Here is a 144179-nt window from a genome sequence, read left to right on the forward strand (position 1 = left end):
GATGGACTTAAAAACCGTGATGACCTAAAGCGATATGCACAGGATCAGTGATCTTGACCTCAGGGTCCCTTTATAGCTCAGCTTCCAGTAGCAATGGCTGTGGGAAGTTTTTCTTATCAGCATTGTCCTTGGACAATTTTGTGATGCTCTAGTTATTATTGTTATTGTTGTTGTTGTTATTATTATTATTATTATTATATTAACATTATTATCATCATCATCATTATTATTATTATCATTAGTTATTATTATTATCATCATCATCATCACCAACAACACCTACAACAACAACAACAACAATTTTCAGTTCAACTTGTATGAAAAAAGTACCATTTTGTAACACATCCCTGGCTTACGCTGAAGACCGTCTGTATCTCAAACGGTAAGTAGCCGATTACAGAATACAAGAATATATAAAAAGTAAATAAAGTTACAGGACCCGTGTTTACAGACAAACTTAAGCCTATCGTAAGTATGTTTTTTTATTTGCAGGCAGAACAGGACGACACACACACACACACACACACACACACACGCAATAGTTACAAAAAGGAATTATCACACGTTTTATTTTTCCCTGGAAAGACAAGGGAAAAATCAGCGTAGATTCTCCCCGAGTCTCTTGTGCTTCCTACAAATGAAAATCCGACTTACGAGGGGAAAACAATCGTAAATCTGCTCGTAAATCCGTGCCTTATTTACGACACATATCACGTAATCAGATTCTTCAAGAGTTCTTACTTAATTTCACAAAGGCGACTTATTTTTACGTATTACTGTGAAGCTTTAGATGTGATTCGACGTAAATTTGTGGTTAGAATCAGTTCGTATTCTTGTCGCGTCAGGAAGTTTCCTAACACCTTTTCTTAAGCGATTAATTTTACGTATTACACCTCACTGCCCTCCTCGGTGATCTAATATCGCCATGGGACGGGTGTTGTTATCACTCGGTTTCTGTTTGTTTGTCTGTCTGTCTGTGTACGTACAAAAGGGTATTATTCAGGCATATTCCAAAATGAATCGCTAAGAAAGAGGTGCTTGGGAGCCTCCATGAGTGACAAGAATGCGGACCCTTAACTCCTTTATTGACGTGTTTATCATTTTAATTAATCCACTACCAGACGATTTACTTAGCGATTTCATTTAGCGATTTCATTTAGCAATTTAACATCGATTTTACTTAGCGACTTCATTTAGCGATTTTATTTAGCGACTTCTTTTAGCAATTTTACTTAGTGATTTCTTTTAACGATTTTACTTAGTGATTTCATTTAGCGATTTTCCTTAGCGATTTCTTTTAACGATTTTACTTAGCGATTTCATTAAGAGATTTTACTTAGCGATTTTACTAAGAGATTTTACTTAGCGATTTCTTCTAGCGATTTTACTTAGCGATTTTATTTAGCGACTTAATTAAGCGTTTTATTCAGCGATTCCATTTAGCGATTTTACTCAGCGATTTCATTGAGCGATTTCATTGAGCGATTTCATTTAGCGATTTTATTCAGCTTACGGAAGATACCACGTTGCATAGGGGTTACTGAGGGCTATATTTAACCCTCCAGTTCGAAAAGTCTGTCTTAAGGTTAAAAAAAAAAAATTGTCTGGATAAAGGACGAAGAAAACGCAAAGTACGTCACCGGATTGAAGGGGTCGGAACTTAAGACTCTGGGGATGAATACCTCCTGATGATTTTAGTCGACACTCAGTACGATATATAAAGCAGCTGTAAGTAGTGAGGATAAATATAAAGCCTTGGAACAATAAATAAAATGGTCTAAAGGTAGTGAGAAATAACTAAAAATAAAAAACGTCTTAGTACTGGAAAAATTAAGCACTTGCGATTTCATTGGGACTTGGAATATTATACACTGACGCTCGTATTCTCGTCGGTTAAGGAAGCTCCCTAACACCCCTTCCTTAGCGATTTCTTTGTGATTAGGAGTGGTTCATATCCTTTTGTACGTTATTTGTGCAGAGTATGGCGATATTGGAAGGACTTACGTAACACAGCAGAGGATCGTAAGGTGTAATACACAAAACAATTCGCTTAGGAAAGGGCATTAAGGAGCTTCCTCAATCCGACGAGAATACGAAGGGTTTAGAGTATATCTCACCTCGGATCCTAATATCCAGTCACTCTGTTAAGCTGTACAGGAAAAGAAAGAAATCTGATAGGCTTGTGTTCCCTGCCGCTGGTATTTCCCACTTGACGGCGGGCACACAGCATCCTCCCTCAGGTGGTGGTGTGGCTACGTGACAGCGAGCGCCCTACCCAGCAGACGTCCTCCCTTCCACTGATTCATCTCCACGCCGTGCCCTCTTATCTCTCTCCCTTATCTCACAACACCACCAGAGGACGGTGTTTGTACGGCGATACTAGGCTGGCTGTCATAATTCTAGGTACAGATAAGCTTAGAATTTCCTTGTGTAGAAGCTAAATCGATAATCCTTTGAAGATATTGTTGGGAATGATTAAGTAAAGCTATTGTCAACGTTGTTCTGTTTTACGCCTTTGATTGCGGTAATTAACTATCCCCTATTCAATCTATCTTGGCCTATTATTACCACCGCTCTGTCTTGAATAACAATTAATAACAACCGATTCACACTTAGAAGCCGATGCCAGTCAACGAAGTGCATGGAGAGGATGTAGAGCCGTAGCACTGTCTTTTTATGCCATTGAGGAACGGAAAATAAGGTGCAAATGTACAAAATTCTTGGTCATATTAGGGTAAGACAAAAAGGGTAATTTGACTAAGAGGGGGAGGGGCAGCAGTATTGCCTCCTCCTGCCACTGACCTACGTGAAATAAGCAACAGATAAATAAATAAATAAATAAATAAATAGAATACGAAAATCTAGGCCAAATTGAGGAAGAAATATGGTAAAAAAAATCACGTCATCGGATTGAAGGGGTTAATGCCTACTGACTGCACGAAGGTCATTAAGGGAGACACTCAATTCATGCTGAGGCTCATTCTTCCCCTAAAATTCGTCCCTCAAACCATCGAATTTCCAGTCAGGTCCCCATTTGTGCTTCTGGGTAAAACAGGGACGAGGGGGAAACATACTTTGTCTAGCTCGAGAACTGAACACAGAGAGAGAGAGAGAGAGAGAGAGAGAGAGAGAGAGAGAGAGGGGGGGGGGAAGTGGGGGTGAGGAAGGTGTGGGGAAAAAAGCGAGACTGTAAGTGAAAGTGGCACCTGGCGACTACACACACACACACACACACACACACACACACACAAATACCAAGAGTTACACCCGTATTCACCAACAAACTTACGATGAATTCCCCATCGTAACTAAGACATTTTTTTAGGCAGAAGGAGAAGTGAGTGACGAATCTTAACCAAAGTTCTTGTTCTTAGTTATGAGAGGAATATTTTCGTTTGTTTATGTTTGTTGATTTCATTGTATAAATATTGCTGTAAAGAGAAAGAATGAGAGAGAGAGAGAGAGAGAGAGAGAGAGAGAGAGAGAGAGTAGTAGTAGTAGTAGTACTATTAGTAGTAGTAGTAACTGGTGTTGTTGTACCCCAATGTTCATCTGATACGCGAACATGGTGGACTGCAGAATGAAGTTGCCCCTTTTTCTGCAGGCCACCATCCTCCTTCTCGGGGATAGGGAAGGGAGTGTGGTGCGTTTGTATAGCCAGACAGCCCCTCTATCCAGTCATATCAAGTACAGTACCTATCCACCATCCCCGAGTTCCTGACTCTCTTACGTAACCACACACCTTCTAGTTTCATCCAAAATTTTAATCTCAGTTCTAAAACATTTAATGAATCTAGATGAATCTAAAAATACTGGGGGTACAACAATGGCTACAGTGGTGGTGCGGACGTTGTTGGGGCAGGAGTACGCGATGCGGGTGGATCTGGCGGTGGAGACGGTGGACAGGTTGAAGGAGAAGATATAGGTGGTGACGGGGGTGAGGTACTGGCAGCAGCTCCTCGTCCATCGCGGCAACCACCTCACCCACGACGACCTTACCCTCGGCCAGTGCGGGGTGCAACCTGGGGACACCATCACCCTCGTCCTCGACCTCACCTCAGGACCTATACAGTACGAGGAAGAGGTCTGAGAGGTAAGATCAGATCAGGTGAAGTGAGGTTAGGTTGGGTTAGGTTCCTACAAGAGACCTCACCTCGCCTCACTTCACCTCTGTTAGTGTTGGCTCTAAGCACTGTACTTCATCCCTACATTTACCCTCATTCTGTTCCTACCCCTCATGTCCTATCTCGTTGTTTCGCTCATATTCATCTTCATTCTTTTCCTCCTCCTCATGCTCATTGTACTCTCATCTTCATACAAATCCTCATCTCTCATCCTCATTCTTACTCTCATTCCCATACTCATCCTTACACCTCATCCTCATTTTCAATTTTACTCTCATTCTCATCCTCATAATCATCCATACCCTCATCCTCATTCTCCCTCTCATGCTCACTCTCAACCCTCATTCACGTTCATACTATAATCCTCATACTCATCATCCTCATCCCTCATCCTCATTCTCATTCTCATACTCATATTCATCCTTATCTCTGATCCCTACTCTCAGCAGGGCCCCTGGACCTCTTTGACGACTGCTTCTGTGACTACTACTATAACGACTACTGCTATGACTGTGGCAGCTAGTCCTACTGGTTCCTAGCACTTCTTCCTTACCTGTTTATTTCTCCGTGGCACCTTAATACCCTCCCTTATGCTATTTATCCAATCTACGTTCATGTTAGAGAAAAAAAATAGCATAAAATAGCATGCAGGAAAATACTAACGTGACACAAGTATAAATAAACTGACAAGGAAGAAGTGCTAGAGAGCTTGCTAACCCCCCCTTCTCTCTCTCTCTCTCTCTCTCTCTCTCATTGGGTGTTGTCAGCTTTCTATATATCACTTCTATTTTTTTTATTCAAACTACCCAAAGCTTACTAGCCATTTACTTTTTTTCTTGTTCTTTCTCCTTTTTATTTTCTGTTTTGATTTCTTGTTTCGTCGTCTCTGCCCTCTTCTCACACACGTTACTTAGATCTTCACCAGAATCAATTATTTCCCCAACAAACAACCTTGTCCTGAACCAATATAGGCCTCCTGTTATCTATACTTCCTATCGCTATGTACTTGATAAAGGCATTAACTCTTTCACTCAGAATACGTCTTTTATATATTATCTCCCAGGTCTTTATTTGTTTGTTTCTTTATGATTTCCGTGTCGTCTGATTCACGTCAAGAATATATCATACACGAACCTTTCCTTACTTGTCCCAAACTTACAAAAGAAACAGGACTGGGATGATTATGACATTAAGGTTTGCCGTTCGTAAGTGATTCGCTTTTCTCTTTCCCCTTCACATCCACTTCCCCTGCTGCCTGGCCACACTTTCCGCCAGGTAGACACGTGTAATTTGAGTTCTTACCGCCGTGTGAACCCCGGCTGTCACGCGGCTGTCTCTGGTCCCTTCAGTTCGCTGACGCATATTTATTTTATTCGATTTTATTCAACTGTAGTACATCGACATATATATATATATATATATATATATATATATAGAGAGAGAGAGAGAGAGAGAGAGAGAGAGAGAGAGAGTCGTATCTAACAGGTTAGTTCCGTTCTCACAAGTTGAATAAATGCTTTTGGAAAAAAATAAGAACAGAATAAGACTTTTCTTAACTTCAGCTTGACCTAAAACTGCCATTTCCTTATCTTGATTGCTGAAATGTTAGTCACGAAGAAGTGCTACGGAAAGTACTCGTATGTAGCCGTAGTACTATCTTATATGGCACCGAACTAAGGAACGTAAATCAAGGACAAAAATCTGGACCAAATTGAGGTGAAAGAACTATAGTTTTGTATTCGGAGAAGCTTTGGATATTTCGTAACTACTCTTACTTAGCGATTTTTTCTGTACAGCACACCTCAGTATCCTCTTGTGTGTTATTAATGGAAACTATTTCGATATTGAAACGATAGAAATAACACGCGAAAACATGTTGAGGTGTGATGTGCAAAATAAGTCGCTAAGGGAGAAATGTTACGATACAATACGCCAACAATGCGGTATTAAAACCATGTAGATCACACACACACACACACACACACACACACACACACACACACAGTTAAGGTGTAATATGCAAAATTAATCGCTAAGGAAGAGAGGTTACGAAGCTTCCCACAACGGCCCTTCGTGTGACCATCTGCCGGGGAAAGTGATGACCACACCCCGTCGCCTTCACATGCACGCATGAAGGGGGGAGGACCGGCCGTGCAGTGGTTAGCAGATGGAACTCAGAACTGAAAGGACGCAAGTTCAATTCTCTGGCTGGTTTAGGAGGTGGATTTACTTTGTTTTTCCTATGTTCCTTTTCACCCAGAGGCACAATTGGGGATCTGGATGTACATTTGACTGTTTCGTTGTGTATTTTAGGGGAAGATCGTGACTTGGAAGAAAGTGTCTGCTTTGTTGATTCTCCTGTGGTTGATAGGTATGATTTTCAGACTTCTTCTCAAGCGAGAGAGAGAGAGAGAGAGAGAGAGAGAGAGAGAGAGAGAGAGAGAGAGAGACACTTACAAACTCGCATCTCACACACACACACACACACACACACACACACACACACACCAGACATGAGCGTGCTTCTGTATAAGGAGGGAGGTTTACCACAGTTTTCATGTATGTACCAGGTGACTACGGTAAGGGCGTCAGGTGAGATGATGTGCTGTCCTCTGTCTGTCTGTCTGTCTCTATCTGTCTGTCTGTCTGTCTGTCTGTCTCTCTCTCTCTCTCTCTCTCTCTCCCTCTCTCTCAAAATATTAGCAAAAATCAATTAACCAATAAGGAAACATTTCTCTGGTAGTACATGAGTAAATGAATGAATGAATAAGTAAATAAATAAATCTAAATAATAGTCAAATTGTGTATGTGTGTGTCTGTTTGTGATTTTTTTTTCTTTTTTCACGAGAACGGTTATAGATACCTACCTAACTCTTTTTGTGTTAGGTCGGGGTAAGTCCAGGGAATGCCAGAAAATTACCAAACAAAAATGTTGGAGTTGGTGCGCGACACTACGGTGCAGAATTGTCGGATACAGACACGCGAAAATGCCTGTTTGTGTGTTTGTTCGTGTCTTTGACGAGAACGGTAATAGATATCGACGTAATTCTTTTTGCATTAGGTCGAGGTAAGCCCAGGAAGTGTCAGAAAAAAAAAAAATGGCGATCGCGCACGACGTAACTGCGAGAAATTGTCGGAAATCGCAACACTCGAAAATATGAGGACTTCTTGGTCAGAATTGGTCATTGTGGGCTCAATAACGTATAGAAACAAAGGAATGGTGTTTGCAAACATTTTGTGGTGGAAAGATTACGTGTTGGTTCCGCAAATTTTTGCAGGCAAGCAGTGGTAAATAATAAAGAGATAAATAAAAAAAATAACAAAGTTCCCTGTTAGTTTAATTTAATGAAGAAAGTGATGAAACATTTTCTACTGTTACAAAAAATTTCTGTGTTACTGACGTAGGGAATATATAGTGTTGGTCGGGTTCGGTTACCAAAGAATCTACTGGATCTTTTAAAACCACAGGAGGCATACCACAGTTACCTACCGTTTAGTACTCTACAGTAGGTTATGGCTACTTATCCACCACACTACATCTCAAACAGAGTAGGATAGGATAGGCTTTTACTATTTTTACCTACGTTGTATGTTATGGCAGGTGTATGAGGGTTGGGAGTGCTAATTATATTGTTGCTGTTCTTCCTGGAGAAACTTTGTAAGGAAACCATCGCCACAATCATTCTGGCCAACCTATAATGCACGTCTGCACAGCGTGTTTCGCTACTACCTTTCCCCACCTCCCGGTACAATCCTAATCTATTTCACCCACTACTTTTCAACCATCCCACCCACTCCTCTCCACCCTCCCCACCATATTTCTGTCCCTCCTAAATCGAACCTCTAAGAGACACCTTTGACTTAAACGTCTACACTGTCTCTGTCAACGCTTACTTTTATGACGTATTTTGTGCTGTGTTCTTGCTGCTTCCAGACGATTCTTCTTAGATTAGAGAGAGAAATTAGGCTGTGAAGGGGTTGATAGAAACTGTTGTTCACACCGCCACTACAAAACTGTCTCTCCAATGGTTAATCGTTTGAACATAGCAAAGAATAAGCTGAAACACACGTCACCTTGGATAGGTGTACTCGTCCAGCCCTCCTGCTCACTTCTGTCCACCTGCCCCATCCACTTCTGCTCAGATGTGGTGAATATCATTACAGTGACTGTCTTAACTACCAGCCGACCTACAATACCCATATTCACAGGTTATACTTCCCCAATCGTGTCATGCCCCCCACCATCATCCCAACCCATCCTGCCCAAGTGTCTCGCTCACTTCACTCTGTTCTGAGTTACCTCAATCAATATCGTAAAAAAACGTTGCAGCGATGTGATTCATTTTTGTCCCAGGCCCTCACAAGGATGGCATGAGTCCATATATACTGATCCAAAACGACCTGGTAGAGAAGTGATATGTATCCACTTAAACAGTCCCAGATTTTTCACTTAGGTCTGGCCATGGCTAAAAAAAATACTAATATAACTGGGATGGACCTAAGCTGACCGAAGTGGATGTTACTGGATTTCAGTAGATCTGACTGGGCCTTAGTGGATGTGAAGACCGTGAGCAGACCTGGCTGGACCCGAGTATCTCTGAGTCCCTTCAACACAGTGATTTTTTTTTTTTTTTTCGTTTTACTCAGGTTACCATGAACGATTTAATGCAGCTTAGGAATACTGTATCTCTCGTGAAGTGGTAAATGAAGGCTGTCTCTAATCCATCCAGTTGGAAAAAAATCTCTCCTCATTCAGAAAAAAAAAAGAATGTCGGGAGAAAGCAAAAATTAAAAAAGGACGTCATCGAACTGACAGGTTTAACTGATCTGGCTGAACCTTAATTGATGCGGAGGACTTGAATGACCCTGTATGGCCTAAATAAGCCTAATTAGACTTGGACTGTCTTAAACTGACCTGAAATGACCTACTTATAGCCGGTCTGTTTTCTTCTAACAGAACTGGGCCACTCTCACAACCTGAATATTAAATCGCCGTTGCCTGAAATTCAGTGAACCTTAGTTATGAGGAAGGAATGAGTCTCCTTGATTACTAGTCAAAATTATCCTCCAATCTGACTATACCTTGCCATCAACTAAGATTAAAAGAGGCTACGGATGTTTGGCATAAGAAAACAAACCAATTATAGGTCAACATAGGTGTGAAGATCCTGACTGGAGCTATAATGGCATTGATAAACATGAGTGGGCTTAACTGGTCCTGAATGAATCTAACCCCATCTGAATGGTCCTGAAATGAACTAACAGAATCAGTTTTGACGGACATGGACCTGAAGTGACAAAAATGATCCTTAATTTACACTAAAGAGATTCCACATACCGAGTAAAGTATCGAAAATAAAACGGTACTTGACAGCTTATACACTGTTTCATAAAATATACAACATTAACACTCGCATAAATAGATAAGCGAGAGAATTATAGGCATACATGACAACAGATGAAGAAACAGGAACAAAAATGACCTCGAGACGGGGGAAAATGATTTGTTAACTACTGTTTTCTTTTCGCTTTAGTAAGCCTGCAAGAGCTTTGAAACGTGATCTTTATATCTGAAGTTGACTCAGATAAGGTAAATAGCTACCTGCCTACAGAAAATGAGATTTCTAAGTCAAGCCTTGCACTAACGAACAAAGAGAAACTGACAGACAGGCACGATAAAAAAAAAGAAAAATTACTCACTCCTTATGCTGACGATATAAAGAATACTAATAACAATGGACAAAAAAACTGGGAGAGAAGAGGAAACAGAAATAACAAGAGAGAAACTGAAACGTCAAGATTGTCCAAACCACAGCTTTCCCGCCCAGACACAGCTTTTCTTCGACGCCATCTTGATGACGTCATCTGTTTACCGTCCTCTCGTCTTGTCATCATCCTCGGGAATAACTCGATCACCAAGAGCCGGTTTCGCAGACAAACCTACAATCAATTCCTTTCCGTAATCCAGATATATTTTGCAAGGACAAAGAATGGAGAATACAAAAATCTTCCCATACCTCAGTTCTTGGAAAAACATCTCAGTTAGGAGAGAAAACTGTAAGATTAATTGTAAATCCAGGCCTAGCATCGTCTTGTGGTCTCCTAGGTGCAGAGAATCGAATCCTGTTGGCATCATAACGTAAAGGCTTCAATCATCTCACAAGACGTAGTTCAAGCAGATCACGGCGTAATAATATAATGCTCGCTGGCTGAGGTGATACCGTAACATTTCCTCCTAGCAGCTTCGTTTTCCACCTTACACCTTAATACTCTCCTGTATCTTATTGACCCAAGTTGTGTCATATTAAAGAAAAACTACAAATAACACAAGACAAACCAATGATGTATATTAATGAAAATGAATTACTAAGGAGGGGGTGTTACTAAATCTTTCTGTGCCCACAAGACTACGGAGTGACTTCAATCAAGAGACATTCTCTCTCTCTCTCTCTCTCTCTCTCTCATTTGTGTGTGTGTGTGTGTGTGTGTGTGTGTGTGTGTGTGTGTGTGTGTGTGTGTGTGTTCCAGAGCGAATGATAAGAGGGTAGGAAGTGTTGATGTGGATGTGGGTGTACACTGGGTGAGATGGGTATGATGTTGGGTAAATGGGTATGTGTGGTGTGTGGTATGTCAGTGTATGTATGAGTGACGGTATGGGGTGCATGTGTGTGGAGGGTGATAGGTGTGTGTGTGTGTGTGTGTGTGTGTGTGTGTGTGTGTGTGTGTGTGTGTGTGTGTGTGTGTGTGTGTGTGTTGCACGCTTTTATCCAGAGAGTGTGTTGTGCGTGCCTGTGAACTGTGCACGTGTACGGTGTGAATGGAGTGCGTGAGAGTGGGGGCGCCTGACACAATCTTCCTGGTGGAGTGTGACAAGTGGAGGAGGTGAAGTGGGTGGAGGGTGGAGTGGGTGGAGGGTGGAGTGATGGAGTGGTGGAATCGTCTATAGTATGCTTAACCCCTTAGCTTCGAGAACCTACAACCATGAGCAAAAGTTGGTAGGCACTTCTCTTCTGGCTGTGGCAATGAAAGGGATACATGAACTGCTCTTATGTGACAGCAAAATGAAGCACACAGCAAAAGAAAATATATAAACAAGGATACTGTATTGATTTTCTTTTTATTCGACACTCACAGGTTTTCTGACACAACTTCCTCAGAGATTTGCTTGTCCTATTTTACCTCCATATTCTCCCGTATGTCTTCAATGTCTTTTTATTATTGACAAAGCTTGAATAATGTCACAGAGAGAATATGAGCATGCTCAGGGAAGAAATAAGCTGGTAAGATTTTAAAACTGATGAAGATACGGTCAATTCACGTTTGCTTAGACGTTCCACAAATACCTCCGTGATTTCTTCTTTACTGGTTCTCGGCATCTGGGAAGTTAATTTCTTTAATGTCAACTGTTTTTTTGTTTTGTTTTGTTCGTTCTTGCTACCTTCGGACGTTTGTTATAGGAATTACTTCTATTGGTGAAGGGGTTAATGTAGGATATATTTAATCTCTGCAGTTCCAAAATCTCTGTCAAGCAAAACGTAAATGTTAGGAGGTAGCATGAATAGAGAAAATAAAAGACGGCATGGCAATGATGGGGTTAAGGTGTTGTATGCAGAAATAAACTGGTAAGAATGAAGTTCTAGGCAGCCACATAAGCAGACGAGAACTGCCCCTAATCTTCTCCCAGTCAAGCTGATTACAACAACGAACACCTTAATCGTAACCCACATAACTCAAACACTATAACTCAAACACTATTATTATCTGCTAAAAAAGCTTGATACACGTCTGAATAAATAAAGCCTAGACGGTGTACAATAACTGCATTGACGGGTAATTCTTTTGGCGGGGAGAAGACAAAGGACTAAGAAGAATACGGTCTGTAAAGGAATATATGCAGGCGAGAGAGAGAGGAAAAGCTAGCTGCGGCATCGGTCTTCTGGCTCCCCCTTTCAGACTCACCCATTGTTCTGCCTTACTGCGCTTCCTCCAGCCACACCGGTCAGCAGTATTCATAGTGCAGTGATTATAGAATGTTTTCTGTGTCTTTCGAGCAAACAACTTTCACGTTCCATTAATTTCCAGCATACAAATGTGAATACATTAGTAACTTCTTTTTCCCACGTCTCCTCCTGCCTCACCTCCACCAAACAATGATACTCATTCCATAATGTTTCTGTGCTTTCTCTGTCTTGAACAAACAACTTTCACTTTCCATATTTTTACTGTCTATAATCTGGTGTAGGTAAGTGAACGTACAGTACACCCCAACAAAAACTGTCGCCCCCCAGGTGGGCGAGGGACACGGAAATGGGGAAATTTCTCAGACATAGATGTACTGCGAAGCTGGTACCTCCGGTTGTGTGACATCCTGTATCATGCCGTATTATGTAATTCTTATCCAACAAAAAATTTACATCATTGAAAGGCACATACATCACAGTGATTTGATCATGCTACAGAATGCTATGTGAGCAAGTGGCGTGATGTGGGTATATATGAAGAAGTGTTGGACGTTAAGTATAAAGGTAATTTAAGATATAGTTGCTGTTATTGTGGCTCCAGGCTCGTCTGGACGTGAACCCAGTGGATTACAGGCTTAAGCTGCCCTTTGCCTGTAATCCACAATCATCCTCTCAGAGGACAGGGAGGGGCTCAGGGATGTTTGTAAGGCCGTGAGCTCTTTCATCTGGTTATATCAGTGCCACCACATGAAGGTGCCCCTCGCCAGCATGAATTCACGTCACAGTATGGATAAAAAGGAGGAAGGAGGTCTGGTATGGCCACAGACAGAGAATCAATACCAGAAGGACGAATATGGTGGATAAAACACATAAAGGTAGGGACGAAGGTAGAAGGAAACGTAGAAGGTCCGGCAGAGGAAGGTTTAACATGAGAAACTGCCGTCAGAAGGCAGGGTATGGATAATAATGAATCAAAAGAAATGACACAGGATGGTACTGTGAAAATCAGGCGTGTAAAGAGATACACATACGACAAGGGCTTTACACCAATTATGCATTTCTACCTCACGGGCGCAACGAGGGTAACATAATGAAGACGAAGCACGAAAGGTATCATCTGTTCTGGGGCTGAGAATGTTGGAGGTTTGGAGGTTAAGTGAATACAGACATCACTCACAAAATTAAGCAGTCTGTTGCTGGTACATCCTTATACTGTACAGCACTGTGTTGTATCTTCATTCTCCTACAGTATGTCTGGATTTTTCTACATAATCTCTCTTGTCTATCTGTCTATGTATCTTTCTGTCTATCTGTCTGTCTATATGAGAGGTGTTATTTATTAAACACTGGATTCATTTTTATTCTGGATTAGGCAGAGGGAAACCGAGGTGTATAGTAAATTCAGAAACTTTGGGGAAAATTGCTCACTCTACCCTATTTTTGTGCATAATGTGTGCCTTTATCGACAAGGAAAGGCAGAGCATCCCTATAATTTGTCGCCATTCCATCTAAATAACATCTTTTTCAGCTGCCTAAGTAACAGGAGTGAAGAAAGCGTGTCAGGTGGGTGGGGACGGGAGCGCTTGTTGTGACAGACATTAGGCAGATGTCGAAATTATAGGAAGTTCTGGAGCTTCATGGAACGGGGAGGCGGAGGGAGAAAGTGAAGCGCCTGGCCGTGTGACAACCGTTGATGGTGCGGCCTGAGAATACTGGGCAAAAGGTATTTATTCTCGCTGGTTAAGTTAGACTAGGTTAGGATAAGTTACATTAGGTTAGAATAAGTTAGATTTGTTTAGGCTAGGTGGAAGGAAAACTGAAGTGAGTGTCAATAAGGCCAGTACACAAGTCGGTTAGAAAAGATTACGTTAGGTTAGGTTAGGAGAAGGGGCAGAATGAAATGCCTGATCATGTGGTATCCCCTTGGCGGCGGGAACTGAGGGTGGGGGCGTCTCTGAGATCGATATTGATAGTTTCGGCACTAATACCCACCGACCACACTGAATACATGTTAGGCCTGTCTCATTAGTGCGGGTGTTTGTGTGATTGTCGATGGGTCTTGTGGACAAACAATGTAGAGTTTCTTAGTGAACTTTAAGTATTCTAAATGTCCCCTGACCCCGCCTACGATTAAACTCGCTTCTTTCCAAATTTCAAACACTTTCTCTAAGTACTTCACTACGGCCTGAGCAACCCGAGGACGCGTTTTGATTAGCTTCTTACTGTCCTCTAACGATTTATTTCACTTAGGATAAATTTTTTGAAGTGAGGGGTTGGATATAGTTTTAACCCCCTGAGCCCCCGGAGAATGCCTTTTTATTTAATTCTTGGCATCTCCTGATTATTTCATTCAGCTTAGGGTTGAGTCTTCGAACTGCAGGCGATAGACTCAACCCTAATAAACCCTTTCAGTACGAGACGCCTTCCCAAACTGAACAAAACTGGTTGGTAGGAGCAGGAATAAACAAAATAAGAGGTCATCCGAATTGAAGAAGTTAAGTAATTCCTTCACCACCAAGGCTGGTATTCTCGTCGGTTAAGGAAGCTCCCTAACACCTCTTCCTAACCGATTTATTTTGCTCATCACTCCTTGCCGTTCTCATCTCTGTTACTTAAATGATTCTAATATCACCATACCCGGCATAAATAACGAACAAAAGATATTAACCAGCCATATCCAAAAATGGGCAAGGATGAGCTGTTGGGGAGCTTTCGGAATCACCAAGAGTACGAGTTCAAAGGGCTCTCCTAGCTGAGTAAAATCGACTGATGGCAGCAAGGGAATCTACAGAAAAGATGTCATAGTGGTGAAGAGAAAATACTACTATCTTACACACCATTTTACCAATATTAAGTCGGAACTGATAAGACATTCTGCTCTAACAATTTCTCTCTCTCTCTCTCTCTCTCTCTCTCTCTCTCTCTCCCTCTCTCTCTCTCCCTCTCTCTCGCTGCCACCATAAGATTTTATTTCGCTTAGGCGAGATTTTTCAGCTTAGCAGGGGTATATACAGCTTTCTTAAACCCTTCATTATCTGAATAAATCCATCGAGTAGTAACACAAATAAAATGCAAAAAAATACGTCATCAGATTAAATGGATAAATTACGATAAACTTCACTCCACTCGTAACTTTTCTTCGAGTTGATATTGCTAATTGGAAAGCATAATTGGTAAGTAAAAATATTGTATGAATGATTTGCTTGTGAGAGGGAACGACAATGATTCTGAATGATGAGTGGATATGTAGCCTGTATTACTGGGGTTCTTACTAGGTGTCTTCTGTTTCTGCTTTCCCTTCCATTTCTTTTCAGGATCTTGCCTCCTCCTCCTCCATTTGTTCTTGGGATATTGTGTTACGATGGTTGAGGATTGCTACGACCACGCTGCTGCTGCGAATGATGATGATGGTGACGAAAATGATGATGATGATGATGATGACGATGGTATACCGTGTTTTGGGCTTATTTCCAAAGGCTGGCAGGTGGAAAGTTGCTGAAAAAAAAACGACAATATTAAATCCTCGTCACTCCATGCAGTGAAAGTGAAACCGAAGAAAAAAATAGAGCCCAGCACGTGTCCCCCCCTCTCACCGTCACACAGTAAGTCATGGTAGAGGCCTTTGTCAACAGCCTACGGAAGAAATGGAAGTGATGGGGTTTGGTGGAAGGGTATATAGCGTGGCGCTAATCGTTGTCCACCGCCATCACCATCCCCGCTCGTCGACTCTCGTTATGGACGCTCGTCTTTTACTTGCCGTGAGTGTGTTTGGCATTTGTTTCTACTTTATACTCCATGAATTTGGTCTGTTTGGTAGTCTGTGTAAAGCGTGTCTGAATCATCATCATCATCATCATCGTCATCCTGCCTCTTTTTCCTTCCTGCAGGTGAGGTAAGGTAGGGTTCGACTAAAAGGGGAAAGAAAGAATATGAGAGAAAAAACTAGTCATTATAACTGAAAAAAAAAAAAGATGTGCAGATGTTTAGGCCTGTAAGGTGATGTCACGATTCCTGGGGCTTGATTTGTAACTGAATGAGTGCCTGGTCCATTTCAGTGGGCATACTATTGAGAGTTCTCCCTCTCTCGTGATGCCTCTTCTCTTGCTGTCTGTACCCTTCCTCACTCCATGCTTGGGTGGGAAAAAGAGGACATGATGATGTTGATGATGATGATGGTGATGATGATGATAAGGAGGAGGATCATGTTGGTGATGATTGTCAGAACAGTCACTGACATAATGAAATCTCGGTGAGTTCTGTTTTGGAGCTCATAATTAATTGCGTTGTGGAATTTACATCTCATTTGCACCACCTTTTTCTTTACTCTTTAGTATTAAAAATTATACGATTTTGGAGCAAGAATTCATACAGGCGATTTGTTTGTGGCCACCCCAAATGGGACTGAGGCGTCTGGCAATAGATAGATAGATAGTCTCTTTCTTTTTTCAACAAATGAAACTCTTCACACTGAAAAAGGTTACGGAGGCTCACAAGTAAATAAATAATCATCAACTTTCACGACTCTCATCTTCACCATTTCACGCCACCAATACAGGATAGATGGAAATGGCGAGCGAGAGTGTGACTATGAGATACATGGAAGAGAAACAATTACAAGAAATGTTTTGAGATGAATAAGAAAGAGTGAAATATTTATAGAGATGTACTGTAGCTAACACGGATTACAACCCTTTTCAATCTGACTGTTGACGGAACGAGGTCTGTTTAACAAGCTCAGTATCTTTGCACGGATCTCTTGGTCTGTGAGGTGGAGCATTGTTTTTTTCGAAGCGTTGGCCAGTGAGTGAATGAATAGATGGCCCGAGTTTCCGCTAATACTTTTCCTCGTGTTGTTTTTTCCTGTTACTAGTTCTGGATCGCTCCCACTCCATCTGTTAGTGGGAAATAACGCTGCGGTGATCTACGAATTTTCCTCTGTGTGGGTTCAGGAAAAATTTAAAACTTACTGTTCATGTGTCTTACTTCCTCTCTCCATGACGTATTTTTCTTCTATTATGGCTATTGGACAGACGAATTTTTTGCCTTTTAAGATCCCCAGTATTGACGGGGTTAAAGAGGGCAATATCTTACCCCCTCCAGCTCCAGAACTCTCCTCTAAGCTGAGTAAAATCACCCGGCAGTAAGAAAATAATAATCCAAATTCGTCATAGGGCTCTACTGTTTGAAAAGCCTCTCCAAAGCTGAAAAGAGTCGTCTGGAGATAAAAATATTAAAGCGAATAGAACACCATGATGGTAATTAAAGGAGTGGTATATAAATAAAGAAGAATGTACTGTACACGTGCACTAGGTTGAAAATAGGTTGATGATGATGATGATGAATGAATGAAAAAGGATATATGGGTAAAATGACGATAACGATGATAACAATGATGATGGGTGAATGGACAGACGGATACGCTGACGATGATGATGATGATAACTAGGATGATGATGATGAGGACAAGGAGGAATGATGATGATGATGATGATGATGATGAAGTCCTTTTATGCCCGTATTATTAAAACGCAGAAAGCAACGATGTAAGCAAGTCCCCATCTTTCGACAGTCATTTATTAAACACCTGTATTTGTTAGATGCGTTCAGCCTGTATCTCACATTACAAAGTGCATTTAATACTGAGGACAGAAATGCCAGATGTATTTATCGTCCTAATACGATTCTAAAATTACTGTAAAAATATTGGGAGCTTGTTCTTTTTACGTTCTCGGTTTAATAATACAGTTTTAGTTCCTAACTCTTTCAGTGCGGTGACATTTTTTCGTTATTCTTGCCACTTCCAACCGATTTTACTTTACCTACGAAAGACTTACCGCACTTAGGTTTATGTAAGCTGTCTCTAATCCATCTAGTTCAAAAAGTCTTTCCTTAGTTGAATAAAAGAGCTTGGAAGTAGCAGTGTTGAAATAAGGCATATGTTACCGAACTTAAAGAGGCTTATATTTAAAAAGGAACGTCTATGCACCAGGTTGTAGGTGCAGCAGTGGTGGCGGTGGGGTGCGGCCAGCGATTTAACACCGGCACCGGGACGTATTCCTTCACCTACCAGACCCCCAACGGACAGTCCAGGCAGGAGTCAGGCACACAGAACAACGGACAAATCACACAGGGAGGATGGAGGTGAGTGCTGAGAAGAATACAAAAGACTGAGCAATGCTTCATCTCTTCTGCTTCTCATTTTCCTTTGCTGGGTAATAGGCTACTGCCAAGCTAAGAGAGGCTTGGTGTGTTTCTCTGCCCTAATATTTCGCCTTATGTAATTCTCACTTTCTTCAGCTGGTTAAAAATACTAATGTGAGAGGCTTGGTATGTCTCTGTCCAAATATTTTCACCCTTCCTGTTTCTCACTTTCTTGTGTGGCTAATATTCCTAGGCTGAGAGAGTCTTAGTGTTTCTCTGCCTGTATGAGTACATGATAAATTTTGATAAGATGCGTCAGGGAGGAGAGTGGAAGGCATGCTTTAGATGTGAAGTAGACGCAGATGAATAACAGACCAACTTTTGTCCCTGACTGTTCTGTACAACTATGAATAATACTCTTTCCTACTGACCATATATCCCAACACCTGCCTGAAAGAAATCGTAGCCAGAGCTTCACATCGAACAAAGACCTGCCAATTATTATTATCATGGTGGTACTTGTAGGTTTTGCTAGCCCAGGAGAGAAGCCGTTCATGATTATACTGTTCTGCATTTGGTTTAGCAGAGCTTCGATACAATCACCTTAAGACTTGAGGATCGGTCATCGTTCCTTATGGCTCCCTGATGACAACTTCCCTCCCACCAGCAATAGGGGAAGGAGAACAGATAACGACTCGCCCAACAATAGCCTGCAACTGGGCGCCTGGATGTAAACAAACTACCGCATTTCTCGTTCTAGGGAGTTTAGGAAGGAAACGAAAATGCCTGTTTACCTGAATCACCCTTATGCAGCTAATTGCCATAGAAAATATTATTCTTCTCTTTCGTCATGCAGTAAATAAGGTGCAAACCATGCGAGGTGTTCGTTGGCTAGATTTTAACCACTTCACTGCAAACACGTCTTCATTTTATTTCATATTATTATTGCTATCTTTAAACAGTTTCATTCGGCTTGTAAGAGGTTTTTTTTACTAGAGGGGTTAGGTACAGACTTCAGTAACCCATTGATTATAATGTCCCCTAACTTTTTGTACACTTTATTCTTATTAGCTGTGAGACATTTTTCACAGTGGTGGTGGAGGGACTCTTGAAGGTTGTATCCTACTCTTACCATGGTTTAAAAAAAAATTTCTCCTTAAATGAATAAAATGAAAGTAATAAGAACATAAAAAAGAAAAAAAAAGACTCATCATGCCGAAAATGGTTACGGTTATTTTTTTGTACTCTAAATGTTTAAAAAGTTGCCTTTAGAAATCTTAACTATCACCAGACGATTTCATTTACCTTAGATATGGTTTTATATCCTCTATGAGTTAGCTTATTCAGCCCTAGTACGTTGTTTATGATTTTGTCTTGCCACCAGGAGACAATTTTATTCAGCTCAGGGTAGTTCCCAAGGAGAGTACAATTTAATAAAATCTGTATCTAATCCCTCTAGTTTGATATGTCAATCCTTGAAAAAAAAGAGCTATATAATTTGTGGTGACATTCAGAGTACAACTTACAAATAGGTTTCCTGTAAATGAAGGCCTTTTTTTTTTTTTTTTTTTTTTTTTTAATCCTAGGAAGAATAAGGGACGCAGAACAATTACTCTCTCGTTTCTTTGTCCTTCCAGCAAAAGACAGGTCTTAGTTAGGACATTTTTCCCTATAGACAAAGACTCGATCTTTATTCAGCATGTTGGGAAAAAGTTAATGAAGGCTGGAACGAACTCCCCCATTTTGAAAGCCTCTCCTAAGCTGAATATAATCGTTTGGGGGTAACAAAATTAAAATAGATATATAAATACATAAAAAACGTTATCGTATTGCAGGGGTGAGTTAATAAATCAGGTCTGTCCAGCGCGGTGTTTTATTACTCGGACCAAAACAAAATAGGAACCGACGAATGATCATTGGTGGATGGAGAGATAAACATGACGGGCTTCACTGTGTTATTGACTTGCCTGCCAACGAGCTGATATTTAACCCACAAGCGGTATGTAGACATTTTTGTGTGTGGACGAATTAAATAACTAGGCAGGTGATCTGGAGCAGAGAATGAATGAGATCTGAATGAATGAATGAAATCTGAATGAATGAATGCATGTAAGACCTGTTTTGGGAGGCTCTGTTGAGTGTGCTACTTCAATGTTTTCCCTTTCCTGCTTCTAGATTCCTCCCTCACCATATATTAATGGAAAATAGGGTTGGAATGATGGAGGATAATGGATGGATGGTTTACAGACATTTCAGGCTCACCGTTACGGACATTTTCAGGATGGTGTCGCAGTGGCTTGACTCTCCATTTTTTTTTTTTTTTTTTGTGTCCTCTGTGGCATTTTTCCCTGCAAGAGTTAAACAATTATTTATGATAAAACAACAAGACACGTTTGCAAATTGCTCACTGTATGAAGTTTATTTCTAAACGGAAGTTATGCAGTTAATGGCTGTAAAATGAACTGCGATAATGCATACTAAATGATAAGACTTAGACTGTCTTCAGTAGGTTCAAGAACAGGAATATTTTTGAATCCCCCCTTTGACAAATGCTGGATCCGCTCTTGAGTCGTTGTTGAATTCCCCTGTTTTTTGTGTTCCAGGTGCTGCAGAGGGGCGCCTTCACGTGGTGACACCGAAATAACTGGGCGGCTCCACTGCTCACTTATACAAACGTCCCACAGTTCCTTCTCTACCGCCCGAAAGGAGGTTGGTAGACTGGACTAAATGAGGAAATTCAGCCTACAGCCCAACGGGTCCACGTCCGGATGAGCCTGGGATTGCAGCCAGCTACCACTACAGTACTACTACTACTACTGCTACTATTACTACTACTATTTCTATACTACTACTACTATTCTACTGCTACTACTACTCCTATCTGTGTTGCAGGTACACTTCCCCTGAGGGTGTGTCTGTGGATATCACCTTCGTCGCAGACCATAGCGGATACCACCCCAGGGGCGCCGTCCTCCCTGTGGCTCCACCCCTCCCGTATCAGCGCTCGGGGAACTAGACCACTCACAGCACGTTTGAAGATTTCCTAACACCTCTTTCTTAGCGATTTATTGCGAACAGTGCACGGATCCAGGGACGATGTTCTCCCTTTGGCTTCAGCTCTCAGTACCAAGTGCTTCGGGAACTACTGTAGACTACACACACATATCTTCTACTAAAGTTTTTTCACCTTAACTTGGCGCAGATTTTGGCCCTTTGAAATTCACGTAGCTCAGTGATAGAAGAAAGACAGCGCATCGGCTCTATATCCTTTACACAGCACTTCTTCGTAACTAACGCTATGTTCTTGTGATAATCTCTTGTTATAGCTAAACATTCAGCATTGCGATGTTAATTTTAGGCAAAGTTAATACGAAATTTGAATAAGAGCTCGTACTGAGAAAGTATGTTTTAAACTTTACGAGCAGACATATCATCCATACCGTATTTTATCTTGTTTATGCAGGAAGATCAAGATATATTGCAAGAGTCTTCAGTTTAGTTTCCTCATCTTTCCTACAATAAGAAATCTTAGTTACGACATGGAACTAATTATGGTGGTTTTTGAATCCGCGTCCTTGCCTGAGTCACACCACCACTATCGTATTATAAGTGGTATGGATATTTCGTAACGCCTCTTTCACTGTTATTTGTTCTGCACATTACACCTCAGTATGCTCTTGTATGTTATTCACGCAAACTGTATCGATGTTAAAGTGATATTCATGGCACAAAAGATGGCGCTAATGTATTAAATGCAAAATAAATTGCTAAGGAAAAGATGTTACGGTGCCTCTCATGCCACTCGGAATACTCTTACATCATTATGTCAGTATCATTTACATATACATCTATCTATCTATCTATCTCTATCAGTCTATCTATCTATCAGCCTATCTATCTATCTATCTGTCTGTCTGTCTATACACACGCGCAAGAGAATAAAATAGCTAAAGAAGAAGTGGTACGAAGTTTTCTGTTTCAGTGAGAAGACAGTCCTTAAACCTTATTACGGCGCCGCCACTAAAGTTATCCCATATGTAGGTACAGTTGCTCCAGAACAAGTACTTCAACCTTTTCCGTCCTCATGCTTGGAAACAGTGAAAGAAACGTTGGTATATTACTCCTCAGAATCTTCTGCCTTCTGATTTTACTCACATAGCATAAAGCAGGGAGTTTACAAAAGAAATATCAAAAGACGCGATCAGAAACAGGGCTATTTGTGAAACCATAGTCACTTTGGCAAAGATAATTTTTGGAGATGAGTGTCACAGTATATTCTCATGGTAAAAGAAATAATATTTTCAAATCAGCAACGAATCAGTTATAAATCATGTATCGACTTTCTTTGCCTGCAGTATTTTGCTCTTATGATTCTCTTCAGAGTTCAGGAATTAGAAATTTGGGTTATTTCTGTGTCGCAAAAGATGTGTGCTGGTAACACATCTATGCATAATAAAAGTGTTAACTTGCCATCAAACTATCACTATCCTCAAACTATTATTATCCTGATGAACTGAAACTTTATTACTTTGTTTACTGTTTGCTCTGAAGATTATGGAAGGTAAACTAGAGGGGCACTCAGTGGAGCGCAACTCTCCGACAAGGGCAACGTAATTCCCAAACCATTCTTCATAGTTGGTTAGGTTTTCATGTCACTGATTAGGGTTTCGCAAAAAAGTGTTTTCCGGATCCAGAATCAGTAATACGATCCGGATCGGTCCCAAAAGTTAATCGATTGTTCCCTCGGATATGAACTATTTACCCACCAAATTTGATCCAAATCTCTCTTTTAGTTTTTGAGTAATCCTGCCAACAAATAAACAAACAAGGAAACAAACAAACAGGAATGAAAACATACTCTCCTTATCGGAGAGAATAATGTCAGGAAATCACAGTAACTCCCGCTGAAAGGTCTTAACTTTATCGGTCTGTCGGGTCTCTCTTGATATAGAAATCTCGTGTTGGTTGGTTGAGAGAGAGAGAGAGAGAGAGAGAGAGAGAGATGTAAAAAGTGTGTGTGTGTGTGTGTGTGTGTGTGTGTGTGTGTGTGTGTGTGTGTGTGTGTGTGTGTGTGTGTGTGTGTGTGTGTACTTACCTAATTGTACTTACATAATTGTATCTTTACAGGAATGAGTCAAGCTCGTACTGTCCCGTGTCTTAAACCATATTTATCGTACATATCCTTAAATTTGTGAATTGTTTTGGCACACACTATTTCATTCGGTAGTGCATTCCATTGATCAATTGCTCTGTTTGGGAAACTCAATTTCCTTACGTCTTTATCACCTCTCTTCTTATGCAGTTTTTTGCGGTGTCCTCTTGCTGATGCTTCCCCATATGTTAAGTAATCATTTATGTCTATTTTCTCCTTCCCTGATATGCATTTATATAGCATTATAATGTCATCTCTTTTCCTTCTCTCCTGTAGTGTTGGTAGATTCAGTTTATTTAGTCTTTCTTCGTAGCTTAGATCCCTTAAGTTTGGTATCCATCTTGTAGCGGCCCTTTGAACTTTTTCAATCTTGTCTATGTGTTTTTTGAGATAAGGACTCCAGACTACTGATGCATACTCCAGGTTGGTCTAATGAATGATGTTATTATCCTTCTTAGCATGTCTTCATTTATGTATGTGAATGCTATTCTCATATTTGCAAGCAGTGTATACATGTTCTGTACCTTCTCGCTGATGTGGTCAGCCGGAGATAGTGTGTGTGTGTGTGTGTGTGTAGAAAGAATGAGTGCATGTGCAGGGACAATAAGTGTGAGCAATAGAGAGGGTGGGGTACAGGAAGAGTAAAACTGCGTGAATCAAAGCGTGTGAGGAAGAGGAAGAAATGAGTGAGCGAGATTTTAGTCCACTCCCACCGTTGCCTCAGAATGTATAGCGTGTCCGTGTGTCTATGTAGCAATTTTACATGAAGAACCATAATTACCCACATGCATCGCCGCGTGAGGGCGTGGCGGGGACTGGATATATACTGGGGAGACGACACATTCCAGCCACACTCACCACTTGCACCCACCACAACCACACCTCCTCCAGCGCTTGATTCCACCCTCGCCATGATTGCTCGACTTCCCTTCGTTGTCGTGAGTTTTGCCACGAAGCCGACACAGTTCTAGTTGATGAACATGTTGGATCTATATAATATTTTGAATAATAAGTTCTTTCTGATACTGTGGTCAACATTTTTGTATGAAGCTACGGGAGTCCACAGTTGAAAGTATGGGACGTATTCAAGTAGGCACGACTGTTAATGTTGTTATTTTAGCTATCCAACGATACGGGTAGGTCCACTGTAGCTTAACTAATTTCCGAGATAAACGAGCTTTGATGTTCAGTTTGGTCATTTTTGGCTGTTTTCAGCAATATGGTAGCGAGTTTTTATACCTACGTCACATCTCTTACATTTTCTTAAACTTTCCAACTATGTGCCTAAGTCAACTGTAGCTTTTAATGTCTCCCAAGACAACAATTTTCGTGTTTAATTTAGTGATTCTTGGCCTTTTTTCAGCGACGGGGTGAATTTTGAGAAAAGTCCCTGAACTAACTGCTATTGCTCTCTCGTGAGCTTTCAAACGATGTGCGTAGATCTGATGTAGTTTTAATAGCTTCTAATACAGCATAGATTTGGTGCTGTACTTTAACATATTCCTACATATTTAATAATGTTTTCGACCAATTCGCTCCCTCAAACAATTAAGATATTAATTTTTACTTGTTTGTTAATTTTATATTATGGCACTACTCCACTGCTGGCATATCAGTAAAACCTCGGTCACTCATACGCGACTCAAGGCCCGACCGCGGCGCAACTCAAGGTCGTAACGGCTTTTGTCATCAGTCGTCCTTTGATTCTCCGACAAAGCCCGGACTCTGGAGGGCGGTCGTGAGCCGCTGGGACGACTCCTCGAGCCTCACGAATTGTCAAAAATCAGGTCACAGTTGCATCGTAGTCGGGAGTGCTGTAGGTCAGTCCTGAAGCAGTCTTAGTTCAATTGGATGCGTCGTGATGCGTTCGTTGCGTGTCAGCGTGCAGTCGCTGACAAAAAAGCCGTTACGACTGTGTAACGAGTCACCAACCACGATCAGACCGCAACCAGACCCCAAGCTGACCATGCAACACATTTTGACAGTCCAGAAGGCGATTCGGAATCATGGTTCACGGCCACGTGACAACTGCAAGCAGACCACAAGCAGACCACACGACATGGGCTAGGACCAATCCCAGATTGTGCAAGGAGTGCGCCAAGAGTCTTGGCGGGAAACCGGGCGCGGTCGGTGATCTGGCAACACTGGTCACACATGGCAACTGCATGCCGGCGAGCAAGCGGCGTATAAAGTGCGAGAGGCCCGCGCTTGCCATCATGGGGGGGTCGGCAGGGGGTTGGGGGATGCTGGGGGGAGTTGTTGTGCATTCCTCAAACATGTCACGCAGTTGTGTTGCATTCTTGGGCGGTCGTGGCTGACAAAAATCCGTTAAAATGTCAAATTTGAAGACTCGTTGCTCCGTTGCCCCATGGTTGTCTCGCGGTCGCCTCGTGGTCGCCTTGGGGTCACCTCGCAGTCGCCTTGTGATCTGGCCGCGTTCTTGAGGACGTCAAGACCAATTGTGAGGCAGTCATGAGCAGATTAGATTCAGGGCCATTCGGGAGGCGTGGGAGCCAACTAGGACACGACCTTGCGTGACGCCACGGTCGGGCCATGAGTCGCGTATGTTTGACAGGGGCTTAAGAGATGATTAACCATATCTCGTTACTGTTATATAATGTGTCCTGGTATTGCAGAACTGTCCTTTCATTACTTCATTATCAGCCCAGTCCTGACACTCCTCCCACTTTCCTGACACAGGTGCTGGCCATGACCACCCTGGTGCTGGTGGCTGCTGAACAACGCTCTGGTTACGGTGCGGGAAGCGGTGGCGGCGGCAACTTCGCGACCATCGTGAAGGACGATAGGAACCAGAACGCCTACGGGGAGTACAGTTTCCAGTACGAGACCAGTGACGGTACCGTACGTCAGGAGTCCGGTGCACAGAAGGATGGACAGACCTCACAGGGCGGCTGGAGGTGAGTTGGTATGATGTGGTTGTGTTCACTGAGGGTATCCAAGTGTGTACGGACACTAGTACAATTAACTTACAAGTTATAATACAAGATGGCCAGTAAACAGAGCTGCACTTGAAACTCACGTGGCAGTATCTTCGGTGTTGCAGGGACGGCTTTGTCTGATGGTGTGGACGTGGGTGTGGTGGTGAGAGTACGAAATTCATAAATGATGCAGGACTGACATTCATAACGTTGACTAAGCCGTTCCCGCAACACACGAAAAATCATCGGGCGGAGAGGAAGAGGAGCGTTCTATATGGATCACTCTATAATGAATCTAAATATGATTAGGCGAAAAACGAAATTTCAGAAATCATTAATCATCAAAACCTATGTGAATTGGAAATAAAAATTAAAACTGTCTCCGCAAACGTATAAGAACAAACTCTATTTTCATTTTTTTTTGTCTACTGCCAGACGTTTTGAGGTAAATTAGGAGAAATCTAACGAACTATAGATGTCAGAAACTATAGGTCTGTGTACTGTTTGTCGGGATGCCTCGCGTGAAGGGTGGTATTGACAGAAAGATCCCGACTCCAGCAGCATGCATGTCCCTATTCAACAACGACACCGTTCCCCACCACACGACTCTCTCCCCTTTATCTGTTTTTCCTTTTTCCTCCTTCTGTTCTTCGTTTATCTCTCTCCCTCTTCCACCCACGCTGCATTCTCGCAATCTCTCAGTCTGCATATTTTCTATACTCTTTTTCGATCAAACCAGCGCATTACTTGTTATGTGTCCCATTATATCATTTCCCACAATTCTTTCTGACTCGGTTCACTCTTCCACCCGTCTCTCCACGCCACTTCATTTGCACTTCTGATGCATTTTCATCATCCCACACACAGGATTAATGTCTCTCATGCACTGTTCATTTTGCACTATTATTTGTATTTGTTGGAGGCAGTGTCCCGTCATGTAATGCTCTCCTTACTCCCATACTCACCTTACTGTATTGCTATAATTCTCAACGTCCCTACTACATTCCTTTCCTGTTGCTCCCTCTCGTTCGTTTCACTCTCATTTTTGCTATCCTTGCATACAATGATACTTAAAGTTTTGATCACACACAGAGATATTACTTACTTCTTTAGTCTCACTTTCGTTCTTCTTTTACTCTATAAAACACCATTACTCAGATTTTGCCTACATTTGCTATATAAAAAAAAAAAAAAAAAAAAAAACTTCAGACTTTATCAGGTCATTCCTCTGCCAGACTTTCCATATTTATTGTTCGTCTCCCTCAACTTTAGCACTGGATAACCTGCAAACTGAACGGCAGATGGATAAATACCATCTCATTTAACTTCTAAACCTCCGGGGACGATTTCTGTACATTAATTTGCTTAAAGAAAGACGATTTTACAGTCAGAAATGTGCCGAGGTCTGAATATTAACATTAATAAGATAAATCTTTATGAAGAGTTGTTCTTCCAATTCCATATTTTCTTAATGTGAATGAGGTGAAGAGGCAAATGATCATTCACTCACCATCCAAGGCCCGGAATCCTACTGACTAGTTCTGCCTCTGTCGTGCTTTTATCATTGCTTTCTGGATTCTACCACGCCTCAATCCACGGGTAAGAAAAAGAGGTCGGTATGATGATGATGATGATGATGATGATGATGACGATGATGACGATGATGACGATGACAATAACCAAGGATTCTGTATGTGTCAGGTACACGTCTCCTGGTGGTAAGCAAGTGGAGATCAGCTTCGTGGCGGACTACGGTGGCTACCAACCCAGCGGCAACGTGCTGCCAGTGGCCCCACCCCTGCCCTACCAACGAACACAGCAGTTTGTACACTAACAGGCCTCTCTCAGTCACCCACCAAAGCTTCTGTGTATGAGAGTTTGTACACTAGGTGGCCTGCACTCGTACATCAAAGATTCTCTGTGTGCTCTTTAGACCTCACCCACGGCAGTTTGTGCCCTGGACATTGGACACTGTTTTCTTCAGATCTTTCACACACCAGTTTGTATATGAGCCCTGTTCTCTCGCATATCAAGGACCCTGTACAAGTTTATATATAGCAGACTGTACACTACTCTCTCTCTTGGTTCTACACACAGCATTTTATACACTAGCGGCTCGCTCCCTTTCTGTCTGTTTGTCGGTCTGTCTCATCAAGCCTTGTACACAAACGCAAAAACATCGGTATATCTATAGAATTGTTCTTCGGACACCTTCACATCAGTATATACAAAGAATTATTTTTTGGACACCTTCACATCAGTATATACACAGAATTATTTTTAGGACACCTTCAGTTCCAAGACGTTTTTTGTAATAATGCCTGCTGCCTCTAGAGCATTTTAACTCATCCCAGGAGAACCTCAGACAGTAAAGAAATATTGGAAAAAAATAGTTCTAGTCCCCTGGCAGCAAATGTTCTGTTCCGAGGCAGATGAAACCGGCTGGGAGTGGCAGGAAGGAAATGGAAAAACAAAATAGGTCTTTGTAGTAAAGGTTGATGCTTTCGTTTTAAATCTCTTCATTACCATTTTTTTTTTTTTTTTTTGAGTCGGTTTACCACCAGACGACTTTATTCAGCTTAACCTATTAGTGTCCATTTTACTGGAAGGGTACTTACCGCTCTCCTTCCGCTTATCTACTCATAGTCTCGAGGATCATTAGGTCCGTACCCTGGGTTGAAGTCTTTATTAATTTTTAAAAAATGCCAAATCCCGTCATGTTTTAAAGACCCCAGGCACCATCTGGATATAAAGGCCTCTGGCGGCGAAACGGTTAATGAAGACTTTATCTAATCCCTCCCATGCGAAAAGTCTCCCGTTAGCTGAATAAAAATCTTCTAATGACAGCAGGAGTGAACTACAGAAGACGTCGCCATACTGAAGGTGTTAATTACTGCTCTAATCAAACCCGTCATTTACTGCGAATCACTCCATTACCATACCTCTATAATGAACAATGAGGAAATATTAACTTTCCTCGTAAGTATTCTGTTATCCTCTCATTTCTTTCGATTTTATTTAGGTTAAGAGAGAGATCTTTAAAGGGAGAGGTTAGATCCCGTTTTCATTAACCCTTGCTTTATAAGAGGACTTTACGGAACTGAATAAAATCATCGGGTGGTATAGAGAATATAATGTAAAAATATGTCATTGTCGACAGGGTGATAACGGATGATCCAGGAAATGCGTGTAAGAAACTGTAAGGGGTTATTTCTGGGCTAACTTTGAGAACATGACAAATCGACATAGGTCCAGTTCTCACCTGCTGCGGAGCTACAGTTACTGACGTCCTTATGGGTGAAAATTGTCGCCCTTATAATTCACACACACACACACACACACACACACACACACACACACACACACACACACACACACACACACACACACACACATTAAGTATTCAATTATAGCTCCGTAACTGCTGAAAATGAACACACGTTGAGATAGCATTCTTTTTACTCACAGCCCAAGAGAAGCCTTCCGAAGTTTCTCATCTATTTTCCGGGACGCCCTGTATGTGCTAAGGCAATATCTGGTAAAGATCTTAATTAGGACATTTTTCGATTATACAGGGTGGGTTAAGAGTATGGAAACACAGAGGACAGGAAACATCACAGGAAATCCTCAACGCGACTTCCATCCTTATAGTCACAGAATTTTGACTCATCCTGTATTTGAGGTGATGCTACTGTTGAATTTACTGTTGTAGAATCTGTTGTGTTCTTTTTCTTATAATTTTCAGTTTATTCTAGCTACCTACGAACGATTTTATTCATTTTCGAACAGAGCTCTCGAAATGAACGGGATAACCTCTCCAATCTGATGTCGCATTTTTTCATTCTTCCTTCCATCAGACGATTGTATTCAGTTTTGGGCAGACCTCTAGCAGCGACGGGGTTAATGAAGCCTGTCTCTAACTCCTCCGGTTCGAAAAGCCCCTCCAAAGCTGAAAAAAATCGCGTGGTGAAAAAAAAAGAAAAACAAAAAAGCATAATTACACCATCAGACAGAAGGGTTAAGGGAAGGAGAGTTTTGCATCTTTAAATAACAGGTCGTTTCTAGGCTGTATAAAATCGTCTGTAGCGGGACTGAAAGAGAATAAGCGTCATGGTTGAGAATGGGATTATTTTTTTTCATTCATTAGTTTTTCCTTCCTCTGTTCTGTTATTAAAGAAAAAAAATGAGCACTGCTGTATGTACATCGCAGTTTGTACTTCCATAAACAGTATTAACTTGTATAATCTGCATTACAGGTATATTATAATACAAGGGCTACTGTTGTTATAGTCCGAGGAATTATACCCGCGTAATGAAATGATATCTACATGCTGAAATGCGCGACAATACAATTATACATATAAATCCAAACTAAACTAGTGTACTGAAATCATATCCACATTCTGAAATCATTACAGTCATACTCATACTGAAAATAAACCCACATATTAATTATATACCCACATTTTGAAGTCATATCCACATACTGAAGTCAAACCCATATACTGAAATTACATACACCTTTAAATGATTTCCACAGCCATTCTGCACAAGCACAGATTATGATGTGGGTAGAATCCACTCATATGATCATTTCGCGCACTTCAGACAAGACACAGTGTTTTATAATTTTAAAAGTGTATGTTCTGGTCAGTGTGTAAGTTAGTGGTAGCTGGCTCTACCCAAATGTTTAGAGAATAAAGTTTTGCAGAGGAATTTTTTAGTCTATCCTGTCCCCAGTTTCCTTGGTATATACTTATGCATTTATACAAAACTGTTAACTCTTGCCTTGGTCGTAGATATAAGAGGCATAAGAGGACTGGTGAGGTGAGGGCACTGGAATCAAGAGGAAAAGAAGGCTACAGAAGAGGGAGGATGTGTTAGCAAGAACATCAAAAACTAAACTAAACTAAAATAAATCCGTTCGTCGCCTGTCAAACGCCATCGTATTCCCCAGTGACTATTTTGCCGTACAAAGTAAAAAGAAAATAGTCTGGACATTTACAAAAGGCCAATTGTGTATGCAAAGTTTCACAGTCAAAAGTGGCCCAGTTATTGAGATATGACGTCTATAACCTGCTATGTGCCCGGGTGTGCTGGAGGAGCGTTGATGTATGGGACTGATAGGTACTAGCTGGGACAATGGGGTGTATTGGAGGTGTTGATGTATGGGACTGGTAGATATTTGCTGGGACAATGGCGCTTATTAAAAGTGTTGATGCATGGGGCTGATAGATATAGGCTGTGTACAATGAGGTTTCTTAAAGATACAGTATTGATATATGGGACTGGTAGCTATTTGCTGGGACAGTGGGGTTTATTAAAGGTGTTGATGTATGGGACTGATAGATATTGGCTGGTTTAATAAAAGCGGGTTGATTTTCAGACGCTTTCTCCGATGCACTGTTTTCAACATACACTTATGTGGATTTTGGGCGGGCTCATAAATAGGGCAAGGAGGCTTCACGTCCAAGGGTGGACTGGCGTCCATAGCCTGTCGCACTGGGGGAGACGGGGGGGAGGACGGGTGATGCGGGAAATGAGAGGGAGGAGGGGTGCTGCAGGAGATGAAGGAAGGGGGATGCTGCGGGAAATGAGGGGGACCTATTACCTTGAAAATCAATATTGAGCGTTTATTGTGTGTACAAAGGAGTCGATGCAAAGATGGCCATTGACCATAGGGACTGTGCTCACAAGCTGAGATGCACAGCGCGAATCCGTCAATAGCAGCCACTAAAACCATTTTATCTTCACTATACTAGGTGACAAAGGGTGACAAATAATTCCAAACAATAACTATTTCTCACACATGGCTCGTCTCTTCATCTGATCATTTACAAAACTATACAAAAAAATCGTACCATCTCAGAAATATCATAAAAAAAAAAAAATCACTCAACTCTGTATACAGCAGTACAGTTTTTAAGAGCAATACGAACTTTCTACATAATAAGGTCAGGCAAAACGCAAAAAGTATAGGTTGGAACTGAGATGGGGGTAAAATCTGGAAGGCAGTGATGAATATATGAGGTTACATTTTTACGGTGGCTGTATTATCGTTAGCTTTTGAAATTTCGTTACCTCAGCGATTGATTTTTCATATTATACGTTTCCATCAATTTTTTGACGTTATTGACGCAAAGTATATCGGCATATTACTAGAGAATATTACTGTGCAGCATAAAGAATAAATCGCCAAGGAAGACGTGGTGCGGAGTCTCCCATTCCAACGATGGCAGAGGATGTGTGGCGTCGTGTGATGACCTCCAAGAATAGGATGCCTTCTATATTTTGAGCCATATTTTAAGTGGTTTTGGACACTTCGCTGCTCCTCTTTTCAAGCGATTTATTTTGCATATTACATCTTAGTATCCTACTGCCTGTCACGGGTGGAAAGTACGTCGATAATAGAAAGATATAAATAACATAAAATATAAGTAAAATAGTCGCTAAGGACGATTTATTATGAAGCCTCCTTTGCCACGTAAAATTCAAGCCTAGTCTTGCTGCCGCCAGATGATTGTACTCAGCTTAGGGGAGACTTCTGACGGTGAAGGGTTGGGAAAAGCTGCAAGCTGCTTTTAGCGCAATAGCGTCCTTTGTATTTAGTCTTCCTTCTGCCAGATTATTTTATTCAGCTTAGGATCTCTATGAGGCTAGTAGTGATGAGGATAGCCGTGTGTGTGTGTGTGTGTGTGTGTGTGTGTGTGTGTGTGTGTGTGTGTGTGTGTGTGTGTGTGTGTGTGTGTGTGTGTGTGTGTGTGTGTGTGTGTGTGTGTGTGTGTGTGTTCTTCCCATTTCATGCAAACAAGAATGAACCAGAGGCCGTCTCCGCAATAACAGTCCCTCCCAAAGAAAGAGTAACAAAAAAAGGTCAAATCACCATTACTCACTTCGAGATGCCTGGACACATTACATTCAAAGACTGGGGTCATAGGCAATGCATGGGAGAGGCACACTAAGGAAAATGCTTCCAGATTTGACCAGTTGTGTACATGAAGGACTGAGCGCACTGATTAACTCTTGCATTAAAGAAAAGGAATACAAACAGAGACTCCAGAACAGCAGTGACCAGAAAAGTAGCTATAAGACAGAGACTCAACACTGCAGCAAAGACAGAAAGGCTAACGAATCAGTGAGAGGAGGGGAGTTGATGTGAAGAAGAGCTTTTGATTCCACTCCCCCTGGGTATACTACGTGTGGTAAGACTCGACGTATGTGACTGGCATTCCACCCAGGGATGAATAAGGTCCTTGTGTATAATCAAGAATATAATAAAATACAAAACGAAGAGAATTAAAACTATTGCTGTTTCTTTAAGCCTTGACTAGCCACGATGACAGTGCCTCTTGAAGCGATTACACTAGGGTATACAGTACATGAGTTTTGCAATGCCTTCAGTAACGTAGATGGGAGAGGTGTTCATGGACAATTTCTCTCCACCTCCCTCGTCTGTAATGAAAGTATATACAGTATATATAATATAAAGGACCTATTTCTATCTAGCCATCTATCTCTCTGTCCATCTATCTATCTAACTCCGGCCTATTTTACATCAGTATCAAACAGTATTAAGGTACAATATGCAAAATAAATCGTTGAGGAGTTTTTACGAAACTCCCTAAATAAATAATAATACAGGTGTGTATGTAGGGACTGGACAGTGATCAGGCACCGGTGAGATAATGCACTGGGAAAGGTAAAGCAATTATCTCCTTTCTCCATATTGTCGGTATCTTTACTTTCAGACAGGAAAATGGGCTGGTAATGAAGCAAATTCTGTGCGGCAATGTGCTGTGGCTTGGCAGGTGGTATTTTGACTTGTAATGCAGACGAAACTCACTTTCTCCTTACCTTATATGCACAAGAAGCTGTTGTTTTTGTTGAGTGAAAAGCCTTGCCAAATGACTTAATGAACGTGAGCGCCGAACTGGTGGTGAGACGAACGAACAGCCGCGACCACACACACACACACACACACACACACACACACACACACACACACACACACACACACACCACTTTCCTTACTTCTGGTCATCCTACGAAATTTTGCGGTACTTTAGGGTGTCATATAAACTCTCAGGCGACCACAAGACAACTCAGGAGGTGAACCATGAACTTTATAACACTGGTGAGAGGGACTGTACTTTTTATAATCGAACTTGCGGAGAGAGAGAGAGAGAGAGAGAGAGAGAGAGAGAGAGAGAGAGAGAGAGAGAGAGAGAGAGAGAGAGAGAGAGAGAGAGAGAGAGAGAGAGAGAATCTCTCAAATATCTCCGACCCTATTTTGGTCAAACTTGGATGAAGGACTGAAGGTCAGTCAACGAGTAAGTCTATTATTTTCTTAGCACGGTACGTCAAAGGTCAAGGTCACAGGTGTAAGAATATGACCTTACGGGGTCAACTTAAAACTGCTTTCATTAGATCTGGATAAAACGGTGAGAGGTCATCGTTCTACTCGTGTGTGTGTGTGTGTGTGTGTGTGTGTGTGTGTGTGTGTGTGTGTGTGTGTGTGTGTGTGTGTGTGTGTGTGTGTGTGTGTGTGTGTGTGTTGTGTGAACAAAATAACTAAATCAGTCTTGATCTGATCTGGTCGAAACTTAGAGGAAGCGTTGAAGGTCAGCCAAGGGATTGACCTACTGGTTTTGAGAACAATAGGTCAAAGGTCAAGGTCACATGTCAAGATCATGTGAAACAGTTTTAAATCCAGTTTAGACCAAACTTTGTGCAAGGGTTCAGCGTCACGCCAGGATCAAGGGAGTCGATTTTGGGAACAGTCAATGAAATATCAATGTCAAAGGGAAAGGTCAGTGGTCAAGGCCACAGGAGGAGGTAAATTCAAACAGCTTTGATGCTATTTGGACTAAATCTGGTGGAAGGGTTAAGGGTCAGGCAAGTATGAATTCGTCGGTGGTGGGTCAAGATTACAGGACAGCTGAATGTTCAACCCGTACACCAATTGTAAGGCATAGGTGTTGCCTCCCCTGAGTGATTCTTCTTGTTTCAGATAACTTAAGGACTTAATCGGAAATGCTTCTGTCTTGCACTGGACTGCAACAATGATTAAAAAAAAGGAGTTAATATGAAAACAATATATATGTGCATTGACCATATCAGCTGCCGGCCCGTTAGCGCCAGGGTTCGAGTCCTGGTGTGGGCAGCTGTCGTCACTCGGGTAAGGTGTCAATCCCCACTTTGTGTGCTGGTAAAATGAGTACCTAGGGTAACAACTAGGGGAGGTGACTGTAGTGACCTGAATGATGCAGTGGCCTTGTATCCCAGGACTCTGGGTGAATAACCCGCCATGGACTCAAAGACCTATGTTACGGAGATGAGCACCGCGGCTAAGCGCATCATGGCGTCTGTCCCACCTTTACCTTTACTTATAATAATGTCGAGTCAAAGACTTGGCGCTCAGATTTAGGCAACCACAACGACGAAGAGACAGCTTGGATGTGTGTATAGCAGAAAGTCGGAGGAGTACGAACATATGACAGTACTGTATATTACAACTGTGAGATGGCAGAGGCAAACCAACGAGGGGGACATGAGGATAGGAAGGAGATTCGCCGGCAAGTCGACAGCCTCCCCTAAAGTTCTGATAGAGAGAACGTGTGGTTTCGTTTTCTTTGTTAAAAGAGCGCTCATATTAATTTATATGTCTAAATGTAGACCGTCGAGCAGAGGCGTAGTTAGGATTATAAAGGTGTGGTAGCCATAGGGTAGCCAAGCCTAATTATAGGGAAGCCCAAGGAGAACGCTTTAGCGGGTGCGGGGGTATTCCTCCCGATGTTTGGGTGAGAACCATGGAGGCCAGGCAAATACCTGTATATCAGGGATGTTTAGGCCAACTCGGCATCGTTCATGTCTATGCCACGGCCGTCAAAGAGGAAGTTGTATTCGTTTAATCACACCTAACTACTGCCAGAATAGCCTATCCCGGCATAAGTATGGATGCGCTTTATATATCAGGAAAAGATACTGTAAAGAACTTTTTAAATAGGTAATTCTCATTTCTTATCCCTATCACTTGGGTACTCTGAACAGACCAACACGAGAATAATTAAGAAGGTCCGAACAAGAGGTGTGCATGGCAAAATTTTTTTATTAAAACTAAATGTTCAGATTTCGCCCAAGTGGTTTCTTCCGGAAAAATCCAAATCACTTGCTGAATTTATCAATATGTATCAATATCTAAAAAGTAAGTAAGGCCACAGCCGATAAATGCCAAGAGCAGGCTAATTCAGGAATGACTGATTACATTAAAAACTTCATGGCAGTGTAACAACAGAGGTCGTTGCGATTATATACGAAATGTCCCTGCACCATTAGTTCAAAGGCACCAGAACAGTTCCTATATAGTAACTAAGATTTCATTCTGTGGGAAGAAAACAGGGAAAGGAAAGTGCATATTCAGTCCAAGTCTCTTTTTCTCCCTGCAGAAAATTAATATGTGTTCCGTGATGAAAAAACAGTAGTAAATTATTTGAGAATCACCAATGCCAAGATTCATTTATATATTTGCGATCAACTCTCTACCGTAATTCCGACTGGTTTTTGCAGGAGGGACCAGCGCAGAATCTTCCTATATATTGTTCATCCTGCAGATCGATATCTTAGTTACGGGAGGAAAACTATCGTGGGTTTATACAGCTGTTTTACTATGAACGATAATAGGAGAGTAGAATCTTTCCTTATCTCTACTTCTTCCTGCAAAAACAAATCGAAGTTACGACAGAGAATCGATCGTAAGTTCAAGCCTCCCACCCCACTGCTGGCAAAGTGGCAAGTGTGGGCCCCTCAAGGTCACTAGCACCCACGTCACAATGGGGCTTCCCGCCATAAATTACGGGACGGACAGACTAACCAGCGATGAGAGAGAGAGAGAGAGAGAGAGAGAGAAGGAGAGAGAGAGAGAGAGAGAGAGAGACTATAGAGGAATGAAAAGAGGGGATGAAAGATACTGTTCCGAAGGGTAGATGAGAGGCACAGCGCAGGGAGAGACCGAGACTATGAAAGGATCAGTTAGAAACAGATAATGGGAGATGCTGTAGCCTGTGTGCTATGAACGGGGGAGTGATGAGAGGCTCCGTGGACAAGGAGAGAACGAGAATGTGGACTGAGATATTAAGCTTGGAAAAAAAAAAAAAAAAAAAAGAAGAAAAAAAGATGCTGTTCGGTGTGGACAGTGTGCGAGGTGAAATGCAAGGAAAAGACCGACACTGTACCCACACCTGTCAGTTCCCACCCGTGTCAGTGGCCTGCGACCCGCACCACCACACCAGGACAGCCCCGTATGTGTCATGCGGGGCCCCGTGGCGCAATGGTAGCGCGTCTGACTCCAGATCAGAAGGCTGGGTGTTCGAGTCACTCCGGGGTCAATGCCATGTTTTGATTATGAGAAAGATAGTGTGATTAGATTCAACAAGGGCTAAGAATGCTGTTGACAATAATCACACGGGGTATTGTACGCAGAACCGTATGTAACTTGGAGTTTATGGCTGATGAATAGCCTGGCTGACTGTGAGGGCTGCTACGTACCACAGTTAATCATAATTGGTGCTAGGAAAATGTTAACTTGATCAGCTTTGTCTGTGATGTAGAAATCAATATTAGAAGAGGTAGGTTTTTATCTGAATAGTCACCAAAAATGATTAGACAAGTACCCGGTACGTTATATTGAATGTGAGATGTTCCAACATTATACTGATGTAAGGGAAACAGTAGTTGATACTTATAAACCAGAACTTCGTATGCACAAAATATATAACATTCGCATAAAAGATATCTTACTTCTTTTATAAGGGACACTGATGATCTGCTAAAAGGTCGCAGGGATGAACGAGACATCAGCTCAATACCAAGTACTCAATCTGTCTGTAATTTTGTATACGGAAATGTTAATGACGCTTGCTACGACCACACGACTGAAGTACGAAAGTTTAGTTGCAGTGTTTATTGACATATCACTTTATATATATATTAAATTAACCAACTGCTGTCTGAGCCAATCCAAACAATGAACATACTTGGAAAAATCAGGGGACATCACATACAGGTAACTGACAAAAAAAAAAAAAAGGACATTTTGTTTTATTTTGGTAAACGTTCGACGGTTTGATTAAGCTAACAGAAGCCTAACGCAAAAAAAAAGTTAAAAAGCTATCTTCACTGAAATTTTTGAGGTTAATTAAGAAAAGCATACCTTTCTTGCTCCTGCCGCCAAAGCTTTTCATTCAGCCGCTCCCAGAAATCCAACCAGCGCGCCAGTGTTAAATTTAGTGACCCAGTTCCCCAGACGGCCCAGCGACCCACTTGGCTTGAGGGTGTGCGTGTGTGGGATCGATACTGCCACCTTGCCATCACCACCTGTTGCTTGCACCACCGCCACAGCCGCTGCCACCACCTCTCGCTTCATCTACCACTACCATCCGACCTTGGGCCTTCACTCACCTCCACCTCTCATACTTATTTACGTCACTCCCCATCACCGCTGTCCCATTCATCTACTGCCACTGCACACTTCACAACCACCACCACCACCACCACGACCTTTCCTAACTCACCCACTAGACAGCGATCTCACCTAACCCCGTTCCAAACTCACAAACCCAGCTATGGTCATTCGAACCCCCACCTCTCCTGTTTGATAGGACACTCCGACGATATCAATCAGGTTAGGAAGGATTTTTTTTTTTTGTCTTGAGGATTAGATAGAGAGATATAGTCTTCATGAACCCCTTCAGTAAGAGAAGTCTTTCCCAAGTTGAAAAAAGCAATATGTAGGCTGCAAGAACATAACGGAAAAAGACGGCTTTGAAGTGACGAGAAAGGGAAGTTGGTCAAGAAGTTATGAGGTAAAACAGAAAATAGCGGTAAAATACATATGAAATAATTATAGAGATTATATGATGTTAGTATAAGGGTTGGTATTTTCACTACGATCATTTATATTTTGACATGCGGAAGCGTCACTAGATGCGGACCTGCTCTTCTGTCGTTCAGTATAGTTCTTCGGAGGCAAGATGCATCACTCCCGAAGACTTTGGCGACGCCCTATATTACGACCACATCTATCCAGTACTTTCATAGGTTACTTTCTTCGTTTATATTTATTATTTCCAGATAATTTTACTAAGCATAAGGGAGATTTCACGGCTGGAGGGGTCAGATAGGGCCGTCATTTGTCCCTTCGCTGCCAAGGCGCTCTCCTAAACTGCATAATATTCCTCTGGTAGTAATAAGAACAGATTTAGACGTAATCATAGTTAAGGGGCGGAGTGTTATTCTGTTGCCTTGGTTCTGTACGTGATGGCATACCAGGGATGTGTGTGTGTGTGTGTGTGTGTGTGTGTGTGTGTGTGTGAATACAGTACAGGAGACTAGAGGCCGTTTCCACAATCGCAGCTTTTTGTTAGATGCTAAACAACAAAGCCTTCCCTCCTCTGTTTCCGCCTTCAGAGTCACTTCTGGCGGTGATTTTGCCGGGAACACAATCCACTAACATGAGCAGTATTGGAACGGTTACCATGGAGCCCTTAGTGAGCTCTGTACCTCCCCAGTGAAGCTTACCCTTTTGAGCATTTTCTTATTTTAAGTTGTAAACAAATCAACCGGAAGAAGCTCTTGATTTTCAGCTCCCTGGAATATTGACTTGGTGTTAATGTGGGGCAGAGATTTGTATTATTTTATTGCATTTATTTGTTTTTATTCTTGTTACCTTGAGACGGTTTCATTCTGGTCATAAAGCCTTCCTGTAGTGAAATATGTAACTAACCCTTCCTGTTTAATGAGTCTGACCTATTTAAAATCGTCTGGAGAGAGAGAGAGAGAGAGAGAGAGAGAGAGAGAGAGAGAGAGAGAGAGAGAGAGAGAGAGAGAGTGTATTAACTTACGTCATCGGAGTGAAGGGATTAACTCTGCTGACCAAAACAATCATTCTCTACGATGACAAATTTCCCTCATCCTTCTGGCCACCATAAGATGATATTACCGTAAATAACTTACAGGAAGGATTTTTTTTCTACCCCGAGGATGAATATGTTTTTCCTAGGCATTTTAAATCATCCGTTTGTCTGCAAGAAGTCTGCTCAGAGGTACATAAATTTTTTTTAGCAATAACAAGAAAAAAAAACAAATAGGCCTATTCGTCACCCTTCTATAACTTTTCAGCTCATGTTCTTTTCTGTAGCTTATTATTGCTATCTCTCAATGCTTAAATTCCGTGTCGAGGTGCTTCCTATACTCCTTTTACTCTGCCTTGGTCTAAAATCGCCATCTCTCTGTCATTAGTGCTGAGTTGTAGCGAGGGATTAAAACTAGAATGTGGTGCTACTCATAAAGAAGTCCGTGGAAAGGATGCAGAACGGTAGTATTGTCCTTTTCTGCTTCTGAGCTACATGAAACAAGCTGCAAAAGGACCCAAATCTGGGCCAGGTTGAAGCAAAAGGAGTATAGCAGCGTAAAAAACGTCTCCAGGTCGCACAGTAACCCTTAGTTGGATGAAATGATCTGTTAGTGGCAAAAAATAAACTCCAAAATACGTCACTGGATTGAAGGGGATAAGAGACTAATCAATAATTCCTTTACCATGTTATACTCTCGCACTGAAAGTCAGAGAGGGAGTTTTTAACCACTGTGGTATATAGTATTTCTGTATTCTATGCTAAATCGTCTGTATATACTGAGAGAAAGATTTATAGTTTCGTCCTGTGCAGCGAAAGAGTTTTGAGCACGATCGATAGTCTGATAGCGGTAGCATCTCCCCCCCCCCTTCTCTCTCCATATCTCTCTCTCTCTCTCTCTCTCTCTCTCTCTCTCTCTCTCTCTCTCTCTCATTTATCTGCGTTCATCCTCTGGGGCATAAACTCATGCTCGCTGCATAACAGTATTGTGATTCCAACTCTGATGTATAGATGCGAAGCTTGGACCTTGCTGGAAGGACACAAATCAAGTGTGAGAACGGCGGAAATGAGTTTTATGAGAGAAGCTTGTAGAGTTACATGGAGAGACAGACTGAGAATTGAGGATGGAGCGTTGTGGTGTGGATGTGATGAAAGCGTTATGAGAAATACAATGAGGTGGTTTGGCTATTTGGAGAGGATGCAGAGTGAGAGACTAACCAGGAGAGTGTATGAGAATGAGGTGGAGGGGAGAGAGAGAGAGAGGGAGAGAAAGAGGATGAGATGTTGGGATGGAGTAGAGGTATATGAGGAGGGGGGTGTAAGTTGGGGGGAGGGCAGCGAAATGGAAGGGGACAGGGCTACGTAGAAACTATTTGTTTGTGGCCACCCCTTACGGGATTAAGGTGTCTGGCAACAGATAGATAGACAGAGGGTAGTCTAATCTTGGGTCTGTACACCTTGAAAAGTGTAAATGGCAGTGACTGTTACAATTTAACCTTTGTCGATGGACATGAAGATTCATAATATTCTTATTTCATAAAGAAATTTGTAGCACTTTGTTTTGCATTTACATAATTGTTATATAACGTGCAATAGGCAAAATAAGTAACTTAAGAAAATTTTTTGGAAAACCCTTTGCGAACATGAATGCAATCCCAAGTATACGAGAAAAGCGTGTGCCTATGTCTTGAAACAATCTTTGAATTAAACCATCGTGACGCCCATACTAGCTAATTTACAATACTTATTTTCGCATGGTGCATTACCCCAACCCTGCCCAGCTCCCACCACCAGACTACGACTCACACTATCTCTCAGCAGTGGGAAGAGTTGTCAGCAGTGCTCATCCTAGGCGTGATGCAACCATCTGCGTCATATGGGAGTGGGGGGTGGGGGAGGGCTGTTAGAGGCGGGTTGGAGAAGTGGTAATTGTGGCCGGGAGAGCAGGTGCCACGACCATCACTTCCTGTGGTCACTCTCGCCTTCCTTTCACGCGACGCGCCCTTTCGCATAATTCGTCGACGGGGTGAGAAGACTGTGGGGTGGAAAGTATCAGGTTTATCTATATCGTATATCTATATCAAGCGATAATTCTGAGTAAGTAATATCTATAGTCATACCACTAGACTTACAACTAATTAGAGACACGGAAGAAATTACTGACTTTTAGGAAAAGCCACGAGTCCCTCTCAAGTCCAGGGATCGGTGGCGCGCGGCAGTTCTTTCCCTGTGCCTACAAATACCTGGCCCTCCAAGCCTACTGCATCACTTCCTCCTCACCCCTCACAGGAGCTGATACCTGGACACCCACTACCTGAGTCAAGACAATCAGCGACATGAAGTTCTTTGGAATCCTAGTTGTGAGTCCACCTTGTCTGCTATCCCATGTCTAAGGACTGGTATCCTTTCATTAACAGTGTTATAAAGGTGAACTTAATGACTTCCTCGTCATAGTGAGACAATCGGTCTCTGATAACATAAAAATGTACAAGTGAAGACCATCAATTGACTCTTATTTCGCCGGGGTAACTTCATGATTTCTTTTTAACTGGAATTCACAATACTAAGACATACGGTAGCCTTGTCCTTTCTTTCGACTTGAAGCATCTGTTCGGTGGTAGAACAAGGCGGCCATCAAAGATGAAAAATGGCTTGGCTGCCACATTTTACTGCTATTTGTTGCCAGACCTCATCTCTGACAAAAATTGTACACAGGCTGTTCATAGATAAGGTTTGTAATGTCAAGGTGGAGTTTCACTACATAAGCACAAAATGAATCACGAAAGATGTGTACCTGTTGAATGCTAGATTTATGATAGGGTAGTTTCGGAGTTAATAAAGGTATGATCGAACTTGATTCCTGAATAACAAAGAGCAGTGTAAATTGCTGAAAGCCATTTGTTAATTTCATGGTAGTTTTACTTTGAACAAACTAATGTGCAACTTGCGTCATTTTAACCAATGGAACCCTTCCTCCACTTCAACCCTGTCAAGACGATGCTGAATAGAAGCGTTCAGGGCTGAAAGAACTAGTAATAAGAAAACATCCTAGCACAATATTATTAACCTCTTCAGTACGGTGACGTCTTTTTACTACATTATTGCTATCTTCAGACGATTTTATTCATCTTAGAGTACCGTAGACTTTTGGGACATCTGGAGTTGGCTCTAGCCTTCATTATCTATTTTACCACAAGGAGTCTCCACTGAAGCTGAACGAAGTCGTCAGCTGGTAGCATGATTAAAAAAGGCGTCATCGGACTGAGGGGTTGTTTACTGTTTCTAGCCCCTGTCAATAAAAAGAGGCTTTGCTATGCTCAGTAAAATCATCAGTAGGTAATAAAACGGTGATGATTAGGAAAGGGTTAACATTCTCCGGCTCTTATACGCACTCTCAGCGGAAGGAAATAATCAAGTTTCAGGTGAAATGGATTACCAGAGTTGTCCCGACCACGAGAGGGTTAGTGGTACCCGCATTAACACTCAGGCTCTTATGACTCACTCCCAGCGGAATAAAATCGTTTGGCGGCAGCTGTAACAGAATACTGAATTGTTTAGCTCATGAAAGGGTTGTTAAGAGGGGGGGAAGGGGAAGTGCAGTCGACAGTCAGAGGTACGAGTATAGGCTATTATTATGTTGGGCTAACTGAAGTGCTGTAGTCTGCAGAAATCCTAAGGCATCGCAGGACTCGATGTATAAACTTCAGGACGTTATTCTTAGGCTAATTTTGATTAAAAAATGCAACATCTACACGGTTCAGTTCTCAGCCCTTATGCAGCTGCAGTTACTGACGGCCTAATAGGCAAAAATGTTCATATATTTCACCCATTGGATCATCAATAAACTTAGCAGTTCAAACGTTGAGGACTGGACCCATATCGATGCAGTATTTTCTTACTCGAAAATAGCTTAGTAATAACCTCCAGAAGTTTGCATATCAATTTGGTTTAAGAGAAATTTGTGGAATAACAAAGATTAAAAACTATCACGAGGTGCATTTGGCCAAGAGCAGAAAACTCCATATTGTCTTTTCACCGACGATGGACGAATTTATTCAGCTCACAACTCCCCGAAGATAAAAGTTTAATGACACAGAATAATAATAATAATGGCGACGCAGTTAACACCCTCAACATGATGTCTATACTTTCGATTTTGGGAAGGCCTCTTGAAGCACAGAGGTTAGAAATTCTGTCCGATATCCTCGTCACAAGCAGAGAGTCTAGAATGAAACAATCTGGCGGTAGTAAAGATATATCATGAATACTTCAGCCTCATGATGTTATATTTTATTCTTACTATCTAAAGACAATGCTAATCAACAAATTCATTCAGCTCGAGTCTGAGAGTTGACACAGGCTATATCCAACTCTCCCATTTCCAAAAGTCTCTCCTAAGCTTAAAAAATCGATTAAAGATAGCACGGATTAATCACAAACTGTGTCCACGGGCTGAAGGAGTTAAAAGAGTCATTGTATTAAGTGTTTATGACGTACGGTACTTAAATGACCCCGTTTTGGCATAAGTAGTACCTTGTTTTCCAGACTAGAAGCTAAGAGTCACTGTAAGTGAAGATTTATGACAAGCTGTAACTTTTCGGGGGATTTTCAGAAACAAGCGGTTGTATTCTTGTAAAGTATTGCATAACTGTAGACAAGTTCCCCCTCTACACACACACACACACACACACACACACACACACACACACACACACACACACACACACACACACACACACACACACACAAACCATCCTTCTCCATTACTAACTCACACATTACACTCACAGATACATTGCAATATTCCAGACCCTCCTAATGCTGATGCTGATGACGCCTGATGGTAATAACACCCTGCCCTCGTTCCCCTAGCCATCCACATATCCCCTCCCCTCCAATCACAGGCACACACACACACACACACACACACACACACACACACACACACACACACACACACACACACACACACACACACACACCAACTTCCATCATCCTCACCCTATACACATAAATTCAATATTACGCGACTCCAGATACTCCTGCTAGTGATGATGGTGATGCTGCTGCTTGGTGGTGATGGAACCGTGACCTCCTCCCTTATACCCCCCTTCCCTCTCCCCACACCATTACACAAACACACCCTCGCCTCCCTTCCACCTATACCAGTTCACGCACACAAACCTATACTCTTTTCACCCTAACTAGACTCAGATTTTCGTCCCTTTGCAGTTTATTTAATGAACATTGATGGAAGAAAAAGACTACATGTACTTAGGCCCTACATAGTTTCCACAGCACTTCTTTTTGGCTAGCATCATGTTATAGTGTTAATTGTTAGAACTCAGCACTGAAGATGGATAGATTGTAAGCTTAGGTCAAATTAGAGCTGACTGTGGTGATGGTGATGCTTGGTGGTGGATACATCCTTCCTCTTCCTCCCATCCCTCCACCCACCACACACCTATCCCCCCCTCTCTCTCTCTCACACACACACACACACACACACACACACACACACAGTCAGATCTCCCTACCCCAACATACTAACTCTCATATTATACTCACAAACACATTACACCATTGCACAGACGCTCTTGGTAATAATGTTGATCCTTTGCCTTATTCCCTTTGCCTACCAAACACCCTTTCATTCTTAAACCCCCTTCTCACATAAATTCCATTCCCTCCTTCACACAAAGACTCAGTAATACATAATTCCACAGACTCTCCTTGTGGTGACGATGATGATGATGCCTAGCGGTGGTGTGGCCCTACCCTCGTCCCCCTACCGCGCCCCCTTCATCCCCATCCTGAAGGACGACCGCACCCAGGACCGCTACGGGGGCTACACCTTCTCCTACAAGACCGGCAACGGCATTGACAGGCACGAGGCAGGCAGGCAAAATTATGGACAGAACACCAATGGCGGATGGAGGTAAGGCAGTTGGATTTTGTGGACAGACAGAGGTTTATTTTGCACTGTATCATTCCTTGTCAATTAAATGCAACAAAGGATACATTCATTTTTTTTTTCACCCCTCCCCTGTGTCACCTCTCACACGGTCTCCCTCCACCTCAGCTACACGTCCCCTGATGGAGTCCGGGTCAGCATCTCCTTCGTGGCTGACCAGGGCGGCTACCAACCAGAGGGATCCGTCATACCCACATCCCCACCCCTGCCTTACTCCAGGACACAGCGGTATTAACACACACACACACACACACACACACACACACACACACACACACACACACACACACACACACACACACACACAATATTGCTTTAGTGACTCATTTAATTACATGCTCTGTCCTTGCGTTTGCTCGTGTGGGGTATATATATTTTCATCTCGTTTCGTGTAAAACTTACATTGTCTCATTATATTTCGTGTGTAGCTTAACTGTTTCACTAAGTTTCGCATATACATAATTTGGTTTCATATTGTTAAGTATTTCTAGTCCGTTCCCCTCTTTCAACGCATATATGACTTTATTTTTTTACATATAATTGTTACGTAGCTTTGCGTAGTGTTTCATCTGTTTTTTTGTTTAACGTTAATATCCCTTTTAGTATTGTAACTTAACTCGTGCCATCAGATTAGTTAAATACTAGTCCACATCTTCCCATTGTTAACTTCACTGCATTGTGTTTTTGGTTTGTCTGTGTTAACCTTTCTACTGTTACGACGTCTTTTGAAATTTTTTCTTGTCAACTGCGGGAGATATTAGTTTGATTTTTTTTCGAAGAAGAATTAAATATAGCCTCCATTAACAGTATTACTGCTCGGGGACTCTGCTAAGCTGAAGATTATCTAGTAGTGGTAAACACACACACACACACACACACACACACACACACACACACACACACACAGATGTCACCGTATTCAAGAAGTTACACTTTATTTCCCTTGCTATTGTGCACTACAGTGTAATTACAGTGCCATTAATTAAACCTATTGACTGTGCAAGACCTGTTGACAGACCACAAGACATATGGTCGGACAGGAGACTTCAAAGTGTCTCCTAGTGATATATTGTCCATTTGCTCCTTATTTTAGCTTGTATGTTACGTATATCTATTTAATATCGACACACCTTGCACCAAGAACATACAAGAGGATTGTTACGTGTGATGTGCAAAATAAATCGCTAAAAAATAGGCTTTACGTAGTTTCCGAAGCCAACTGGATAAATGGTGACCACGGAACTATTTATATTTGTCAGCAGTTGACGACGATATTTGACGGGTAAAATTAATCGAATCTGAAATATCCGAAATATTTCATCCCTATCTGTGTTATGCTGCTAAAATCTTGATAGCACTCTCTGTTACATATATATTTTACAAGTCACACTGTTGTCATAGACGTTTTGTTAGGTCTGTTGTTATGTGGGAATTAGACCCAAGACGATGATGATGATGATGATAATGATGATGACGATGATGATGGTGATGAAGCTGGTTAGGTGAAAAACATGAAAATAAAGATGATGATGATAATGATGATGATGATGATGCGCATGGGAGTGAAGGTGATGATGATAATGAAGAGAATGGAAGATACAGCATACTTCCATGAGTGTCCAGTAAGTGTGTGGCAGGAGAAAAGTTACAGTCGGTGCCGATGGTTCCCTCACACTGCTTCGAAATTATGTCCGAACGTAACCCCTGCACTGAGATGACTTTTTCTGTAGTCTTGTTGCCTCTAGACGATTTTATTCGGCTCAAGAGTGGCATTTCAAACTGGAGGAGTAACCAGAGGAGCTGGACACAGCATTCATCATCTTCCCCAACCTCTTTTTATCACGATCTAGAGAGCATTCACTATTCATTAACTGTTTGTATTAGCAATTTCCATGGCTTGCATTCATGTTGGTTAAGGAGCCTCTATAGTACCTTTTTCCCACTGGTTTGTTCTTGCACTTAGCGCATTAATACCCTTCCGTATGGTTCACTGCAAACTGTGTCGATGCTGGATTAATATAATGACCACGCAAGAGAACATTGTGCTGTTATATGTAAAATTAATTGCTAAGAAAGGGGTGACTGTAAGCCCCCTAAGCTGACGAGAATATGGATCTCCACTAAAGAGATCTCACATTAGCCCGCAATAAATAAATAGAAAAAGGAAAACTAATAATCAAAATAAATGCAAAGATCGTTCAGTTGTGGCCAGAATAAAATAAACTCATAAAAGACATGACTTCGGGGTGAAGGAGTTACAAAAACCCTGCTACAGCTGATTAGGAATAAACAAATGGAGTTGGAATCTCTGTAAGTTCGAAACCTCTAAAGTTTGAAGAAAATATTGACCGGAACCATACGTCAACCACTTTTCGAAACAGCAATAAATATATGTTATCTTTTGGTTTTGTGCAGTGAAGAAAAAAGAAATAGATAAACAAATGCATTTTCCTTACCTTTCGCACAACGGATCATCCATTTTATTTACTTCCAATGCAGGTGGTAGTGGTGGCGACCATCATCCACACACTCGACGCAGAGCCGCTTTTTTCTTCCCTCTCTCATCCTCTCCCTTGTGTCTGCCCTCCTCTCTTCCTACATTTTGCTTTCCTTCCTGCCGATTTTATTAATCTCCTTTCCACTTCAGGTGACTTTACAATGGGTGACAAGCCTAATGGTTTCCTGTAACTCTGGAAACCATTTACAGTGCTTAGTGGTAAACATATACGGTAACCAAATAATGGGATGAAAGGAGCCTGCTATGGTGCCCCTGTTAACTAGATGGAAAGAAGCAAATGCAGCATCCATCCAGTTCAGTATATCGTTTTTACTCCTTTTACTCTAACTTTGCCTAAAACTGTCATCTCATCATCAAAAATAATGAGCTGTAACAAAAGATTAACACTGGAATATAATGCTAGTCACAAAGAATTGCTATGGAAAGGATATAGAGCCGTGACATTGTCTTATTTGGTCATCTAGCAACGTTAAATAAACAGCAAAAGGACGACAACCTGGGCCAAGAACTAAAGTGGTATCAAGAACACAGCAAAATAAGCCAAGTTTTACTGCAGGGTGTAATGGAATCTGGGAATATCACAGGCGATCTGTGGTGAGCCTTAAAATTAACCTCCTCTCATCATTTACTGTCAGCAGATGATTTTACTTACATCAGGAGACACGTCTGAGAGTTTGGGGATTTAACACAAAATCATTTTATCCCTTATGCTACGATGAATCTCCCCAAAACTAAATAAAATGTCTAAAGGTAACAATAACATACTGAAGAATATCTGGAGAGTAATAGTAGTAGTTCCAACCCCAGGCTTATCTTTATGTGAACCCAGTGGACTGCAATCTAAAGTTACCCTTCCCCTGCAGTGCCCCATCTTCCTTCTGGTGTATAGGGAGGGAATTAGGGAACGTTTGTACAAGTATAACCAGGCAACGGGGCAAACCAGTCATATCGGTGCCTCTGCGTGAAGGTGTCCCTCTCCAGCACCACAATAATCTGGGTTAAATGGAATAACAACTTTGGCCTCGGCACACGCTGGAAGACAGGCTGCCTCCGAGGTCACAAAACTTGATCGTTAGAGGACATGTCGGGGGTAAACAGCAGAGACTAAATCAGATTTTTATTCCCCTTAGCTTCTCTCCACTCTAACATCGGTGGTATCACATTATCACATATACTGGAAGGTACATCATTTAATAAGTCCGTGTTCTTGGATCAGCGTACCAGAACAGCAGTTTTCCACCAGTAGTAACAAATATCACCCATGTTGGAAGTACGTAAATAGTAAATAACACGTCCGAGTTCTTGGCTCCATATTTTGCCACAAGCTCTCTTGATTTAACATGAGCCTTATTACATACGTTGGGAGTAAACGGGAAAGATTAAGTCAGAGTCCTTGGTTCAGCCTCTGGCTAGCGCTCCAGCATTTTGTTACACCACCAAAGATGGTCTGTTTTTACCTGACGCCATTGGCCATTCCCGCAACATGTATACTAAGTCGTGGTTGCGTGCAGGCAGCAATTTATCAGCTTTACAGTTGTTATGAGGTAGGAATGAGTCCCTCTGGTTAGTACTCAAAAGGACTCTTCAATCTGGCTACATCTGGTAATAAACGGGGCTGAGAAGAGGTAAGAGATTATCGTCAGATGTAAACAAACGCGCTACAGTATCAAGTATTTTGTTTGTAAAATAATTATAAAGAATAAGTTTGAGTTCTTGGTTTTATCTTTTGCCACAGATAAAAAATATTTCACACCTAATCAGCAAAACACAAATGGTAACCGATGGGTCAAAAGATAGCTTAAACTTTCACTTGAACAACTTGTCACTTTCCTCTGCTGGCTAATATTCCTAAGCTGAGAGAGGTCTGGTATGTTTTTAGAATTGCCCATGGATGATTTTGATACGATGCGTCAGGAAGGAAAGTGATGGACATAACCTAAGTGTGAAGTAAATACAGTAGAACAGTAGACGAACTTTTGTCACTGATTGTACAGAGTGATCCAGAATTCCGATATCAAATGGCACTATGACAATGTTCTAGTGTACCTGTAAATATGATCATCCTGTTGTATACACAGGCCACATCGAACCTGCATGCTACCGGTATATCGCATTTTTTTTTTTTTTTACACCTAAGGTATCGGATTACGTGAACAAAACCAAAATTCAATATTATACATTTTTTCCTTTATCTTGGCCTAAAATTGACATCCCTCCATCTTGAATGTTTAGCTGTAACGATAGATTAGCACTAGATTATGATGGTAGTCACGAAGAAATGCTATGAAAAGGGATGATGAGGCATAGCACTGTATTTTTCTGTTACCTAGCTACGTGAAATAAGCTGCAAAAAGGATGAAAGTCTGGGCCAAGTTAGTGTAAAAGAAGGATAGCCTATTATTTTTGACTTCTGGACGCCATAAGACAGCCAGACCTCAGGCGGCACTGGACTCCCTTTTAATTGGTTTAGGATATTTTGTTCTGTATTCTCGTCGGTCCCTAACACCATTTCCTAACAGATTTGTTTTGCTTATTACACCTCACTGTTCTCTTCCTTGTTACATTAATCCTTCCGATATCGTCATACTGTACATAGTTAACGTACAAAAGGATACTAACCAGCCATATCCAAAAATAAATAACTAAGGAAGAGGGGTTAGGGAGCTTCCTTAACCGAGGAGAAAATGGGCCTTTGTAACAACTCATCCTTAACGATTTATACTAATACCTTAATATCCTCTTGTGCGTTACTGATGCAAAGTATATCGATACTAATAAGACAGAGGTAACATATGGGAGAATATTAAACGCTTTATTTTTTTTGATCATTCGTTCAACCCAAAGACTATCTGATTAGACTTCGAAGAGACTTTACGAATTGAACGGGTAATCCGCAGTGACGTCACCAGGGGTCAGATTTTTTGGGGGCTGTAGCCCTGGTGTAGGTAGAAGGGGGGGGCCAGCGAGGCGAGCATATGCAGCTGGGGGGTACGGGGGGGCGCTGTAAGCCCCCCCGGAAAATTTTTCGGAAATTGAGCAGTTTTAGGGGAATTTTTGAGGCCTGTAGATGAAGAAAAAGTAAAATAAGGTCTCACAGGCTATTAATAAGAAACTTATAGGACACATGAATATTGATGGGCCTAATACTAGGTATCAGTAAACCTTATGATATAATGTGTACAAGGTAATTGTATAAAGCTTTTTTGCAGATAAGTTTTTCTTAAACTGCTAGTATTATGTGGTATCATAACGGTTTCTTAGTCTTACCATATTAAATTTGATAATTCAAAGAAGCTCAATGTATATAGATATAATTGCCAAGATTTATCTTCCATTACCGGTACTGTGATAGGAAAACAAAGCCATTCACTTTCCCACTCTGTACGTTTAGGACAATATATTTGCAACACTGAGAAATAGCCTAGGCCTAGCCAATTCAAAAATAAATCAATTAAAAAAATCATGGCCTAAGCTTCATAAAATGACTACTGAAAAAGTTTGATATAGGGCTACTTACACGTCTGAATGGGTTCAGCTTTGGGGTTATCTGGGGTTGCTTCTGGCACCTCATTCCCAATAACAGCCACTTTTTCTTGGCATTCATCTGAGTCATCTTTGGAGGTGCGGGTGCGAAAGAATTTCCTTATGTCACCCTGCCCCTGAGGATTTTTCATGACCTTTTCATCACTTGAGTGGCTGCTGGCTGATATCCGCAAATGTATTATTGTAGAATAGCCTATAAAAGGGAAATGACATTCAGTTCTGACAGTCGAGTGTCGACTAAACCAACTAAGTACTGCTGACTCTTTGTATTGAGTATAGGCTAGATCTCATATCTGTAAAAACAAAAATGAACAGGTAAAGTGAGGTGGCTAGCATACAGCCACTGAAACCAATACATTCAAATATAGCCGAAAACAACACAGGATTTAGCCACAGTTCACAGACACTTCTCAATGTAAACAAACATTCCGAGTTCCAATACTCTGAACATTCGAATTTGTGAAAAATTGCATAGATAGATATTTTAGACTGCATAATCCAATTTTAAAGCTTCGTGATTAATATGTACCATATTATATATTGTAAATATATAATAAGTTTGATAAATTTAATACAATCTTGCATTCTTTGTGCAATAAATATATTTCAAAGAAAACCAGGCTTGGAAAAAGTATATGGATATGGGAAATTAATATATTATAACTATTATAATTTGAGTCATAGGTTTACTTAAATTGTGAATAACTTATCACATTATGTAGCTATAAATAATACAGTATTAAACTAATATGGATGCACGAATAAAAGTGGATTGGCGGTATGGGGTTGGGGGAATGCTAGGTGGGCCAATGCCGAGCTGGAAGCATACTATGTAAGCTGGTGATTTTTTATTATTATTATTTTTGGGGGCTGCAATTTTTGGGGGGCTGAGTCCTTGATTTGTGGGGCTAAGCTCCCCCTAGCCCCCCCCTGGTGACGCCACTGGTTATCCGCAACCTTCATTAATTATTCCTAATTATTTGTAGCCTTCATTAACCATTCCTAAAGAAAAGAACATCGTCTGGAAGCAAATAGAAAAAACAAAAACTGGCGTCCATTCGCTGAAGGAAGTTAAGGAATAACATATAAAGAAAATCGTGAGGGAAGAGTTGTCACCGTAGTCAAAAGGAATACGGCTCACAGGCACATCGATATCCAGCCTAGCCATGATATCTTTGAGCAGGGTCTTCTCTACGCACTTTGTTCGCATCTAGAAGTGAAAGAGGGACCTATATGGTAAATTTAGCAGTTGCGTGTCGTGGTATGTGGAAATGTTAAGTGTTTCCCACATCACATTCCTTAAATATGAAAGCATGGCGCTACGACCCCTCCACAGACAAATATGGAGAACCGAGGAAATATACGACTCTGCGATAATTATGGGTTTAACAGAGTTAGGTCACACTAAACCTGCTTTACGATCTGGGTTTCATATCCTTTCTCGTATTTTTAGGCGTAGGGCTAAATCAGTGGATCTCCGAAGGATAATTTTTGTCGTCCAAACTGGCGGACTGGGTTCCAAGCTGCCATTGTTGAAACAAAGCTGCGCCGCTTTTGTCGGCCAAAATGATAGGAATCAGATCAAAACATTTTTTCATCAAAACAAAGACCGTCGTCATATCGCTTCGAAGCGAGGTCGGGAGCAGTGTTGGTGTAGCTGGTTCTCGCTTGGAGGGATTGAAATTAACAGCAGGAACGGGTGAGTGATAGTTATCATGAAGCAGTATTATGTACACATAATTAGGGTGCAGGAGACTAATACTTGCCGTTAAACAACCAGTTTAGAGCAAATAAGGGCCACGATCTGTTCGTCAGCTGATTTTTTTACGGCGACCGGCGTGTTTACGTTTTGAATTTTTTGATATCACATAGCAACACTGTGTTTAAGGACAGAAACTAATGCTTCGAATCCCAAACTCTAGCTTGGACGACAAAAATACGCCTCGGAATGTAGAAGGCTAAGCCAAACCTAACCTAGCGGAATCACCTAACCAAGAAGAGTTATAGATGTGATCTAACCCTGCTCAGACCAATATTTACCTGCCATGTCTCATATTTTCTCGTGATATGTAAGGTCCGCAACATTTTTATATAGTAAGATTAAGATGTTTGGTCCCTCGTTTTTCATCTGTGCCATTTTTCCCCAAGTTATCACGTAAAGTACAGTAGTAGTGAATGGAAAACGGCAATGCATGTTTGAAAATTAAAAGCTACGGGAATTTGATCGCGTTGATGTAGCTTCGTGGTGTATGACTAATATAAACTAGTAAAAAGTGAGAGGTAATGTCCACAAAGCCATAGCACCGACTTCTGAAGATATTTTTTTTCCTATATTTTATTAATTTATTTTTTATTTTTAACCTGGTTTGAAAGAATTTGACATCTATCAAAAATCACTAATTTCTGGGTTTTAGACCAGTCGATCCCACCTCAGACACTAGTGTTCTTCAACCTAGTTTTTTAAATGGTGACAAGAAACGGCGCCAAGGCACAACAAATCCCTCTCTGGCAATCATTTTAGTGCTGACGTATAAACACAACAGGATGTCTAGTCAAAGATGTCACATCAAATGTGGTGTATATCGGGTGAAAATTAACGATTTTATGCCCATTTGAAATTTTAGGCCCGACCCACCTGATACTGACCCCCCTACTACCGCTAACTAGGGGTGACCCCCCTGATGTAATGAGGAATGTTATAGGATGCAGATTTGAAAAAAAAAAAAAACACCTTTAGGTTTTGGCTTCATGTCGATATGACGAATTTTAAAGGAGTTAGGACAAAAAAACTGTATATTTTTTGTTTACACATTTTGGGTCTACAGCATGGGCCTTGAGCCCAGCTTGGCCCAACATTTAATCAGGTGATCAGAAAGCCATAGCCCATCATCCCTGTGATTTTAGTCAATAATCGTACCATTAGCTTTCGCGTAAAGTTGTTAACAGACAGACAGAGTGACAAACAGAGACAGAGTGAAAACAATACCCATTCCCGAGACCTTCCAGGGCAGGGACGGGTAAAAATGAACAAACGAGTAAATTGCAGGCCATTTTAAGCATTAACGTACCTAAACACCACTTCACCTAACCTAGACTCTTGTAATTCGAGCCTAACCACAACCACTTTTCAACATTTCGCTAGTCGTTGGGCATAAGTTTAACACACCTACCACATAGGGATACAATTTTGGTTTGAATTTTGAGACGGTCACACTTCTGACCCTCTGACTGGCCATACCGCACCAGCAAAAGCAAACCTATGACCGTAATGCACCGCCGAGAAACAAAAACTCCTCGCCTTTAATGGACGAAACGTAAACAAACCGCCACTACAGACGCCACATCATCTCGGCTTATTTTTAGTTTACGGAAGAAACGCCACAGAAGAAAGTTGACTTAGAACTGTGAATCGAATCGAATCCTGATATTTTTTTCTTTGAAATCCGGTGTTGTGGTTAATGGTTTTCTACACATTAGCCTTGAAATTTTGCCATTACTATGAATTTTTAATGCGTGGTTGTCGCCAATCAGTTAAAATAAATAATTAAAAATAGAAATGTTGGTCTGTTTCCATTTAACAAATGCTGGATCCGCTCCTGGTCACGCATCACTAGCCAGTCGCTCCTGTTCCTGTTCCAATTGGCAGGCTTTTCTGCGCCTGTCATAAGCCTGGGCAGCCGGCATGAACAACCACAACACGAAACTGACGTAGACCAGGCCTGACAGGAACCACATACTGGTGGCGTAGCTGCCACTCGCGTCCCTGATCATACCTGAAAAACAGATTGACTCTCTCAGTAATAATAACATGGAATATAATATGCCAAATAACGTATACAGCAACATACAAGTAAATAATAACGTGCAGTTATGAAACAACTTGGAAGAGGTGCAGGAAAACCTCGTAAGCTGAGAGCAATACGATCCTCAGCCACTAATACTGATGCTAACCTACGAGGGGACCGACAGAGAGGAACCCAAGAGCCACAGCGAGGGATGAAGCCCCAAACACCGGTGCCAGGTTGTTGACTCCCATGAACCTGACCATGATGAGATTGTAGAGGCCCATGGTGGTGCCGATACCCAGGCCCCATCCCGCCATCACCACCAGCAGCAGCCACACCTCTCCCACGAGCGGGAACACTGTGGGTGGAGAGAGAGGATAGGTACAGTTGTGAGCCATGGAAGCCCAGTATGGTGCCGATACATGGAATCCGCTCCATCATCACCACCAGCGCCTACTACACCAGCCGGGGCACTGAGGCAGGAGTGAGGACAGGTACAGTTGCGGTTAGTGTTTTTTTTTTTTTATATATATAAATAACAGAACGGAGGAAGGAAAAACAAATGAGTAAAAAAAAAAAAAAATCCATACAACAGATTACTGGTGTCCTCTGTTCATAAAATATCTGTAACAATTAGACTTGAACAGTTGTGGGTTGAAATTTGGAGGGAAACAACTCTGGGGAAGCGAGCTCCAGAGAGATGCAGTTCAGGGAATGAAAGAATTCTGATAGGCAGAAGTTCTGCAATATGGCTGAGTGACATTCCAGTCATGAGCGCTACCAGATGCCCCCTGTAGCACGAGGGAAGGCATGGAGAGGTGGCACCATGGACGCAACTTCATCTGAGCATTTACCAAAAAAATATCTTTAAAATAATGCAAGGGAGGGAACATTCCTTCTTATTTGCAGGGGAGGTAGTTTATATGTAATGGCAGGGTTGTTAATGATTCTAACAGCTTTGTTCAGAATTTTGTCTAGTTGTCTTAATGAAACTTCTCCACAACCATTCCACAAGGGTGGGCAATATTCAAGCTGAAAGCGCACATGACTCTTATAAATTATAGCTAACTGCTCATCGGCGAAGAAGTTACGGACTCTGTACAATAATCCAAGTTTCTTTGAGGCGGTTTTAGCAAGTGATCTGACATGAGAGGTCCAGCTGAGGGCACTGTTAAGTGAGACACCAAGAATTTCAATACTTTTGGAGATGGGAATATTAGTAGCACTGAAGGTAATGTACGAATCTGGCAATATCTGTCTATTAGTAAACTTTTAGTGAACTGTTGACTTGGTATGAATAAATCCATACCAGCTAGTATTAAGTCGCAAATGTGGGACTGGGTAGAATTGGGATTACTAGAGAAGAAAGACTGCCATGGAACATCAGCAAGATAATTTCTAAATCCATCCCAGTCTGCCCTATCAAAGTGCCATCGGGTCACCCTGACAGGTTCAGAACAGGGAGGTGTGGGAGGGTTAACTAATGAGGCTTTGATGAGATTGTGGTCAGAGGATCCAAGTGGTGACAGTACCTCTATCCTGTATTGATCTGGATTATTTGTCAAGAATAAATTCAAGAGATGGGCATTATGGTCAGGATTATCAGGTATTCTGGTTGGTTGCTTTACCAACTGGGTGAGATTAAACGATTCCGCAAACAGCTCACACTCTAGACCAGCGTCGTCAGTCCGGGCAGAATGCAATAACCATTCAACATTGTGTATGTTAAAATCACCCAAAATAGTAATTTCGGTGCCAAGGGCAAGGTCAAGATTACTCAACTGAGTGGATATGGAATCAAATACACTGGGTTCCAAAGATGCATTGGGTGAACGATAAACTACAAAAATATATTTGGTAATGTTTTGACAATTTAATTTATATAATGAGTAATCAAAACTGGATGAAGTGAAGTTTAAAATAGTGTGAACTGCATATTGGGATTTGATATAACAATAGGTGCCGCCCTTGTTACGGAAGTTTGTAAGGAGATGGTAACCGGGAAAACCTACTGAGATCTTACCAAAGTAACACTGTGGCAGAAGATAGGGAAGATGTGGCAGGGATATACATTAGCGAGTCGTTTCTTCACATTATTACCATTCCTGGCTGAAGGGAAATCTAGCCAGGATTTTACACGAAACAAAGACCTGTTCTTGGCAGTTCGAAGCTTTTCTATACTGCACAAATAACTCATCATGAACTGCTCTTCGTGTAGTCTAGTGAAGCTTCTGTCTACCACCTTAACAATAGACAACAGACGTTCATTGGTACAAAACTCTGGCAAAGACTTCTCTCCAGGGGTGTGATAAGAGGGTGAGCAAAAGCTATGGCTCAAGGTTGTCGTGTCGAGAGCACGCAAAAAGTGTTTGGTCAGGAGTGCTAAAAGATTGATTCATTAAGGAAAATAACTCTGGGAGCAGATTCTCAAATAAACCTGCTACGATTGACCCCTTTTGTAACTTGGATCTGTTTTTATAGAAAGAAAAAGAAACGCAGGGCGATTTCCCCCCCCCCTCCCCACTCCCTTCTTGTCCTCTCTGCTTAAACACATCATAGTTAAGATAGTTCTTAGTGGCAAATTTGTGAGGAAAGGTAACATACTTAAGATGGTGGTAGCTGTGGTGGCCAGGCCGGACATGTAAGCGACTCGCATGTTGAACCAGTGACAATCAGAGAGTGCAGAGATCAGCGTTCGTCCGCCCATGTGACAGATGGCAGAGGCGGAGATGCACCAGGCGGCGTCCTCCAGGCTGTGATCAGCAGCCTGCATGGCAAAAGGCACCATCATGATGAAGTTGTAGTACCCGTTGATGAAGAACATGCACCCCAAGGAGATGATGAGGGCGCGGGGTGAATGGAGTATGGCCAGATCTCTGAGGGTGGAGCGTAGTACCTTCATCAGACCTCCCTTTCCTTTATCACCTCTCGCACCTTCGCTTGGACCAGCACTAGTTATGTTTGGCTCAGATGATGTCCTCAGTTCAGTCACACCGTCAGGCTGCATCGGCTGAGTGAAGTGGTTAATTTGGCTGGCTTCCCTGCCGGCTGTGGCCAGAGACTCTGAGCTCACCCATACTGCTTCCTCCTTGCTACCCCTGTCGTCTTCTCGTCTGGTACACAGAATACCTGTGCAACGAAGGTAATGCGAAAGTTAAAACATTACATTATTGCCCAGTAGAAAAAAAAAAAAAGCTAATCTTTATTCAAACACACCCAAATATCTGGCTTAATGAACGGTTATTACGAAAAGAAGATATTAAAGAAGAAATATGAACATCATCACACGAATTCTTTTATAAAGAGAAAAGGAAAAGAATGGAAAGAAAGATCAACCGTAAACTGAAATTCAAAATGACAGGAGCACTGAATCAAACCTTTCTCTTCTTCTGGTGTCACTCTCTTGGATATGAGTGGAGCAGAACCTTTCTGTTTAAGTTGATTGATGGCTTTGCGGGGCTTTAAGTGCCATTCGACGGGGTGGAAGAAGGCGGCGCCCACACACCCGTTGAGTATGATGGCACTGAGGACCAGCGTAGCGCCTTTGAAGCCGTATTCGTCCTGCAGGAGGCGGATGAGTGGCGGTCCAATGATCTGTCCTGTACACACCCCCGACATCATGATAGCGTTGGCCAGCCCCCTGCGCCGGTGGAAGTACATTGGCACGATGATGAAGGACATGCATACCACCACGCCCCCGCCAGCACCTATGGGAGAGGGTACCATCAGCGTTACACAGGAAGCTTTAGCTTGTCTTCGATCTTTTGCAGCTTGTTTCCCTCAGTTTAGTGCTTGAATAAGATCACATTTCACAAACCATTCTTCGTGACAAGCCCAATACCCGTGTTGATTTACTGGTGCAACCCAGAATTCAGGATTAAGAGATGGCAATTTTAGGTCAAATTAGAGGGGATAGAAGACAATAAATGGAGGTACGTACAATTGAAAAGGCTGTGCATCAACCAACCTTCGTATCTGCTAACGGGATAGTAAAGGCAGGGTATGAATAAATAAGGAAAACAGTTTTGCGGCCAACAGCTAAGGTCACTGACGTAAATTTTAAGGAAACGACGTGGCCAAGCGCGGGTGGAGCGAAGTATGAAATGCAGCATGATGATGCTTTGACATACACTCTCTTCTTGGAGGGAGTGAAGGTAGAGAGTATCATAGCAACCAAGGTATGGAAGGTTTAGCAGTCTTTACTTTTCTTACCAGCCAATAAAGAAAAGGAGAAGAAGAGGAACTGTGGCGATGGTGTGAAGGCAGACAGAATGACGGCAACAAAGGCCAGCAGACCGCCAGCAACCGCCACGTTCCGCCAGCCGAACTCACTGGCCAGAGGTCGCACCACGATGCCCATCATGTTCCAGATGAAACATTGAGTGTTGAAGATCCAGGCGGTCATTGTGGAAGAGCTGCCCTCGCCCAGCAGGTACCGGGAGAAGATCACGCCAAACCCTGGACCCAGTAGGGGCAGCACCATCTGTCGGAGTTACAGAGTACACTGCAAGGCCTACAGAATCCAGGACCCAGCAGTGGCAGCACCGTTAGTTGCGTGGGGATAGGGTACAGTAAGGTCTACTATTATAGAGGTTTACGGGGAAGCTGCCCTCGCCCAGCAGGTACTGGGAGAAGATCGCAACAACCCTTGAACCCTGTAATGGCGGCACCATTGGTTGTGTGGAACTGTCAAATAAAAAATGCTAAACACATGCCGGGAGATCACACCATACCCGGGACCCAGCAGCGGCAGCACAATCTCTTGCGTAGAATTATCATACAAAGAACACTAAACAGATACAGTACAGGGGGAAGATTGCACCGAACCAGGGATCCAGTAGCATCATCATCATCAGCTGGGGATAGAGTACAGTAAGAGATCTAAGATGAAAAGCCGTATTCCAAGTTACTTTGGGGATTCCACAACTCCCCAGCATCCTCTTAAACTATGTCGGCATTAAAGCGGGATAAAGTACACATAAGAAAATGTTAAAGTTTAATATACAAAACAAATCACTAAGAAAGATGTACTATATCTTCAGTGCCACTTAGAATAAAGTGGAGCCTCTTCCAAAGAAACAGCTTTTTCAAATGTAAACATAATTCTTTCAATATAAACCTGCATCAAAACTCATTACTCGCTTCAGAAGTAATCCTCAAATGCTAGGGAGTGCCTTACTCTTCACGAAATAGGGCTTAAGCATTACCACACCCATTCCTGTAGTAAAATAACGTAAAGATAAAAGGAAGCTAAGCATCAGACTTCCGATGACAATTTCTAGAGGACCTAATTCACGTGCATGGTTGGTCTGTGTTCTACGTGACTGCACTCTGTAATATGGGGTTTAGGCTAAAAAAATCAAATATTCATAAGGATTCTAATAATGACTATAGAAAGTTTGGGAGTTGCATTTCCCTTGGCGAATAAAGTTTTAAGAATATGGTCGAAATGTCCAATTTTAACTTCTTCGGTTAAATGATCTTATGTTTTGTTTCATTCATGTTATCTCCAGACGGCGTTACCCAACGTAAGAGAGACTTTTTGAGTTGGATAGATCAGATATAGCCCCTTCAGCACGAGAAGTAGTTCCTATTTTGAATAAATCGTCGGAAAATAATAAGAAACTATAAAAAAAAAAAAAAAACAGTCACCGAAGTCAAGGATTAAAATTTGCCGCCATCATTAACCCCCACCACCAACACACACACACACACACACACACACACACACACACACACACACACACACACACACACACACACACACACACACACAATAACCAGTGCTAATCTTTCAGTTCGCTGACGTCTTATTATATAGATGAGAACTCCAGACGCTTTTCCTCAGCTTAGGAAAGACCTCTCGTGATGAAGAGGTTAACTGAACTGTGGCAACGGACCGTACGAATCGCATTCTAGGAGGCTTAGTAGCACCTCTTCCTTGGCGATTTATTTTGCTTGTTACAGTTAAACATTCCCTTGTATGCTATTATTATCTTTTCAATATTGACATAGTTGACTTTTATGCATGGTTGCGGGGAGTAAAGACGTGTTTTCTGAGCTCTCTAGCTATAGGGCTGCCTCACCGGCATAGATTTTGTTTTTTCCGCCACTAGGGCGTTTTTATTAAAGTTAGGCTAGTTAGTACTCATTCTCCTCCCTTCCCTGTTTAGAGATACAATAGGTGTTTGTGTCTTTCCCTGAGTTTACCTTTGCTTACTCGCCCACAGAGGGACCCCCTCCCCCACTGATCGCTCTGGGGCGTGAATCGACACGGTCGGGCCTCCCTGGAGTGGTTTGAGAGGGCAACCTCAGATTTAGGTGTTTTGCCCCTGGTTGTTTGTCCCTTGTTTGTCTTCTCACCTTCTTCCCACTTCCCCCGTTAGAGGGGAGTGGTACTATGGAGGACGCCCCCACTGCCGCTTCCTCATGTCCTTCCCGCTCATGGTCCAGTGAGGGAGAGAAAGAATAGCTCTTCCTCGGTGGAGTCTGGGAGCCTTATCATTGACGAAAATATGGAAGTCTCCATGAACAAGCACCGGGAAAGGTCCCCCGGTAGCCACTCGCCTGGACGCGGGGGGCATAAAAAAACTAAGCATACTGGCCACCCTCGTAAATCTTAAACCGCCGCACTCACTCTATTACAGTGGAATTGTAGAGGTGTCGGGAATAAGTTACCAAATATAGCAATCTTGCTGTCAATACACAGGCCAGACGTTGTTTGTTTACAGGAGACGCACCTGGAGGATCATCCTGATCCTCCAGAGTTCAAACACTATCACTCGTAAAGAAGATATGAAGGTCACGGAGTTGCCATATACACACACAAATCACACCCACAAATGGAAGTGATTCTAAATTCTACTGAAGAAGCTGTCGCGTGCAGAGTAAAATTTAATAACACGTATCTGTCTCTTTGCTCTCTCTACTGTCCTCCACACGGCCCCATTGATAGTGATGCTTTAAATTCACTAGCTGAACATCTACCTGGGAATAAGTTAGTGTTGGGCGACATTAACGCCCATCACTATCAGTGGGGTAGCTTGAGGATCGATGGTCGTGGGGAGCAAGTAGCCGACCTAATACTACAGTCCAACCTCTGTCTTCTGAACCATGGTAGAGCGACTCGTGTAGATGATCGTACTGGTAACTTTTTGGCCATTGACTTATCTTTGGCCTCCCCTGGTATACATCAAGATTTCTCGTGGGACCCTTATGATGACTCCTTGGGAAGTGATCATTTACCCATCTGTATTTCTTATACACGCGACATTGTTTCGGACTCTCCACCTCCAAAATTTAACTATAAGAAAGCAGATTGGGGATCTTTCTCAAGGATCGCCAATTTAGATATATCTGGGGAGACCATAGATGTTAAGGTCGAAAATATAATTACTTCCAAATTACACGCAGCTGAGGCTGCTATTCCCAAGACTCCTACAGTTCATGCAAAGCATACAGGACATTGGTGGATGCCGGATTGCCGACAAGCATTAAGAAAACGCAATAGGAGATACAGGATTTTTGATAGTCAGCCCACTGAGGAAAATTTTGTTGCATACAAACAGGCACGGGCTGAGGCAAGGAGAATAATAAGAAGGGCCAAACGTGACTCCTGGCGGTCCTTTGTGTCCACGGTGACTCGTACAACACCATTAAGTAAAGTCTGGTCCACCATAAGAATATTAAATAATAAAGGCCCATACTTCCCTATTACCACCCTGCAAGTAAATAATAACATCTATGACGAGCCCGTGGACGTTGCTAACATCCTCGCCAGGAGTTTTTCTCATGTAAGTAGCTCAGCCAATTATGATCCGCGTTTCCAACATCATAAACGTGCAGCTGAGCTACAGATTATTGACTTTGCCACAGAAGACATAGACTCCCCGTACAACCAAGAGTTTACACTAGATGAACTGCTCCTTGCCCTTAAATCCTGTAAAGACACCAGCCCTGGACCAGACACCATCACGTACGGTATGATCCAGCATCTTAATCAGGACAACCTGATTAAGATGTTAGCATTGTACAATGAGATTTGGGCGTCTCGAACGTTCCCGAACTCATGGCACTTTGCGCACGTCATACCGATACCCAAAGAAGCTGGTCGTCTTATGAATCCCAATTCATTTCGTTCTGTTGTGGTGACTTCTTGTCTATGTAAGGTCATGGAACGAATGGTAAACAATAGGCTTCTTTTTATTTTAGAGTCGATGAATTTGTTAAATGATCAGCAATGTGGCTTCTGTAAATACAGAAGTTCACTAGATCATTTAATGAATTTGGAGCATTGTATTGCAGAGGCATTTGCCAATAAAGAATTCATGATAGGGGTGTTCTTGGACATCCATAAAGCCTATGACATGACATGGCGACACGGTATACTAATGAAGCTCTGTGCTGATGGTTTAAGAGGAAATATGCCTATTTTTATTTCAAATTTCTTAAGGGACAGGACTTTCTCTGTCAAATTGCCCCGTAACGTAACATCGGATATATTTATCCAGGAAAACAGGGTGCCACAGGGAAGTGTGCTTAGTCCTAATTTATTTAGTATTATGATCAATGATATTCTGTCATCAGCTCCCATCCCCAGGAATCTTAAATACTCGCTCTATGCTGACGATTGTGCAATATGGCACTCCTCCCGTAATGCACAATTTTCGGCTGGGCGGATTCAAGCAGCCCTTGACTCCGTCCACCAATGGGCCTTGCAGTGGGGATTTAAGTTTTCCGTCCGTAAGTGTGCCGCTGTAGTTTTTACGACTCGTAATGTACCTAATTTGTGCTTAACTTTGGATAATCAGGCGGTACCTTTTCAAAATTCTATAAAGTTTTTGGGAATTCATTTTGATCGTCATTTGAACTTTAAAATTCTTGTTAATGCTTTACTTGCTCGTTGCGATAAACCAGTAAATGTCCTCAAGTACCTAGCGGGTACTACATGGGGTGCCGACAGAAAATCTTTATTAATGGTGTATAAGTCCCTCATTCGATCAAAGCTAGACTATGGCACACAGGTGTATGGCTCGGCATCCGATGCCACGCTGAAAGGATTGGATGTGTTGCAGAATAAATGTTTGCAAATGTGTCTTGGAGCCGTCCGGTGTACCCGTGTAGCTCGTATGGAAGTGGAGGCGAATGTGCCTCCCCTCCGTATTCACTGCGAACATCTGGCCTTGTCCTACGGCTTAAGGACATTTAGGAAAAGTAATATCGGCAATGTGGCCTGTACCCCCCTGCGTCAATACCACCACCTTCTGCGGGGGGTGCGTCGGCCACTTGCCGTTCGCCTCCACTTACTGACTCAGGAGTTTGGTGTGGACCCCAGTGACTGTGACAAGTTGGTGTTAAAAAATATAGCGCCTTGGGAGCCACCTGGCTTTACAGTTGATGTTACATGGCTCCCAGCACCAAAGGCCAAGGTGCCGGAGGCGGAGGTCCACCACTTGTTTCGTAACGTCATCATTCTCACTTGGGGTCCCACCACTTGTACACCGACGGCTCCAAGTCGAGTGCATGTGTGGGTGCAAGTTTGTGGTCGACTGAATGTGCCCTCAGGTATCGGTTGCCGACTCATACATCTGTGTTTACCTCAGAACTTTTTGCTGTTGACAGAGCCATAGACTATGCTCTCAATTCTAGGCATGACTCATTTGTCATATTCTCGGATTCAAAATCAGCCCTTCAGGCAATTGCATCTTGCACTACGGACTCTCACGAGATCCAGGACCGCATCGTTAATAAGTTGCAAACTTACATTCATGCAACAAGTCATTCACGCTTATCTGGGTGCCTGGTCATTGTCGTATCTACGGCAATGAGCAGGCTGACTTACTTGCAAAGTCGGCTGTAGAGCTCGAGGAGACTTGGGACGTTCCTCGTGATCTACGGTCGAGTCTCTCTCTCGGAAAGAAATCAATAAATCTTCTGTGGCAAGGTCAGTGGACCAGACTTAATATTCCAACCTGTAAGCCGTACCTGGGCGACTGGGACACTGCCAACCGTCCCAGTCGCCTGGAAGAAAAAGTGTTGGCTCACTTACGGCTTAATGCCACCATATTAACACATATGAAACCTTACATGGAAAAACGATTCCCGCCGCACTGTGACATCTGTGATGCGGTGTTATCTATCAGTCATATCATCCTGCGCTGTCGGCGATTTATTCGTGAACGCGCTTCACTTATAAATTACTGCGGCGCAGCAGACGTCCCCTTCACCCTTTCCACCATCCTGTGTGATGGGGACATTTGTTATGACTGATAAATTGATGGCTTTCTTGAGAGAGACCGGACTGATCAGAGTGATGTGACTTTTTTACTGTGTGGTTATGGTTTTTATCAACGGTAAATATGTATATACTGTAATATTAATTAGGGTTGACAGTTGACATATTTGAAATAGTTCCTCCTCCCAATGATCTGTTCTAATATAGATGTCCCCTACATTAAGCCAAGTTCCTCGCCTGACAGTCACCAGCTGATGAGTGCAAGTGTGCAATATAGGAAGGTATTGGGCACTTGCAGTCGATGGTGGTCTGCTGGGCGAGGTTCTTCACTTTTTGTACAAATTATGTAAATACAGTATACCATCTTGCTTAAGTTGTTCTAATTAGGGACGACAGCTGACGTATATGGAAATGTTCCTGACTCGTCTGGTTCCCTTTCATATATTGATGTCCCCTATATTAGGTTGTGCCTCGACTGACAATCACCAGGTGATGAGTGCAGGTATGTAATGTAAAAAGGCATCACATATCTGCAGTTGATGGTGTTCTCTTGGTCGAGGCTTTTTTAACATTAGTGTAGGTCTAGTTATTTGTCTCTTAGGATTTAGTATAGGTTAGCGATTTGTCTGCTAGGTGGTTAGTTTTAGGGTATTTAGATTAGGTATTTTCGTTTATAAGTAATATAAGATTAAAAATAAAAAATAAAAATAAAAATACAAAAAAATAATAAAATAAAAATTATTATATATGCACGTGTGCATGAAAGTGTGTATGTTCATATGCATGGATGTGTGTATGTATGTATGTATATTTATATGTTCGTATATATATGTATATATGTGTCAATGTATATACATATATATATTTTTGCCTTAATGACCAGGGGCTCCGGCCTCAATGGTCGATAGGCAAAAAAAAAAAAAAAAAAAAAAAAAAAAAAAAAGTTGCATTAGTAATATAGAAGAGGATAAAGGTGAAAAGCACAGAATAAATAGCTAAGGAAGAGGTGTTACGACATCTTTAAAGCCACTTCCAGCACGACCCCGTAACCTACCGTGGTGATGAAGCTGCCCAGGACCACCAGCCAGCCCCACCCTCCGTCAGGTGCTCGGGACTCCACCTCCCCCTCACGTCCACAGTCGCCTTCCTCTGTCCCCCTTCCTCCTCCTCCTCCTCCTCCATCTTCATCATCGAGATCAACACTGGCGTTATTTGTGTCCATGTTTCCGTCACGTAAACACCTCTCCGATACAGAGTTCTTTGCCTCCTCCTCTGAGATAACAGGTTGATAAGGAACGACTTTGACCTTTCCATCGTGTTTACTTCCCTCTGATGTGGACTTCATTGCTTCCTCTGAGATAACTGTTTGATAAGGAATGACTATGAAATCTTATCTGCGTGTGGCTTCATCATCATCTGGGAGAGCTACCAGGAAGAAGGGAAGGTCAGGTTGGAGGAGAAGAGGGCTGGATCCTTCCTCTTGAGATGGGGAGACATGGGCAGATGTTGCACTCTCCTCTGTTAGTTCTTCCTGCAAAAACAAATCCAAATTACAGCCGGGCATTCATTTGTATTACAGGACGAACGAGGGACATGGAAAAATTCTTTGCTAACCTTTCTTCGTTTTTCCTGCATTAAAAATAAAAAAAATATCTTCGTTATGATAGGGAATGCAGGTCTGTTAATAAATTTGGACATTGGACAAAAATTATACCATAATAGCTGCTGTGCCACTTTGAGTGTGTGCGTGCCTGCGTGCCTGCGTGCGTGAGTGTGCGTGAGCGTGTGTGTGTGTGTGTGTGTGTGTGTGTGTGTGTGTGTGTGTGTGTGTGTGTGTGTGTGTGTGTGTGTGTGTGTGTGTGTGTGTGTGTGTGTGAGAGAGAGAGAGAGAGAGAGAGAGCTTGCAAGTCATCCTGCTGGTGGAGCTGTGGTAGACGGGTGAATAAGTTGATGGGCAGATGGTTGTGTTTGATTGGTGGATGGGTGGATGGGGTGACATGCTGGGTGGATGAAAAGTGTCGGTGGGGTCGGAGCAGATGCGTATGTGGGGGGAGGGGATATGTGTGGCCTCCCGGACGATAAGGCAAGAGGCTGACTTACGTAGCTAGCATTCGTAAAAGATCCTTACCATTATCTGTGACTGACAGATTTGGACAGCAGGAAAATATCAGAAATAATATAGCAGTTTAACCCCTTGAGATGGTGTTTCTCAGCTTAGGACTACCCTCTCGTAGTGACGGGGTTAGTGAAGATTATATCGCTTCCCACATGGTCTATAAGTCTCTAACGCAAAAAAACAAAAAATAAAAGTAAGCTGAGAGAGAGAGAGAGAGAGAGAGAGAGAGAGAGGAAAAAAAAAAGGTCATTAGATTGAGGTGATGAGTTAAAGAAGGTCTGTGCATATGGCATAGGTCTGTAGAAGCCAGGGGGAAATACCCGTAAAAGATCTGAAGCAGTATTTATAATTAAACACTTTTAGAGTCGCTAGGATTCAATATGAGTAATTCTATATGTTGTATTATTCTTGTTCTGGTTCCCTCTAGTTCGGTTGTGCAATCCTTTATGACTATGAATGAAAGTAAAAACATAAATAGGCATTCTCATGCATATGCTCGAGAAAAGCTCAGAATACGACACCTGTAGAAGTAAGAGTACTCGTCCGCCGCTGCCGTTGATCATCTCCTTCGTCGTTGCCTGAGAAAGATCCAGTCACGAGACGCTGACCTGACCTGACCTGGTTTGACTTCGATGCTCTGTTACATCACCTTGCTCCGGCTGTAAGAAGGAATAGTTACCTCTTTAGCATACTCAAAGATAAACAAAAAGCGGTCCCAAGGCACATCAAACCTGTCCCCAGCAGCCATTTTAGTGCTGACGTATAAACACAACTAGATATCAAGTCAAAGATGGCACACCAAATTTGGATTACATCGAGTGAAAATTGGCGATTTTATGCCCATTTGAAATTTTAGGCCCGACCCACCTGACACTGATCCCCCTACCGCTAACATGAGGGTAGGGGTGACTCCCCTGAAGTAATGAGGCATGTTATAAGAGTCAGATTTGGAAGATGCACATTTAGGTTTTGGTTTCATGTCGATATGACGAATTAGGAAGTCATGGCGAAAAAATGATTTTTTTTTTTTACATTTTTTGGGTCTACAGCCTGGGCCTTGGCCCAATTTGGCCCAAAATGTAATCAGTTGATCAGTATGTCATAGCCCATCATCCCTGTAATTTTATTCAAAATCGCACCTGTAGTTTTGGAGTAAAGTTGTTAACAGACAGACAGACAGACAAACCCAGTGATAACAATACCCTTCCTCAAGCCCCTCCGAGGGGAGGGGGTAATGGAGACTGTATTCATTATAGTACCTTGGACTATTGATAATCGGGTTAGCAATGAGCCGTATTCCCGGTGCCATGGGAAACTTAGTAGAACTTCTTCCTAAGAGTTTTATATTGCATTATTACACCTTGAGGACCCTTGAAATACGGCGTGATTTTGCACAACAGAACTTCCCATCAATGTCAGTAGTGGGCAGACAGGCAGTTACAATGCCTACCTACCTACAGTACTTACCTACATACATACATACACATTAACTTTCTTATGCTGCTACAATACACATACAATACATACATACACATCAGTATTCTTATGCTGCTAGAATTCACACATACAGTATACATATAAACAATAATTTTCTTATGTATTCTAATAGTTTTAATATCAGGAACATACCAGAGAAAATAAAGATGCGATGTAACTAAATAAATCGCTGGGGAAGAGGTGTTACGAAGTTTCACCAATAATACAGTTATGTTCATTCATTCATCCACCATCCAGTCCTATAATGGCCTGTCAGGACCGTACGGGCTCGGGGCTAGGCAATGCAGTCCATATATTTACGGTGAAGTTATCCGATCACTCCCCCGCTTAGCATTAAGTGAGGAATGAACCCACATTTGGAATTAAACCTTTGGCCCTTCAACACTGTCATTTATATATGATTCTTGCTATCTCCAGACGATTTTACTTAGCGTAGAAGAGGCGTTTTGAGCTGGAGGGGTTAGAAATAGCCTTTAATAATTCCTTCAGTACGAGAAGTCTTTATTACGTTGAACAAATTGATCTAAGAGTGGCAAGAAGTAACTAAAAAAGATGTTATCGGATTGAAGGGGTTGAGGGTAACATCTGGATAGCGCCTTGAAAAAATACTGTAGATAAATGAGTAAATATATGATTGATTTGATATGATGGTAGTAAAAATCAGTGTTGGACGTTTGTTTCTGCAGCGGTAAAAAAATGTTACATCAGAATCGAATGTACAGTATACCTACATATGCGTCACTGTTTCACATCCTCACCCCTTGCGCGCGCGCGCACACACACACACACACGCACACACACACACACACACACACACACACACACACACACACACCTGCCTATCTTTCAACACTTGCAGAATCGCTCACGCAATCTCGGGTGTTCATGCAAAACCCATGGAGATGCGAGTCTGCTTTCGTGCCTGTAATCGTGTATAAACTGTGTAGGTGCAGGTTAAGTATATGATATGTATGGAGCAAGGTTGGTATAGTTACACGTTGCTTAAAAGTCTTTTTGATATCTAGGATTGTTCTCATAGCTCAGTATGTCTTCTGGCGAAAGGAAAAATATAGTGTATCATTGGAGCTACTTGTAATTGTATTTCAGTAGGTTCAGTATGAACTTGTTTCAACGAAATGTTCATTATTTTTGCTGGACAACGAAGGTGGGGCAATATATTCATTATAGATGGGCGCCTGCGTAATATTGTTGCCTGTTGTTGTTGTTGTTGCTCAATCCCGGCCGTGCTTGGTCCAGCAGACCGATCGATCGCAGTAAGAAATGACCCTTATGGGGTCCTTCCACAGGTTTCCTACACCGTTGGTATTGTACTGTCTGCATCGTAGCGGGGCTTTGTATTGCAGTGTTCCATGTGGTGGCCTATTCTATGAGCAGGGCACGTGTCGTATGCGATTCCACCCAGTTTATATCTAAGCTGGTACCTGAGGAAGGATGAGTGATTTCATAATCTAAGCCTAGTCAGGTGAACTCGGTCAACTCTGTTTAAGGATACCTGTGATGGGTGAATATTGGGAGGGGGGAAGCTTGTAATATACGAGTGGTATTCTGATCGACGTGCGGTAAGTGAGGGCGCCCATCATCCACTCACTCAGTGTAGTGCTGCCTTATGGTTTCTGCACTGAGTGAGAAGCCAAATGGTTTCCTGTAACCCAGGAAACCATTTACTTCGCGGGGTGGTAACCATATAACCAAATTATGGCTCCCGGTGGTTTAGTGGGTAACACAGGCACTCCAATCGGATTGAGCCTGTGTAGGTTTATTTCCAAGGAGTAGTTGGGGTTTATTGCTCACGTAATGCCACTCAGGGATGAATGAAGCTGGTCACTCTCATCTTAAATGTCAGGACCAACTTGCCTAGCCCCGAGCTCCTACGCTTCTCATGGGGCAACACAGGATGACATGATGAATGAAGAAATGAATGTTTTGATCGAAGTGTTGTATTGCCCTGAGCCTGAAATGAGTGTGCAGGTGTTTCTTCATTGCTAGTGTACGAATGTTTGGAGGTAGGGTGTTGCTGGGGCCTGGTAATGTTTGTGTGGTGTTTTTTTATGCGTCTAGTTGTGTTGTGTGGCTCGTCATACGAGTATACTGGTAGTAATAACAACGATGGTGTGTACTAAAAGCTGCTGCATATTGCTGTGTGTTTCTCATCATTATTGTTGTTGACGCCTTCTCCCATCCAAGGGTTCTTGCCTCCTGACATGTTGGCTTAGTAGAGGGCGAGAAGGAAATTGACGGAAGGAGAAGGGGAGATTGAGGGGAAAGGGAAAGGGAGAGGAGGAAACTGACCTATAAAAAGAGGAGTTTGAGGGGAGTGGGAGGGGGAGAAGAGGAAAATGAGTGGGAGGAGAAGAGGAGATTGAGGGGAGAGGAAGGGGGAAAGGAGGAAATTGAGGGGGAGGAGAAAGGAAGGGAAGGAGGGGAGAGAAAAGGGGAGAGGGAAGGAGGGAGGGGGAAATTGAGGGGGAGGAGAAGGAAAGACTTTCTTCCCTATAGGTCATTTTTTTTCTTATGCTATTTTTCGTATTGATCATGGTTTCTCTTCGATTAAATGCTATCTGTACCATATCATCTACTGTCTGTGAATACTTTACTTTTAGTATTTCTCCCATTGATTCCTTTCCTTGTTACGCCGTTGTTAAAGTCTTCATAGGTTTACTATAGGAAAAAAAAATTGTTGATTTTCAGTTACTTCTTAACTCATACCACATACACTTGATTTGGCTCATACTTTCTCTTGTAATTTTCTTTTGCTTCTATAATTCTTGTTCGTATCATGAATATTATTTTTACCCTCAGATTTTTTTTCTAAATGATATTGTATTTCTTGATCCACTGCATCCTCTGTATTAAATAATTTTCTCATGTCTTCCTTTATTTCTTCAACGTTTTTACTCATTATTTTTCTCTTATCATCTTTTTTGTTACTCGTTCTTACATCCCTTCCAAATTTCCTTTTAATACCTTGCGTTTCTCTCTTGTATTGTCTTGCATTTTCTTGACAATAATATTTTAATTTTTACTTCAATAGCTTCCTCTTCCCTGATGCTCAGTTCAAAATGGCAAATCAAGCATTCTCTGGTTTACCTTGTGTTCCAGTTTTATTTCCTTTGTTATATACCACTGCACATTTTGGTGGTGGTCTTGACAAATTTAGTAGTGTGGTTAGATACTGAATTTGCTTCACGTTTTTTTGTTTTTGTTTTCTCATTTACCATTTTCCAAATGTCTACCTCAAAAGTGCTTCAGGTACGACACATGTATTAATGGGTCACGTTATTTCTGCCTTTTGTCTTGTATTTTCTGCCTATAATATTCCTTAACTTACTGACCCTGCTTTGTACTTCTCTTTGTCGTTTTCCTTTTTCTTGTATTTTTTTCCTATATATTTAAGATTTCTTTATTTCTTTATCGCTTATCTTCAGAGTTCTTCCCTTCCCTACTTGCACTGTTTGCTTTGTTTTTGTTCTTGCATCTTTAGCCTCTTTCATTTTTGGACATACTTCTATTGTCTTTATTGTATCCAGTATATTCTTATTTTCTTTTATCTTGGAACAAGTGCGGGCTTACTATCACATCTGTCTTCCAATCTCTTCTTTTTCCATTACCATTCCATTTAATGATTCTATTTTTGAAATGATTTTTGCCCTTAACACTGATCCCTTTTATATCATTTCCTGGACATATACTCTATTACACTTTCCAATTTCTGTTACTGCTATTAATTCGCCGTGCATATTAATTTCGTTAGTCTCCAGTTCTTACCTTTTGTTCCCTTCAGCCATAATTCCCTTTTTACTTCCTTCAGTATCACTTTACAGAATTTTGGTTTATATATCAAATTATACTGATAGTTTTTCTTTCCTTCTCTGCTGTGCGTCTTTCATAATGTGTCTTATCAAAAAATGGTGTTCTTTTTCTTGCTCCATTCTGATAATCACTGATGTTTTCCAAATTTTCAATCTCATTCATTTAAGTGCCTCCATACTAGTTTTGTCTGTAGTCACATTGTAGGCCTTGTCCAAATCCACTGTGAGAGCTTACACCCTGCTCTCCCTCACACAGCAACTGGGGATGAGTAACTTATCAACTGACAGGGACAGGACTCCAAGTTGTGGGTTGTTGTTGTTTTACCTGCACGGAGGGAGGGGTTACGGCTGGGGAGAATTTCGACTTGTCTTGGGGTAATTCTGGAGGTGTATTTCGCCCTCACCGAGGATAGCGAACAACCAGGCTTGGGTGGGTGATAAAGGAAGGTAGATGTGTGAGCTGGGGGTGGGGGGAAACTATTCTGGCCAGGGCATCTGCATAACTTGCCTATGCATGAAAACTGAATATCGTAATACTGACTTTCGACTAACTGCTGGACGCTGGGGGCTATGTAATTTTGGTAATGCACCTTGTTTAGTTGAGAGTGAGTTATAAGAGCCTAAGACTGGTAAACAAGGGTGTTGTGAGGGAGGCTATCACTCATTAATTCCCCCTCACTGTACGTCTACTCATTAATTCCCCCTCACTGTACGTCCTTGTCCATCTGTCTTGTGGGCATGACTGTACGCCGATGACGGTACAATTACTGCTGAGCGGAGCATGCTGACGGGTTGTATTCTATGTACTCTAGCTTCGAGGATATTTCATTTTCCTCTGCGTTCTTATTGCGCATTACATTTCATCTTGCATATTTTGTGCGTATTGGCCTACACTTCGCATCCTTTGCTTTTTGTCGTGCGCATTACACTTCATATTTCTTCGCATTTTATTATGCGCATTACACTATTACCGGTACACTTCACATTTGTTTGAGTTTTATTATGCGCATTACACTATTACACATCACATTCCTTTGCGTTTGATCGTGCGCATTACACTATTACACTACATTTCTTTGAGTTTTATTATGCGCATTACACTATTACACATCACATTCCTTTGCGTTTGATCGTGCGCATTACACTATTACACTACATTTCTTTGAGTTTTATTATGCGCATTACACTATTACGCTTCACATTCCTTTGCGTTTTATCGTGCGCATTACACTATTACACATCACATTCCTTTGCGTTTTATCGTGCGCATTACACTATTACACTACACATTTCTTTTGCCTTTTATCGTGCTCATTACACTATTACACTTCACACTCCTTTGTTTTCATTATGCACATTACACTATTATAAACATTTCTCTGCGTTTTATGGTGCGCATTACACTTCAGTATCCTTTAGCACGTTATCCTCGCAAACCATGTCGATAATGAAGCAGTATAAATAACATAAGAGAGAATAATAACGTGATATATGCAAAACAAATCGCAAAGACAAAAGTGCTGCGTGCTCTCCTTTGCCATGACTTAAAATGTAGGTCATGGCCTTGATTTACCCCCTCAGTGCGGTGACGTATTCTCTCTCTCTCTCTCTCTCTCTCTCTCTCTCTCTTAATTTTACTCAGTTCAGAAATGGCCTTTTGTATTTCAGAAGATATCGGCAGTGATCAAATATTATGGGCTTACTTTCCTCTTCGGTCAAATGACATTATTCTATGCTTGCTATCCTTAGACGATTTTGAGAGAGAGAGAGAGAGAGAGAGAGAGAGAGAGAGAGAGAGAGAGAGAGAGAGAGAGAGAGAGAGAGAGAGAGAAATTATTACAATATGGTTGCTGGGGAGAAGAGCTGAGAGGTAGGTGTGTGGGAGAGGGGAGGGAAGGGGAAGGGGAGGAGGGTTGTGGGTAAGAATATGAGTGCCAAGGCTGTTCAGTGCAAGTCATTGACACCGGAGATAAAGGAGAGAGAGATAGAGAGAAAACGTCATGGACTGAACATCTCGCACGTGTCCTGCGTCGTAGTATCTTCACTGTCACACACACACACACACACACACACGCTCGCTCGCGCGCGCAAATGCACATTCTCCTCGGTTAAAACAAAAACAAAAAGACAACATTCTGAATCAGTGCACATAAAAAAGTAAGGACATAAAACAGGTTGCAAATCCACGTTATAAACACTTGCAATTTACGCCTGTGATTCTCATGGTGACCGTCTCAGTCCTGTTCTATTCACGTCATCCACAAGGCAGAAAATAATGACGCCTCTCTCTCTCTCTCTCTCTCTCTCTCTCTCTCTCTCTCTCATCGGAATTCCTGATATAGGTTTTCGATTATATTTTAAGGAAAGACCCACGTATAGCCTTAAACACCAAGCAGCGGATAATTCTGGGCTTCGGGTCTGCACAACACACACTTTTAACTCGCCACTGGGCAGGCTCACGTCGCCGAGGTGGTAAAAATAGTGTTACATCACGTGGACACAAGACACAGCTCACCACAGAACGCAGAGGGGGTGTAAGTGAAGGTGGGAGAGGTGCAGCGAGTGTACATCCTCCCGTCAACACACACACACTAACACCCTCCACCTCTCTCTCCCTAGTCCCTCTCTAACTCTCCCCCTCTCTTTCTCTCGGTGCCGTATTTTCGTTGCCCTTGGAGATCCCGCTACTCCCCTTTGTGTATTAAGATTTATATCCTCATCTGTTTTACCGTTGCCACCATGTCGATATTAAGAAGATGTAAATTATATAAAAAAGGATATTTAAGTATGATATGTAATGTAAATCACTACAGAGAGGTTACGAAATTTCCTGTACACACGATGATAACCGGTTTACTGCTTTCTCCTCTCCCTTCCCCATACCGTCCCTCGTAACTTACAATCAATACACGAGCGGGGGCTCCTCTACACGTCTCCTTACAGGTCTTATGAGCAGGAATTCCCATATAGCCATACATTAACATACCCACCACATATACGACTACACAAGCTTAGGCCTACGTAAAAATCGAAGGGCGCCAGGGTCGGGTGCCAAAAGCCACCATAACTCAGTGTCTGTGACTTCTATTTCCTCTCTGAGTAACGCGAGGCCAAAACGAATCCCCCCTCAAAAGTAAATAAGTAAATGGAAGATAAAATAGATAAATATAATGTTCATACAGTGTTTCTTACTTTGACTACAGACCTTGCTGAGCGGAGAATATGGTGTTTTGTCTGTACCGTGTACCCCTTGACTCTGGAGATTTCGTAAACCCTCTTCGTCAGCTATTTATATTACCTGTTACATCATGACACACAGCTGTACGTTTCTGGTGCAATCCGTGTCGATATTAAACAAGATAAAAGTAACTAAGTGCCTACCAAGATGTAAGACGCAAAATAAATAAACGGGAAGTGCTGCGAATTCTCCTTAACAACAACAAATTAATCACTGTCACCATGAGGTCCAGGGTACGCCACGCAGTCTCCCAAGACTTATAGAATGATAACGTGTAATGAACCTCATTCTTCCTACCATTAGACGATTTTATTCAGCTTAGGAAGGCCTTTAATACGGGGTTAATGATGGCTATAGCTAACTGTGTCATCTCGAAAAATTTCTCCCTGAATAAAATGGACTACACGGAAGAACACACACACACACACACACACACGTCGTCCTCGGGGTGAAGGGAGTTAATCAGTTGCTTCCTCAACATTCGTCGCCTCTCCTACGTGGTCAAGGGCTCAAGTAATTATTACGATGTTCAGAGCTAGCAAGCGAAATGCCTCGTTACGTAGACCATCTTATGAAATTCTGAAGATATTTTCCGAACTATAGAAGTAATTGTAGTAGTAGTTGTTGTTGCTTTTGCTGTTGTGATTGTTGTTGTTGTTGCTTTAGGCTCACCTGACACGTGAACCCAGTTGACTAGAGACCTACGTTTCTCTCCTCAAGTCCACCGCCCTCTTTTCATGGGACAGGAAAGTGAGAGATGATTATATAACCAGGCAATCGAGCCGTCCGGTTATATCAGTGCACCACGTGAAGGCGTCCCTCTTTACCTGGAACTGGATTTAACTACAGTCTTCAGTAACCCCGTCAGGACAAGATATTTTTTTTCCCAGCCGAATGAAATCGTCTGGAAGTGGCAAGGAAAAATTGAAAAAGAAAAGAAAAGAAAGACAAAAGACGTCCTAGGGCTAACATGGCTAATCAAAAAAGTAATCGCTACCTTCCTTGTAATAGATATGATAAGAGACACCTCGTATCGTGCTACCTTAACAAAAACTCAAATCTGAAGTGCTCTTTATCACGTTCCGTATTTACAGTCATGACTCTGTGTATAAGAGTTTTTATTCTCTTGTTTTCACTTATATAACTACCATACCTTTTGCAACCAAGCTAGAGTGAAAAGAGTAAAACAATACGAAAAACAAGACTATTTCTGATAATATTAATCTGGTGAGGTGACTTGTTTATCCTCAGAAGTGAATTTAATTTGTGTATAAGATTTTGTTTATTCTTTTGCCTTTACTCATACACCTACCATACACTTCATAACCAAACTAAAGTGAATATTAAAGTGATATATATATTTTTTCTAGCATCAACCAAACGATTTTGGTAATGCTAGGAGATGCGTTTGGTTAAGAAAGGGTCAAGCAAAACCTCGACTAACACCTTTTGCTATGAGAAGATTCCCTAGAACTGAATAAAATCGTCTTCCAATGGCTAAACTATTACTATTACAACAACAACAACAACAACAACTACTACTACTACTACTACTACAACTACTACAAATAAAATCACCTCCATCCATCGGGGAGTTATATTGTGAAGATCAAAACCAACCTTGCTAATACAGTTCACCATTTGGAGTTGTAATGTGAAGGTTAACACTAACCCTCATATTACAATCCGTTGGCCCCAAGCACGCCAACGGCTGTAATTACCAACCATCTACTATTACTATTATTATTTTTATATTTATCGATATTACAGCGTAAATAAAGACATTAAACTATTGGAGTCGCTGGTCTATGCGACTCTCGACCACTGTAGCTTCGTAATCCATACCCGCCAGAGAGACAGGCCTGAGGGCTGATGATCTTGTGCCCCTGAGACATAGCAGAGCAGACCTCACGAGGGAGAATGAGAGTCGACATCTCATCCAGGCCATAACAGAACTCTGCGGTTGACGTTTCTTCTCAGAAAGAACCTCAGCCAGTCTCGAGTAGAATCTCACTGCCTCTGGACCCATCCCACATCATTTGATGTGTTTGCTGTTCTGTGGGTGAAGTGCTCGCCGTCCAGGGGTAGCTACGTGACATCATGGCATATTTCCTGCAGCATTTTGGCAGTGATACTACTACAGTACTACTACTACGGCATCACAGTGAAGCGTTTAGGTTTCTCTGACTCACTCTCGGTAGACAAAAATATTATGACGTTACCTGGAATGGAATACTAGAGTTGTCCCAGCCATGAGAGAGTTAAGATTCTTGTTAAATACCTCCCTTTTCTTGGGGGAAGCAGCCTAGGTATATAGATAGATAGATAGATAGTTAAATATGATTCCTGGTAGGTTCTAAAGATAAATTACACCATGGCATGACTCGACCATCCATACACAACATAGACTACACTACAATCCATAATGCTAAGTGCCCTCGCATAACTCCACCGCGATGTATTGCTACTTATTTACTTTTTGCTCTGGCTTTCAACGGGATTATGGTCATGTTAGGAAAGATCGCCAATAGTGGAGGGATTGATGAAGGCTGTATCTAACCCCTCCAGCACGAAAAGTCAGTCCTAACCTGAATGAAATCGTCTGGGGTGGATGAAATTGAAAGACATCACCTGAATGAAAGCCTGTTTACATCACCCCACCTCCCTAGACCATGCCACATCACGCCACCTCCCACCCCAAACACTACATCACTCCACCTCCCATCCCTAGACACTACGTCGTCCCACTTCCCAATCCACACCATACCACCCCACCTCCCACCCCATACCATACCACCCCACCTCCCACTCCACACTACACCACCCCACCTCCCACCCCAGACACTACACCATCCCACCTCCCACCCCAGACACTACACCACCCCACCTCCCTTCCCACACACTACACCATCCCACCTCCCACCCCAGACATTACACCACCCCACCTCCCACACATACTACATCACCCCACCTCCCACTCACACTACACCACCCCACCTCCCACCCCACACACCACACAACACGCTGCACCATCTACACCACCCCACCTCCCACACACACTACACCACCCCAACTCCCACCCCACACACTACACCACCCCACCTCCCACTCACACCACCACCCCACCTCCCACTCACACCACCACCCCACCTCCCACTCACACCACCACCCCACCTCCCACTCACACCACCACCCCACCTCCCACCCCACACACTACACCACCCCACCTCCCACTCACACTACACCACCCCACCTCCCACCCCACACACTACACCACTCCACCTCCCACTCACACTACACCACCCCACCTCCCACCCCACACACTACACCACCCCACCTCCCACTCACACTACACCACCCCACCTCCCACTCACACTACACCACCCAACCTCCCACTCCACACCACACAACCCCACCTCCCACTCACACTACACCACCCAACCTCCCACTCCACACCACACAACCCCACCTCCCACTCCACACTACACCACCCAACCTCCCACTCCACACCACACTATCCAACCTCCCACTCCACACACCACACCACCCCACCTCCCACCCCACACACTACACCACCCCACTCCACACCACACCACACCACCACACCTCCCACTCCACACTACACCTCCCCACCTCCCACTCCACACACTACACCACCCCACCTCCCACCCCACACCACACCACACCACCACACCTCCCACCCCACACACTACACCACCCAACCTCCAACTCCACACCACACCATCCCACCTCCCACACCACACCATCCCACCTCCCACACCACACCACACCACTTCCCACAATACCTACATGTGGTGAGGCTATTCCTAAGCTAATTTTTCGGTGGGAGTAATATATCCTCTTGGCGGTAATTTTACAAGGGCGGCAAAGGTAACTCAGCACACGTAAGATATAATTCTAGTGTATTAATTCATTACAAAATCGAAGGCGACCGAGTAAACGAACAATCCCAACTGTAGGCAGTAGTCGTTCACAAGGCTTATTATTTTTCCTGCCTCTTGCTTACAGGCCCCTAGACACGTACGAGACAGCTCTATCTGTAAATTAATGTGTAGTTCTTCAGGTACTGGGCTTGTGTTTAATATGGTTCTTCCCTCCACCCTTCCCTTCTTTGGCCTCCTCATTCCTTTCTCCACTTTTCCCGTAAGTTCTTCATCCCGTCTCCTGCCCCGTCGTTCTCCTAGCCCGCCTCCCTATCCTTCCACCCACGTTCTCCTCGGTCATGTTAAGGGGATGGTGGAGACAGCAATAACTATGGCTCTTATGCCCGTTTATTAAGGGGGCTCCCTAGCACCTTTTCCTGAGCAATTTATTTTGATTACTGCACCTTGCTAGTCTCTCGTATACTGTTTATATCTTTTCATTTCCAAGGTAAATAACACAAATAACACGAAATGGATTATTAATGAGCTTTTTGCGGGAATGAACCGCTAAAGAAGAGGTGTTAGGGTCTTCCACGAAAATATGAACCTAGATGTGCCATAATGACTTTTGTTCAGTTGGCAGGCAAAGTGTTGAACGTCTTTTGTTTCTTCTTTGTCTGTCAAACTTTATTTTTACCCTCCGTTCTATTAGCCCGTTCTTCCATCTCTACACTGTTTCTTTACCTCGTTTAAACCCATAATTATATTGTTTTCTTCCGTTACCCATCATATTCTTTCATCCATCCATTTTCTTCAGTTGCTTGCCCCAGTCTTTCATCCCTTCAGTTACTTTAGTCACTCTTATTAATATCTCATCCCTCCATTTTCTTTAATTCTTTCATCCCTCCACTTTCTATAGTTTTCCCATACTCACCTCCGTCTGGTATTTTTAGTTTTGTCATCCTCTTCTTTCATCTTCTCAGTGGCTACCCATCCCCTCCACCCCTCTCTCTCTCTCTCTCTCTCTCTCTCTCACACGTCCAGATCCATAGTCGGCGTGTGCACTTGTGTTCAGTATTCCTACATGGCTCCACACACACACACACACACACACACACACACATCGGGAGTCAGAAGATTCTAAGGATGCAGTTCTGTACCACTGTCCACCTTCATCTCCGTCGCAGTGTGTGTGTGTGTGTGTGTGTGTGTCATCGCTGATCCCGCTGTTTATGTCTCTCCTCATCAGCATGTCTCCTCATTACCCTCTCCACCGCGGCACGAGTCTGTATTCTCCTTATGCATATATTAAACTGTATTTATGCGGTGTATTTGGACACCCTCATTATGAACATGAAACCTAGATATAAATTACTAAAGAAGAAGCCGTAAGAGTTAAGAGACATTAAATATTTCTTGCGAGGGTAGATAGGTGTTGCTGTAAATGCGGTCTCCTAAATGTGCCTCTTCGTAAACATAATACAATAAAGAGACTGAGGTTACGGGCTACCGAAAAACAGGCATTGATTGAGCAGTATATATTTCTTTACAATACAGTCCCATTAAAAAGTTCTTACTAATTTATTTATAAGTATACACAGACAGCAGATATACACAGATGCTTACTGACTTAGAATTAGGCCAGCTTATAAACACTCACACCTTTCATTCTCACCTCGTAATTCACGCAGTTCGTCTCATTCACCCACCTTTATCAACTCCTCAGTTTGGAATCACATAAAAACATATTGTAAGTGCCCTGTTGTGGCTAAAACTTTCTAACTACAGGAAGAAAAATGATATGGGAAAATTCTATACCTCTCGCCACGTCCTTCCTCCAAAAACAAAGTAACGAGAGTGAATGGAGTGTAAATTTCCTTGTGAATCACGGCCGGGTCCTCTAAAAATCAAGAAAGGGAAGTTTTACCTTTTCATTCCTGTTATTTGAGATCATTGTTTCCTTAATTATCTTCCCCAGGGACTTGTGTGCTTTCATGTCGCCCTATACCAAACCGAGTTCCCTCATTGTTTGTACAAAACCATCTCTCCTGCCACCAATCACCCCTATGTCTCATCTCAAACTCTCTCATTCCATCTTGTGGGATGTGAAGAAGCATGTCGTTGAATCAATTGGTTGCCATCACCCTCGTCTAGAGTCATCCATTTCCCCTACTCACCAGTATTCATGGGCTTCTGGATTCACTTCCTTGCACGACTGATCCTATTATTCCAGTTATATGCACCATTATCAGTATGAGCCATTTGTCATCTATTTACACCACTCATTCTCTATTTGCACCAACCATCCATTTGTATACAGTACCACTCAGACACTTGTTCCAATTATCTGTTTGCACCAAGATGTCTGTCAGCACTCGTTCAAATTACACGCTCTCTGTTAGCACTTTTTTTCATCAGCAGTTTTTTCCCTTTAATTTCCTCCCCCTGGCAATTATTACATATCACAGAGCAATCCAAGGTAACAGTGCCATATACAGGATCGTACTTCATGCTTCTCTAGATAATATTGCAGTATTTACACACGTTTTACTTTAGGGGTATAAGAAACGAGTTTTGTGGTTGATAATGTAAATAGTCAATGTGCGGACTATTTTGTATTGTGGACTGATGAGTATGGCAGTTTACAGGTGTGTGTGTGTGTGTGTGTTTGTGTGAGTGTGTGTGTGTGTGTGTGTGTGTGTGTCAAACCATAAAACTCGTAGAAGCACCAATCAGAGCACCTGTCAGTAAAGGAAACAGTGTTGTGCTCGAGTTAACACTTTTGAAAGGATGAGTGACAAGGCAGTCCCATCATCAATATTATGTAGCCTTCTGAAGCACACAGCCCGACCCCGTCAGTCCACCTTCTCCTCGGCCACACTCCGGAACAGCATCTGGCAGCAGTAGGTCAGCTTACCTGTAGGGGGAAACACGTCACTCGCTCCACTGATGTTGATATTCCACTGCATGTAAGGAAAAGATGCTTAATTTGGCGCGTTCGGCGAAATAGATACGTCATTGTTAGTGCCTTATTATTATTATTATTATTATTATTATAGAATGGATATTTTTTTGAAGTGTTGTCTGTTGCTTTAAGAAAAGTGTTCCGCCTTGGTCTCTTTCGGATATTCATGTCACCCATTTTACCCGCCTTCAGTGACACACAAGATGTATGCTTGGGTGGTATTCTTTCTTCCTAGTCCAAAAGGATATCTATATACTGTCTATCTGTCTGTCTGTTTATCTGTCTGTGGTGTGTGTGCTATGGTAAATACACTTACGGAGAGGCTGGTCGCACTTTTCTACTATGTCTTTTCTGTGAATGGCGAGGTAGTAGACGGGTAGGCCTGATGCTACGAGGGCGATGGAGATTCCCACCGTGATGGGGTCGTGGATGAGGGGCAGCACCAGCAGAAACACTTGCAGGATCGCATACACCACCGGCAGCACCAACCACACCTGCACGACCAAACTGATCTTGTAGCTGACGTTAAAGTTAGCTTATTTGTTGCTTTCCCTTCCGAAGAGAATTTGATATGGTTATTAGAAGGCCTTTTATTAGAAAATTAATATCCGCCCCTGATACATTAAACAAGTTTATCAAGTGTATGGTCATTTCATGATTATAAATATGCAAGTTGTTGTTGTTGCTGATCAATTCCTATCTGTCTGGCTGAGCAGACCCACCATCATAGGCAAGCAAGTGCCCCTACAGTGTCATCCCGTACAGTGATCCTAAGATCCCTTGCGGCTGACAGCGCTTCGGCACAGCAAGGCGCTGGATTTGCGTCTCTTCACCCAGTTAACGGGGCATCATACTTGACTACACGTCACCCCATTATCTGGTTACGTGGTTGTTATCATTCAAGTTTGTAGATGGTTTCCTGGGTTACAGAAAACCATTAGACTTGTTAATCAGTCTAGACTTTAGGGCCACCTGATGCGGCAAGAAGAGTAATAAAAAGTGACAGGAAGGAAAGGGAAAAACAGGAAGAGAGGAGGTGAGGCACAGAAATAGAATGATTAAAGTGAAGGAAGAAGTAGGGAGCACTACGTCAACAGACTATATGATGTTCGCCACCACCTACCATCAAAAATGCAAGTAAATGCAATACTCGTAAATGAGAACTGGATCATTTGAGTGTTACACCGTTTCTCATAAGGAATATATTCAATTAAGGAACTTAAACTCTGATTCTGGGAGACCGGGATCAAGTGTCCAGTAACCCGCCTCCCCTTTTTCTCCCTACGTGTCAAGTGGGGTTGGTGGAGGATTAGTGCCCCTCCCTGTAAAACAATTAACTCTGAGCTCTTGGCCACCCCGTTTGGGATACGTGGCGTCTGGCAATGAATGAATGATGAAGGAACCATGAAACTCTTTCTTCGCTGACAGTTAATACAGTTCAGAGCTGTAGCCTGCTCTGCAACCATTGCACACACACTCGCTGTTTTGCGAAGATCCTTTGCCATCCTTTCATTATTTATTTACAGTTCTAGTGTTACCTAGTGCAGAAGTGTCTATAAACTCTTAAATCCAGACATGAAAAATCCAGCAAAACTATATGCATTTGGTGTCAGGAAGAACATTCATCAACAGCTCGCCCATACAGCTTGAACTATGCCAAAACAACCACCTAGCATCTAAACTACTGTTTCCTCACATGTCTTGCATCTTTTGATTAACCTGGTTAAATCACAAATCCCAGGAATACATAATCTGAAAGGTGCCTGATATCTTTCACAGAGGATGAAACTCTGACACTAACCACAATGAACCTCTGCCTAGCCAATATGATTCTGCTGTGCGGTGTGGCTGACATGCCTCCACCCATTATAAATGTAGTTTATTCTCACCTTGTATGGCCTTTCCCTGTCCGGCTCCTTATATCTAAACCATAAGAGGGCGCACATACAGCCGAATGAAATGAGGGTGGCGGAGCAGGTGACGTACTGAATGAGCTGCAACATATCCGAGCTGACCAGCATCACCAGCGTCAGCAAACTCTGCATACCCGCATCGTGCCATGTGGGGCAAAAGGGGCAACATTAACTCATGTGATTATATGATTCTTTCTCTATGGTCAACATTTACATTATGTTTTGCACGCTTCGATACTGATACCGCTCACATATTTTTCATTAAAAAAAAAAAGTGTAAGAAACTTTATGAGACATTAAGCATTACCTATCTACTATTCTGTACAATTGCGTTCATAAATATGGCTATACATGTAGTCGTGTTGTCTAGCATAGTGTCCACTGCTGGTTGGATGTGGAACTATTTCACTTACTTCCTGGTCCACTTAACTTCAGTTCATCAGGCAGTGAATAGAAAACTTTCGCATTACAGTACGAATGAGCAGTATAGTATACAACACTACCACATGTGTATCCTTACTTATGAACGCAACTGTACATCCCTATTCAAACTGGTGACTGACATTAAGAACTACAGCCGGAACTGGTAGGAATTTGTCGACGCTGACGAGTCCTAAAGCCTCAGGCAGCTGACCCTTTCTGGACCCAGCGAAGATAAGACGCGCCTGAGTGAAACAGCCACCGTTGACGCTGCCAAAAGTGGAGCACAGCACGAACATCGGCATTATCCACGCCATCACACCCAACGCGCGGTTAGAAAAGGTCTGGGGAAGGATATATTATGAATTACAAGTTAAAAATACGGCAAAGAATGTGGATACCATCTGTCGTTGATCGGAACAAGCGATCTCTGTACGCCATGACCTCTTGGCCATTAACAGTGACGTGAAACTGCAAGCAAAATAACATCCATACATTCACTGATCTTAAGCACGGAACTCAGTCACAAGCGCACTGTACATCGAGCCAAAGGACAAACAGCGAATTACACAATGATATGTCTTAGTACAGTTTTCAGATGCTTTTACCCTGCCGTTCACTGAGTATCCCTTGAAATAAGAGACAAAATGTTACCCATAATTTACTGCTTAAGAGAACTGAAGCATGGTAATTTAATGGTCTCTCTCTCTCTCTCTCTCTCACACACACACACACACACACACACACACACACACACACACACACACACACACACACACACACACACGGGGGGGTGAGGGAGGAGCAAAACAACATCTATTTATTATCTATTGCCAGACGCCTCAATCCCTTTCGGGGTGGCCACAAACAAATCACCTCCACGTCGCCCTGTCCCTCGCCATTTCACTGCCCTGCTCCCAGCTCACATCCCTCTCTCTCATATACCTCTCCACCTCATCCCTCCATCTCATCCTCGGCCTCCTCCTCCCTCTCCCCCCCTCCACCTCACTCACATACACTCTCTTCGTCAATCTTTCACCCTCCATCCTCTCGACATGGCCAAACCACCTCAGTGTATTCCTCCTAACGCTTCCTATCACATCCACATCCACACCACAACGCTCCTTTATAACCTCATTTGTCAGCCTGTCTCTCCATGTGACTCCACAGGCTCCTCTTAAATAACTCATTTCCACTGCCCTCACTCTTGACTTCTGTCCTTCCAACAACGTCCAAGCTTCCCATCCATACGTTAGAGTTGGTACCACAATACTGTCATGTAGTAACTTTTTCACTTCCATGCTCACTTCCCTGTTTCTTATCGCTGCTTTCAAGGAACCAGCAACCTTTCTTCCCTGCTGTACCCTTTCAAGCACTTCACCCTCCAAACCTCCATCCTTACTCATCACACTACCCAAGTACTTAAACGTACTCACATTTTCCAATTCCTCACCATCCAACCTCGCTATACATTCACTGACTTCACCTCTCTCAATGACCATCACTTTACTGTTCCCTATATTCACCTCTAGATTCCGTTTCTTACACACTCTCCCAAACTCATCCACCAAGCCTTGCAGCTCCCCTTCGTCTTCACTCAACAACACAGTGTCATCTGCAAACAACAGTACAGGGAGTTTCCAAACACTACCCTCTCTCACCAGGGCCACTCCAACATCCACTACCCTACATTGTACCTCTTTTATTACCCCATCCATGTACAGATTGAACAACCATGGAGACATGACACATCCCTGTTTCAACCCAACCTTCAAAGAGAAAAATTCACTCAGTTCACCATCCACACGCACTGCAGCCTTGGCACCATCATACATACTCTACACAGCATTCAACAACTTCCCACCTACTCCATATATTCTTAACACTTTCCACAATCCTTGTCTATCCACCCTGTCATATGCTATCTCCAAATCCATGAAAGCCGCATACAACTTCTCTCCCTTCTCTAGAAACTTTTCCACTAAAGATCCAAGAATGAATATCCGATCTACACAACCTCTTCCCTTCCTAAAGCCTCCTTGTCCTTCTCCAACTAATTCCTCTGTTCTTTCTCTGACTCTGTCAATAAGTATCCTACCATACACTTTTCCTATTATACGAAGAAGACAAATGCCCCTATGATTACCACACACTTCTTTTTCCCCTTTTCCTTTGCACAAGGGAATAATTATACCTGACTTCCAATCCTCCGGGACTCTACTTTCCTCCCAGGCCAATCTGCACATCTTCCACATCCATTCTACTACAATCTCTCCCCCATGCTTCAGCATTTCACCACACACTCCATCAATTCCTGGGGCTTTCCCCGATTTAACTTTCTTCATTGCTTCCACAACTTCTATCCTACTGATTTCTTCCTGTCTTCTCACCTCCCTCCTTCTCCCAGCCATTCCCCAGCCACTTATACTCGCATTACTTCCATCCCCTATGTTCAACAATTCCTTAAAGTGTTCTCTCCATCTGCTCACTTTTTCTCCCTTCTCCATTAGTAATCTACCATTTTTATCTTTCACTCCCCTACTAACTTCCCTTCTGCCCTGTCTTACTCTCTTCACCTCTTTCCACAACAGTTTCTTACATTCCCTCCACTTTACACTCAAATTCCTTCCAAATTCCTCATCCACTCTCTTCTTACTCTCTCTTACTAATCTTTTCACCTCTCTCTTTCTTTCTACATATAACTCTCTCTTTCGCCTCTCAACTTCTTCCACGCCCCTATTTTTCATCCATTCATTGTATGCTTTCTTCTTTTGTGCCACAGCCTGTCTCACCTCTTCATTCCACCACGCTGTTCCTTGCACCCCCCTCCGTCTTCTCTTCATCCCACACACCACATCACATGCTGCACATATTTCTTCTGTGAATATCCTGCACACACCTTCCACGTCCCCTATCTGCTCCAATTCATATTTGCCCAATCGTTCCTCCACTTCTCTCTTATATTCTGCCTTTTTCTCATCCTCTTGTAACCTTTCCACTCTCCTTGCAAATACTCCTTCTTCCCGTCCTTCCCTTCTATTTCTCCATCTTATTTGGATCTTGATTCTGGCCACCACAAGTAATGGTCAGAAAGTCCACTCCCCAAACCTCTATAAGCTCTTGCATCCATTACACGTCTTCACATCCTTTCATCCACACACACATAATCAGTCATTGCCTTCCTTTCATTCAGTTCACCACCCACCCTTCTCATCACTCGCCATGTATACCTGTGGATCATTTTATGCCTGAAGAGGGTATTGGCTATCACCAACCCCCTCCCAGCACAAATGTCCACTAACGCATTGCCATTCTCATCTGTCTCAGCAGGCACACCCCACTCACCAACTATTCCATCCACCTTCACATTCCCTACTTTACCATTCATATCACCGATCAAAAACACTCTTATTCCTTCCAGACTTTTCCATGCACACTTCCACATTTGTCCAGAACTCTTCTCTCACTCTGCTTGCACGATCTTGCGTTGGCGCATACACGCACACAATCGCCCACGTTTGTATTCCAACTTTCAATCTTACCCACACAATCCTTGACCCAATTGATCCATACTGTCTTATGTTCTTCTTCCATCTTTTACTCACAACTATACACACTCCTTCTTTTGCCCTCTCATTCACACCTACTCCTGCACATATACCCCATCCATACTCCCATTCTCTCACACTCTCTCCTCACCATTTAGTTTTAGTTACTCCGCATACATCAACTTTCGCACCCTCAAGCACCTGGACAATCTCTCTCTTCCACCTCATCATTCGCACCTCTTACATTCCATGTTGCAATTACCATGTCTTTTGTCCGGTCCTTGGTTGTCATCTTTTGGTCAGTCCTTGTCCGAGGCTTCTTGTTTGTCTTTTTTAGTTAGTTGTTTTCCAGGGAGGGGCACTACCCCTTGCCAACCCTTTTAGTCGGCTTGTACGACAAGCAGGGATACTGGGGGAGTATTCTTGAAAAATCCCTCTACCCCCAGGGTAGGAACGGTTTTCCTTTTCAATGTGACAAATGTCTCTTTTTACAACTGGATGGGCTAGATGCAGTGTTGACTCACCCCTCCAATGCAATGGGGGGTGGGAGAGCCCTCGAAGCTCAATACAATTATTTGACATTAGATATAACACAATGAATAAAACGACCCCAAAATACTCGTATAGAGATAGGTCTGAAGCAGTATTTGGCTGTGTAATAAATATAATAAAGTATTGGTCAGTAGCCCACTTACGATTACTGGTTGTATTTTTATTGCCATTAGATATTTCGTAGACCCTCTTCCTAAGCAAATTTATTCAGCACTGTACACCTGGATATAATTTTGTATGTTATTGATGCAAGCTATGTAACCAGTCATATTTGACCTACAAGAGAATGTCAGGGTATTATATGCAAAACCAACCGCAAAGGAAGAGGTGCTACGAAGCCTCCCATGCCATCTACAGCCCTGTGCACCTCATATTGCGTCCAAGTGAGTGTATTTACCTACCATGGCAACGGCCTCTGAGGCGATCATCTCAGCGGGTGTGAGTACGACGAGGTAGGCCACGTTAGTGAGGGTGTACACCACAGTGATCAGCGACATGGAGATTATGATAGACAGAGGCAGATTCCTGGGTCGGCGGAATGAAAGACAAAGGTTAGATTTGTTGGACAGAGTAAATCTTTGGGAGAGCAGGAGGGCATAGGGGCTCGGTCATTAAGGAAAGAAGACGAGCTTAATATCTCGTTTGCACAGAGCTCGTCAGTGTTGGATTTAAAATTTGTCCGATTATCTTTCATATATTGATATTATTAGTGCTTCACACGTTCCTTCTTAATATTCCAAAATGGGTCGTCATTTGACATTAAAATAACCTATTACTATTACTTATACATTTGCAAGGTCCGGATAAAATCAGTGTAGTTAAGGTTGCTACCTGACTGGTTGTCAGTTCTGTGTGTTACATAGTGGCCTTCAGTGTGACCATCTGAACAAATTTTGACAGGTGGCTCGAGGAGGTTGAGGGATGTGTGAGTTTTAGAACTGTCCCCAAGATATATCTTTCCAGAGCCCTTGAAATATATGTAAGTACAATATGCTGTCTTACTATTTTCAGGTGCACATCTTTGAAATAATTATGGATTTGAAGGGATAAAATGGTTTTCAAGCATGGCAAGTTGATTCAGTTGCAAGTCTTTGAAACAATTGTTTAAAAAATTTCTTTGAGGTTGATGGCTGGGTCTTGACACCCTCTTTGGTTGGCCTTGTTTCCCTTCTGCTAAGCTGACTATTTTTGTAAGGACCTATTTCTTCCAGCTCTTTTTTTTTTTCTATCTTAATTATGTTTCTGTCACTGATGAATTCTTGTGCAGCTTTACTGCATGACTTTGAAAACTTGCTCTGAATTATGTTTCTGCCACTGATGAATTCATGTGCAGCTTTGCTGCATTACTTTGAAAACTTGAATATGTTTGCACAACTCTGAATTATATGTTTTTATTTGTTGCACCACAAAATTCATATCAGTGTTTTGAATTACGATTTTCAAAAATTGTCAGTCAGTTTATATCTGTTGTACAGGCTATAAAAAAGGTTTTGGCACCGTTACGACACGATACATTATGATACACCACACGAAGCATTCTGAATCATCTCCTGAATTTCGGTGTGTGCTTGGTATCCCTGGCCCTGTGTTGCTGGTGTGTGTTACTTCGTCCGCTAATGATGAAATCCAGTGGGAGAGTGAGAGAGATACAGGGGTATCAACCACACCACGTATTCTAGCCGTCTGTAACAGTGATCGTTGCGAAAGATATCAGAGCAGGGGGTGCCGAAAAATTTTTTAGAGGGTGTACATTTTGGATTTAGTTGTAAAACTTTCACTTGAAATCGGCTGTTATCCTTTGTATTGTGTTTTGGTTAAGTAGAGTAAGTTGACCAACAATGTACTGCATATCTGAAATGTTGTAGTCAGTTGTATATCTTTGTATTATGTTTTTGAGAATCTGTAGTCTATTTTACAATTTTGTATATTTGAAAAATTTCAGGGATTTTGTCTGAAACGTTGCAATTATTCAGCTCTTTACTATATGTTTGAAAAATTGTGTTCGGTTGTAGGATTTTATGGCATGCGTCTGAAAAGCTGCAGTTGACTGGTGTTCGTACTGTTTGACAAATTACTATTTGGTAATATAGGTTTTAAATGTGTCTGAATCACTGCAGCTAATTGACATTTGTGTATAACCATGATCTTGACTTGTTTCCTCCTAGAAACCCGCAGTTGGGGGATGGACGTGACAGAACACCTCAAGGCTACATTATCCTCACATACTCCTCTCGGGGGATGGACATGACAGAACATCTCAAGACTACATTATCACTCCTTTTCATCACCAATACAACACTTCACTCTCTTCTTCCATACCACGTAAGATTTACTAACATTATCTTTGACCTTACTTTCGCCCATCTTCTTTAGCATCCTATCTGTGTGCATTCTTTATATATGTCTGTGCCATCTCATTGTATTCATTTTTGTCCATTTAGGAATTCCATATCTCACTCCAATGGTCTTTCTTCCATTCCATAACTACCGTAAATTTCACAATAAGTTATACTTCTTTATGTCTGCATCTGTTCTAAGAAAGGTTACTTGTACAGCTTGCAATAAAAAAAGCTCCCTATCACTCGTTGCCCAGATTTCACTTCCTCACAAGAGCTTTTACTGCACTGCTCTGTATTAGGTAATTGAATACAGTTAATTCTACAGCATTTTATAATTTGTTTGAATCGTCCCAGTCGAATGTCAGATTTTGTATTACTGTATGTGTATGAGAAGTTGGTCAACAATACAGCTTTGTATACTGTATGTAGGTGAACTGTTTCAACTGATCTTACTGCTGCGTATTATGTGTCCGAAAACTTAGAAACGTACTGAATCTCAAAACTTAGTCTCCCCCAATTCCTTACCCTTTGCTGTAATGGGGTTGCTTGGGGTCGACGGCTGGGTCATGACACCCTCTTTGGTTGGCCTTGTTTCTCTGCCTTTAGCCTGACTGATTTTATCTGGATTTATTTTTCTTGCTATTTTTTGGCCTTCTTCCAATGCAATATTTTTTATGTAAGTAGTGTGGATATTTCCACGCTTGACAATGTTTCCTCCTGTGTGTAGGGAGGAAAGACGTCATAGCTAGGATTGTGTTAATGTTCGAGATCACTTGTAGAGCTGTTGTGGGACTGACACCCGAGGATGTTTGGACCGGAGGGGCTGTAATAGGCCTAGCTATATGGCAGCCCCAAAGGCGGAGCTATCTCTAGGGAGTGGCCTGTCAGTTCCAGTGAAAGGCCGTTCCTGGGATAGGACTTCTAGCGTATGGCCGGGCGTCTGTCGTTACAATTTGGAGATGATTGCATATTTATATACTATTGTCCCAACTAGCGGACTGGCTTATACTTGTGCCTGTGCAAGTGTTCTGACACCAGAGGGTTAATAGCGGACATCTGGGAGTCAGCCTTCAATGGTGTCGGTGGTTGAGAGCACTGCCTCATCAACTTTTTTTCTTTTCTCTCTCTTTTTTTTTTTTTTTTTTTACAAATCGCACAGCACTTCGTTTTCCGCAACTTAATGTCGGTTGCTTTAAAATCCCCGTCTCGTAGCCCCCTCGATAACACGAAGCAGCTGACGACGCTTGGCATGCCCGCAAGTAATGCTACTCCCAGATCTTCAATTGGCTCCTCCCTGGTGGCCATGTCAGAGCTGAATAGATTTTAGTGGTGATCCGGATCAAGGAATTTTTTGCTTGTTTGTCAGCACAATATCTCCAAAAGTTCTCGATGAATTTCTATGAAATCTTGTGGAAGGATGGGCCATGGGCCAAGAAAGAAATGATTAAATTTGGGGGAGGATCCGGATCCGAATCCAGATCCTGCAATGGCATTGGTGGAAGTATGAGCTCTCTGAGTCCTTTCTAGCTTCAAGTGCATCGTGGTCACGTTCGGGCATGTGGTGCTACTCCTATGGTTGTCCCTCAAGCTGATGGTAGTTTACTGCTTGAAGTTAATGATGTTAAAAAAGAGTGAACACCTTCAGGCCATTTCCGAGGTTGATAGTCTCACTGTCTAGTGCTGTCCTCAAGCTCAACTGAATGTCTCGTGGTGTAGTTTATGCCAGGGGACGTCTAGGCCAGGGGTTCTCAACGTGGGGTTCATGAACCCCGCGGGATCTGCAAGAGGGTTTCCAGGGAGTACCTAGATGGCTGACGAAAATGTATTAAAATCTGTGTGTGTGTGTGTGTGTGTGTGTGTGTGTGTGTGTGTGAGTGTGAGTATGAGTATGAGTATGAGTGTGTGTATGTGTGAGTGTGTGTGTGTGTGTGTGTGTGTGTGTGTGTGTGTGTGTGTGTGTGTGTGTGTATGTGTGTGTTTGTGTGTGTGTGTTTATGTGTGTGTGTGTGTGTGTGTGTGTGTGTGTGTGTGTGTGTGTGTGTGTGTGTGTGTGTATGTGTGTGTGTGTGTGTGTAAGTTAGAGTGATTCTTCGTAGTAGTGATCGCAATTGCTGGAGAAAGTTGGTACTACTGCACATTAGCTTGATTTATACTCTGTAACAGTGGTAGTGATTAAAGAGCACTGGTGGTTGATTTTTTTGGCATTACGCTGTTATCCAGTAACTGTTTTAGTTACTGGATAACTTCAGTGGTAGTTTTGCATGGTATTAAGGTGTAATGTGCAGCAGCGTACCTTTGCAGCAGCTGCGCATGATACTGACAGATTGAGTTGCTTTTGTGCTGCATGGATGGTACAATTGTTTGTTTGTTTGTTTTTTTACAACATGGTCTGGGTTGCAACTGGTTTAGATAATTGGTCGTAGATTTATTTATTATGCTTGTTAACAGCATTTGCAGCTAACGTATTGTATATTTGTTTGTTTTTATGGTGTATTGCAGCGGCTGCAGTCACAGAAGAAAACTGGTGGTACATTTGTAAACTGTTATGCTGTTACTTACACCACGGCCTGCTGCTACATGACGCCACTGGTGGTAGACTTTTTATGCAGTAGGGGCGTATTACCGAGGCTGCACATATATCTGATCATTATTGGAAGATTTGTTTCCTATACTGTAACGCAGTGGTTGCAACCACTTAACAACATTGGTGGTTGATCTGTTTGTTTTTTAGATGCATAGAATAGGCTGCAGCTACCGGAGAATTCTGGTGGTGTATTTATTAGCTAAGAATAACTACAGTTGCAGCTGCAGGAAAACTGACGGTAGCGTGAATTAACTTCTTTATAAACTGTGTAACAATAGATGCGGTCACTGGAGAATGGTGGAGGTTGATTTTTTATTATACTAGGCAATACTTACTACAACTACTGAACAACACTGGTTATAAATTTGTTGTTTTAATGTGCAGGAAATGTTCCAGATAGAAGACTGGTGAAAGATTTGTTTGTTATTATACTCTGCAGTGACTTTTGTTGTTGCAGCTGTTGGAGAACTTTAGTCGTATGTCTGTCTGGTAATATATATTGTACAGCCGTGGCTCAAGGTACAGGAGATGCTTTGATGAGTTTTTGTTTGATATTGTTGGATACTAAGCAGTAGTGATTGCACCTAATAAGCAACTTTGGCCTGATCTTTTTAAACCCCCCACGATCCTCATACTCCTTGAAATCAGTACTAATTATTTAACTGTCAGTTTTGTACAGCCATATAAATCTTACTAGAACAAGTTCCCATTGCATGACGGTATTACTAACAAGTGTTGCCTTCAGTGAAACATGATTCGCTTCCCGATGACATCAGTATAAATGTAAGCTTCTAGGCTATGACATGATTTTCTTGTACATATTTGAATACGACCGCAGTTAATGTGTCCTTTTAAGCACATATTATATTGTTCAGTACAGATCGTATTGGGAAGATGATAAAGTTTGCCATGATTAGCAATACTTTGTAATTCATCACCATTTGCAAAATGAAATGTCCGTTGATCTAAGTATGTACACTGATTAATAATTTCCATAGCCTATTGAACTCATTATTATGTGGGTTCTGTTCTGAAATTCCCATTCGTCCCAATATAACTGGTACTGCAATAAAAATGTATAGATATCATATATATACTTGTTAAGCTGCCTATAACTACGAGAATCTGCACGATACCACTGAATCAGAGTGCAGAATATTTCACGTAAATTTTTACCCGGGCCGTCTCTCCTGTACCTGCATTATGAGGGTGAAGGGCATGTTTTGCGGTTCTCTTGTAGCTCTCTGTATTAGTAAGATTATAATGTAGGTTACGTTGTTCAGTTCCTATATCAACTGTCCATCATGACTGTAATTATTATAACATAGTTGCCGACCATTCGTTTTCTGTTTTGTGGATTAGTTTATAACCCGCCATCCTTCACTACAGGAAGATTAAATATGAGTGGTTCTCCAGTTCTCATAGCAAACCACAACTTACATTACGGTATTCACGCAAAGTTATTTCTGTCTACATTCTTTCAGATTTATTTCTGTCCATATACTCATTGTCCTGACCCAAAATAAAGCAAGGATATCACTTTGTGCATAATACTGCTCGTTTAATACCTGAAAGCTGGAGTGTGTGATTTAATTAAGCCTCGGTAAGGAAAATTTCCACGCAGTTTATGAAAACATACTGTAATTTTGAAATTTGTGGAAGTTTTGCCCCCGAAATCCGCTATTTGAGCCCAACTTTGTGGTCAGACTTGAGCCCTGGTTCAGCTTAAGACCGAGTCGAGCTGTTTGAGCCCGGCTTCAGTAAGCTGTGAGCCTGGGCTTGGATCCAGCTCGAGCCCAGCTTCCAAGTTAGGGCTCAAGCCTCATGCAAGCCTCAGGGCCTTAGGTTCCTAGTGTGTCGTGTCAGTGAAGCATAAAGATTAGAGTGTTGCCTGTCGATTGCACGATGCTCACTGAGGTTCCTGGGGGGATCAGCCACAAGCTTTAACAAATGGCCTGATGCTTGAATTAGGTAGCATGTGCTTCTGTATGCAACAAACCTCCTTATATCACCAAGAAAAGATTGGTATTCCTTTAGGAACGACGTGGTATAAGCTTACCTGTTGGGATTCTTGAGTTCCTCCACCATGTAGCTGAGGTTCTCCCTGGCGGAAAAGAATACAAATTTTAATTCAGCTTTCATGATATTAGTCCCATTATGATCACTTGGCTTTAAATAATTACAAAGGGTTCAGAGCTTCAGTACATCTAAAATAACATTGTGGTTAGTAAGATGTTATGCCAATATAAACATTAATTACGTCTGATAATAGGGGAGGAAGAACACTCTCTCTCCCTCTCTCTCTCTCTCTCTCTCTCTCTCTCTCTCTCTCTCTCTCAGATCGGGTCAAGCCACGGTGGCGAGTGGACGGCCCCGACCACCTCTCCCACAAACCTTGTCTTACCTTGCCACTGAAACGGGGCCGTCAACCACTCCTGTAGTTCCCGACCCACCCTCTATACCACCTCCCGGCTGTGTCCCTAAGGCTGCCTCCTCCTCCAAGCGACCCATGGATGACTTTCCCAACAGTAGTGGGGAGCATTTATCGCCTATCTCTGAAGTCTCACGGCGGAGGGAAGGTATGGCCTCTGAGTGCAGTGATTACGGTGACACCACACCCCCTCCCAGGCCGCTGCCTCCACACCCTCCTTTCCAGCCTTTGCACCCCGGAATGAGTACATCAAACTCATGTCTGAGGGCAGCCCATCGGTTGATGTCAAGTTGTGGTGGCTGGCGGAAGTGAATCGTGCATACCACCTTGAGCGCACCGTGGCTGAGGTCAAGATGTCAGCAATGACTTCCCGATTTGTATACGTCTCTAGGAAGCGTTTGGACATTGTGCAGAGCGCGGTGATTTTCTTGCTCTTAAACTAACCCAGCAAGACTCTCCTGACAGGCCTCGCAAACTGCCGACCTACTTTGTTACTCATTACCCGGTTGGTGTTGACCCCTCCCTCAGTAAGGAAATGGATGGTGTTTACTCTGCACATCGCTTCTTTTAAGACGGTGGGCCCATTAACAGGATAGTAGTGGTTTGGACTCTCCAAGACCCACTACCGCCATCTTTTGCTACCCCACTTCACCTCGTGCCTCCTGTGTCACGCCCCCAACAGTAATACGCTGGAACACTGCTGTCTACACTGCCCTCAAGTCGAAGGTTTGCTGCCCCGAGGACGCCCACTTGTGGATGTCTGTCGGTATCTGCTGTTGGGAGACAACTTGGATGACATTCTCGCTTGATACCCACGTTTTGGTGAGTGATGAGGATGCTGCTGTGCTGGCTGGTCCTGCCTCACATTATTTACTGTACTTACATATCTTTGTCATAATCCTCTAATGCGTTACTGTTAACATTTTTTTTTTTTTTGCACTACTCACTTTTGACTAATTGATTCTGATGTTATTAACGTAAATTTGTCGATGAATTTTACATTGGACTGACGCCTTTTGTGTAATAAATTGATTAAAACAAATTCTCTTTCTGTGTGTGTGTGTGTGTGTGTGTGTGTGTGTGTGTGTGTGTGTGTGTGTGTGTGTGTGTGTGTGTGTGTGTGTGTGTGTGTGTGTGTAATATACCAATTAAACAGGCGAGTACGAGGAATTAGTATCCCCTCCCACCCTTGTACATCTGTAGGTTGTAAATGACGTTCACCTCCCACAAGTTTTCCACGACAAATTAGAGGTACCAGCAGCATTCCTATCCTGAATATGATCCAACAACTCTGCTCTGGATCAACCTACCCATTGTCAATGAGGCAAATTAAGTTATGTGGGTATTGATGAGTGGAGTCATTAAGACTGTTATAAGGTGACATTAGGAGGTGCAATCACGAGGGGACGGAGCAAAGAGTCTTCAAATTTGAAATTTTAACGGATTTTTGTCAGCCACAACCGCCCGAGAATGCAACACGACTGCATGACGCGTTCGGGGAATGCACGACGACCCCCCCCGAGCCTCCCCCTACTCGGGGTCTGGTTGCAGTCTGATCGTGGTCTGGTCATGGTTGGTGACTCGTTACGCAGTCGTAATGTTTTTTTTGTCGGCGACTGCACGCTGACACACAACGAACGCGTCACGACGCATCCGATTGAGCTAAGACTGCATCAGGACTGACCTCCGACACTCCCGACTACGACACAACTGTGACCTGACTTTTGGCAAATCTTGAGGCGGCCATGATTTTTTAACGTGCACGTTAAAAATTCGTGAGGCTCGAGGAGTCATCCAGTGGCTCACGACCGGCCTCAAGAGTCCGGGCTTTGTCGGAGAATCAAGGGATGACCAAGGACAAAAGCCGTTACGACCTTGAGCTGCGCTGTGGTCGGGCCTTGAGTCGCGTATGTGTGACAAGGGCTTTATGGTAATTATCGACGATCTTGAAGAAAAAAAAGTGGCTTATAATTCTCAGAGATTTTGGAAGGGTTTGTATTACTCGTGATAGCTGTCAAGTGTTAAAACCGTCGTATTTACTTCATGTTTCTGACCGCGTACCCTTCACTGGCGTGAGAGACTTTGTAGCACTAATTTATTTTGCATCTTATTCTTTTTATGCTGCTTATAGACTTTAATTCGATATGATTTGTAACTGCTATATCTACCTATCTCGTTATATCTATCCATCTCTGTCTATTTGTAGCCAGACACCCTAATCCCGTAAGCGGTGGCCACGTACAAATCGCCTCCAAGTCGCCCTGTTCCCTGCCATTTCGATGCCCTCTCCCAAGCCTACATCCTTCTCGCTCATATACTAGTACTATACAAGAGGATATTAACCCTCTCGTGGTCGCTTCTTCGTGTGTTTTATTTCAGATAACGCCAGACAGTTATAATCAGTCGAATCAAACAGACCTGAAGGTTTATATGTGTCATTAACTCTCTCATGGTCAGAAAACTCTATTAATCTCTTTCAGTTAACGTCAGATTATTTTACGCAGCTGAGATTGATGATGTGTTTCTAGGAAAACAAATCGCTGAAAAAGAGTTAATGCGGAATCCCCCACCTGAAGGAGTGACACATACTTGATCCCAAACTTTCTTGTATAGTTAAGTTCCAAAATATCACGACTGGGGAAAATTGGCTAATCGGTTTTATAGGTACCAATGGAACTGCATTAGGCATTTTTCCTGTAAATTACCGTGGGCTTAATACAGAAAAAGAAAGTCAAAGAAACGACTTAGAGGACTTTCTTTACATGTTTGGGTTAGGCACTGGGAGAGGGTACTTTGCTGTGCACTTAGTTTTACAAGCCTCCACGGTTATTCACAGACAGACTTACGAATGGACCCTTGCCGTAAGTAAGATAATATTTTTGCGCAATGGACTAGGGAAGGAGGGTGCAATATTTTCTCCTCTTTCTTACCGTTCCGAGAAAGGCAAATCCTAGTTACGAGAAGCAAGATATATAAATATTTTTTTGGTACGAATCTCATCCCAAAGGTATATATTTCTCTGGCCTGACCGTTATTTTCTGCAGTCACTACAAATTGATGCAGCAGGTGGTGCAGCAGTGTGCCCTTGTATCTAAAGCGTCAAGATTATGTAAAAATTTTGCTTTCTATTAAAGCTATTTGGTGAGTGTGGTAGGCTAGATACTGTAAATTCTTTGCATGAGAGTAACCGAATGCAACCAAACGGCGTCGTCATCATCATCATCATCATTATTATTTCCCAGGAGCGAAGTATATCCAGGAGGTATGGAAAGAGAGAGCGTGAAAGATGGAGAAATATCAACAGCACGCTCAGTGAAATGGCCCATACAATCATTCACCCATTATTCAAGTCCCTGAAATCTTGGCAACCCTTCGTACTCATAACCATCAGCACATACATCTTATTTGTATTTTTCTTTACAGATTCGCTTCACATATACCTGCCAGACAGAGGAAGTTCGTCACAATATCAGATTCTATTTTGTACGGAGGTGGTTCGTTCCTATTTTTCAATTGAAGTTCAGGTTATCGACAGCTGGTACAATATTAAGTAAAACTGTGAGAACTGCTACAAAGTTCATTAAAGAAAAAGTCAGTTATTGGGAGAAAATGTTGATTTAAACCTTTATAGGGACGCCAGCATGAATCGGGTATTATGTTACGTTTCGCTGGCTCATAGATTTACTAAATTGTTTACATGACTTAACGGATAACAAGTTGCATTTATAAAAGTGTGTCAGATCTTTGCCATTGCAACAGATTATGATGATGATGATGATGATGATGATGATGATGATTATCATTATTATTATTAATAAAAGTAACTAGTCTGTTGTTAAATATACTATCGATCTATACACATAATTATCGTACTTCTTTAATTACACTCACCAGCCGCCGTACGTAAAGAGGCTCTGGTAAAAGGAGGTGGCGATGGCGGCAAAGTCCCAGTTGGTGTCTTGGAAGGGCTTCTCATAATTTTGAGTGCGTCCATAGGCAAGGTAAGTAGCGCCCGTCACAATGATGACCGTCAGCGCCACCACCTTGCTGGCCGTAAACACATTTTGGACCTGCGCCGCCCACCGCACATTGACGCAGTTCACCCATGTGAGGAACCCTGGCGAGAGAGATCATAGTAGAGGTGGGGTTGCACTCCTGAATTAACACTACCTGGATCACATCACTGCTCTCAGGACAACTATCTTACTGGGAGCCATATGATCCCCTGTATATGTGAGGCATGAATTTGTTTTTCATATCCTTTTATATCACATACACATGATGCAATCGCCAGATAGTTATACGGGAAGGTACAGATTAACATTGACTAACCAAGAAGTACAATTGCGAAGAGTCTGACTGGTAGATCAGGAACCGTTTCGCAGTGTGGCAGAGCAGCTTGCACGAGGTAGGAGGAGAAGACAAGTGTCACTGCAGCCATACCGGCAGCGTTTCTCACCACCACCGTCACCCACAAGCAGAGGAAGGCCGGCAGGGGACCGAATGACTCGTACAGGTAGCTGTACATCCCACCACTCTCAGGAATCATTGTACCTGCCAACCCCGTCCCGCAGAAACACGTGGATAATCACTATGAAGTTACAGGCATTCACATTTGGAAGTGTGAAACGTGTTCAAGCGAGCAGTTTGCTAATGTTATTTCAGGAAAAAGAAGTGTCCCATCCCTCATGCCTGGTATTAATGTACACTTATAAATTATCCATCATAATGTCCATACTGTATATTAGGGACTTTGGATCCTCAAGCCAAAGCATGAACATACCCAACTCAGTCTGTGAACACAGTTTTGAGAAACACCATTTAAGTAACAGCTTTTACTTTTCTTCTCCGGCAAAGTGCATAAGTCTGCTGTAGCTTTAATAATCTCAGAGATAACCCAGTTTTGGTGCTCAGTTTGGTACTGTTTGACTATTATTAGCAATATGGTGCCGAATGATAAGAAAGGCCACTGAAGTATTAAACACCAGCAGGGATACCAGGCGTTGCCAGAATAAAACCCTATGACTGTGCATACCTACATTGTCTAGGACCCTGGATGGTCATTGCCTCTGTGCAAGAAGATTCACGGGGTCCCATTTTAATAAATGAACCTATGCTCCTCCTTGGGTCCATTTCCCCAGGGGTATATTCCCCATGGACCTATTCCTCCAGTGAACCTAGTTTCCCACTACCCACCAACGATTCCCACTCACCCTGCTCACCTACCCACCAACCTGCACTGGCCATCCACCCACCCACCTTCCCACTCACCCAGCCCACCCCCTCACCCACACTCACCTATCCGTCTTGCCCACCCACTCACCCCCCACACGCTGCCCCATCACACCCACCCACCTCACCCATCCTGCCCAACCACTCCATTCCTCTTACCCACCCTGCCCCTCCACACTTACCCATCCACTTATCCCTACCCGTCCTCCCCACCCGCCCCGCTCACCCCACCAATCTGTCCTCCCATCTGACCCGCTGTAGCCATTAATGATGTGGGTGTAGATATAAAAAGAACTTTCCGGTAATTGACTACCACCATGTTTACAATTATTTTTAATTAGTTCTAAATCTGACCATCAGAGGCGCCGCAAGCAACTGTAATAAATACATATAAATTCGTCGTAATAAAATGTGCATGTTAGAGCTGTTTCGAAAGTTCTGTATGCATCCCCCTCGATTTTCATATATATATATATATATATATATATATATATATATATATATGTACACACACACACACACATCTTACCTAACTCGGCAAAGCAGAGCGCGCCAATGGTAGACATAACCCCGGTGACTGCCCAGACAATCAGCGACATTCCCACGCTCCCCACGATGGCGATGACGCCCGTGGGAGTCACGAAGATCCCCGCCCCAATCACAATGCCCATGATTATTGTCACGCCCTCCAGCAGACCCAGCTCCTTCTTCAGGCATACCGTACCATCATCCCTTCCCTTCAGATCCCCTTTCCCTCCGCCGTGGGGTCCCTTGCCTTCTCCTCTGCTATCGGTCTCGCTGTCTTTCGGCTCTGTGTACATTTCGGTTGCCGGGAGTTTCTTGGATCCTGATTTTAGTGGTGTTGCCGAGGATGGAGGCTTGGATGGTCTGGAGTCTGGGGCTGTGGGGTGTGGGGTGCTGCGTTTTGTCCCGCTCAGGGTCGTTCCTGTTGCACTCATCTTGACCCGACGATACCGGCTGCTGTGAACGTTAAAATCTGCCATCAGAAGGTGTTCTCTCTCTCTCTCTCTCTCTCTCTCTCTCTCACGGTTTTACAGGACAGAAAGTGTCCGTAATTAGGCACACACAATGTACCTGATTATACACATTACTTATAGGATTCTGAAGCGTAAAAAAGAAAAAGAAAGAACAAAGGACAAAAAGAAAAACAGAATAAGAATTGAGCTTCTAAGATGAAAATGTTAAGAGAAAGAATCCCCAGGTTCTGACAGCCTCGAATTACAAGCCACAAAATCTTTCTATTCGTGTTGCATAATCCTGTAACCTGGTGTATGGAATGTTTTTATTTTTTCAATTGGTTTTCCTTCCTCTGTTCTGTTATTAAGGAAAAAAAATGGGAGGACGATCACGGTGGTGGTTAATTGGTCAAGTTATGTGGTCACGTAAGGATCTCATGGGCATATTGTACAGCTGCTTTGCTTTCTGTATCTTGTCCACTCACTTTCTCACATATTATACAGCAGATGAGGGTGCCCACCATCCATTCACACGATTTAGGGTCACAGAATGACAAGCCAAATTTTCCTGTAACCCAGAAAACCATTTGCTACGCTGGGGCTTCACCAATTAACCAAATGGGCGACGGGTGGTCTAATGGGTTAAGACGCTCCAGCCGGATGTGCCTTATAAGGGGATCAGTTCCACGGAAGGCTGAGGGTATTGCTTACACAATGACATTCACACAGGAGCGACTGGACGCTCGCCAGTGTCTAGAGTGATGAACCTGTCACGGAACCCTGCGCTCCTGATGAGACAATTCAGGGCTGGATGATAGACATGCTTTGTTATTTTAGAGTAAGCCCAACTGACAGGCGTTATAACAGTGGCTAGGCCTATGAGGGCTTGGCAGTACTTGTAACTGAGTGTAGCTTGAATACCTAGAAAAACTAATGACTAGTTAGATTGATTTTTTTGAATTACCTTACTGTTTGAACACTCGGGTAACCTTAGCCACTCAGGTCTATAGGTTGCTGAAGTGCTTTACTGATCTAGATTTGACGGAATTTAATGCTCCAACAAGAAAGTGGATTCAGAGTGCAACATATGTGGCCTACAGCTGGTCTCAGAGACGGTATGTTTGACTTCTCGCTATGACCTTGATTTACCGATTGTTCTCAAATTCGATTTCCTTCATCCTTGCCTGACCCCGCAGTCCTTATAACGTATTGGTTTCAGATTGGATAAAAACTGTTTGAGTTGACCTTTTTCAGCGACCAATACTTCTTGACTGTTGCTCATGATATTAAATATTATCATCCTTGCCTGATCCTGAACCCTTCAACACTATTTTTGTCAAAATCGAATCAGAACTCTGAGTTAAACGGCTGAAACTTCGGCCTTACCTAATGACCTCGACCTTCAACTGATTGTTCTCGAAGTGGAATCGCTCCATCCTTGCCCAACCCTCAACATTTCCACCAACTTTGGCTGAAATCGAACTAACTATTTAAGTTGACCTTACTATGTGACCATGACCTTAGATCAATTGTTCCAAGAATCACTTGATCATCAGCCCCTGTAAAGAAACTCTTTCCACCAATTTTAGTCAGTTCAAAACTGTTTGAGTTACTTTGTTCACATACAGAGACACTCAAACACAGGCCGGGCAAAACTAGCACCACGCTCTCGCTTCTTGAGAGTTAGTGTAATAATCAGCAGCCAACTCTTTCTCTTTGAACATACTCTCCATGTACTGTATAAGTAGAGAAAGTTTGCGTAACTGTTTGTACGATTATCTGAGTAAAACCAGCGATGAACTGGAGCTTAGTAATCTTCCACGTGCGATGCTGGGAACACAAATGTGCGTTGCTGTAGTTCTTTGACACCAAGAACTCACACCTGAAACCTTGAATTTTATGAATGTCAGGTATTTCTATCTATCGATCTATTGCCAGACGCCTTAATCCCATAAGGGGTGGCCACAAACAAACCACCTCCATGTCGCCCTGTCCCCCGCCATTTGACTGCCCTGCTCCCAGCTCACACCCCCGTCTCACATATACCTCTCCACTCCATCCCTCCATCCCATCCTTGGCCTCCCCCTTCCTCTCCCCTCCTCCACCTCACTCACAGACACTCTCCTCGTCAGTCTCTTGCTCTCCATCCTCTCCATATGGCCAAACCACCTCAGTGTATTTCTCCTAACTCTTTTTATCACATCCATATCCACACTACAACGCTCCTTCACTTCCTCATTTGTCAGTCTCTCTCTCTCTCTCTCCATGTAACTCCACATACTCCCCTCAGCTCATTTCCACTACTCTTGCTCTTGACTTGTGTTCCTCCAATAAGGTCCAAGTTTCACTTCCATGCGTTAGAACTGGTATCACCATACTGTCATGCAGCGTTTTTTTTTTTTTGTTTTTTTTTTACATCGATGCTCACTTTCCTGTTTCTTATCACTACTTTCAAAGAACCAGCAACCTTTCTTCCTTGTTGTACCCTTTCAAGCACTTCACCCTCTAAACTTCCATCCTTACTCTTCACACTACCCAAGTACTTAAACGCACTCACATTTTCTATTTCCTGCTCATCCAACCTCACTGTACATTCAGGGACTTTATTCCTCACGAAGACCATAACTTTACTCTTCCTTGCATTCACCTTTAGATTCCGTTTCCTACACACTCTCCCAAACTCAGTAACAATTATAAATGATAATGAAGATAATAATACTAACACTAAGAAACTACAACAACAGCAAAGAAGCACCAGATCATTCGGAAGTCCGCATGGTTGCATTGTACACGCCTTACTAATCGCAGTGGCAGCCCCGAACACAGTCGACCTTCAGGGGACCACAATGACAACTGGGAGCGAATTTATAGACCGTCCTGAGCTACTGGATCCTATACTTGAACCTGAAATCGCAGAGTGGAATGTAAACCCCACATTGTTGACGATAATTTCTGACGTGGGGAAGATGGAACATATCCGGCCTTCATATTCAGTTGCTGATGCACCCTGTATTGTGGGATGCAGGCTAACCGTACCTAATAACCACAAGCGTTTCTTAAATCATCGTCATAAATTAAGGGCTTGCGTTCCCCTTTGCGATTTAAGGTTTAAGCATACGGTCCTGACTCCTGTGTACGACTGCTTGCGCATCCCTTTATCTTTACTAATTCTGCTACCAAACACCTCACAGCCAAATTATCATAAATCCGTCATCATCATCCAATCCTACGTTGCCACATGAGGAGCGTAGGAGCCTGGGGCTAGGCAAGTTGATCCTGACATTTAAGATGAGAGTGACCAGCTTCAGTCATCCTTGAGTGGCATTGCGTGAGGAAAATACCCCAACCACCCCTTGGATATAAACCTTCACCGGCTCAGTGCGATTGGAGCGCCTTAATTACCCACTAAACAACCAGCCGCCATAATTTGGTTATATGGTTACCACCCAGCGTAGTAAATGGTTTCCGGGGTGTACAGGAAACCATTTGCCTTGTCACTCTGTGTAGTCATCCACAGGCAGAACGAAGAGGAAAGACTGAAGGAAAGAAAGACGGAAGTGGGAGTGTAAAGTCACTCGAAGGCAGAAGGACGAGGAAAGAATGAGAGAAAGACGGAAGAGGATGGAAGGAAAGAAGGATGGAGGAGAGGAAAGGACAGACACCTGAGAGCAGCACTACATCAAGTGAAAATACAAAAGTTAAAAAAAGGAAAAATAACTGTGATTATAGTTAACTGTTAAAGAATCTTGTCATTTTCATCATCATCATCATCAGGACCTCTTTTCCCATCCTAGGGCAGAGTGAGGAGCAGCAACATCCAGACAGCCTACGTTTGCCTAAATCCCAATTCAACGGACCACGCTTCCATTCACTCATCACTCAAGCCCCTGGAATCCTGGCTCCATCAGATAGGCCACAAAAAAATTTCACCATGATCTGTAGTTTCACATATACCTGTCTGATAGAGTCAATCCGTACGCAGTCATGCTGAAAAGGGGTGTCATATCCCTGGTTTTGCGCTTCTCCGCACAAAATGAATCTAACCAGATAGGTCTCTTGTCACTCTTCCAAACCTCTCTTCCTCTCACACTCATCCACCATATCCTTCCACCTTCTTCTTGGCCTGCCTCGCCTCCTCCCTCCTTCAAATTCTCTGTTATACCTTTTTCACCACTCTGTTGTCATCCATTCTCTTCACATGACCAAACCATCTCAGTACACTCTCTTAGATTCTGGTGTCCACAGGCTTCCTCACTCCGCATCTTTCACGAATCACATTATTCCGTATCCTATCCACTCTCTGTACTTCACATACATTCCTCAGCAGTCCCTTTTCCACTGCTCTCACTCTTGACATTTAATTTTCATGCCACGCCATAGTCTCACATCCGTATGTTAACGTTGACACTAACACTCCTTCATGTAAGCCTCGCGCAGCTGCAACACTCAAGCCCCTGTTTTTTATCAAGACCTTCATAGCACCAACTACTTTCCTTCCTTGTGTCACTCTACTTTCCTATTCTTTTGCACCAATTCCAGTCTCCACTCACTGTAACATCACACTGGGAGTCACCTTCTCTCTATAACCATCACTTTACTCTTTTCAACATTTACTCTCAAAGGACAACGCTCACATACATCTACAAAACTCTGCACTGTAAATTGGTTTGGATGTTTTGTAAATATGGACCTTGGATTGTCGGAACGGGGGACACAATACACATATCGAAACATCCATTGTGCCTACTTGATAAACGCAGCCCAAATCACAAGTGTGGCGCAACTCTCAAGGAAAATCCCAAGATCCATTCCCCAAAACTGCGTCGCGCAATCGTCAGTTTATAAATGCAGGTCTCTGTTTCATTTCTAAATAGAGTTAAATAAATGAACAGATGAAAACCTAGGCATTGTTGTGACCTATATGTGAGCTATTGGACAGTAAATTTGTATCTCTAACATTTCACCTTGACCCAGTATAAGGTAACAAATACGGTATGCAAGCTATGGGAAAGTAAGAACAATATATGGAGAAAACAGGACATCCGAAAAAAAAAAAATTGTTAGTAAAGCAACACTTCAATTCAAAATTCCATCTAAATTAAAGACAATCTATCTATCTATCTATCTATCTTATCTATCTCCATCTATCTATCTATCTATCTATCTATCTATATATCTCCTTAGTTCTGGCAGCACAAGTTGAATGTAAACAAAAAATTACATTCATTATTTTTACAGCAAAGATTCATAGTTCATTACCTTTTTATCACTGGCTGTTCTTGGTGTACAGTATCTGCTAGACCCGTTCTACACTCCAGGTATACTTGCTACAAGCTGTTTATATAATCACAGACATCGATATTCTAAACCACTTCAGTCCGATAATGAACTCGCTACCTTAAGACGATTTTGTTAACTTTGCACAAACCATCTGTAGTGACGGATCAGAAAGTCCCCGTTAATTCACAACATGATTTCTCTCCTAAAGCTGCACAAAAGTTTCTGGAGGTAGCAGCGTCAAACTACAAAAATAAGTCATCGTAGTGAGCGAGTGAAAGCAATGAATTTTGTGTCGTTGTAAAGCCAGCACTAGTGTTCCGCCTATCACAATTTACCAACACATCAGGTGTGGAGAGGTACCTGAACACACAGAACACCCTAGACTCGGCCGGACACGTCACACTCTGACCCTTGCTTTCACATACGCAGCCTTGAGAAGCCTTGAGATTTCGTCACAGCGCATGTGCAGTGGCCGTGTTGACGAGGAGCTAGGGAGCCCATTTTTTTTTTCCCCGTTAATATGTGGCGCTTTAAAACAACTTCATGATTACCATTAAAGTTTGTTGAAAATGATTATGCTTGAAAAGAGAGTTAAGGCTCATTGCCTCCTCTACCGGTGCACAAAAAATGATTTACCGTTACTGCATGCTGGACAACTGATCTACAACAGAACCCAGGTGTTTCAGCAGGTGTCGCTCTGGTTTAATTACACCTGTCTTGCGATCGTACCTTACCTACCCCCTTCCACCACAGCTGCCACCATGAATAACTGTAATATTTTATCACCACCTTGAACTATATTTTCTATGGCAAGGAAAACTTCTTAGCATTTTTTTCTTTTCTTTTTGCTATTTTTGATATTCGTCTCCCCGCCTGTCACTGTCATCATGAATACCAATATCAGTCATGCCTCCTACTGTCATATCACCTTCAACCTCACTCTTGATGATCTAGGAAACTTCATAGCCCTTCTTGACGATTTTTACTCCTCTTACTCATCATTTTTTCTTTTTCGAGCCACTGCCATAACCCTGATCTGCGTTTTAGCGGTGAATTTTGCTCTTTGGTCTGTGTTCTCGCTGGCTTAGAGGGTTTTGTAGATTTTCTTTTTTACTCGTTCATTTTGCACTATAGTGTGTTCTCGTTCATGTGGGGAACTTCATGAACTCATATTTTAGTCATGTATTTTGTACCATAATGCGTCGTCTCGTTGACAAGGAATATATCGTAGCACTTCTTCGTCTTTTATTTATTTTCCATGTTACATCTTCATGCTGCAGTTCTGTTGATAGCCAGGTTTAGTCAGATAACAGGGTCGATTTGACTAGTAACCAAGGAAGCTCATTCCTACCTCATAGGATTAGTATACTGAATTTCATACAACGGCGATTAGATATTAAAGTTGTGTGCTTAGCCTGGTATCGCCAGGTTAAGAACAAACCGACGATAACAAACAAAATAAATAGCCGAGGGAAAATCGAAAATAAGAGACGTCACACTGGAATTCATGGGGACATTATTTCCAAGTCCATCATTATATTTATTGTGTGTGTTGTAACCTGGTAAAATTCCTTAGTTTCCTGCTCAGCTGAAGGTCAAGTGTGGTGACACTGGGGCGATTTGCCTAGTAACCAGGGAGACTCTTACCTCATAGTCAAGGCTCATATAGAGTTTAACGCAAGCTAGAACTTAATACTCAAGTTGTGGGAGTAGTCTAGTACCGTCGGATGAAAACAGACTGGATTATAAGGGATTATTTTCGTCACAATGTCGTCTGGGGAGAACAGAAATAGAATGTAATCTCACTGAAAAGGGGAAGGTAGATATAATTGATTAGAGATGGTAGGAGCAAGAGCCTCATTTAGAAGTCATCAGAGTCTTATAGAGTCCTTAGAGCTTATAAAGAAGTCATTACAGCTCACAAAGACGTCATTAGTCATATAGATATCATTACAGCCACACATTGAAGTCACTTGAGGAATTTATCAGACCCCCACAAAGAAATCAATACAGCCTTATAGAGAAGTCATTAGAGCCTTATAGAGAAGCCATTAGAGCCTTATAGAGAAGTCAGTATTGAATGGAGCCTTATAGAGAAGCCAGTAGAGCCTTATAGAGAAGCCAGTAGAGCCTTATGGAGAAGTCAATAGAGCCTTATGGAGAAGTCAATAGAGCCTTATGGAGAAGTCAATAGAGCCTTATGGAGAAGTCAATAGAGCCTTACAGAGAATAGAGCCTTATAGAGAAGTCAATAGAGCCTTATAGAGAATAGAGCCTTATACAGCAGCCATTAGAATCTGGTAAAGAAAAGGAAAATTATCTTCTCATTTCACTGAACTTCTCTAACATGAACACAACAAACTCCTTGGCCAAGCTGATGTCTTTTACCTCCCCATCTACTTGTCTCCAGACGCCTTTTTCTATTTTGGGGTGACATGGAGGGTTTAAAATGGCCTTCAGTATCTTCATCGCTTCAAGGGACTCTCCTGAACTGAACAGAATCGTCTGGCGGTAGCAGGAATAGATTATAAAAAAAACTTAATCGCGCTGAATTGGTTATGTGACTATCCATTCATCATCCAACCCAGTATAATTCTATGAGGACCGTAGGGACCCGGAACTAGGCTTCTCAAACCGGGTATTTAAGGCGGGTATGACCAGTGACTCGCCTCTGAGCAGCACCGTGAACAAAAAACCTTTACCAACTCTCGGAATTAAACCAATATAGGCTCAGTGACTGTATGGTGAGGACAGTTTATGATTAGTTTGGCAAGAGCTTAGGAGGCGCGGTTTATATTTCCCTGTGGTTTGGTGTTGTGAGAATGGCAGTTTATAAGACCTAGGTGATTTTCGAGGTACAGAGAGGCGAAGGGAGGCTCTCAGTGCAAATACCTTTCACCCAGCACAGTGTTCAGGGGCGGTCACTTTCACCGCCCTGCTGTCTGGATGCGTAAGATGATATTTCTCTCTCTCTCTCTCTCTCTCTCTCTCTCACACACACACACACACACACACACACACACACACACACACACACACACACACACACACACACACACACACACACTCCTCGTAACTTATTTTACTGTCAACCTGCCTTATTCAGATTAATGAGGAACAATTGAAAGTCATGTGCTTAGAGTCAGGTACACCCCCCTGCACCCTTCATGAATATATACACCTGACACCTCATAATTAAGTACACCTGAGCTAGGTAGCATGAGGGTGTATTTTATTTTTTGTTTTATTTTGTGTGTGTGTGTGTGTGTGTGTGTGTGTGTGTGTGTGTGTGTGTGTGTGTGTGTGTGTGTGTGTGTGTGTCAACAGTAAATCTCAAATAGTTCTGATTTTGTACCAAACTTGATGTAAGAATTAAGGATCAGACAAGAATTAAGTCTTTGTTTTTGGTGAAGTCAAAGGTCAAGGTCACAAGGAAAGGTCGTCTCGTTTGGACCCAACTTAGTGCAAGGGATGAGGGCCAGGCAAGGATGAAGGGATTGGTCAAGGGAGTAACAGGACCAGGTCAAGTGCTCGGCCTTTGATGCTTCGGTAATTCAAAGATGGTCAGGGATATTGCACTCTCTAAGCGTTCCTTGCTTGTGTGTGCTTTCATGTGTGTTTGCTTGCTGTGTGTTTGCTTATGTGTTTGTGTGTTTGCTTGTTTATATTTTATCCTTGAGCCTTTCACTACGATGACTGTATTTCTGGTTAATGTTTATCGATGTTATGCAAGGTGGGTCATCTGGGAGTCAGGGGTGTGATACTCAAACACATTCACGATCCATTCCTTGTGGCAGCTATGATTTGTTTTGTAGGAAGAACTGGACACAAAGTTTCTAGTCTTGTCTTTGTCTGTCCTTCCATCCAAAACAGATAATAGCCATGACAGTTTATCCCTCGTAACCAAGATATTTATTTATTTATTCATTCATTTTTTTTTTTTTTTTTGGCGAAAGAACGCAAGACAGGCAAAGATTCTAGTGCCGCTGACCATCCAGGAAAAACTAATGGGATCCTAGAGGGATTCCGATCGTAAATAGAGAATCCCACCACCGGAGTTCAGTACTAATACCGTTACTTTTATACCAGACGTAGGGAATTCCACACCAGGAGTAAAATACCAATACCCTTGTTTATACCAGACGCAGTAGGATCCAGGGGAACTTTCTGAACTAAGGGATTCCATTACCCTTCAGAAACCCCTTCAGTAAATAAGATCTTTGTAAATTCAGTAAAATCATGGTAAAGCAACAAAAATTCAGTAAAAAATTCAGTAAAATCGTGGTAAAGCAGCAGAAATAAACAGTAAAAGCATTTCCTCTAATTTGACCATTAAAACACTTCAGTGTGGTGATTTCTCCTCATCGTATTTTTGCTATCACCTGACGATTTAAAAAAAAAATTTTGGAAAGGCCTCTCGTACTGGAGGGGTTAATGAAAGCTATCTCGAACCACCCTTGTTAGAAAAAAATCTCTCATTAGCTGATATAAAAGGCGTCTGGAAATAGTAATAAGAAATAAGTAATAAGGCATCGTAGTAAAGACGTTAAGCGTATCATTCCGGTGGCGTTCTTAGTTTTGTTAATTTTCTTATGGAAGTTACAGATGATTTTCCTCAGCTTAGGGGAGTCTTGTTGTACTGAAGGGGTTAATTAAAGTTAAATCTACCCTCAACAGTTCAGAGAGTCTACCTGAAAGTGAAGAAAATCGTCTGGAGATCATTAACTAAATTACGTCATCTTAGTTCATCACCTGCGTCATTACCGCCTGTCATAATGCAAACTTGCTGGTTCGTGGCTCGTTTTACCTCTATTAATTTTATCATCAGAGAGGATTACTTTACTGGAAGGCATGTATTGCTTTACTGGAAGGCATGATTACAGCTTTATTTTAGTCTGAGGCCTTTGAAATAAATATCCGGATTCACAGATACAGTTATGATACATTTCCACTGTCGTCACGTAGATTCCCTTGTTAAGGTGTGTATATTCCATGTCCTACCTGTATTGAAAACGGTTCGTTGGTAATAAGGGAACATTTTAACTTAGATTTACTGTATTTTATTTTATTCATTTATTTGCAGGAAGGTTGAGCAAAGGAAAGTGCATTACCTTACTTTTTTTTTCTCCATTAAAACAACGTTGAGTTACGAGACGGACATCATCGTGAGTTTGTTCGTAGATCCGGATTCATATTCTTCCAGTGGGCCATAATCTCGTTGGCTAGGGAAATTCCGTAACGCCTGTACCTCAGCTATTACCCGTCCCCGAGCCCCTCCGGGACTGGGACGGGTATTGTTTTCACTCGGTTTGTCTGTTTGTTTGTTTGGTTGTTTGTCTGTTAACAACTTTACGCCAAAACTAATGGTGCGATTTTGCCTAAAATTACAGGGATGATGGGCTATGACCTTCTTATCACCTGATTAAATTTTATAACAAATTTGGCCAAGGCCCAGGCTGTAGGCCCCCAAAATATATATATATATATATATATATATATATATATATATATATATATATATATATATATATATATATATATATATATATATATAGTTTTTTCGCCATAACTTTTAAATTCGTCATATCGACATGAAACCAAAACCTAAAGGTGCATATTTCAAATCTGCATCCTATTACATGCCTCATTACATTAGGGGGCTGCCCCTCACTTAGCGGTAGGGGGTCAATGTCAAGTGGGTCGAGCATAAAATTTCAAATGGGCATAAAATCGTAAATTTTCACCCGATTTACTTCAAATATGATATGTGACGTCTCTGACTAGATATCCAATTGTATTTATACGTTGGAACTAAAGTAACTGCCGAGGACGGGTTTGCTGTGCCTTGGCACCGCTTCTTGTTTCTCTTGCTTATTACATTTTTCTGCCCTGTTGTAGGTTGTTCATACAAAATATGTCTATATAAAAAAGATAAAAATAAGAGAGGATATGTAGAGTGATGGAAGAGTTATACAGTGACTCGGTATTCTAGGTGGCATAGGATGCCCCGGAGCACCTTTTCCTTAACGCTTTATCTGCATATTACACCTTAACAGTCTGTCATATATCATCCACATAGTTTTAATTTCGACATCACTATAGCCTGTTCGATCTACTCTGAGAAGAGACGAGCCTTAAGTTTTTGAGAGAAAGGTGGCAGCTGATTGGTTGCCTGAGTGCATTCTTCAATAACGGTGCATTTTAAATTATTTTTCTTATAAAGGTTACAGTAACTGGATCCGGATCCGTGGATATAGGATACGGATCCGTGGATATAGGATCCGGATCCGGTTCCACCCCCCAAAGTAATCAATTCTTTCCTGGTCTATGGCCTACCTTTCCACAAAATTTCATTGAAATTCATTGAGAACTTTTGGAGATATTGTGCGAGATACTCCGGATCCGGATCCGAATCCCCACAAAATTTACTAATTTCTTCCTTGGCCCATGACCCACCCCTCCACAAAATTTCATCAAAATCCGTTCATAACTTTTTGAGTAAAGTTGCCAGGACTCAGACCGACAGACATCCAAACAGACAAATAAACAGACAAACAAACGAACAAACGCCTACGAAAACATAACCTCCTTGGCGGAGGAATTATTACACTTATTATTCTCAGTAGTAGGTAATTGTCAGAAATCATATCCTTTGGCCGCAATTTTAGATGCGGTACCATCTATAGGAGCATCCTGGTTAGACGACCACATCCTAAAGGAGCATTTTTGTCGTCCAAGCTAACGGGATCGTTTTCGAAGCAGTCTCCGGTGAAACGAAGCTGCGCCGTGTTTGTCGGTCGGAGTGATACGAATCCGTTCGAGTTATTTTTCACTGAAACCGTGACCGTCTTCGTATCTCTCCGAAGCGAGGTCGGGAGCAGTCTTGGTACAGCTGATTCTCGTTTGGCCAGATTGAAGATGGGCAGCAGGGACAAGTAAGTGGTAAATATGATGAAATTAGCACTATATTCATAACAGGCTGCAGGAGGATAATTTTAATGATATAAAATAGAAAGTTCAGCACAAATAATGGCCTTAATCCTTTTGTCGGATGATATTTTACGACGAACCCTGTGTTTAGGATTTGATCGGCGGCTGTAATTTATTGGTTCTTCGTAGGTAGGCTGTGCTTGGGGCCGGAAATCAAACGGCCCTAGATGCGCTTCGATGCCCAAACTCGAGCTTGGACGACAAAAATACGCCTTATGATCTTCACAGGCATGGTCATTCACTCTATCAAAGTCCCATATGATGCTTTACATCAATGAAACGTCAAATGACTCCACGTCTATCAGATACTGTACTTTTCATGTCGATATTCACTCCGTTTTGGTGGTGAAGTGTTTGGCAACAGCACAAGGTAAACAAAATATATAATACCCGAGCATTAATATCATTTTCTTTTTACTTGATATTCGTTCTGGTTTGGATGTGCAGCGATCTTGTTGGGATGTGGTTCGTATATAATTTCTTCCTAAGGGATTTATTTTGCATATAACTCCTTGATATATTTCTGAATACAAAATAAATCTTTAATTTCGACGTTGGCTGTAAAACAAACACAGAATAGTATTTTAGGAGGTGTATGGAAAATAAACTGGTGAGGAAGAATGTTGCTAAAAAAAAAAAAAAAAAAAAAAAAAAAAAAACCATTAAAGCCTTCGATGGTGGTGGAGAGGGACGCCTTCATGTGACGGCAGTGATAAACCTGGGTGGTGGAGATACCTGGTTGTACAAACATCCCTCGGCTCACTCCCTATCCCCCGAGAGGAAGATGGTGGACAGAGAAGGGGGGTTCAGGTTTCAGATGAATGTGGGGCTACAACAACTACTACTACTACTATTACCACTACTACTACAATGACTATTCCAACGACTACAACATCAACAACAACAGTTACTACTACTACTACTATTACTACTACAACTATCCTTTCCATCAGGTGACGTACAGTCATAAGAAAAAGTATCGTTACCCCCAGGAATGTTCGATGCCAAACGAACGTTAGCTGGGCTATGTGGGCGGGTCCTTGCTGTTCGCCCCTCCCCTATCTAGTGTTGCCATATCACAGTTCCATTACAAGAGTTGGAATAATGAGCGACAATGAGTCATAAGGCGGGGAAATATAGGACGTGTTTTCGTTACCCTTAGTGCTCCACCGGGAATTAATAAACGCGCGCACGTTTATTATTTTCCTACTGTTCAACACTTATCTATAGATTGTAACAAACAAATTATTTTTAAGGGTATTAAATGTATAGGCATCGACTTTTTTTTTTTAATGATAGTTTAGTTGGGGTGCACGAGTTCATTTGTTTGCTTTAGATGGGTGGTTAAATGCTTCAGATGGATGCTTCAGACGTCTAGAGGCTGTTTTGGAAGCAGGGGGTGGGTATACAAAATACTGAAAGCAATGAGACTGAACGTGTACTATTATCTTTCTTCTACTCAACATTTATTATATGTAGAAAGCAATACATATTATTACATTGAAATTTACTAACTTGGCTTGTATCAGCTGAAGAACTGTCATACGTCTGGCATGGGTGCACATGCTTATTGCCCGTCTGCATGTGTGTTGCCGACTTCAAACCATTCTGTTAAATTATTACCTAATGAATTCGGTGCCGGATAGTAAAACGTATTGTCTCTAAGCACAGAGGCCAAAGATCTAATTAGCTTTTATTACCTCTAGCACAAATTCTAATCTATGTCTCACATAACCGACATTGACGGGATTGCGGTACAAACTTTCCTGCCTCGTCCTTCCACAACACTTCGTCGTTGTGTCATAGTGCATAGCTGTGAAGGGTAACGATAGGTATTCTTATGATTGTACATTTTGCCTTATCGTCAACAACACCAGGCGAGTTTATTCAACACCGGGGTTAGATATAGCCTTTGTTGACTCCTTCATTACACACACACACACACACACACACACACACACACACAAAGGAACGAACAAAAAGCAAAATACGAATACATACGACTCGCATTTCTTCCAAACTGCAGTTATTAAGCCATCCAACACTTGCCTGCACACTTGTTAACTGGCGTGCAGGTAACGCCACTTGCATCCCTCGGCTACCTCTCGTTCTCGGTAGTGATTTTGCCTACCCAGTAGTGCATTCTTACCCCATCAGGTAACTCTACTTTCTCTTCTCAAGTAACGTATCTACTCTCTCAACTTCTGCTCTGCACTGGATGCATCATCCTTTAGGTAACTCCATTTGCACTCCCCACTTAACACATCTGTCGCAGCCAACCGTAATCACAGTCTCTCAAGAACACATTACCGGCCTCCAAGCATTTTAGTCTCTCAAAGCACACTCAGCCTTTCTGCAGGTCATCGACTTCCTTCAACCTATCTCTTCGTGACACTATAGCTTCTTTATCTCTTTTCTGTTGCTACTTCAATGGTCACTGCTCTTCTAAACCATCTGGTTGTATCCCTCCTCCATTACCACGGGCGTATTACACCCGTATTGCGGTGCACTCTCGCCCTTTTTTTTTGTCCAACTCTCTAACGCAAAGATAATTTATACTATTAGTCCTTTATATATGCAACAGGCCAATACTGGAACTGTCTCCTCCAGTCTGTATTCGCTTCTTCCTGTGATGTCCTGTCTTTTAAAAGCAATTTTTACAGACTTCTTGAAGTGATCGGATCTTGAATTTGGCTCTCTTTTGGTTATTTTACTTATTTTCGAAGGAATAATACTGGGGTCTTGTAGTCTTTGGTTCCTCCTTTAAAAATCTTTGCTGCTGATGTGTGGGGAAGCGTTCATAAATCACCTTACTGTATACAGTTACTGCCTACGATAAAGTGTGGAATTATCATATCTCATTGTTTCGTCGTGTTTTTTTTTCTTTTTTTTTTGAGTAATAATAACAAGTTATTTGGTTGTGAAGTGTTTAGTAGCTGTATGAATGTTGATAAAAGTTCACTCAGGTAATCATAGCATAACTCAAGCTCAGCAACGCTTCTGCTCACGAGCCCTAATGGTGTGTGCAGCTGCGACCTTCCTTTCCCCATTGAGTAACCTTGGCCCTCTTAGGTGGCGTCTCTCTGGTTGTTTGCCTCTCTTACTTTACTACTTTTATTTGTCTGGCTTTTCTTCCCTGATTCCCTTTTCCTTCCTTCCTTATCCTTTATTTTCTGTCACTTCGGTAGCCCAGTCTTGCGTTGCTACTTCTCGAAGTGGTGAGGATTGCTTGGCTGTTTCCACACTTGCCTTTCCCTATCAACATGCTTTCTCCAAGGATGCCAGGAACGAGTTAGGATGTTGTGAACCTTATAAGTATGTGTTAGTCGGCGCCAAATGCGATACGCGCGCGCGCGCGCACACACACACACACACACACACACACACACACACACACACACACACACACTCGGCTACCGACTTTATTCCATTTCGAGAGTTTTTTAGTTTCAGAGTCTAAAAATAATAATAAAAAATCCGACCACAAGAGCTGAACGGATTTGTAAAAAACAAAACAAAAATCGCCTGGTTGTAGTCTAGATTAAGCAGGACATCGTTGGAATAAAACCCCTTGAGCCCAGTGACAAACTCTTTATTAAATTTTTACTGTCTACGGATGACTTTATTATGGGAGTTATTTTTTTTTTATTATTTATTTTTTTTCACTATCAAGGTTTAATCTAGCTTTCATTAACACCTTCGCTGCTACAGGTATTTCCCAAGCTGAATATAATCGCTCGTATGTGGCACTAATAAGAAGGATGCAAAAGGCACTAGATGCGGAAGCTTCAGGGCCCTTAGCTTAATGTCCTGAGTGTGGTGTGAGGGTAATTTTGTGTGGTGTGGTGTTGGAGGGTGATTTTGTGTGGTGTGGTGTGGGAGGGTGATTTTGTGTGGTGTGGTGTTGGAGAGTGATTTTGTGTGGTGTGCTGTTGGAGGGTGATTTTGTGTGGTGTGGTGTGGGAGGGTGATTTTGTGTGGTGTAGTGTGGGAGGGTGATTTAATGTGGTGTGGGAGGGTGATTTTGTGTGGTGTGGTGTGGGAGGGTGATTTTGTGTGGTGTGGTGTGGGAGGGTGATTTAATGTGGTGTGGGAGGGTGATTTAGTGTGGTGTGGTGTGGTGTTGTCTGGCTTCGGTAAAGTGGCCTAAATCTATGGGAACGAAGTAACTTACGTCCGAAAATCATTAATGAGGGAGAGACGGACTGACCCGCTCTTAAAATGGCTCCTGCATCGGAAAATGTCATGGTAGTGATGAGGGTGACATGTGCAAGGGTGGAGGGTGGTGGTGGTGGTGGTGGTGGTGGTAAAGGGTGGTTGTGATGGTGTGGTGGTGGTACAGGGTGGTTGTGGTGGTGGTAAAGGGTGATTGTGGTGGTGTGGTGGTGGTACAGGGTGGTGGTGTGGCGTTGGTGGTGGTAGGCGGTGACGCTGGTGGTGGCGGCGGCCTTCACTTTCACCCTCTTTGCTGTACCTTGATGTATTTTGGAGCCGTATTTATAAACAATCCTAAGCTTATGTTGTGTCTAAGGTTACTTTTAACTTCAAATCGTACAGCCACTAAACAATGCATAGGCGTATTAAGAGTGAGGATTAAACAGAGAGAGAGAGAGAGAGAGAGAGAGAGAGAGAGAGAGAGAGAGAGAGAGAGGGGGGGAGAGAGAAAAAGGAAATGAGAAAATCTAAATGTTCTGTGATGAAAATTAACTTATGGAGACTTGGTTGTCTTTGTTGTAGTTGTTGTTGTTGTGGTGGTGGTGGTGGTGGTGTCCCAGGCTCACCGGAAATGTGAACCCAGTGGACCGCAGACCCTTCTCCTGCAGTCCACCATGCTACTTTAGAGGGACAGTGAAACAGTTGAAGGGCGTCTGAATATACAGGCAGATTAGCCGCTTGGTTCTGTCGATGCCACCACATGAAGGCATCCCTCACCAGCGCGCCTCAAGTCCCAAGGGGGTTAATTGAGGCTGTACCTAACACCTCTAATTTGCAGTCTCTCCTCGGGCTAATAAAATCGTCTGGAAATAGCATAAACGAACCATATTGTCCACATTACATTGTCTTTCTGCTTACATCAGACGATTTTGTGATACTAGAACCGTGGATACCAGTAATGCCGAAAACTACCACGATTCATGTGTCGATCTTAAAAAAAATAAAAATAAATAAATAAACAGTAGTATCGTATATCAGTTTCTACAACGGACAGTTTTATTCAGCTCAAAGAAAGGCACCGAAACCAGAAGGTCAACTTGAAACTGACTTTTGGGGGGAACAAGTGTGACGACCTGTGACCTTCTTTAACTTTCCAGCCGATTACTTCATATTTCTTTATCTCCAGACGTTATTATTCCGAGACGTTTCGAACTAGAGAAGTCATTAGCTGTAACCTCAATGAACCGCTTACCCACCATAGATCTTTATTAAGCTGGATGAAGTCAATTTTTGTTAGGAAGAATAGTAAAAAGAAAACAAAGAGAGAAAAATCATTACAGGTTTCAAGTTCTCACACCCAACATGTGACGAAATTCTTGTTCAAGTATCCCTAAAGATTGTCCTTTATTTCATTTTACTGAGATTTTATCATTTATTTATTTATTTATTTATTTATTTTGGTGTGTTGCTGGTTAGAGGGTGTGGACAGGTCGGTAGGATCTTGGATGGGGGTATTATTCCAGTGAATACGAGATAATAGTTTTCGGTATTTTCCTATCTACAGACGATTTTATTCATCTTAGTGGCATGAAGTTATGGTAGGGTTAATGGAGACGGTCTTGAAGTATCACCTCTAGAAACTCTGAAATTGCGAGGAGATATCAAAAATTAAAATAGCAAAAGGTCACTGGAATCAAAAGTCTGAGTAGTTCATGCAACAAGTCTCATTATGACGATTTTATTGAAACCAAAATCTATATGATAATATTTAAATCTTTCACTTAAACCAATGGTTTCCAACCTTTTCTAATTCTCGCCCCCCCCCCCTCACTGAATGACACGTTCCCTGCGCCCCCCTTCCTCAAATACTGTATTTTATTGGCATAGTTGGCACATGTCAATAAATTTCATAGATTCTTAATCTTTGAAATTGTTTATATCTCACGGCCAGGAAGCTTTTGATAGATCCTTCCAGTTAATACCATAGGACGTTATTTGATTTCAGTCTCAATCCTGTCATGCGATTTTTTCAGCTTGAGACTAAAAAAATGGGAACGTTCGCTATGGCCTTGATTTAATCCCTTCCCCTAAAGAGATATCGCCCACGTTGAACAATATCGCGGTGTGTGTGTGCTGTCTTTCTTGTTCCGATTGGGGCATAGTGAGACTAAACCACCAGGTGCTATGAATAATACCAACTGCGTTTATTTTAGAATATGTATGAGTAAAATTGTCCAAATAACTTCTCGTCACCTCCTAAGGATCGCTCCTATGCAGGGCGTCATTTCCGACTGGGGCGTTGTAGCACTAAACCACCAGCAGGTGAGAATAATACCAACCGTGTATGTTTCATTATGTGTATTGTTATGGGGGAGTATGTTACGGTGCACTCTTAGCCCTTAATTAATGACCAAAAGGGATAAGGTAAAGCTTGCAAGAAAACTAACTTTGCTTTACTGTACACTATAACACAGAACCAAAGAAGAAACCAGGTTCGTTTTACAAAAGGAGGATTCATATAGGCCTCAGAATACAAATATATAACTGGTTATTTCTTACCTAACCAGAATATACTCAGTGGAGGCTAAGTACTCGCGAAGCTCGAGGAAACGTGGAGACTTCAAAGGTTAAATCCAGGTATAATTCACACACTAGTGTAAATGGAGGAGTGAACCAAAACTGGGAAATGGTGCACAAGTAGTGTGTTTTGTAATCAAAGTCACGTATTGAGTAATATTGGGGAAAAGTTCAACACAATGTGACAAAAGTGTACCGTGACAGTAAATGTGAACAAATGTGTACAAATGACAAAATTTTTACAAGAATGTGTGCACAAAAACTGAGACAAAATGTGTACAGGAATGTGTGTACAAAATAAGACAAAATGTGTGTCTTCACATTTTCCTTGAGCTTATAAAAGCAGACTTACTCTGCCTCTCTCAGCTAGTTAACCACTAGGCTGTCTTATGGAATATCTACAGCCACTCACCAAGTACAGAGGCACCTGCTATGAAGGGGAGCCAGTGGCGAAGTTACACAAACTACACAAGACTACTGACGTGCCAATAAGAAGGCAAAGCAAACGTTATTTAGGCATCTATTGGCAATTACTCTCTACTTTGCTCTTCCCACATTGTCACACCCAGTATTTCAAGGACAAGAGGAATTCTCTGCGTAATTTGTGAGAAAAACTTGTGGTGTGTTATCATTCCAGAAGGCAAAGTTGACCGCTGGGTAATACACGTGGGGACTAGGTTAACCTTTACAGTTCGCAAAACTGATAAGGAAAAGATTTACTGTTCTTGATGACCCGCCTGTCTCCTTACGTTTTCACACATTTTTATTTCATCCATTCGCTACTGGGGTAATAACGCCAGTGACAGTATAATAAATGTCAGAGTGATGGAAATAATTGACGCTTGGACACAGACGCACGTGGCTCGAATATCTATGTGGTGTTTACAGGGTTACAGCAGAGAGGGAGAGAATTCGTCTGATATATATCCCCTTGCTGCTGCTCACGTTCCTCTGCCGGCTATTATTTCAGAGGTTAAAGAGAACTGGTATGTCTCTTTGCTCGTGGATGATGCTCTTTGATATGATGTGTTAGGAAGGAAGGTGACGGACAAGCCCTCAGTGTGCGGTAGAGAGAGAGAGAGAGAGAGAGAGAGATTGCGCAGACTTACGGTCCTTACGAGACGGTCCGGCCCTAACACTAAGATAATACTCAAGTTATAACAGTAGGAGAAATAATAGCACAGCAGAAGGCTCTCCCCCACCCTCCAGACCCTCCGACTTTTCTGTCTAGGGAGAAAAAATGAGAAGTAGCACCTTACAGGGTCTGAAAAGTCTTAAGGAAATTTCATAGGATCGGCAAAAGAAGAATAAAATGGAAATGGAAGAGCTGAGCAAATAGCCCTATATTAAATTCTATTCTTAATGCACTGTTTTCAGTTTTTAGATATCAAGTCAGAAGGAAATTATAACAGTATATTTAATTGCTATATATGAATGCAAAAATGGGTGTGACAGAGAGAGAGAGAGAGAGAGAGAGAGAGAGAGACAGAGAGAGAGAGAGCACATGAACTATTTCCCCCGACTGTACAGCGCAGAGTTGATCCCTGTCTCTAAGCAGTCTTTGGAGTATTGTGTATGACTGACCAGTGTGGGGGAGGGGGACGGTGGAGGGTCAGAGGAGAGGAGAGGAGGAAGTTTGAGGGTCGGAGGAGAGGAGGGGGGCGGTGGAGGGTCAGAGGGTAGGGGGACAGAGGCAGCCAGCAGTGTAACTCAGCCCAGACACTAACAACAACAACAACAAGTGTGTATAGTCTAACCTAACCTAGTTATAGTCCAACTCTGTATTCCGTAAACTCATTATCTTCTTGACCAAAACACTTCTCTTTCCACCAACCACACCACACAAAATATAACAATAATGATAAAAATAATAAGTGATGGATGATGATGATGATAATGATAATGATAATGGTATAATAATGATGGTGACGGTGATGGTGAAGGTTATAGTAAAAATACTAAAAATAATAACTAGTAGTAATAGAAACGAAAAAAATAATTATAATAATTATAAGAATAAAAGTAATAATAATATAGTTATTAATAGCAATTTCAACAGTAGTAATAATAACACTAGTAGTAATGATAATAGTAGTAGTAACTATAATAATAATAGCAGTAGTAATAATAATAGTAATAGTACTACTACTAATAATAGCAATAATGATAATAGTAGCAATAGTCATACTCCCCCAGTATCCCTGCTTGTCGTATGAGGCGACTAAAAGGGTTGACGGAGGGTTAGTGCCCTTCCCCGGAAAACAGCTAACTAAAAAGACGAACAAGAAGCCTTGGACAAGGACTGACCAAAAGATGACGACCAAGGACCGGACAAAGGACATGGTACGGATTGCGACGTGGAATGTAAGAGGTGCGAATGATGAGGTGAAAGAGAGAGAGATTGTCCAGGTGCTTGAGGGTGCGAAAGTGAATGTATGTGGAGTAACTGAAACTAAATGGTGAGGAGAGAGTGTGTGAGAATGGGGGTATGGATGGGGTATATGTGCAGGAGTAGGTGAGAATGAGAGGGCAAAAGAAGGAGTGTGTATTGTTGTGAGTAAAGAATGGAAGAAGAACATAAGAGAGAATGGATCAGTTGGCTCAAAGATTGTGTGGGTAAGATTGAAAGTTGGAATACAAATGTGGGCGATTGTGTGCGTGTATGCGCCAACGCAAGATCGTGCAAGCAGAGTGAGAGAAGAGTTCTGGACAAATGTGGAAGTGTGCATGGAAAAGTTTGGAAGGAATGAGAGAGTGTTTTTGATTGGTGATATGAATGGTAAAGTAGGGAATGTGAAGGTAGATGGAATAGTTGGTGAGTGGGGTGTGCCTGCTGAGATAGATGAGAATGGCAGTGTGTTAGTGGACATTTGTGTCGGGAGGGATTGGTGATAGCCAATACCTTCTTCAGGCACAAAATGATTCACAGGTATACATGGCGAGTGATGAGAAAGGTGGGTGGTGAACTGAATAAAAGGAAGGCAATGATTGATTATGTGTGTGTGGATGAAGCGATGCGAAGATGTGTAATGGATGCAAGAGCTTATAGAGGTTGGGAGAGTGGACTTTCTGACCACTACTTGGTGGTGGCCAGAATCAATATCCAAGTAAGATGGAGAAATAGAAGAAGGAAGGGACGGGAGGAAGGAGTAGTTGCAAGGAGAGTGGAAAGGTTACAAGATGATGAGAAATAGGGAGAATATAAGAGAAAAGTAGAGGAATGATTAGGTAAATATGAATTGAAGCAGGTGGGGGACGTGGAAGGTGAGTGCAAGATATTCACATAAGAAAAATGTGCAGCATGTGATGTGGTGTGTGGGGTGAAGAGAAGATGGAAGGGGGTGCAAGGAACAGCATGGTGGAATGAAGAGATGAGACAGGCTGTGGCACAAAAGGAGAAAGCATACAATGAATGGATGAGAAATAGGGCCGTGGAAGAAACTGAGAGGCGGAAGAGAGAGTTATATGCAGAAGAGAGAGATGAAAAGATTAGTAAGAGAGAGTAAGAAGTGAGTGGATGAGGAATTTGGAAGGAATTTGAGTGTAAAGTGGAGGGACTGTAAGAAAATGTTCTGGAACGAGGTGAGGAGAGTAAGACAGGGTGGTAGTGAAGTTAGTAGGGGAGTGAAAGATAAAAATGGTAGATTACTAGTGGAGAAGTGAGAAAAAATGAACAGATGGAGAGAACACTTTAAGGAATTGTTGAACATAGAGGATGGAAGTAACGCAAGTATAAGTGGCTGGGGAATGGATGGGAGAAGGAGGGAGGTGAGAAGACAGGAAGAAATCAGTAGGACAGAAGTTGTGGAAGCAATGAAGAAAGTTAAATTGGGGAAAGCCCCAGGAATTGATCGAGTGTGTGGTGAAATACTGAAGCATGGGGGAGAGACAGTAGTAGAATGGATGTGGAAGATGTGCAGATTGGCTTGGGAGGAAGGCAGAGTCCCGGAGGATTGGAAGTCAGGTATAATTATTTCCTTGTACAAGGAAAAGGGGAAAAAGAAGTGTGTGGTAATCATAGGGGCATTTTTCTTCTTAGTATAATAAGAAAAGTGTATGGTAGGATACTTGTTGACAGAGTTAGGGAAATAACAGAGGAATTAGTTGGAGAAGAACAGGGAGGCTTTAGGAAGGGAAGAGGTTGTGTTGATCAGATATTCATTCTTAGATCTTTAGTGGAAAAGTTTCTAGAGAAGGGAGAGAAGTTGTATGCGGCATTCATGGATTTGGAGAAAGCATATGACAGGGTGGATAGACAAGGATTGTGGAAAGTAATAAGAATCTGTGGAGTAGATGGGAAGTTGTTGAATGCCTGAAGAGTATGTATGATGGTGCTAAGGCTGCAGTGTATGTGGATGGTGAACTGAGTGAATTTTTCTCTTTGAAGGTTGGGTTGAAACAGGGATGTGCCATGTCTCCATGGTTGTTCAGTCTGTACGTGGATGGGGTAATAAAAGAGATACAAGGTAGGGTAGTGGATGTTGGAGAGGCCCTGGTGAGAGAGGGTAGTGTTCGGAAACTCCCTGTACCTTTGTTTTCGGATGATACTGTGTTATTAAGTGAAGACGAAGGGGAGCTGCAAGGCTTGGTGGATGAGTTTGGGAGAGTAAAAAACGGAATCTAAAGGTGAATGTAGGGAAAAGTAAAGTGATGGTCTTTGAAAGATGTGAAGTCAGTGAATGTACAGTGAGGCTGGATGGTGAGGAAATGGAAAATGTGACTGCGTTTAAGTACTTGGGGAGTGTGATGAGTAAGAATGGAAGTTTAGAGGGTGAAGTGCTTGAAAGGGTACAACAAGGAAGAAAGGTTGCTGGTTCCTTGAAAGCAGTGATAAGAAACAGGGAAGTGAGCATGGAAGTGAAAAAGTTACTGCATGACAGTATTGTGATACCAACTCTAACGTATGGAAGTGAAGTTTGGACGTTGTCAGAAGGACACAAGTCAAGAGTGTGCGCAGTGGAAATGAGTTATTTAAGGGGAGCCTGTGGAGTTACATGGAGAGACAGGCTGACAAATGTGGATATAAAGGAGTGTTGTGGTGTGGATGTGGATGTGATAGGAAGCGTTAGGAGGAACACACTGGGGTGGTTTGGGCATGTGCAGAGGATGGAGGGTGAGAGACTGACGAGGAGAGTGTATGTGAGTGAGGTGGAAGGGGGAAGAGGGAGGGGGAGGCCGAGGATGAAATGGAGGGATGGAGTGGAGAGGTATATGAGAGAGGGGTGTGTGAGTTGGGAGCAGGGCAGTGAAATGGCGGGGGACAGGGCGATGTGGAGGCGATTTGTTTGTGGCCACCCCGTACGGGATTAAGGCGTCTGGCAATAGACAGATAGATAAATAGTAATAGCAGTAACAAGCGCTCAGCGGCCCGATAGGGCTCGCACCTGCAGACACTCAGACTTCACCCTTGATTTTAACTGTTAAATAGTTATCATGTTTGTTCTCAAACACCAAACTTGACATGGACCTGTTCTAACATACCGGGCATACCCATGCGAAATTTCAGCTCATTCCATCCAGCGGTATGACCTGTAGAGGGTTCCCAATGTCTGGCGAAAAATCGGGCACAACAGTGAGCGTGGCTCGCTCGCAATTGACCGCACGCAATTATAATTTACACCTGCGTTGTCAGCTCGTTGTTCTGCGTCTTTTGATACATGGCACGTCGAAATCAGAGGGTTATATGTGGACAGACACTTGCACACAGACAACGCTTATTCGCATAGTACTGTATATAACAATAATAGTAGCCTAATAATAATAATAATAATGAGAATAAGAATCTGTCTATTGTCAAACGCCTTAATCCCAAACGGGGTGGCCACAAACAAATCGCCTCCACGTCGCCCTGTCCCCCGCCATTTCACTGCCCTGCTCACAGCTCACACAGCCCTTTCTCGTATACCTCTCCACTCCATCCCTCCAGAAGAAGAAGAATCCTGAACCGGTAAACCATCACTACTTTCAAACCGTACCATTCATATTGACATTTTATGTGTGTGTATGTGTGTATCTTACATCAATTGTAACTTTCATTGTATTAGTTTGGTTTTAGTCTTTGTTGTTTGCCTGGACTGTTTTTTTTTGTTTTGATAGTTTGTCTTTAATATTCCGTCTGTTTTGGTGTGTTTATTTCTAAGGGGGTGCAGTCAAATGTTAAAATCTGTTCCTCCCTGTGTTTCTTTATCACTGCTGTATTCGTGGACGGTTGGCATGAGACGCAGTGGACAGAGATGTATATCATCACCCCTCCATGAATGATAACATGCACTCAGTCCTTTGCGTAGTATTTGAGCGCCTATGAATCAAATGAATACAGGCAGGAAAGGCGAACGGACGCGGTAATTGACTGTACAGTGTGGTGGTGTGTTGTCTCTAAGAAGTCCTCGTCTCTGATGTATAGGACCGGCGGAAAGGAGCGGGTAGGGATGGGTGTGAGTCAGCCTGCGATGTAAGTCCTGCACTGACAAACCATCGCTGCTTTCAACACACCATAAATTTCCATCTTATCCACTGCTGCCGGTCAGACTACTGGTTGCAGATTGTTTACTCCCCTGACCCTGTTCACCCAGTAGCACAATAAAGGGTAAAGACTGAGTTAGGGTAAAGACCAGGAGACGCTTAGCTGCGACACTCGTATCTGTACCTTGGGCTTTTTAGCTTGTGTCAGTTTTTTCACCCACAGCCCAGGTATACAAGGACACTGCAGCATCCAGGTTATCACAGTTACCTCCCCTAAGTGCTTACCCTTGATACTCATTTTACATACCAAGCCATGAAGTGTGGATGGGCACCCGAGTCAAGCTACACCCCTGCCCGCACCAGGAGTCCATCGCTGGCAACCTCATATTTTTCAGCCATTAACCTACCGATAAAATGTTGATAAAGGTCCGCAAAATATAGTCAGTTTTAACAAATATATAGGGCTAGGTGGAGGCTGGGTCTTTGCGTTTAATGCCAAAATACTTATGCTGGTAATTTATAAGGTGTGCATAATGGGAGGAGAATACGGAGAAGGGACAAGAAATCGCAGAAACAGTATTAAGACGCGATAATAATTGGATCTGATAGTTAAAATCAATAATAAGGCAGTTATGAGGCAGGAATGGTTAAACAGTAACAGTATAGGCGGTAGTAAGACTAAAAAGGCAATATGCATATAATAAACACAATACCTATGGGACAACACAATAGGAAAAAAAAAATGACCATAATAGTAAGTTAATAACAATATAATAATAACAATAGCAACAACAGTAGCAATAGGACAAAAGCTGTCAGAAAATAACAATAATAATATGACAAAGAATATAACATGACAAAAACAATGCTAAAATAAGAATCCAGGAACGATAAGAGTAAAACAATGAAATAATAACACGGGAACAATGAAACACAAACAACAAGACAGAGTCAGGCAAATAACAAGTGAATAATAATCGGCGTACCAATAACGTGAAGATAATGAGCTGCGGTGATAGATTACGGTGAAGATAACGTGAAGGCCTCAGTAGCTTACTCCTCCGCTGGCAGTTATCTCTCAGTGATAGTTCAAACCTGCGTTGTATTGCTAACTTTTGGTGACCTTGTTCTGAATGAAAAGTGAAACAGTTTTTAAGTAACCCGGGAAATCCATTTACTGCCATCAGTGGTAACCATGGTGGTGAAGTGGGACGCCTTCGCGTGATGGCACCGATATGATCCTGTGGCTTCGCTAAATAGATATACAAACGTTCCTAAGCCCCTGTCCCTAGCCCCCGAAAGAAGGATTATGAAATGCAGGAGAATAGAAATGCAACTTCAGCCTGCAGTCCACCGGGTTCACTATTCAGATGAACTCAGGTCTGGAACCATATAGCAAAATATAGATGTCCGGCCGTCTAGAGCAGTGCTATTCAACCTGGGTGGACGGTCCACCTTAATGTGGACGAAATTCAGTGTGGGGTGGACAGCTTTCTTTGAGTGGACAGAGGGTGGACCAGATCATTATCGTATATTGATAGAATAAAAAAGAAGAAATAAATAATATAATACAAGTGGAGAATTTAGATATGTGTAGTCAAAGATAGCCTGTATGTTGATTTTTCTGTGGCTCACGAGCACTTAATCCAGCTTTATCTCGAAATGCATACACTGTACAATGAAATTTATACAAGATTTAACCTCTCTGTCTTTCCCTTCAGATTTATCACAAAGCGTGAACATTAAATATATATTTGTATATTACATATCGCCACTATAATAGCTAAGTATCACTCCCCCATCTAGCTCTCCTCTCTCTTAAACCTAACTTACTAGCTAGGCCTAACTGTAAACCTGTCCAGTTCCTATTCATTTCATTAACAACACTGTGATATGTAACACGTTCTGTTCCTGTTCATTTGATTGGCAACGCTGGCAACTCTGGGCAGCTGTGCTCAGAGAGTGGAGAGTTGCTGTTGGAGCATAAGCATACCTCCTCTGCCTTCTCGTTCTATCTCAAAAAGCAGCTTTCAAGACATTTGGCCACCCTATGGATTTCTGGATTTCCCTGCTTGATAATCCTGAGTACAAGGAGTTGGCTGATCAGGCAACAGCAATGTTTGTCCAGATGCCAACGTCATATTTATGTGAACAAGGCTTCTCAAGCTTAGTTTTAATCAAGACAAAGAAAAGAAATGCCATTCTCAATTTAGATCCATTGATGCGGGTTGCCCTGGAAAATCGTCTGGTGCCTCGATTCAACCTGATAGCAGACAAACTGCAACACCAGCCAAGCCACTATTTGTTTTTTGTTTTTTTGTTTTTTGGAGGATGATTCATGACGTTTTTGTTATACTGGCAAATATAAAACATATTGTTTGCAATTTTATTCTTGTTTTAAAATTTATGAAGACAATTTATTTGCTTTGGAACGTCAGTGATAAAATTATGTTATGTATATTTTGAATGAATGAATAATATGGAAGAATTTATAACTAAAATTTGGAAATTAAAAAAGTGAATGAAACTTTTTTCCTGGATATGTAGATTTAAAAATGAAGAATAATTTGATTTTTGGAATATATCAACTACAACGCATATTATGCCCAATATTGCTTATTGATTTGCTTCATTAGGAGAGATGCCATTTTTTTAAAATTGCGCTGATGTTGTATTTTCTCTTGTAATGAGACTGCATTATGTAATCATATGAAATGCATAATGGAAAAATAATAAACTGCAAATTTATAATAAGAAATTGCTTTTACTTGCCTACATATTTGTACATTCAAGAATCTAAAAAAGTAAATATATAAGGTTAGGATCATGGGATAATACATTTAAACGATTGGGGTGGACAGCTTTTACCAATTCAACACTAGGGGTGGACGACGCCAAAAAAGGTTGAAGAACACTGGTCTAGAGGGTTGAAATGCAAGGAATGGCTGGGGTTTATTGTTCATTGCCACTTGGGGTAAAGACTGGTTATTTTTGGCTTATATGTGTGGTGTAGGTAGCCCAGCAGATGATGATGATGATGCTGTCTGTTCACCATCGCTCCTCTATGTAAAGTTTCAATTAGCATCTATCACAGTAATATTTTCCGGCTCGCTACTTAAATCCAAATTAGCCATGATGATAAAGATGTAGCGAGAGAGGAAAAAAAGAATAATGGAAGTAAGGAAGGCCTTCATTCATTAAAAAAAAAAAAAAAAAAAAATGCTTTATAACTTAGTAAATACACAAATCATGGCCACAGTTGCTGGGGTGCCAGTGAGGGTGTCTCAAGGCTATACACTGTGCTAGTCGTCAGTCAGTGAGGTGGTTGTGAGTGTCGTCAGCCGATTCCAGAAGGCACCTCGTGTGTTCAGATTCGTTAGAGCTGATGAAGAGGACGGGCTACATAAGGCGTGGTCAAATTTTGCAGTCAAGGTATGATATGTGCGAGGTTTTAAACTCTGTTAGGCTTGTTTAATTCTTCCTCTAATGAATATAACTGTCTTACATTAGATGGATTTGAACGCTAAAGTTGGCCTGATCACAAGAGGGCTAATTGTGTCTGTATTAACTATCTCAGTATTCTGTAACTTCCTCTCAGCTAAACAAGACCACCTCGTGTTACCTGGAACAGAATACTGAATGAAGGTGTCTCGATCACAAGAGTTAATGGTGATAGTATTAACACCTTCAGACCACTATACCTCACTCAGTGGAATTAATTCGTCTTGCGTTTGCTGAGATACAGTGCTAGAGTTGCCCCTCTCATGAGAACCTTAGTGAGTACATAGATGTAAAGATGTTGATAGAATGAATAAAGGAGAACGAAGAAACTGGAAGAATGGAGTGACAGCCTGTGGAGTATGTATACATCACAGAAAATTAGAGATATGGAAAGACGGCTGAGTTTGAGAAAGTTCGGGCTTGATTTATTTGAGGTTTTGATGAGAGTTAACTAAAGCCAAGTTGATGGTAGAAAGAGGTGGAAGACTAAAGTGAGAGGGTACAGGAAGGAAAGTTTAAGAGTGGAAAAGTACTTGAAGGAAAACCAAAGGTGTGTTGAGACTGCTGAATATATTGGTAGAGACAGTATGATAAGAAGTTTTCTTGGGGATGTAGTGAATCAAAATGGGAGGTAGAATGAGGATAGGAAGTCCAAAAATGAGCTGGAGAGATGAAGTGAACTAGTATTTTAAACAAGGGGGTGTGTATCCGTCCCAGAGATGGTATGAAGGGTGTTGGGTTTGATGATATACTCTGTCCACCTTAATTTGGCCTAGTATTGCCTCCCCTTCACCCTCAGTGCTTAGTTGTACCAGGAGATTGACACTAGATGATGGTGCTAGTCACGAAAGAGTGCTGTGTAGTGGATGTAAAGCCGATGTAGTGAATTATTGCCACTGGGCTACGGGAAATCGGCTGAGAAAGTTTTAAAATATCTTCCAAGTTAAAATGAACGATCTGTATAACTATCATCATCATCATTATCATCATCATCATCATCATCATCATCAGAAAGTCCGCTGCAGAATGAATGCCTCTCTCTTTCTTCTTCACTATGATCTATTAACCTAACCTGTTCCATCGAATCCTAGTAAATCACCGAATCTTCTCTCTCCATCTTGTTCTGTCTGTTTCTGGCAAGTTGCGTAGCACATAACCTGTCCATCTGTTATCTTGTTTACAGAGGACATGACCTGCCCAAATCTTTACCTGCGTTTTGATTATGCGTCCTATTTTCGTTTGTTCCCTTATCCATGAAGTTTTTGTTTTATCTGTCCGCACGATAGGCTACCATGTCTAATATTTGTTTTCTGATCACTGCGAAGCTTACATTGTGTATATGGTATGTAGAGTGCAGTAGAGGTATGTTTTATTACAGATTTTAATGAAAGTTTAATGATGCAAAGTTGATTACAGTCTCTCAAAGGAGGATAAGGTAGAGTGCATGAAAAAAGGGTTTATGTATCCACGCTAGAGGGACTGGAAGGAGTGTTGAGTTGGGTGGCAGAGAAGGTATGATTTAAGTGGTGTTAATAAGGCTGCACACAAGCTAACTCGCTATGAGATGAGGACAGAATAAAAACGAGACAGGAGGATGTGAAGGAGTGCATGAGGACCTTATTTTAGGTGACACGGGAGACTTCCTAACACACTTTTCCTGGGGATTTATTTCTTGTATTATAAGTTATTTTTGTCTTATGTTAGTGATTACATTTCTAGTTTTGGCATAGTTACCGTAACTGACGTCCAAAAGGTTAAGGAGAAGTAATAAGCCACATAAATCGCCGAGGAATAGGTGTTAACGAAATCTCTGGAAAGTCTACAAATACGACCATGAGAGAAAGATCTGTGTATACTGTTGGTGATTTTTAGAAGCCTTGACAATGGTGCGTTGAAGGGAAGTTGAAGAGCTGGGTAAAGAAAGGAACACCAAACTCCATATTATAAGTGGTTTAAGAGATTCCTTTACACCTCATCCGTACCGATTTATTTTGTAATGGCACCTCAGTATCCCATTCCTGTAGCCCACCACCCTCCTTTCATAGGATAAGGAGTGTGTTAAGGGACGTTTGTTTACCCAGGCAGCTCCACCACCCGTTTTTATTTGTCACCGCGTGAAGGCGTCCCTGTCCAGCACCTCTTGGGATGAAGGAGTTGTAAGTTGGATAAAATTGTGTGGAAATGCTGGAGAGGGACGCCTTCATCTGGTGGCACCTATATAACTGGGTAACTTCACTGCCCGGATATACAGACGTCCCTCAGTTCCATTCCTGTCGCCCATAAGGAGGATGGTGGACTGGAGGGGGACAATTTCAACCTGTAGTGAATGTATCCAGGATTCAAAATAACGTTGATAAATAAATGAGAATAAAAGAAGTGATCCAAGTAAGCGACGATATGAGAATTAACTCAGTCAGCGTTCATCAATGTCAATCCTGCATCATTTGTTCATTTCCTGTTCCTACTACCTTACCCGTGCCCACACCAGCAGACTGAGGTGCGTTTTCAGTGGAGAGCTGTTTACAGACCACCTTCTATATACGAGATTGAATTGAAAGTCTTAATTACTGTATTTGGGATATACGAGATTCGATTGAAAGTCTTGATTACTGTATTTGGGATATACGAGATTGGATTGAAAGTCTTAATTACTGTATTTGGGTTCCACGATATCGCCAGGTTCTAGATGTGAAGTGGCTATTATTTCAGGTGTTATTTTTTGTCTGATCCTGAATTTGCTAGAGGTAGGCGAATATTTCAAGAGCTATGCCAGAAACGTGATCAAATATCCGAAATGCCGGAGATATATTAAATGGCTGAAAATTGAGAAAAATGTTTAATCTGGCATCACAGCGACTATTGTGGTGCCCCTCTGAGTAACTTCCACCTACACACACACACACACACACACACACACACACACACACTTCCTTATCATGTATACCCTTGGCTTGTTTTTTGTTTTGTTTTTTGTTTTTTGTGTCCGACTCTGGGCATACTGTAGGCTTCACAGCCTGCTATCAAGGCCCAGCAGTCTTCCTACATACCATACACCTCTACATGTAGAGCTAAAGTGCCTTAATTCGAGCTCTAAGAATACCCTGCGAAGGTTCTAAGGGTGTGGTTCGTTGTGCCTGCTTATTCCAACGTAGATTTGATTCCACCTGGTGACGGACATGTGCTGGGGTGGTGTAGTGTGTCCTTTCATGCGTTCTCAGACGTTCATATCCCAGTCGTGGTTCTTTAAGTGGCAGTCACTCTCAACAACGTCATAGCCACTCCAAAATAATTTCTACATTCTGTTCTCGCCTTGTACTCCAAAACCCCTTCACACTTACGCCGTCCATGAAGCACTGGCTGGAGGGAGGTCGCTTCTCCAGTAAAAACGCAACTTTCTTTTTCTTCTTTATGGATGAGTCGTCCTTTAGGATTCTTAAAAACGCGGCTTGAACGTGTATAATAAAACTGCCTGTGCTTCCCTAGCGTGTGTAAAGCAGACCGCTATAATACACAGAAAGATTTACGATTTTGTAAAGGACAGTATTTAACTTTCTTGGGAGGGACAGCTTATCACATCGCCACCCGGCCCCCTTTGGTACTTTCCTGGCCGGCCATCTGACACACGTAAACTAGCTGGCAAAATATACAACATTCATTTTGATAATGCCTGATGCCAGTATGCTTGAAATTCTTACAGTACCCAAAACAAAGATCCGTGCATGCTTCGTGGGATGGAATATGAGACTAATGATGCACCCGTATTCTGAGTGTCGTTGGAGATTTCGTAACACCTTTTTGTTTACGATTTATTCTACACATTACACAATAGCATCCTGTTGAACGATACTGATCCAAACTCTGTCGATATTAGACCGACATAAAAATAACATACGGTACAATAAAATGTTAACATGTAATATGCAAAATAATCGTCTGGGAAAAGGTGTTACGAAACTTATGACACCTAGAATACGAGCCCATGGACGATGAATTTTGGGATATAAATTCTGATGGGGTCGGAGGTAGGCAGCATTGTGGTAACGTGACGCCATGCATTAATCTACTATGTAGCGACCATTTCTTTTGTATTCAGTAAAAATGTAAATAATACTCTAGTTTATGCTTCATGATTTCACTCACAAATAAATTTTATGACGGCAGTTAAACGTCGCAAATATATACTGTGCGTTATTATTTTACAGAACCTGTGAAAGCTTCATCCTTCGTTTTGGAAGAGACCTATTTTTTCTAACAGTTGGTTACCATAGTGGTAGGTGGTGGCGACCATCATCCACTCACTTGATGTAGTGCTGCCTACTTCTTTTATCATTCCTTTCTGTGTCTGCCCTCCTCTCTTCCTACTTCTCCCATCTTTCCTGTCACTTCTTATTGCTTTTCTTCCCTTTACAAGTGGCTTTACATTGAGTGACAAGCCAAATGGTTTCCTGTAAGCCAAGAAACCGTTTACAACGCTGTGTGGTAACCATGTAACCAAACCACACGTGCTGCCTACGTGTCGACAAGTAGGTTGGTGGAGGGTTAGTGCCCCTTCCCGTAAAACAAGCAACTCAGAGTCAAATGGCCACCCCTTGCGGGATTGTGGCGTCTGCGTCTGGCAATGGATGGATGAATGGTTACCATCCAGTCTTCTAGCGCAGTCTCGGGGTTTCACCTGATCCATACTGAAGAGCTAATTCGGTGAACACCGACCCGCTGGGAGTATTACAAATACTGTAACCTTCACTGATGACTGTGACTTTCTGCATTTCCTGTATGGGCTCCATGACGAAAAGAATGAGAAAAATATTGCCACAGCTAGACTTTGACATGGGTCATAACCAACAGTGAAGAGTTTCATGAACTAAGATTATGAATACCGAACTCAGGTTTCGTGATTCGTATATTACATGTCATAAAGTGCCAAAGCGACTCATATCCACTGCATCTATAGCCCATGTGCGCTACTTTACTAATTAATCCCTATAATATTAATGGTAACAACTGTCTCCCTATACTATCAGACTGTAATCGCATATAGTATGACATAAATTCTCATATAGCCACGCCATCCCCCATGATGAGAACTAAATGGAGGTGGATGAGGCCACGCTTACCAGCCCTCTCGAGATACCACTTATCACACGTAACATTTTGGAGGACATCGACCCCTTCCTGCACAAATGCTTGTTCTAGCTACTGTACGTGACAAATCTCAGCTGAGGACAGAGTGACCTACTTCACGGTCTTCCCAATACTTCATAATTATGCCGCCTCAGGCCACCTCGGGAGAAAGAGTTGTTGATCTATCACACTTTCTCTTCTGAGTTCGAGTGAGTAAGGCTTATTGCTCTTCACTAACCTTAACTGTGCTTCCCTATGATTTTCATATACAGGTATATCGTATACTAATACACTTACATAGTGTTTTATTATCACAAATTAGTGAATATCATGTGACCTCAATAGTAATCTTTTACTGCGAGATAAGATTAACCATCAGCGTCAAGGAAAAGATAAATCGCCAATTTGAGGCTCATGATCCGCTTGTCCGTTTTAACCGTAGTTTGCTAGAGGGTTTTCGTTATTTCTCTGTTCACTCTCGAGTAATTACAGGGAACAATGACTAGACTGCAGTATTTTCTACTAAACTCCTGGAATGTCTGTGCCAATAAAAATAACGAGTTATATTGGCAAATAGTTTATGTAAAAACTCCATTCGATTTTCAGCAGCCTAATGATTTATAGTCTTACTTTTCCACAATATGATTAATATATTTCTAATTCTTCTTTACAGCGGTTATCACTGTCGGGGTGAAATGGTCATCTCATAACTGCATGTAGGAGGCGTTAAGATGGGCAACACAGGAGGGACTATGGAGGAGGAGCAGCAGTCAGGTGAAAGAACTGATGTGCCGCAAGCTCCTGCAACTCTACCATCGCAAACACCAACACAAACAAACGGCCAAATGAACCAAGCAACGCAGGCTAAAAAAACAGGCAGTGAAGAGGGGGTCATGGAGAGTGAAAATAAAGTCAGTGATAAAAGAGGAGACTTAAGCAGTGAGGCTGTGTGTCTGAAGAGAGAGCTGGGTCTGGTGGAAGGTGTGGCGATGATCATGGGCGTCGTGATTGGCTCAGGGATCTTTGTGTCCCCCACGGGCGTCATCTACAGCGTTCGCAGTGTGGGTCTGTCCCTGGTGGTGTGGGCCGTCAGTGGCACCGTGTCTACCATTGGCGCACTCTGCTTTGCTGAATTAGGTAAACTGAAAGAACTATGCCCACTTATTAAATTCATGTGTGTGATTTTTACCTGCATCAGTCAGTCAAACCAATATACAGTAGATTAAGGTGAAAGAAGGAGCTTAGATATAGAAGTGACGGTGGAGTAAGAGTGAAACTCTAGGTATATGAAATCAACCGTTGGATACTTTGTTGTCGTTGATCTTGGAGAAAGGTTTGAAATATTCATCGACACGCCGAAACCGGCTAACCTACAACGTCCAAATTTATAGGAAGTTCTACTCAGGCCCTGCGTCCCTCCAACACCTGCCACCATCCCTGTCTGTCCCATCCACTCCCCTTTGTCAACCCCATCCTTTTCCTAACAACCCCGACACAGAACTTCTAATAAAAAACAGCTCTCAACCACCAGTGCCCTGCGTGTCCACTGCACCCTATCTTATTCACCCACGACACTTAACACATCCTACCTCACCACCCTTGGCCATCTTAGCCTATCTCACCAACCCCACATATTCCTCTCGACCCACGACACCAGTTTTATAAGCCCCTTCCTTCTAGCACTGAACATCTAAAAAATAATAATAATAATAAGTCTATTTCTTACGCCAGTGTCATGCCTCCTAAACGAGTGAGGTACATCCTTGACGATGGGTGTTGTAGTTTGGCCAATGCACCTCAAAAGAAAAATGTCTGGGGTGAGTGGGCACGAGTGAGTAGGACAGGCAAGAATAGTGGTCGGCGGTGGAGCATACTGTGGCAGGTATATCCTGTGAGGATGGGTGTTGGTAAGGTGCAAGTCGAGGTGGTGGAAGCAAAAAGTGGTTGGGGTGAGCAGAAGGTGTGGCTTGGAATGGGGGTACGATGGTGGTGAGTGGGGACAAGTACACCCTGTGGAGATTGTCCTTATATGTAAGGGCAGCAGTAGTGGTGTAAAGGTGGAAGTACCAGATTTCCCTTAGAAAATCAATGTGGTGGGGGGAAAGGGTAGAATTATAGTGGATGGTTATGGGCATGATGGTTTGAGACAGTGATGACTGTATATAATGTACGATGCCTTTGTGACCGCAGGCACAATGATTCCTGAGAGTGGCGGGATGTACAGTTACCTGCACGAATCGTTTGGTCCCCTGCCGGCCTTCCTCTGCTTCTGGGTGACATTTGGGGTGCGGAACGGTGCCGGACTGGCTGCCGTCGCCCTTACCTTTTCTTCATACTTCGTGCAGGCTGTTTTGGGTGGCTGCCACACTGCCTCGGATATTCCAGTCAAGCTCCTTGCTATGGCACTACTTGGTTAGCAACTTTGTCTCTGATAGAACTGAATTACAATTGCTTGTGTGGTTTAGCTTGCCAGAGTTATCAGCCTGCATGACATAACATACCGCAGTACATATAAATGCACAACAAAATGCAGTGACCTGCATCACACCTCACTGAGGATAGTAATCTGGTCCAGCTGGTCTAGCCATGAGAGTGGAGTAACTTAGTTCAAGTAGTGTTGGTAAAGTGTGTACCTCCGGTAAACTAAGGTCTGTTCCGCCAGGGCTCCACACATGGGTGAACTGCGTCAACGTGCGGTGGGCGGCGAAGGTACAGAACGTGTTTACTACCAGCAAGGTGGTGGCGCTGACGGTCATTATTGTGACAGCCTCTGTCTACCTTGGTACTGGACACACTGAAAATTACCAGCATCCCTTTGACGGCACAGACTGGAGCGCCGGTGCCATTGCTGCCGCATTCTACCAGTGCATTTACTCTTATGGAGGATGGTGAGACTAAGAAAGATAATGTTGTATAATGTTTAAGGCAAGCTAGGACATAAATCCTGAAGTTAGAATTCAGATGCATTACCCTTGCCCTTCGTCACCTCGTACCATCTTTCAAGTTAGTACTGGTAAGTCCTGCCTTCCCAAGTCCATACCTGTGAACCAACAATATCCACTTTCACAAAATGTAGTACCTCTGCCATACCTCACCACCATTGTTGCCCAACCTTACCACTCCTCTCTGCTCATCCTCCCCTTTTCTACCCCTCCACTTCGAACTTTTAACAAGAATCTGTTTCCGCCGCTGATACCACCCTTCATACAACGCCCATTGTCACAGTACAGTTGTCCGTCTTATCCCACCACCTACCGCCATTACGCCCATCCCTCTCGATCCAGCCCACCTTTTTTGTACTTCCACATCAAACATTTAAGAGAAATCTGTCCCGCTGTCAATACCACCTTTCACGCAACATCTGTCTTCCCGGAGTTTAAGTCTTCAGTCTTGTCCCACCGAATACTACAATACCAATCAATCCTACCTACCCGACCCATCTAGTTTTTTCATCCCATAAATATTTATTCTGAATTCTGCCTTTCTGGCCTACCTACACCTTACCTCAGCTTTACCGTAAATCTACCCTGGTTCTGACGTCAATTTTGCACACGTTCTCCTTTGGTAGTCAGGATGATAGAAAACTTGATGTTGGTACAACTAAACTACTAAAGTGATACGTATTAGATAAGAGTATTGCATGAGTGGGTATGAATAATGCACTCATCAGTACATGCCGAAAAATAACGAAACAAGAGACATAAATCTGTCCACACACAACAAATAATAAATCTGTCCACACACAACAAATGATAAAAAGAAACTAACCATATAACTATTACATTCATTAGCGTATCCCTACATGATTAATGGATATGTACAGGTAACCAACCACAAATAGATTGTCAGTTCATATCTGATCTGTGAAGATATTGCTGGCAGTCATACAATGCCAAACTCATTCGCAGTTCAGCTCCACACGATTTACTGCGAGAATTCTTCTGCTGTCCCTGAACACTTTGTAAGTATGACTGCAAGTGTTTGGCATTTCCCTTGTCAGTACTTTGCTGAATAATAAAGCAGCCATAATACTGCCGGTCTGGTGCAGGTAGACGTATTCATCCTTGTTTTAAACGAGTGTATTATGCACAAACGATACATTTCCAGTCATTTAACTATGATAGATATAAATAACAATATATGTTAATGCCTCCAAACCATGTCAAAATTTCCTTTATGTCACACAAATAGCATGATTGTGTACCGTGGATCTTTTCCACAGTGGTGTGCAAAGACGTCCTTCTCTTCCACGTCAAGGGTCCCTCCTCACTCATTTGTTTTTCCACATTAGCAGACGATTTCCACGAAATGGCAACCCTGTCTTACCTCACCAGTCCACATATTCAACTTAACAAAGACTCCTCGTGTTGATGATGTCGATGACGCCTGTATCAAATTCTCCAGTTCGAAAATTCCGTCAAAGCTGAACAATTTCGTCTGTGAATAGCGGGAGTAAAATGCAAAAGTATGTCATCAACTGAAAGGGTTCACATTTGGAAAGAGCTGTCAAAATATTTACGCCATTAATTATATGCTTAGTTTATTAAGAAGGAAGACATGGGAATTTTTCAGGCATGCCCCCCCTCCCCCCTCAAAAAAAAGGATACGCCCCTGCCTACTCCATCTTCCTTTTTACATTCCAGGGAAAACCTCTGCTACGTCGCCGAGGAGATCAAGAACCCCAACAGGTGAGTCACTGATTTGGCTCCTTATTAAGACAGGAACTTCTGCATCACGTCAAGCACTACCCAGGACTATATTATTTCTCAGTTAACTGTACAAATAATCACAAGTCAACTGCTGTGAGAAAACTGATAAGTAATTGTTTTCATTAATAAGGATTGTGCAGTCGCTAAGGATTTTTTTTTTTCATCAACCTGAGATTCCTCCCTTTCCTTGGGGGAAGCAGCCTAGGTATATAGATAGATAGATAGAGGTTCCTTCTGCTCTCCAGGACTCTACACCTGCCCAATACATAATCCCCCTCCATTACAGTGAAATGTTTTGACCTTCGTACAGTGAACAGGCATAAATTTAACTCCTAGTATATCAACTAATCTGGATCATAACCCTTCTTGACTGACTCCCCTTTCTCCTGGAACTTCCTTCTGTTCAGTAAATCTAATCTAATCTTCCCTAATACACGCCTCCCCTTATGTCTGCCCACTCACGAAATTGCATCCTAACCTATCTTCACCTTGACATGACAAATAAAACTTTTCATCTTCTTCCATGCCCTTGGGAACCAGTCTGCCTAATAAATCTAACCTTTCACCTCCTCCAACTCCCAGGAACCTGCCGTTGTCCATCCTGACGTCCATGTCGCTGGTCACGCTGGTGTACACCCTCACCAACGCCGCCTACCTCGCCGTACTCACACCCGATGAGATGCTCGCCTCAGAGGCCGTCGCCTTGGTAAGTTGATTACATCCAAATGAACTCATTACCTCTGACAGCGAACTTGGAGGAGCTTAGGTATTCACTCGTGTCTGTCTGTCTGGTTGTTTGTGGCAAGGTATCCGTCAAAATTGTTATCGTATTTCAATGAAGTATGGTGGCTGGGTGGGCAGTGGGCTAAGGAAGAGGTTATTAGATTTTGAGGTGGATCCGGATCCTGATGGAGGAAATCACAAACCCAATTGGTGTTGGCCAAGGCATGCTCTCTCTCAAATTGTTGCCGGGCAGATTAAGACTGTGGAACCAACTGACTATGTGAGACCGTAAAAATATCCAGCTGCATGGAAAGTGAAGTTACTGCAGTACATCATGTACTGTATTTTATTGGAGCTGGGGGAGGTATGCTCTCTCTAAGTGCTTTCTAGTTTTGTGTGTAATGCAGCGTGATATGTCAAGGAAAGTACTCTGATGTTCCTCTCGACAAGACACGCAGCAAGTGATTTACGATTCAGGTTCCTATATTCAGTTTTAGGTAACAAACAAGCTGTGGTGATGAAGACCGCGATACCATACAGTCATATAGTAGAGTAGGAAATACATCCTACAAGAAAAAATAAATCAGCACAAGTAATTGTCTTTCAGCTTATTAACCAAAGATCTTTTAAGAGATAAATGTCAAAATTTTATTCATCTTCATTATTCGTAGTTGTGACAAACAGATCAAAAATATAGGATGATTAGGCTAATCTCTCTATCATCATTAAGTTCCTAAAAACCGCCCTTATTTACATCATGTCTTCATCACCATTGCCACTTTTTTCTTGGCATATATTTCGTAGTTCGCAACAGCCTTTATCAACAACACGAAAGCTTCTGTTTTCTGGACCTGAAA

General features: G+C 42.3%; 6 protein-coding genes, 1 long non-coding RNA gene and 1 other non-coding gene across 8 annotated transcripts in view; 5 read left to right on the plus strand and 3 right to left on the minus strand.

The window, feature by feature from the left end:
- The first annotated feature begins 18065 nt into the window (after positions 1–18065).
- Positions 18066–21242, plus strand: LOC145400428 (pupal cuticle protein 20-like). The gene is made up of 2 exons (XM_080272942.1): positions 18066–18226; positions 21119–21242. The coding sequence occupies exons 1-2, from the start codon at positions 18066–18068 to the stop codon at positions 21240–21242; spliced, it is 285 nt and encodes a 94-aa protein (XP_080129068.1).
- A 4504-nt stretch (positions 21243–25746) lies between these two features.
- On the plus strand, positions 25747–28151 carry LOC145400429 (cuticle protein AMP1A-like). The gene is made up of 3 exons (XM_080272943.1): positions 25747–25839; positions 26079–26296; positions 28019–28151. The coding sequence occupies exons 1-3, from the start codon at positions 25747–25749 to the stop codon at positions 28149–28151; spliced, it is 444 nt and encodes a 147-aa protein (XP_080129069.1).
- A 9478-nt stretch (positions 28152–37629) lies between these two features.
- On the plus strand, positions 37630–37701 carry TRNAW-CCA (transfer RNA tryptophan (anticodon CCA)). The gene has a single exon. It is a non-coding gene; the product is annotated as a tRNA-Trp (tRNA).
- Positions 37702–45971: 8270 nt separating this feature from the next.
- On the plus strand, positions 45972–46433 carry LOC145400430 (endocuticle structural glycoprotein SgAbd-2-like). The gene is made up of 2 exons (XM_080272944.1): positions 45972–46162; positions 46307–46433. Exons 1-2 carry the CDS (start codon positions 45972–45974, stop codon positions 46431–46433), a joined length of 318 nt encoding a protein of 105 aa, XP_080129070.1.
- An 8471-nt stretch (positions 46434–54904) lies between these two features.
- On the minus strand, positions 54905–67500 carry LOC145400431 (monocarboxylate transporter 12-B-like). The gene is made up of 6 exons (XM_080272945.1): positions 67333–67500; positions 60257–60527; positions 59470–59751; positions 58649–59173; positions 56211–56402; positions 54905–56032 (listed from the first exon to the last, which is right to left on the minus strand). The coding sequence occupies exons 1-6, from the start codon at positions 67498–67500 to the stop codon at positions 55860–55862; spliced, it is 1611 nt and encodes a 536-aa protein (XP_080129071.1). The 3' UTR covers positions 54905–55859.
- A 6-nt stretch (positions 67501–67506) lies between these two features.
- On the minus strand, positions 67507–76288 carry LOC145400373 (uncharacterized). The gene is made up of 3 exons (XR_013897430.1): positions 76237–76288; positions 68916–69053; positions 67507–67809 (listed from the first exon to the last, which is right to left on the minus strand). It is a non-coding gene; the product is annotated as an uncharacterized LOC145400373 (long non-coding RNA).
- A 7396-nt stretch (positions 76289–83684) lies between these two features.
- On the minus strand, positions 83685–103786 carry LOC145400432 (Y+L amino acid transporter 2-like). The gene is made up of 9 exons (XM_080272946.1): positions 103357–103786; positions 101928–102149; positions 101487–101712; positions 97224–97268; positions 90643–90766; positions 86285–86485; positions 85698–85847; positions 84125–84302; positions 83685–83760 (listed from the first exon to the last, which is right to left on the minus strand). The coding sequence occupies exons 1-9, from the start codon at positions 103784–103786 to the stop codon at positions 83699–83701; spliced, it is 1638 nt and encodes a 545-aa protein (XP_080129072.1). The 3' UTR covers positions 83685–83698.
- A 34835-nt stretch (positions 103787–138621) lies between these two features.
- Positions 138622–144179, plus strand: part of LOC145400434 (Y+L amino acid transporter 2-like) — a 14838-nt gene continuing 9280 nt past the window's right edge. The window contains exons 1-5 of the mRNA XM_080272947.1: positions 138622–139027; positions 140081–140302; positions 140553–140778; positions 142534–142578; positions 143182–143305. Coding sequence (XP_080129073.1) covers positions 138622–139027; positions 140081–140302; positions 140553–140778; positions 142534–142578; positions 143182–143305 — 1023 coding nt within the window. The remainder of the gene's footprint in view (positions 139028–140080; positions 140303–140552; positions 140779–142533; positions 142579–143181; positions 143306–144179) is intronic.

This window comes from Coenobita brevimanus, chromosome 52 (genome assembly GCF_032717465.1).
Source record: "Coenobita brevimanus isolate Jiangsu-jjx chromosome 52, ASM3271746v2, whole genome shotgun sequence".
NCBI classification, from domain to species: domain Eukaryota; kingdom Metazoa; phylum Arthropoda; class Malacostraca; order Decapoda; family Coenobitidae; genus Coenobita; species Coenobita brevimanus.

What these genes read in the sequence shown, in the direction of transcription:
- LOC145400432 (XM_080272946.1), bottom strand. Translation starts at nt 103,786, where the DNA reads ATGAGTGCAACAGGAACGACCCTGAGCGGGACAAAACGCAGCACCCCA. An exon ending in CCTCAGAGGCCGTTGCCATG is followed by an intron (nt 86,486 to 90,642) that starts GTAGGTAAATAC and finishes ATCCTTCCCCAG; the next exon opens with ACCTTTTCTAACCGCGCGTT. An exon ending in ACAGGGAAAGGCCATACAAG is followed by an intron (nt 84,303 to 85,697) that starts GTGAGAATAAAC and finishes TTGGTCGTGCAG; the next exon opens with GTGTGGTTGGTGCTGCCGGT.
- LOC145400428 (XM_080272942.1), top strand. Translation starts at nt 18,066, where the DNA reads ATGCACCAGGTTGTAGGTGCAGCAGTGGTGGCGGTGGGGTGCGGCCAG. An exon ending in ATCACACAGGGAGGATGGAG is followed by an intron (nt 18,227 to 21,118) that starts GTGAGTGCTGAG and finishes TCTGTGTTGCAG; the next exon opens with GTACACTTCCCCTGAGGGTG.
- LOC145400429 (XM_080272943.1), top strand. Translation starts at nt 25,747, where the DNA reads ATGGTTGTCTCGCGGTCGCCTCGTGGTCGCCTTGGGGTCACCTCGCAG. An exon ending in TGAGGACGTCAAGACCAATT is followed by an intron (nt 25,840 to 26,078) that starts GTGAGGCAGTCA and finishes TTCCTGACACAG; the next exon opens with GTGCTGGCCATGACCACCCT. An exon ending in ACCTCACAGGGCGGCTGGAG is followed by an intron (nt 26,297 to 28,018) that starts GTGAGTTGGTAT and finishes TGTATGTGTCAG; the next exon opens with GTACACGTCTCCTGGTGGTA.
- LOC145400431 (XM_080272945.1), bottom strand. Translation starts at nt 67,500, where the DNA reads ATGGACACAAATAACGCCAGTGTTGATCTCGATGATGAAGATGGAGGA. An exon ending in CTCCTTTTCTTTATTGGCTG is followed by an intron (nt 59,752 to 60,256) that starts GTAAGAAAAGTA and finishes CCTCTCCCATAG; the next exon opens with GTGCTGGCGGGGGCGTGGTG. An exon ending in CACAGCTACCACCATCTTAA is followed by an intron (nt 56,403 to 58,648) that starts GTATGTTACCTT and finishes CTCCACCCACAG; the next exon opens with TGTTCCCGCTCGTGGGAGAG.
- LOC145400430 (XM_080272944.1), top strand. Translation starts at nt 45,972, where the DNA reads ATGATGATGCCTAGCGGTGGTGTGGCCCTACCCTCGTCCCCCTACCGC. An exon ending in AACACCAATGGCGGATGGAG is followed by an intron (nt 46,163 to 46,306) that starts GTAAGGCAGTTG and finishes CCTCCACCTCAG; the next exon opens with CTACACGTCCCCTGATGGAG.